Source organism: Toxotes jaculatrix, chromosome 10, assembly GCF_017976425.1.
Source record: "Toxotes jaculatrix isolate fToxJac2 chromosome 10, fToxJac2.pri, whole genome shotgun sequence".
In the NCBI taxonomy this organism is placed as follows: domain Eukaryota; kingdom Metazoa; phylum Chordata; class Actinopteri; family Toxotidae; genus Toxotes; species Toxotes jaculatrix.
Genome location: NC_054403.1, coordinates 778224 through 922402, shown reverse-complemented (window position 1 = coordinate 922402; position 144179 = coordinate 778224). Strand labels below are relative to the sequence as shown.

The following is a 144179-nucleotide window of genomic DNA, read 5'->3' as shown; positions in this document are numbered from 1 at the left end:
CTGTTACCAGCAGGGGGCGCCACGAGTAAGGCGGGCGTTTGACATATGGAGGCGTTCCGGGCAGAGCCGTCATCATGCTCATAAAGTTTGAAGATGTTTGGATAAAGTATGTGGACGTGAGAGCCATTCAAAATGTCATGGCAAATTCACCAAACGCCACCGAACTTTGGCGGGCCACAGAGGCCACGCCCTTTAACTTAGAGAAAAGCCTTTGATAACTTTTGATCATCATGGTCTTGAGGTGAGGTCCACCAGATATGAAGTTGATCGGGTGAAATCCCTAGCACGAGTTCATCCGCATACCAATGGTGGAAAGCAGTGAAATTTGGCCGCCAAAAACAACATGGCCGACTTCCTGCTAGGTTGAGGTCATGGTGTCAAGAGACTTTTTTGTGCGTCAGGAAGTGTTCTTTATGTGTACCGATTTTCATCTTCGTACTCCAAAAAAACCCATATGGAGAGGGGTATTTTAAATCTTCAAGGGGGCGCCGTTGAGCCATTTTGCCCCGCCCAATTACAAAAACCCCATCAGAGTCTAGGACCAGCCCCCAAGAACGTGTGTATGAATTTTTATGATCATAGGAGGTGGTTAAGGTCATTACAAACCCAAACGTAATTTCACGGCGAGGGATCGTCAGTTGCCGCGCCGCCACACAGATGCCATTGCACCCAGCTTCACGGCCTTTATAATGTAGCTTCACCAAGTAGTTGGGAAGGTTGTAGAGCAGAAACGAAGCCGATGGTGTCAACTATTAAGGAGCAGTACACTTCAGAGTAAAAATAGGTCATTTCCTGTTACCAGCAGGGGACGCCACGAGTAAGGCGGGAGTTTGAAATATGGAGGTGTTCAGAGCAGAGCCCTGATCATGCTCATGAAGTTTGAAGATGTTTGGATAAAGTATGTGGACGTGAGAGCCATTCAAAATGTCATGGAAAATTCACCAAACGCCACCAAACTTTGGCGGGCCACAGAGGCCACGCCCTTTAACTTAGAGAAAAGCCTTTGATAACTTTTGATCATCATGGTCTTGAGATGAGGTCCACCAAATATGAAGTGGATCAGGTGAAATCCCTAGCACGAGTTCGTCCGCATACCAATGGTGTAATTCGCCAAAATCGCCAACTTCCGACCACAATGGCGGACTTCCTGTTGGGTTGAGGTCATGGTGTCAAGAGACTTTTTGGTGTGTCTCGGTATGATCAACATGTGTACCAATTTTCATGCACCTATGACAAACTAAGCCCAATGGGAGGGGGGTTTTGAAAATTTCAAGGGGGCGCTGTGGAGCCATTTTGCCCCACCCATTTACAACGACCACAAAATATCAAATTTTTCACCAGACCTGATGAGTGTGCCAAATTTCAGGCGTTTTAGAGCATGGGAAGGGGTTGAAAAATGCAGTTGTTTGGGAGGAATAATAATAATAATAATAATAATAATAATAATAATAATAATTAAAGCTGCAAGCAGCGATGACGGGCCCTCGCACCCCTTGCGACCCGCGGGAGTCGCAGCCGGCACAGCCATGAGTACCAGAGTCCTCCTATGTCCTCTCCTCTTCTCCCCAGTACACTTCATAGTACAAACAGGTTATTTCCTGTTACCAGCAGGGGGCGCCACGAGTAAGGCGGGCGTTTGACATATGGAGGCGTTCAGGGCAGAGCCCTCATCATGCTCATGAAGTTTGAAGATGTTTGGATAAAGTATGTGGATGTGAGAGCCATTCAAAATGTCATGGCAAATTCACCAAACGCCACCAAACTTTGGCGGGCCACAGAGGCCACACCCTGTAACTTAGAGAAAACTCTGTGATAACTTTTGATCATCATGGTCTTGAGGTGAGGTCCACCAGATATGAAGCTGATCGGGTGAAATCCCTAGCACGAGTTCATCCGCATACCAATGGTGGAAAGCATTCAAATTTGGCCGCCAAAAACAAAATGGCTGACTTCCTGCTGGGTTGAGGTCATGGTGTCAAGAGACTTTTTTGTGCGTCCCGAAGTGTTCTTTATGTGTACTGATTTTCATCTTCGTATTCCAAAAAAACCCATATGGAGAGGGGTATTTTAAATCTTCAAGGGGGCGCCGTTGAGCCATTTTGCCCCGCCCAATTACAAAAACCCCATCAGAGTCTAGGGCCAGCCCCCAAGAACGTGTGTATGAATTTTTAGGATCATAGGAGGTGGTTAAGGTCATTACAAATCCAAACGTAATTTCACGGCGAGGGATCGTCAGTTGCCGCGCCGCCAGACAGATGCCATTGCACCCAGCTTCACAGCCTTTATAATGTAGCTTCACCAAGTAGTTGGGAAGGTTGTAGAGCAGAAACCAAGCCGATGGTGTCAACTATTAAGGAGCAGTACACTTCAGAGTAAAAATAGGTCATTTCCTGTTACCAGCAGGGGACGCCACGAGTAAGGCGGGACTTTGACATATGGAGGCGTTCAGGGCAGAGCCCTGATCATGCTCATAAAGTTTGAAGATGTTTGGATAAAGTATGTGGACGTGAGAGCCATTCAAAATGTCATGGAAAATTCACCAAACGCCACCAAACTTTGGCGGGCCACAGAGGCCACGCCCTTTAACTTAGAGAAAACTCTGTGATAACTTTTGATCATCATGGTCTTGAGGTGAAGTCCACCAAATATGAAGTGGATCAGGTGAAATCCCTAGCACGAGTTCGTCCGCATACCAATGGTGTAATTCGCCAAAATCGCCAACTTCCGACCACAATGGCGGACTTCCTGTTGGGTTGAGGTCATGGTGTCAAGAGACTTTTTGGTGTGTCTCGGTATGATCAACATGTGTACCAATTTTCATGCACCTATGACAAACTAAGCCCAATGGGAGGGGGGTTTTGAAAATTTCAAGGGGGCGCTGCGGAGCCATTTTGCCCCCCCCATTTACAAGGACCACAAAATATCAAATTTTTCACCAGACCTGATGAGTGTGCAAAATTTCAGGCGTTTTAGAGCATGGGAAGGGGTTGAAAAATGCAGTTGTTTGGGAGGAATAATAATAATAATAATAATAATAATAATAATAATAATAAACATTAGAAAAACAATAGGGCCTTCGCACCACTCGGTGCTCGGGCCCTAATAATAAACATTACAAAAACAATAGGGCCTTCGCACCACTCGGTGCTCGGGCCCTAATAATAAACATTAGAATTACAATAGGGCCTTCGCACCACTCGGTGCTCGGGCCCTAATAATAATAATAATAATAATAAACATTACAAAAACAATAGGGCCTTCGCACCACTCGGTGCTCGGGCCCTAATAATAATAAACATTACAAAAACAATAGGGCCTTCGCACCACTCGGTGCTCGGGCCCTAATAAATTGGAATATGGAACTAGATCACATGTGATTCCAAATTCTGATGTATTGTGCTAGCATTAGTCTGTAAATTAGCATTGTTTTAAAACTTTAATTGCAACACTTTAAACAGAGGCAAAAGCCCACATAAATAAATGTCCGATGTGGAAAGATCAAAAACAAGTTTTTTGAGGTGACAAATGGTAACTTACCAGCAACTTCAGCTGCACACAGCTGCTGCAGTCCTTCAACTGCAGCCGGTGAACTTTTCTTTCCCTCTTGTGGAATACTTCCTGTCAACCTAGAAAGTGGTTGAGAAAAGGAAAATAGAAGACAATTTAGAAGATTCCAAATTTCAAACTACAAAAATTCTGAATTCTCATGCTAGCACCTCTGACAACATATTTCAGATTCAGACAGACGTGGCTGGAAAGCAGCTTAAAATTAATCAAAGAATGAAGACCTGCAGTTTCCTGTTTAGATGATTATTGCCCCGTCACACTCACCCCCATCATGATGAAGTGCTTCAAGAGGCTCATTAGGCAGCATATGGTCACCAAACTCCCTCCCACTTTCGACCCCAGTCAGTTTGCTTACCGCCCTAACCGATCCACAGAGGACGCATCTCCTCTGCTCTCCACCTGAGCTTTCAACATCTGGAGGAGAAAAACACCCACGTGAGAATGCTGTTCATGGACTTCAGCTCAGCATTCAACACGATCATCCCCCAGAACATGCGAATGATACAATGGTAGTGGGCCTCGTCCAAAACAACGACACAGCTGACACAGCTTACCGACAGGAGGTACAGCAGCTGGTGGACTGGTGCAGAAATAATAGTCTAATCCTCAGTGTTGATAAAATGAAAGAGATGATTGTGGACTTCCAGAAGAACAAGCCCTGTCACTCCCCACTGCTAATTGACAACACAGCAGTGGAAGTGGTGGGGAGCACCAAGTTCCTGGGGGTACACCTAACAAACTAACCTGGTCTGATAACACTATGTCTCCGGTAGAATGAGCACAGCAGCGTTTACACTTCCTCCGCAGGATGAGAAGATCACACGTCCCCCCTCCCATCCTCACCACCTTCTACAGAAGCACCATAGAGAGTTTACTCACAAACTGTATCTCTGTGTGGTGCGGCAGCTGCACAGCTGCAGACTGGAAAAGCCTCCAGAGGGTGGTGAGGACAGCGGAGAAAATCATCAAGGCTTCTCTTCTTTTGGTCCAGGTCAGTGGACACAAATGCGGGCTCACAACATCACCAGAGACAACTGACAGCCACATCACAGACTGTTCTCCCTTCTGGCCTCAGGAAAGAGGTGCTGCAGCATTAGGAGCAGAACAACCAGGTTCCAGAACTCCGTCACTCCACAGGCTATCAGACTCCTGAATGCTCTGTAACCTTTCAACCTTTTAACCTATCAACAAGACACTGACTTACATTTTTAAATCTTTTTACTTTTTTTATATTGTAATACTTATCTGATCAATGATCGTTCTTTGTGTTTTTGTGTTTTGCACATTATTGTACTTGCACATTATTTGTACAGATTGTCCTTCTATATACTTTCTTTCTTTTTTATCCTTCTCCTAATTCTTTCTTTCTTTCTTTTTATATTTTTATTATCTTCTGTTTTTTGCACCAACAACACCATGGCAAATTCCTTGTATGTGTAACATACCTGGCAATAAAGTTTTCTGATTCTGATTCTGACCTGTACAGTTGCTCCATACAATGTGCAATACTTCTCTAAGGGACTATATTCCTATATTTATATTTATCTATTACCTATTATGTGCAATAATTATAATATATAGGCATATGTATTATGTTATGCACTCTGTATTTTCTGTTTATACTGTATACCATAACCGTAACTTTTATTCTTTGTTAATAATAACTATATATATATAACATGCTCAAGTTCATTATTACATTATCAATCCCTCAAGCTGGGGAAATTTATTATTTGCATTTTTCCCACACCAAATGAACAAAACACACACACACACACACACACACACACACACACACATAAGCATGCACATGCTGGGGCAGGGGACTTCCTAGAAAGGTGCACCACAGTGAAACTGCTATCAGTTGTAATCTACATCTGCTCGTATTTACTTCTGCATTTTAATCTTATCATACTTTTAAGTAGCTCAGAGCCCATATTTGAATCTGTTCTGACAGTTGAAAGGTCAGCCTCAGCCATCCTGTTCAAGCGTGCTGAAGTTACTTTGTAGAGGTAAGGCGCTCCTGAATAATGAACTTTCCCCACCATGTTCATGGAGTCTGCATGGGTAAAACTCAGGTCTGCTGTTTTAAAAAGACATTATCTGTCATATTTCATGATTTTATTACGTTTGTAATCATAACAAAGAATGTATGTAATGATTTTAAATTTTGCTAATGGACATGCAATGGACAGTTTTTTACTGAGGATTTTCAACAGTTGTGGTTATTCAAATAAAAATATGAGCTAGGTGTTTTTCTTTTGCTCTTTCCACACTGGATTCTCCAGGTTGTGGTTTAAAAAAGACCCAGCTCTCCCTGTGGAATTTTTTCATTCTTCTGTGGTTATGACCAGTTGTGGGTGTATACGTCTCTAAGCCACCATCACCGATATATGCACGTTGTTTTCAAAGCCAAGTTCAATTTGCTGTCCTAGATCCTTTGACTGGTAATGCCTTTCTTATTCAGAGTCACATACATACCTCAGATGCTGGAACATATCAGTGCCAGGTGCAAAGAACCCCTGCAGTTGACATTGCCATTGAGACTGGTAGTCCTGGCTCCACCCATTACTCCTCTCAGCCCTGCTGAAACCACAGCGATAGCGGTCACCTCGGTGACCGTGGTCATCATGGTCATTACGGCTGCCTTTTTCAGGACTAATAGAATGAGACAGCTCAATTATAATGTCCGCTGTATCTTGGAAGAAGTCCCTCTCCACGCCTGGATCCCACAGAAGAACAAAGTAAAGGTGTGTAATGTTTCACTTTCATCTCAATTTCTTATGTAGTAAACTTAAGGGCAGCTGTCGCGCAGCAAGTTAAGAGTGTGGCTTTGGACTTTGGACTGGCCTGAGATCGGAGGGTCGTGGGTTTGATCCCTTGACCAAGATACGGTTGTGGTGAAGGAGATGCGCCTCCCCTGCCTCTTTCGTTCACTTGTGGGGGTGTGGGTAAAATGCAAAGAGTAATTTCCCCGGGAGGGATCAATAAAGTAATTAAAATTAAGTCTAAACTTAGACTAAAACTCAAATGTAAAAACCCTGCCTGTAGGGTGTTATTCCATCCATACTGTGTGCTCCCCAACAGTTGCAGAGGAAGCATCCAGAGGACCCAGAGGAGGAGGAGTCCCCTTATGTGGTCATTGGGGAGATGCAGGAGAGGGAGGAGGTAGGTCACATATCACTCACTCCTGAAAATGGTGGTCTTCAACCACTGTTTGACACACTCCTATTTCATATTGATAACATTTTAATCTATGGTTCCAAATTTCAATCTATGGCTTGTAGATAAAATGTGTGACTTTCTCTGTCAGAAGGAAGTACCTGAGAGCAAGAAGTCGGTCGCCAGATTACAGTTGGAACTGACGTGGTGGTGAAGCTGCAGGTGAGTTACCAGTTTTGACCTCAAAGCCCAGAAACAGGTATGCTGTATCTGGCTGCTTAAGATGTGATGCATCCATTTACACGTTTACATTTTTTTCTTTTTTTTTTTTTTGAACATTATGTTTTATTGATTTGAACCACAAACATGCACACCTGAAATCAAAGTCATCAGCAGAACTGTATCATCACACAGTGTATATGTTTTGGTAACACTTTAGAATAATGATCCTTTATAAAACATTTATTAGCTATTATTAGATATTAGGAGATAGTTAACTAATCATGAACAAAACACTTATATACATTTGTAAATGATTATAAAACCATTTATAACTAAAGTTGTTAAAAAACCCACTGTATTACCATTCGTTTATTCATGTTTAACAGATGATTTGGGTAAAAAATCTTAATCAAATCAGTCCACACAATCTCTCTGTAGCTTCAGCTTCCTTTTATGCCGACATGAATTGCATTTAACCTTCCTTTGTAGTATATTTTTCTTTTGCACTCCTATTTACCATTGACATTGACAGTTTATACACAAATAAGTCATGCATTATTTTGTTCTATTTTGCTTCTTTGAGGAAGCTTATGCTTGTCTCAGTTATTTTCTCTCTTTTTCTGTTCTTTTCAGGAAAGTTCTATGGTCCTTCCTTCCATTAAGGCCTGGAAAAGGGATAAAATCTCCTCACCTGAGTTGGAGCCATCTGTGAGGGGCTAATAATAATTTAGTAATAAATAATAACAACAATAAATAACAATGATTCATCTGTGTTAACATTTATTGTGCAAACTGCAACAACTTTGAAAACTTCAACAAAAGAACACAACAGAACATATGAAATATAAACAAATTTGAAACAGAAATATCCAGGCTTTGAATATCTATAATGTATATAATAATAATGTAATATATATAATAATGCATGTGTGTGTGTTTGAGAGAAACAGATAAAGGGACTGAGAGAGGTTGTGTGTGTGTGTGTGTGTTTAGTTTAGTCCATTTCCTGCAGCAGACCAGCAGGTCGTGCAGCATGTGACCTGGTGCGCTCTACAAATGCACCTCTGACATTTGGCACAGGTGGTAGAAGACCTCTTTTTTAGGCCTGTGTATAACCAGCACACACCTCTCCATCTGGTCGAACTGTTGGCAGCAGTGGCAGTGACGGTGTCGGTGGTTTCTGGGAGGGCAGCAACAGTGATCTGAAAATCCACCAGCATGGCAGCAGCAGCTGGTGCACACGGGGGGTGCACCATGGATTTCCCCAGGTCCTAAGAACAACCTCCGCCTGTATGCTCTTTGCTGGTTCCAGGAGGAATCCACAGCAGTGAACAGCACGAAAGCATTGAAGGCGGAGAGATACAAAAAAGCAGAAATGCATACAATCACATACCTTGTCAAGGTTGTCTATGTCACCCTTGCAGCGATTGTAGTCAATGATGATCTGTGGTTTCTGCTTCTCATCCTGATGTACAGCTGTCTCCCGATGTTTGGTGCTGAGAAGGAGGACATTTCTGCGGGATTTAGCTCATTGCTGTGGTGGTGGATGTGAATGTAAACAGAGATCAGAAGACCGCTCTCCCCTTTGTCTGCTTCAGTTTGGGTGGAAGCCACTTTCTTCCTGAGATGCTCCTGGGCAAATGAGTAAGAAGTGAGAAAATTGTCACAAGTGTGACACCCTTGAGGCCCTAAGTCATGTCCAGGATGACTCGCTTTCCCTGACCCATCTCCGAACTTCCACCAGCAGCTTTTCCAGTATATACCTGGCACCTCCAGGCGACGTCTGTGGTCAAACAGATTTTCAGCCCATACTTCACTGGCTTGCTGGGCATGTACTGCCAGAATTTGCAGCGACCTTTGAAGGATATGAGCTCATCAAAACAGATGTCTTGCCCAGGATTGAACAGGAGTTGGAGATGATGTATCCACTTGTCCCACACATCCCTTGTATTGAGAAGGACGGCTGAGTCGGTCATCAAATCGTAAGCTTATCTTCTGAAATCTCTTGTGGGACATGGTGACCCTGAAGATTGGTCTCCCACTCTGGTATTCCCACAGGCTGAGAGTAGAGTCTCCTTTGGATCTGTACACACCTGCCAGGATGAGAAGTCCAATGTATGCTCGAATTTCTTAGGCATCCACATCACTCCATCCTGACACTGAACGTCTCCCATGCAGATTTGTCATCTCCAAAAAAGTTTATCCTGCAAAGAAGATCAAGGGAGATCATGGTTGGATAAAGTCACTCTGGGCAGTGGGGGCAAAAATGATGTGTGGCCCCACCTGAGTCCTCTTTACCTCACTCTATATGTCCTACACCAACTAGTGATCTTATGATGGAAAACTACAAAGCCCCAGGTTTGATGTGTGTTAGTTTAAGATCATTACAAAAGTCACTCTTTAGTGCCTCACTGATCTGAAACAAGGACAATAAAAACATAAGCAGATTTTTTAGGATTCATTCATTCAGAAGTCACTTATCACCATGGGTCTAAAAAAGCTACAGTGGCAGATGCAAATAATGACTGGACCATACAGAAACACATGTATTTCTATCACATTAACCTGCAGCTCTTTCTTTCCAACACTGATCTGACATATCATATCAGTACAGGTGAGTGATGTCTGTTGTGTTCAACAACATGATACCATTTCTAACACATTACTATGTTTAATGTTCCACTCTGCTACAGATACATGTTGGATTAATATTCTATGCAGACTGTAATGTAAATAATTACCAATCATGACAGCTTTTTGCTTCTGTGCTCTGTTTCCTATCATAACTGTAATCTGCTGAGCACACAGTATCCACTAACTGTTCTGTAATCTGAATGCTGGCCCTCTAACATTGTTCACTGCCAACCCTGTTGTCATTATCAAGCTTACCTCTGTCTTTTTGTCAAACAGAATCAGGAAATGCAGAAAAGAAAAAGACAGGAGAAGATGAACACCTTTTTAAAAAATCCTGTAAGTGATGTTAGAAGCTTAAAGTTGAAAAAAGTTGACATTAAACAACAGTAGCCTATTATTATTAGATATTGTTCATATATTTATTTCATTGTATTACTTTTCAGTGTTCACTGAGATTTTCTAGTGCCACAGCTGGACACATCCCCCACACTTTTGAAAAGTTTGTTACGCCCCTGCGGAATTCCATCACTGTATCCCACTGTTCCTGAAAGTTTACTTTCACTTTGAGCGAAGTTTGTGGCGCAGATGATTTTCTCTGTTTGAAGGTAAATGTCCGCACCTTGAATGTTTTACTCGTCAACACTTCCTGTAGTTACCTGAATTATCTGATGTTCGAGTTTTTTGGATGTTGTGTTTGTGTTTTTTTATACCGCGTTGTGCTGTTTAGTTGTGCAGACTCTTTGTCACTGTAAAGTCGGGATGAGGCAGGAAGAGGGCCGTTATTATCCGCCATGTTGTGTGGATATTTGCAGTAGAAGCGGTGGAGTCAGAGTAGAAGCAGAGTGAGCTGATGGTCAATAGCTGAACACGGAGCCTTTGTTAGTCTGTGGCTCCACTTACTGCTGACTGAAGGCAGCTTTTCCTGCCTGAATCAGCCTGTGGAGGAGGCGGACCTGAGCCGCTGCTCTCCCGCAGTCTGAGCCGCTAAATGCGGTCTGAGCTTGGCCGGACAGCGGCTGGAGAACAACTCTGACTTTCTCTGTCATTAGATGAACTCTACGGGACTGAGCTCAGAGGGACTGACAGGGTTTTTCAGTCTCTATGTGATTTTCAGAGAGACAGTTAACACTCCATCCACAGAGTCAGAGGCCTCCTGGTCCTATCAGGACAAACTCTACCTGATGAATTAGATGATAAAGACCCAAATCCATAAATACTCTCACAATAAAGCATCTCAGCAGCTCTGATAGGTGATTATATCTCTGTGGCTGGTCACAGTACAAACAGAAAAACTGTCTGTCAGGACATATTTGCTGTTTTTATTGATGTCTATCTGTGTCTCTGCTGTTTGGTTTGGTTTTGGTTTGTTGTTGCTGCTTCATATAGTTCAGACTTTACTATTAGAAAAGGCAGGAAAGTGCCAGGGGCCCCAACTAAAAGGGCCCCTGGAATAATATTGAGGAGAAATGAACTGAGTCTCAGTTGTTTTGTGTGGAATAATCACCTGCAGCTTGTTTCATCAAGTCATTTTCTACAGAAACACTGCAGACAAACAGATTGTCAGATAAAATCAGTGGATCTCAGTCCATCTGTGTGTCAGTGAATGGAAATGGTCGTCTCTGAATCGTGTGTGAAAGATATGAAAGAGGAAAGAAGAGCCAATCAGTGGAGGAGCAGCTGATATTTCTACAGGACAAATGATGGAGACATTTAAGAACTTTTACCAGTATGTCTCCTGTCCAATCATGGGGGGGAAGACACCGGACCTGTGCCATGGGTCGATACAGGGGGTCTATAAATCTCTTCCTCTCCCTCCTTTGGGCTCCTCTGATCACAGCTGTGTGCATTTGCTGCCCACATATAAAACTAAAAGAGGGAGAAGAAAAAGAGCAGGGACATAAAGGTCTGGACAGATGAGTCGGTCTCTGCCTCCGGGGATGTTTTAACTGCACAGACTGGGATGTTTTCACACAGTCCTGTGGGGATGATTTGGACTCATTGGTGGACACAACATGCTCATACGTGGTCTTTTGCAGGGACATGATCATTCCCTGTAAGCGTGTTAAAATATTTCCCAACAACAAACCATGATTTACCAAATCAGTCAAAGCAGGATTACAAATCAGAACTGGAAAACAAGATGACAGCAAACAAACTTGGTTTAGGGCAAGTATGAAAACAACTGCAGGCCTTCAGAGCACAGAGCGCAGTACTCGTGTCTTTTTAGAATCTAAAAAGCGTCTCAGCAGACTGTAGCAATGGGGCGAATGTGTGTTATGGTAGAGAATATGTGTGTGGAAGCTACATGAGAAACTCTACAACTCACGACTACTAATGTTACTGTGAGGCCCAATACGTTAGCGGCAGCTGTCTGTTCCTATGAAAAACACTGATTATTAAAGTGAAGATGCTGTAGGCTGTTTAATGTTTTTAACGGTTTAATCACTTGAAACAAGGTTGTTGATAATATTGATAGAGAAACAGTCAGTGATAATAGTAAAAACTGTGTGAGAGAGAGAGAGTAAAATTCAGTTAGTTTTATTGAAGGGAAGTACGTTGAGGGGATGGTTAGAGAATAGTGTGTATGTGTGTGTGTGTGTGTTTGTGTGTGCGTTGGTATATATGGTATAGACAGACAATTCACCTGAATACGCACCGGCGCTACGCAGCCATTAGAGAAGCTACAGAAAATGACATATTGTTAGATGAAGTGTGTCCTGAAGCTGTCTGTGATAGTTTCTGTGATAGTTTCTTTGATAGTTTCTGTGATAGTTTCTGTGATAGTTTCTGTGATAGTTTCTTTGATAGTTTCTGTGATAGTTTCTTTGATAGTTTCTGTGATAGTTTCTTTGATAGTTTCTTGTAGAGAGGAGCAGGATGTTGCTGTTCAAGACTTAAGACATAATGTAACTGCATCATAAAGCCTATTGAACTGCACAGTGTTCAGGGATCAATAGTCTCTCCTATTGCTATTGTACTATGTTTTCAGATATAGTAACATTAATCATTAGTAATGTAGCAGCTTAGTTTTGAATGACAGGGTCCCTGCTATCACATGTTGTTACAATATAACATTCACATAATAAAATCAACTACAGGCTTCACACATGCAATAAATGAAGCATGAGTTGAGCATATGTCAGCATGTGGCCCCACTTTCTCTCTCTTTTTATCAAACCCTTATTGCAGATGGACAGACTTAAGTCTTCAGTGAGGTCTGCAATTAATGAGAGCAAGGGACTGGAGAGCACGCTGAACAACTCTGCTTTTAACACCACAGTCTGGTGCTGCTCAACTGGATTACTAATTGATCTGAGAGTCACAGTTCTGTGCCAACTTTAATTAACTTTGTTTTATTACTTTATAAAACTTCAGGAAGCTATTTATTTATTTATTTATTTAAATGTTCAATTAACTTTATAAGAGATGCTGCTGATCCTGGGAACTCCCTGCACTTTTTGTTAGAACTTTAAAACAAAGATGTCTATTGTCTAAGATAAAAAAAAAAAAAAACCGTGTTGCAAAATCTGAAAAGCTGTTTAATAAACATATGCTTAAAAGCATTTAAACGAAGTTGAGTGTTGGAGTTTGTATTATTCAAATATTTTCACTTTTACTGCAAATGGATATTGGCTCCAAATATCAGTTATCACCTCCTTAACTACTAATAATCGGTATCGGCCCTGAAAAAACCATATCTGTCTCTACTGTGGACTCTGTTAGTCTGTGTGTGTGTGTGTGTGTGTGTTATTCCTGTTCTCTCAGTCTTGCATGTGACTCTTGATCAGACTTGTCCTGATTCTTTGTATCTGAGCTCACAGTCTGTTTTACTGGTTTCCTTCTCAGACTGACTGAAGTCCAGAAGATGAGTGTTTGTGTGGAGGAAGAAGAGGACAGAGCAGAGTGTCCAGGATCCAGCTGTCTGTCTATGAAGAGTGACTGGTCCAAAGAGAGACATCCTCCAAAGTTCAGTAATGAACCTGGACCCTCAGACACAAAGTAAGAGAACTGCTACAAACCTGTGAACCTCCAAACTTTGGGCTATAACAGTGTTTAGTGTGTTGAGGTCCTGCAGTTGTCGTCTCTGCCTGTAACAGCTGCTGTAGTGTCGACAGAAAATCAGTTCTTCCTGGTTCTTCTGGCTCATCAGTGTATTAATACTGACTGCTGAGGCTGCTTGTTTCTTTGGAAATGATTTGACTAAAGAACATTTTTACTTTCACTGATTTTCCATATTTTTCTTATTACCAATAAATCCCATGTGCAGAGTCAAACCCACACAGAATGTGTATCACAGCCTGATAGATCTGATTCCTCTGAGCCAGAAAATATTAAAACACATCAGTGAACCACACTGTTACACTGGGTGACATGTTCCTTCATCTCCATCAACACACACCTACACCTACACACACACACACAAACACACACACACACACACCTACACACACACACACAAACACACACACACACACACCTACACACACACACACAGCACCAGATAAATCCACAGATCAAAATAGTCCCACTACAGTTCTTTAGAGCTAATGTGAGTCAGGTCATCAACACGTGGAAACTGCACATATTTTATGATTAACTGACACAGCAGTGTTGTTTATGGATGCTGGTGTGTTTCCTCCATCCTTCAGTATAGTGTTCAGTGCTACATGGTGACGTTGCTGCAGGACGTCAGCTGAGAGTTCCCAGAATGACTTTGTCCTCAGACAATTTATCAGTGATTGATGTGATATGAATTAAAATATGTTTGTTTTCAGAGGTCAGGACCACAGACTGAGAGCAGAGTCTCCAGGATCTAGCTGTCCGTCGATGAAGAGTGACTGGTCCAAAGACTTTAATCCTCCAAAGTTCAGTAATGAACCTGGACCCTCAGACACAAAGTAAGAGAACTGCTACAAACCTGTGAACCTCCAAACTTTGGGCTATAACAGTGTTTAGTGTGTTGAGGTCCTGCAGTTGTCGTCTCTGCCTGTAACCGCTGCTGTAGTGTCGACAGAAAATCTGTTCTTCCTGGTTCTTCTGGCTCATCAGTGTATTAATACTGACTGCTGAGGCTGCGCGTTTCTTTTGAAATGATTTGACTAAAGAACATTTTTACTTTCACTGATTTTCCATATTTTTCTTATTACCAATAAATCCCATGTGCAGAGTCAAACCCACACAGAATGTGTATCACAGCCTGATAGATCTGATTCCTCTGAGCCAGAAAATATTAAACACATTAATGAACCACACTGTTACACTGGGTGACATGTTCCTTCATCTCCATCAACACACACACACACACACACACACAAACACACACACACACACCTACACACACACACACACAGCACCAGATAAATCCACAGATCAAAATATTCCCACTACAGTTCTTTAGAGCTAATGTGAGTCAGGTCATCAACACGTGGAAACTGCACATATTTTATGATTAACTGACACAACAGTGTTGTTTATGGATGCTGGTGTGTTGCCTCCATCCTTCAGTATTGTGTTCAGTGCTACATGGTGACGTTGCTGCAGGACGTCAGCTGAGAGTTCCCAGAATTACTTTGTCCTCAGACAATTTATCAGTGATTGATGTGATATGAATAAAAATGTGTTTGTGTTTTCAGAGGTCAGGACCACAGACTGAGAGCAGAGTCTCCAGGATCCAGCTGTCCGTCTATGGAGAGTGACAGGTCCAAACCGTTTAATCTTCCCGACTTCAATAACGAACCTGGACCCTCAGACACAAAGTAAGAGAACTGCTACAAACCTGTGAACCTCCAAACTTTGGGCTATAACAGTGTTTAGTGTGTTGAGGTCCTGCAGTTGTTGTCTCTGCCTGTAACAGCTGCCGTAGTTACACTGGGTGACATGTTCCTTCATGTTTGTGAACACAAACACACACACAGCACCAAATGTAGATAAATCCACAGATCAAAATATTCCCACTACAGTTCTTTAGAGCTAATGTGAGTCAGGTCATCAACACATGGAAACTGCACATATTTTATAATCAACTGATAAATCACTTTGTCCTCAGACAATTTATCAGTGATTGATGTGATATGAATAAAAATGTGTTTGTGTTTTCAGAGGTCAGGACCACAGACTGAGAGCAGAGTCTCCAGGATCCAGCTGTCTGTCTATGAAGAGAGCAAGGTACAAAGAGTTTAGTCCTCCAGACTTCAGTAATGAACCTGGACCCTCAGACACGCACAAGTAAGAGACTGTTTCTAGTGTAAACTGACCTGAGGATGATTCAGTTCTCAGACATATTTGAAGGAAACAGGGAGACACCAGGGGCCAGATCCATAAAACTCTGTGTCCACACACAGACAGAAATATGCACACACACTCTTTTCAGCAGATTTATAAAGCAGAGCTTTCTCATGTTACTGTATCAGTCTCTGTCATTGTGAGAGCCTGATTGCCACTTCCAGAGTCTGTAGACCTGTCAATGAAAAGAAGGACAAAGAAAAAACACAGTGTCTCCATGTTGGAGGTTCCACTTTAATGATTTACACGTCTGAGCCTTTAACAGCTTCCAGACATTGTGAACTAAATCTGGATATTTGTTCACATCAATCAACAGAACATTTAGTCTCAGCACAGGTCGTGCTGCTAAAATCATTTGTTGTCAGGTTTGTGGGATTTAATGACCATTGGAAAGGATCTCACAGTAATCCACCCAAAAAATCCAGGAGTATCTCAGGAAGTTCAAATTTTCGTTGGAAAATGTATAAGATATAAAATCTGAGAGAAAGATCCAGAACAAGAGCTGGACTGCAGACAGTCAGTCAGAGCAGCACTGTACAAAGTAAGACTGTACCTCTGTCTGCTCATGTCATCATGTCTGAAAACAGGAGCTGTGGTTTGATACAGAGTCATTTGTTCTATCATACAGCTTTGACATTTAAGATGATTAGAAATACCACAAAATGAAAAAGCTTTTCTTTGCTTGTCTTTAGTTTTTATGCAGCTGATGAAAGAAATGAGCAGATTCTCAGATTCTCTTTCTTAAGTCTGACATTATTTCTTCTGTGTCAGCAGATTTTCAGCAGATAGTGGTCTACAGGAGGTTTTAGATGAACATAAGATCAGTCTGAGGAGGAGATGTGAACGTGTGACTGAAGGAACTGATGGAGCAGGAAGTGAAACCCTCCTGAACAGGATCTACACTGAGCTCTACATCACAGAGGGACAGCGTGAAGAGGTTAATACCCAACATGAGGTGAGGCAGCTGGAGACAGCTTCCAAGATGGAGACCCTCCATGACACTCCAATCAAGTGCCACGACATCTTAAAAGCCTTACCTGACCAACAGAGACGCATCATAGTTGTTCTGACGAACGGCGTCGCTGGCATTGGAAAAACCTTCTCAGTGCAGAAGTTCACTCTGGACTGGGCAGAGGGCTCTGAAAACCAAGACGTCAGTCTGCTGGTTCTGCTTTCGTTCAGGGAGCTGAACCTGATCCAAGATGAGCAGTACAGTCTTCTCCTGCTGCTCCACGTTTTCCATCCAACATTAAAGAAGATAACAGCAGAGAAGCTCGCTGTCTGTAAAGTATTATTCATCTTTGATGGCCTGGATGAAGGCAGACTTTCACTGGATTTCAGCAACAGGGAAGTCGTGTCTGATGTCTCACAAAAGTCATCTGTCAACGTGCTGCTAACAAACCTCATCCAGGGGAATCTGCTTCCCTCAGCTCTGGTCTGGATAACCTCCCGACCTGCAGCAGCCAATCAGATCCCTCCTGCATGTGTTGACAGGGTAACAGAAGTACGAGGCTTCACTGATGCCCAGAAGGAGGAGTACTTCAGGAGGAGATCCAGTGATGAAGAGCTGTCCAGAAGAATCATCTCACACATCAAGACATCCAGGAGCCTCCACATCATGTGTCAGATCCCAGTCTTCTGCTGGATCTCTGCTACAGTTCTGGAGCACATGCTGACCACAGAGCAGAGAGGAAAGCTGCCCAAGACCCTGACTGACCTGTACTCACACTTCCTGCTGGTTCAGACAAAGAGGAAGAAGCACAAGTATGATGAGGGACATGAGACGAGTCCACAGCAGCTGACGAAGGCTGACAGGAAAGTTCTTCTGAAGATGGGGAGGCTGGCGTTTGAACATCTGGAGAAAGGAAACATCATGTTCTACCAAGAAGACCTGGAGCAGTGTGGTCTTGATGTCACAGAGGCCTTGGTTTACTCAGGAGTTTGTACAGAGATCTTTAAAAGAGAGAGTGTGATCTTCCAGAAAACAGTCTACTGCTTTGTTCATCTGAGCATTCAGGAGTTTCTGGCTGCAGTCTACATGTTCCACTGTTACACAGAGAGGAAGACAGGAGAGCTGAGGACTTTCCTGGGACAAGATGACGAACACAGGGACTTAGACCCTTTAATCTTGATACGTATTTACAGATCTAACAATCTGTAAACGACTCTTAGGAGGCCTTCTGGGTAAGAAAAAGAAAAGACCACGAATCATCCAGAGAGCCATCAACAACCTGAAGGAGATGAACAGGGATGATATCTCTCCTGACAGAAGCATCAACATCTTCCTCTGTCTGATGGAGATGAACGACCGCTCAGTACATCAGGAGATCCAAGAGTTCCTGAAGTCAGAGAACAGATCAGAGAACAGACGACGGAGGGACGACGGAGACTGATCCCAGCTGTGGGGAACTGCAGAAAGGCTGTGTAAGTCCAGACATGATCTTTAACATTATCAGTCAGTGTAGATTAGTACTTTAGTTTTTTCAAATATACACAGTATGAAAATATTCTCATTATTATTATAATAGTTTTATAATCTTTAGGTCAGCTGTGTGTTTTTCTGGAGCTGTTTTAAATGTTGTTTGTCAAACGTAGATGTTTCAGTTGGTTGTGATTATTGCTGTTAAGTTTTTTGGTTTATCTATTAGCAACTGTTACATTCTACATTAATTTGTTCATTTATTCATGTTATTTTGAGTCTTTTTGTTTTCATGTAAACCTGATAAATCAAATTCGCATTTCATGTGATTAAACTGTACTGAAAACATAATTTTGAATATTATCTTCCATTTCTGCCAATAGATCCCTCTAAATCCTCCACACTGCTCCTTTAAAGTCTTTCCATATTTTGTGTTAAGTCAAATCAAATCAAATCAGGCTTTACTGTCACTTTGCTGCAGTGGTGGAGGAAGTACTGAAGCTTAGTACTTAAGTAAAAGTACAAATATCCCTCAAAAAATATACTCAAGTGAAAGTGGAAGTACTGCATCAAGAATCTTACTTAAGTAAAAGTACTAAGTACTTACTTTTAAATTTACTTTAAAGTAAAAGTACTCACGCAATGGGTTGTCTCAGTGTCGGGGCCATTTTTTATTATTTATTTTTTTTAAATTACTTTATTGATCCCTCCTGGGGAAATTATTCTCTGCATTTTACCCACACCAAGTGAACGAAACACACACACAAGCATTATGCACATGAGCAACATGCACTAGAGACGCTGGGGCAGGGGGCTGCCTAGTGAGGCGCCCGGGGAGCTGGGGTGAATCGGTGCTTTGCTCAGGGGCACCACAGCCATGGTTGCAGAAGTAGGGGAGGCTTCACCACCACCGTATCCTTTTTTTTTTTTTTGCGCTTGGTCGAGGGATTGAACCCACGACCCTCCTATCTCAGGCCGGTCAAAAGTCCAAAGCCGCACTCTTAACATACTGCGCCCCCAAATTTTGATAAAGAATGTAGATATACTGATTTATGCCTCTGCCTATGTCACCTGCTTAAATGTAAAAACTTCAATGAAGAAGAGGATTTGAGTCCAACGTGTCAGATTTGATCTTTATCTTCTAATTTCAGACTTGACTGAGGTCAGCAGCACGTTATGAATCTGTGTTGACATGAATAGTTGTATGAATGGTGTGGTGACATTTGGATGATGTGTGTAGAAGGCTGACATTATGATGATCCACAATAAGAGAAGGACAAAGTCCCTCTACTCATGTTAGTGAAAGCTCATTGATTAGGACATATCTGATTGGATTAGAAATGATTTTTATCCACATGATTTATTCTTTATTCAGATTAAGTTCCTGCAGTTTGTCAGAGATCAGCTGTGCTTCTCTGGCCTCAGCTCTGAAGTCCAACCCCTCCCATCTGAGACACCTGGACCTGAGTGACAACAACAAGCTGCAGGATTCAGGGGTGAAGCTGCTGTGTGGTTTTCTGGAGAGTCCACACTGTAGACTGGAGACTCTGAGGTCAGTTCACTGTCTGTTACTGTTGTAGATCTTATATCTTTAATCCACAACTGAACCTGGTTTATCTTCATCTAGAACTTGAACTTGAATCAATTCATCTTGAATGAATGAGATTCCTGTGGTTCATCACCAACCACTTCACATTTCAAACAGATTTTCCCCAATCAACGACACACCCACTGAGGGAAAAACTGGTTATTGGCAGCTCAATTTTGCCAAATGTGAAGTTAGAGACTCCACTGACCATAGTTAAATGCATTCCTGGGGCCAGAGCAGGCAACGCTGAATCTTATTCAAAACTGCTGGCTAAGGATAAACGTAGATTTGATAAGATTGTTATTCACGTCGGCGGTAATGACACCCGATTACACCAATCGGAGGCCACTAAAATTAATGTGGAGTCGGTGTGTAACTATGCCAAAACAATGTTGGACTCCGTAGTGTTCTCTGGACCCCTGCCCGATTTGACCAGTGATGACATGTTTAGCCACATGTCTTCATTCCGTCGCTGGCTGTCTAGGTGGTGTCCAGCAAATGACTGGATCATTGACTGGAAAACTTGTTGGGGAAAACCTGGTCTGATTAGAAGAGACGGCATCCATCCCACTTTGGATGGTGCAGCTCTCACATCTAGAAATATGACAGATTTTAATAGACAACCAAAGTCATGACAACCCAGAGTTGAGACCAGGAGGCAGAGTTGCAGTCCTACACGCTTCTCTGCAGCTTCTCTAGAGCTGTCACCCTCCCATGATTCCTACCATTCCAACAATTCCCTTTATCCTATAGAGACTGTGTCTGCTCCCCTTCAACAAAAAGTGTATAAACCAAAAAAGGCAAGAGGTGTTATTCATAAAAACCTCAAAAAAATCAAATTGTCTGAACCTAAAAACACCACAATTAGATGTGGGCTATTAAACATTAGATCTCTCTTGTCTAAATCTCTGTTAGTAAATGATTTGATAATGGATCAGCAGATTGATTTATTCTGTCTGACTGAGACCTGGCTGCAGGAGGAAGAGTATGTCAGTCTAAATGAGTCATATTAATTATCACATTCCTCGAGGCACAGGCCGAGGAGGAGGAGTGGCAGCAATCTACCACTCAAGTTTATTAATTAATCCCAGACCTAAGCCGAGTTATAGCACATTTGAAAGCCTTATCCTCAGCCTCTCACATCCAAATTGGAAGACAGAAAAACCAGTACTATTTGCTGTGGTGTATCATCCACCTGCTGCTTACTCAGAGTTTTTGTCTGAATTCACTGAATTTTTATCTTATTAAGTGCTTAGTACAGACAAAGCAATTATAGTGGGCGACTTTAATATTCATGTAGATACCCACAATGACAGCCTTAAGACTGCTTTCTATTCAGTATTAGACTCAGAAGTGGTTTAACCCTTGGATGCATGACCTACCAATACCTACACTCTTCCATGAGTGGGGTCAAAAATGACCCCAATTAGAATAAATGCGCTTTTGCAATAAACTTAAGAAATTTCTTTAATTTTGGTTAAAGATAATGATTTTTTATTATATTTTGATTAACAAATGAGTGATTTCATTTTTGACATGTTCATTTATCATATTTTATTCACATTTTATCACAAAAGAAACAATCAATCAATCATGTATCAAAAAATGTCAAAATCAATTGTGTGTATGTCTGTCTGTTACTACAATGAAGGATGAACAGAGAATGAACATAAAGTAAGTCCAGGGACCATAACACTGTCCACGCACATGTAGAGACACAAATGTCTTCTCTCTTCTCACTGTGTGCAGCTGTTACAAATGACTTGCTGCTGGCTGTGATCGTTGCACACAGGAATACTGCATTTCCAGCAGCATTTGGTGGCTTTGCGATCTTTGTTTCTTGGACACATCTGGCATCTCTTTCTCTTCTGTTGGCCCTGTGTGCTTCTCTCCTGTGGCTAATTTGATGACAATAATACTAATACCCTATCACAGAAAAGTCAACTAGCTTTGTAGTTGGTAGTAAGCTAACTAGCTAACAACAAAATAGGCTAATTTGATGACAATAATACTAATACCCTATCACAGAAAAGTCAACTAGCTTTGTAGTTGGTAGTAAGCTAACTAGCTAACAACAAAATAGGCTAATTTGATGACAATAATACTAATACCCTATCACAGAAAAGTCAACTAGCTTTGTAGTTGGTAGTAAGCTAACTAGCTAACAACAAAATAGGCTAATTTGCTGACAATAATACTAATACTCAGAAAAAAAAAAGTAGATAAATGAAGATAATACTTACATGTATGTTGCTGTGTAGAAATGACCTCCTTGGTGGTGAAACTGCTAGCATCAGATGTGTAAGTGCAACAGTAAGTGTATACTGACAATCACAGTTGATAAGGATCAAAGGTTCCTGGGCTAACTTCAGATTTCATAGGAAATGTATGGGGTCATTTTTGACCCCGCTCATGGAAAAGTGGGGTAGTCATAGAAAAACTGCAATTTCTTGAAAAGTGTGAAAAAAAAATTTAAAATTGCAATGGCCTCATGTCACAAACATGTTTTATGAGGAATACCTGGAATATGAAAATATAAATACTTTTAATTTAAAAGATTTTGAAGAATAACAACCCTTGGGGTCATTTTTGACCCCACTTATGCATCTAAGGGTTAATTACAGCTTCTTTACATGACTGTGGTACATAGCCTGTTATTTAATTTAATTTTAATAACTTCATTGATCCCTCCTGGGAAAATTACTCTCTGCATTTTACCCACACCAAGTGAGCTAAACACACACACAAGCATGCACATGCACAAGAGATGCTGGGGCAGGTGAGCCAGTGAGCCGCCCGGGGAGCTGGGGTGGATCGGTGCCTTGCTCAGGCACACCACAGCCATGGTTGCAGAGGCGCGCCTCCTTCACCACCACCATATCCATTTTTTGAGCTTGGTCGAGGGATCGAAGCCATGACCCTCCGATCTCAGGCCGGTCCAAAGTCCAAAGCCGCACTCTTAACTTGCATCCGCGGAGGCGGAACTTATCATATCCAGTAGAGAGGTGCTGATTAGGCATAAAATTTCCTTGAGGAGCCTGGTGGGGACCAGGTCTAAAAGACAGTTTGATGGTTTAGATGAAGAAATCATAGTCAAGTTGGTGAAGATCCATGGAAGAGAAACTTTCTAAATACATAACAGGTTTTACTGTTTCCGAGGTTCCTGTGCTTAAAGAAATTCAGTGCTAACTGAGGGCAGGAGGTGATCAATTTTGTCTCTAATATTAAAGAAGCCCATGAAGTTGTTACTGCTGAGAGCTATAGGAATACATGGTTCAATAGAGCTGTGATTCTCTGTCAGCCTGGGTACAGTGCTGAAGAGAAACCTGGGGTTGTTTTTATTGTCTTCTATTAATGAAGAGTAGTAGGCTGCTGTAGCATTACAGATGGACTTCCTGTACTTCCTGTAAGACTATCTTGCCAGGCCAAGCAGGATTCTTCCAATTTGGTGGAATGCCAAATCCTTTCAAGTTTTCATGTAGTTTGCTTTAATTTGTAAGCTTGTGAACTAAACCACAGAGCAAACCTCTTTTGTTTCTCTGTCGTCTTTCTTAGAGGAGCAATAGAGTCAAATGTCATTCTCAATGTCATATGAGAGAACAAGGTCGAGAGTGTGGTTAATACAATGAGTTGGTTTATTTACACTTTGAGAAAATGCAGAGCTAAGGCTATCATTGTTAACATCCACATGAATAATGATAAAAACTCAGAGAATTCAGACGGAAACTCAGAGTTCGGCCCAGGAGGGAGGTACACTATAACAAAGTGAACTGGCTGTAATGTTTTCCAGGTTGGATGAGAAAACCCGAGAACAAGGCTTTGTTTTTTGATCAACTGTAACTATGTCAAGTGCACTCAAAGATGATGGAGACAGCCTGAGTATAAGAATGCTCTGACTCAAAAAAAAAATATATATATATATATAAATTATATAGAACTTTTACCCACAGGTCTTTACATGCTGCCTCTCATTCACCCATTCACACACACTGATGGCAGCCAGCTACCATACAAGGTGCTGGTCTGGCCATCAGGGCTGGTTTGAGGTTGAGGTTTTTAGCGTAAGGACACTTGATATTGACAGAAGGAGAGCTGTGATTAATGGACAAACCTGCTGAGACACAGCTGGTGCCTTGCTCAGGGGCACCACAGCCACGGTTGCACAGGCAGGGGAGACGTGTCTCCGTCACCACCACCGTATCTGTTTTTTTTGCGCTTGATCGAACCCACAACCCTCAGGCCAGTCCAAAGTCTAAAAAGCTGCACGCTTAACTTGCTGCGCCACGGCTGCCCCCTTTGCCCTGCCATTATTATATTTTAAAGTCAATGTGTTGAGAGCCTGAAGAATAAAACATGTCTAACTGTCCAAATACTTATGCCCTTGACTGTACATGTCTGTTGATTACTGATTGTATCATATTTAATTTTAAAGATGATCATCAATGTAGAAACTCCTCATTGGTTAGCAGGTGGATAAACAGCTGATATTTCTGCTTCACAGAACAAATCTGTGTTTGATATTTGGCCCAGTTTTCAAATGCAGGTCTGTTAGTTTGCTGTGAACTGCAGAGCAAACTGAGAGTTTTGTTCCTTTGATTGTCCTTTCAACACAAATGTTATTTGACTTTTTCTTCATTGTTTCCTCTTCAGACTTAGCAGCTGTAACCTCTCAGAGAGAAGCTGTGAAACTCTGTCCTCAGTTCTCAGCTCCCAGTCCTCTAGTCTGAGACACCTGGACCTGAGTAACAATGACCTGGAGGATTCAGGGGTGAAGCTTCTGTCTGCTGGACTGAAGAGTCCACACTTTACCCTGGAGACTCTCAGGTCAGGATCTATCAACCTGTTTAGCTGATAGATAGATAGATAAAACCTTTAATAGTCCCACAATGGGGAAATTGCACATGATTTGCTCATATCTGATTTACATCAGTGGATAAACAGCCTACTTGTGTAGGATTGTTCAAAGTAAATTTTACTAGAGTTCAGTAGAACTTTCTAGGCAATTATTCATCATTTCTCTTGTTTTTGCTTCAGTTATTGATTTTTTTTAATCCTACTGATGATATTTAAGGAATTTGCCTTAAACACATTGAACCTGGACCAAAATGGACCAGAACCAAAAACAAAAATATGAACAAAAAAGAACAACAAAACAGACCAGCAGGTGTTGAGAGAGGGTTCCTGTGTGATGTTTGTGTGTCTGCAGGCTGTCAGGATGTCTGATCACAGAGGAAGGCTGTGCTTCTCTGGCCTCAGCTCTGAGCTCCAACCCCTCCCATCTTAGAAAGCTGGACCTGAGCTACAATCATCCAGGAGACTCAGGAGTGAAGCTGCTGTCTGCTGGACTGAAGGATCCACACTGGAGACTGGACACCCTCAGGTATGGAGAGGCCTGCTGCAGCCACAGACAGTGTGTGCTGCATCAGCACAAAGCCAGCGTGGAAACATTTGAGCTGCAGCTGGTTGAACTGCTCGTGAACCAACAGAGCCACTTTGAGCACTCGGAGTGCTTTCACCACAACCCCAAAGACTTTAGATACCTGTTCAGTGCTGACACACTAATAATAACATCCCAACAATAATAAGAGCATCTACACTGCTCAGAGACATTCATCTGCCAGTGTCTCTGAAATCAGAATGAAATCAGTTCTCTGATCATGTCTCTGTCTTCTAAAATATCCATGATCAATAATCAGCTGAACCTCTCTGAGATCCTGATCTTGTCATTCTGAGATCTTTTGTTGTGTCTGACACCAAAAGTCATCAAATGGAGAGGACAAATGATGAAATCTTTCCTCCATGTCACCTCCCTGCTCCGTATCATTCCAAGATAAGGACTCCAGGTCCTTTGTCTCTTTGCTGAATGAACAGAATAATCAAAGCATCTATGTATGAGAGCCATGTAATGTCCATGTTTGCATGCTGAAAGAGAACGTGCTGGTCTGACTCCCTCCTCCTTTCAGGGTGGAGCCTGGTGGAGTCCGATGGTTGAGACCAGGTGTGAGGAAGTGTAAGTGTGGTTTTCATTTGATTCCTGAAAACAAAGCAGCTCACATTCAACCATCTTCAAAGTGTCAATCAATGATCAGGTGATAGATCACTAACTGCAGCTGTGTTGTGTCTTCTTCTCTCCATCAGATTTCTGTGAACTCACCATCGACACAAACACAGTAAACAGAAACCTCAAACTGTCTGACAACAACAGGAAGGTGACACGTGTGAAGTCATATCCTGATCATCCAGACAGATTTGACCAGTGTCCTCAGCTGCTGTGTAGTAATGGTCTGACTGGTCGCTGTTACTGGGAGGTTGAGTGGAGAGGAAGGGTTGATATATCAGTGAGTTACAGAGGAATCAAAAGGAAAGGAGACAGAGAAAACTCTTTGTTTGGACGGAACGATCAGTCCTGGAGTCTGAGGTGCTCTGATGGTAGTTACTCTGTTTGGCACAATAACAGAGAGACACCTGTCTCCTCCTCCTCCTCCTCTTCGTCATCTTCCTCTGTCTCTCATCGAGTAGCAGTGTATGTGGACTGTCCTGCTGGCTCTCTGTCCTTCTACAGAGTCTCCTCTCACTCACTGATCCACCTCTACACCTTCAACACCACATTCACTGAACCTCTGTATCCTGGGTTTGGGTTTGGTCTTTGGTGGTTTGGTTCCTCAGTGTCTCTGTGTAGAGTGTAGCAGAGAGAGTTTCGTCCTGTTAGAGAAACTCTCTCACTGTTAAACAGATAGTTCAGTCTGTACATGTCTGTCTCTTTCACTCACACACACCTTTTCAGATTCATGTATTAAAGCAGTTTATTTGTTCAACTCTTCTAAATGATTCTATGTAAACTTTTTCCTCTTCCAGTCCTTTAAAGATGGAAGCTACGATTATTACAGGAGAAAAATGTTGCTGACTTTGTTAAGATTCTAATCATGATCTTGTCCTTTCACATTAAAAGCAGTGTTTTGTCTTTCTCTGAATTCTGGGACAACTGAACTGATTCAGCTAAAATGCTGACACAGTTAATCTGAAAGATCTGAGAAAAAACAAAGAACCACACTAGTTTAGGGATGATGTTTTTTGTTCATTCTGAATCAAAAATGGAGATAAAAGGCTTACAGCACCTAGTATTCCTAGGCGGTGTCCCATCCAAGTACTAACCAGGCCCTACTCTACTTCTGAGATCAGACGAGATTGGGCGTGCCCAGGGTGGTATGGCCGTAAGCAAGACCAATCCATTTAACAAGTCTCTTTATAAAACGCCACTAACAAATCCAATGTTTAATAGGGACATTAATCATCTGGATTTCTCTACAAATCCAAGCACAAGAAGCCATGAAAAATGACCTTATCCACCTGATGAGAATTTTCTGACTATCCATCATCTGATAAAGGATGTTACTGCGTCTGATTACTTATAGGTCCATTCCTGTCCAACATTGAGTAAGACGTGAATGAACCACACTAGTTGGATGATGGTTTTTGATTATTCTGAATCAAAGATGGAGATAAAAGGCTTACAGCACCTGGTATTCCCAGGAGGTCTCTCATCCAAGTACGAACGAAGCCCTACCCTGTTCTCCTTTTTCCAGGTAAGATGGAGATAATAAGAATAAGAAATCCTTTATTAGTCCCTCAGTGGGGAAATGGCATTTAGCAACAGCAAGGTTACAGTCCAGTAAGTGAAAGTAAAATATAAGTAAGACCAATATGGCCAAAGCAAGATACTAAACTAAGAAAATAGCTGCTGTAAAATATAAAATATACATATATACATACTGGAATTGGAATCAGTGTGTGTGTGTGTTAACAATGCTCATTATAGAGTCTGACAGCAGCAGGAAGGAAAAATCTTCTAAATCTCTGCTTCACACACCGAGGGTGGAGCAGTCTGTCACTGAAGCTGCTCTGCAGAGCTGACAGGACGTCCTGTGGGACTCATGGTCCAGTATAGATGACAGTTTTGCTAGGACCCTTCTGTCTCCTACCTCTCGCACAGAGTCCAGAGGACAGCCCAGGACAGAGCTGGACTTCCTGATGACCTTGTCCAGCTTCTTCCAGATATTTTAAACAGCTACCTTTTGTGTGTGTGCCAAAACACTTTTGGGCTGAACATCGTGTTCTTGTGTGCTTAAATATCACATCAAGTTAACAAAGAAATCATCTGAACAAAACATTTCACTAAATGAACTAAACACTGACATGAACTACTAACATGTATTGACTTACTGAAAACTCTCTCTCTCACACACACACACACACATACTGGTACTTATATCTTTGTGAGGACACTCTCTGGCATAATGCATTCCCTCGCCCTAACCTCTCTCTCTCTTAGCATCAAAACACTAGACTTGTACACACATAAAGTCATGTTTGTGTATATTCATGTATTCATGTAGTCATCTGTGAATGTGTTTGATAAGTGCTAAGTGAAAATACACATCAGCATCAGCATGAACCTTGTTTTTATAAAAGCTTCTTCTCTTGTTTCCTTTGCTTCCAACAACTGTATATTTTTCAAGCACCATCTGTCATATTGAAGTTCATTCAGTAGCATTATTTATTTTTTATTGTCATCATGTACAGTGGACTGGTAACCTCGCTCACAGCTGCTTCTTAGTTACACAGTTTACATTTCCTGATTTCAGAGGAATACACTGTGGAGGGTGTGTGGAGGAAAAACAAAGCAGTAGCTCCCTCAGAGAGGATCAATGAATGAGGCCAACTGATTGTTTGTATAATAACCATCTGTGGTTATACACCTGAGAGCAGAATGATAAATGAATGACATCTACTTTGCACCTATGTTGCTGGGACAAAAGATGATGAAAGAATGATGAAGAATTATACCATGATCAGAATTATTTTCTTTCTGGTGAAGAACAGATTGAATATGGAGGCTCCATTGGACATAATAGCTGTTTATCAAAGGGCTGCTGGTGTCAATATTATGTGTTGATTTTTCTAAACATTGGTTTAAAAAGAATCTCTCTACAAAGTGAAACCAATTTTGTGGGAAGGCTGAGTTACATTGAAGCATTTCACCACCTGACAGCAGCAAAGCTGGAGCCTTTTTTCATCTGTCTGATGATTTAACAAACTGATATTGAAGGGTCACTGCCCTCCAGAATGACCTTTGACCCCATTATAAACTCCTGGTGGAGTCAAAGCATCTTCAGCAAGCAGCTGAACTCCTCCTCTGCCTCTCTTTCTTCCTTCTGAGCTCCTCAGGCTGCTGAGCTGTAGGACTCTTCAGACTAACTGCTACAGACGGCTCCTCTATGGCTCTGATTTGTCTGCTAAATAAAGCAGTTTGACAGTTGATTTAAACAGCATGTACAGTTCAGCAGCTCTGAGGAGAAGAAGTGAATCAGTGTCTCAGTGTCTCAGTGTCCAGGTAAATGGGAGCTTCACCTCTTTGTCTCTGTGTCTCCTGTGAGCCAGTGGAGGAGTTTCTGTGGATGAAGATACTGAATGTTAGTTGGAACATCTGCACAGATTATAGTACAATGTGACTCACAGAGAAATACATCAGATCAATGAAGCAGATGCATCATGAAGCAATAAAACTGTCAATTGTATCAATGTCAGTGTTTCAGTATATAGAGTTTTTCTTGTCAGTGAGGTTGTGAATAATTTTCAGTGTTGAAAAGTTAAAACGCTTTCAACAGTAGTTTTCAACATCAGTTCTAAAATCTGCAGACTAACACCGAGGCCACAGAGTTTTCTCTGAAAATAAAGTTGCTGTGAGCATCTTTTGTATTTTCAGAGAAGCTCACCAGGGAGTCCAGAACTGTACCAAGGCATCTGAAGTTTTCCTCAGCTTCAGCATGTTGGCTATCAAGTGAAACTGGCTCTGTGTTCAGATTTTGTTTTGTACTGATAAATAATTATTTATTGATTTCCAGCTGGCTAATGAAACAGCATGTTTGAAAGTTGACAGTACAGTGATATTCATTTTGTCTTTTCAGATCTCACCAATCACTGTACACATTTGTTTTTATTGTGACATTTATTCCTAATTGCAGCTTTGAACTGATGATCCATCACCTCAGAGGATGTTTTTTTTTTGATTTGTTGTTGTTGTTCCAGATGGTTGAACACTGACACCAACAGTCCCTACAAAGATCCCATTATTCTGTGTTGACTGGCTGTGGATCATCTTTCTTCCTCCTTTAACTCTTCTATGAACAGACACTGCAGCTGGTGTCTCTGTTCACAGCAGAGTGAACTCCTGTAAAGGAGAATAAGTGAAGTGGAAAGAGAAGATGGAGACTCACTTCTCTCTCTGCCAGGATATTTAGGATTGTTTCCATTAATGATGAGATGTGCTTGGACCGATACTGTTCACCTTATACATGCTTCCCCTAGGCAATATTATCAGGAAGCATGGAATAAATTTCCATTGCTATGCGGATGATACCCAGCTATATTTATCTATGAAGCCAGACGAAACAGATCAGTTAGCCATACTTCAGGCATGTCTTAAAGACATAAAGGCCTGGATGACCTGTAACTTTCTTCTTCTGAATTCAGACAAAACTGAGGTTATTTTGTTTGGTCCCAAACACCTCAGAAACAGTTTATCTAATCATATAGTTACTCTGGATGGCATTAATTTAGCCTCCAGTACGACTGTGAGGAACCTTGGAGTTATTTTTGATCAGGATCTGTCCTTTAACTCACATATAAAACAAGTCTCTAGGACCGCCTTCTTTCACCTGCGCAATATCAGTAAGATTAGGAACATTCTGTCGCAGAGTGATGCTGAAAAATTAGTCCATGCTTTTGTTACTTCTAGGCTGGACTACTGTAATTCCCTATTATCAGGATGTCCAGTTAACTCTGTAAAAAGCATCCAGCTGATCCAAAATGCTGCAGCGAGAGTACTGACTGGAATTAGCAAGAGAGATCTGTTATGACTGAACTAGGACTTGAACCCAAATGCACGACTCGATGGCAAAAGTACAAAGAAAACAATTTATTCACAAAGTAACAACTGAAAATCACTCTCGGAGGTAACGAAGTAACAACTGAAAATCACTCTATGAGGTAACGAAGTAACAACTGAAAATCACTCTTTTGAGGAGAAAAGGCAAATGTGCTAAACAAAGTAACAAAGAAAATCTAACAACAAGAACAGAGGTTAAGACTAGGAAAAAGTAACAACAGAAATACACGACCTGACGTGGCAAGGGAAACATGAACAAGGGCTGGTTGTCTGACAACATGACAAGACGAACTGGCACAGGACATGGGGAGACGCCGACTATATATACACACAACAGGTAAGGGAAAACAGGTGGAAACAATTAGGGCGGGGAAACAATTACAACGGCGGGAAACAAGACAAAGACAGGAAGTAGAACTAGACAAGACACACTAGGGCAGTGATTTCAAAATAAAACAAGAAGTCACAAAACGATAGAGACACCAGACAAAACATAACTTGACATAAATTTACAGACTATGACAGTACCCCCCCCTCAAGGGACGGCTCCTGACGGACCAGGCAAGTCTGGGTGAAGTCTGTAAAAGTCTGAAATGAGGTTAGGGTCCATGATAAAACTGGCAGGGACCCAGGAGCGTTCCTCCGGACCGTAGCCTTCCCAATCCACCAGGAACTGCCGGCCCCTACCTTTATTGCGGACCACCAGAAGAGACTTGACTGTGTAGACCGGACCCCCATCAACCATACGGGGGGGAGGAGGGGGTTTGGATGGGGGAACCATAGGGCTTTCTTTAGCCGGTTTAACCCGGCTAACGTGGAAGGTAGGGTGGACTCTCAGAGACCGGGGCAGCCGCAAGCGAATGGAGGAGGGGCCAATAACTTTGGAAATGGGGAATGGACCCACGAACCCGGGAGCCAGCTTCCTCGAAACAACATGAAGGGGTAAGTTCTTAGTGGATAGCCAGACCTTCTGGCCAGGCTGGTAATCGGGAGCAGGGCGGCATTTTCGGTCTGCTGCTTTCTTCATGCGGTCCACACTGCGCAGGAGGATCTTACGGGCGGCCGCCCAGATGCGGTGGCAACGCCGTACCATGGCGTGAGCTGATGGGACGGTGATCTCTTTCTCTGCCTCAGAGAAAACAGGGGGTTGATATCCAAACACACATTTAAAAGGAGACATACCAGTGGCGGCCGTGGGAAGGGAGTTGTGTGCATACTCCACCCACACCAAGTTCTTACTCCAGGTAGTCGGGTTCTGTGAAACGAGGCATCGGAGGCAGGTCTCTAACTCTTGGTTGAGGCGTTCTGTCTGGCCATTGGATTCTGGGTGGTATCCCGAGGAGAGGCTGACAGTGGCTCCGATGAGGTTACAGAACTCCTTCCAGAAACGAGAGATGAACTGGGGCCCCCGGTCTGAAACAATATCCTTGGGAAATCCATGGATGCGAAACACATGCATCATCATAATTTCAGCCGTTTCCTTGGCTGAAGGTAACTTAGGCAGAGCAATGAAATGTGTCATTTTCGAAAATCTGTCCACCACTGTGAGAACCGTGGTGTTACCTGCTGAGACCGGGAGCCCCGTGACGAAGTCCAGAGAAATCTCCGCCCAAGGACGAGTGGGAACAGGGAGAGGCTGCAGCAACCCCATCTGTGCTCTGGAGGTTGTCTTGTTACGGGCACAGACGGGGCAGGCCTCCACATATTCCCGCACTTCTTGCTCCATGGATGGCCACCAGAACCTCTGGGAAATGGCATACATAGTTCTTTTGATTCCTGGGTGGCAAGTGAGCAGTGAGGTATGGGCCCAATGAATCACCTGAGGTCGCATGCCAACAGGAACAAACAAACGACCCTCCGGGCAACCTCCGGGTGTCGGGTTCGCAGCATTAGCCTGCTTCACCTCAGTTTCTATTTGCCAAGTCACCGCTCCTACCAAACGGTTTAGTGGAAGGATGGGCTCAGGATCCTTGGCAGCGGGCTCGGAGTCAAACACACGGGACAGGGCGTCAGGCTTGGTGTTCCGGGACCCCGGCCTGTAAGACAACACAAAGTTAAAACGATTAAAGAACAATGTCCATCTGGCTTGGCGGGAGTTAAGTCTTTTAGCTTTGCGGATATATTCCAAGTTCTTATGATCTGTCCAGACAATGAAGGGGTGCTGCGCCCCCTCAAGCCAATGTCTCCATTCTTCCAGAGCAGCTTTTACGGCTAACAGCTCACGGTTGCCAACATCGTAATTCCTCTCGGCGGGTGAAAGCTTTCGTGACAGAAAGGCACATGGGTGAAGCTTGTTGTCTTTTTCTGATCGTTGGGAGAGTACAGCTCCCACCCCATCATTAGAGGCATCTACTTCCACCACAAACTGCCGGCTGGGGTCAGGAACCGTGAGGATGGGGGCGGTGGTGAACCGCACCTTGAGCTGCTGGAAGGCCTCCTCCGCTTGAGTAGACCACCGAAAGGGAGTCTGTGGAGAGGTCAGGGCATGGAGAGGGGCAGCTATGGCGCTGAAGTTTCTGATAAACCGCCTGTAAAAGTTAGCAAATCCCAAGAATTGCTGAACCTTTTTGCGGCTATCAGGTGTTGGCCACCGAGCCACAGCGCTAACTTTAGCCGGATCCATTTGTATCTTTCCAGGGGCTACGATGAAGCCTAGGAATGATACAGAGTCGGCATGAAACTCGCTCTTTTCAGCTTTGACATAGAGTTGGTTTTCCAGCAACCGCTGGAGAACCTGACGTATGTGGCCAACATGTGAGTCCAAGTCTGGCGAAAAGATTAAGATATCATCCAGATACACATAAACAAAGTGGTTCAGGAAGTCTCTTAGGACATCATTAATCATTCCCTGAAATACAGCAGGAGCGTTAGTTAACCCGAATGGCATCACCAGATATTCATAGTGACCACTTTGTGTGTTGAACCCCGTTTTCCATTCGTCGCCCTCCCTGATGCGAACTAGGTGGTAGGCATTTCTAAGATCTAGCTTAGTGAAGACCTTGGCCTGTTGGAGCTGGTCAAAAGCAGACGACATAAGGGGCAGAGGGTACCGGTTCTTAACAGTGATGTCATTCAGAGGTCCATAGTCAATACAAGGCCGAAGAGACCCATCTTTCTTCTCCACAAAAAAGAACCCTGCCCCAGCCGGGGATGAAGAAGGGCGAATGAGACCAGCTTTCAGTGAGGATTCAATATAGTCATTCATGGCCTGCTTTTCAGGGCCTGAGAGGGAATACAGTCTGCCCTTGGGAATAGGGGCTCCAGGTATTAAATCAATAGGGCAATCATACGACCTGTGAGGGGGAAGGGAGGCAGCCCTACTCTTGCTGAAAACTTCCCCCAAGTCATGATAACAGCTAGGAACCGTACTGAGATCAGGAGCCTCAAAATCAGTGACACAGTTCACAGCGAGAACATTTATACAACCACTTTCACATCCCTCAGACCATTTTAAAACCCTCCCCGTACACCAGTCAATCTGAGGATTGTGTTTCTTTAACCAGGGAATTCCCAGGATGAGGGAGTGATGGGTGGAATGAAATAAATGAAAACACATCAGTTCATGATGATCACCTATCACAAGCCTTAGAGGTTCAGTTTTATGAGTCACATTAAAAATCACAGTACCATCCAGAGCACTGGCCTCCAATGGCTGGGATAACTGTTCAATGTTCAATTTAAGTCTTTTAGCCAGGTCCCAGTCCATGAGGCTTTCATCCGCACCTGAGTCAATAAGTGCCCCGAGTGAAACCGTAGTGTCGTGGTGCTTTACCTGGATCTCCGTTAAGGCACGGGGAGGGAATTTGGGGCAAGTGAAACGGCTCACCAGAAACCTCCCGTCTACTGGCGAGCCCTCTTTGGCTGGACACGACGCGAGGAGATGACCTTGTTGTCCGCAGTAAAAGCACCTGCCCTCCTGCTGACGACGGCGACGCTCCTCCGCGGATAGCCGGGTGCGTCCCCGCTGCATGGGCTCCTCGTCCTTCTCTGCTGCCGCCTCCGTCTGAGGCACCGCCGATGAGACGCGAGGAAACTTCCGCCAGCTGGATCGAGCGGCTGCAGACGAAGCTTTGGCATTTCGTTTACGCTCCTGTAAACGATTATCAGTTCTTATGGCCAGAGAAATTAACGAGTCCAGATCAGGAGGCAGGTCAAGAGGCACTAAAAGATCCTGAATCTGGTCAGAGAGTCCCTTGAGAAAAATATCAAACAGCGCAGCGGCATTCCACCCGCTGTCAGTGGCTAGCGTGCGAAAGCGAATAGCATAGTCGCTAACCGAGTCCGTACCTTGTTTAATAGTGCACAGGTCTCTAGCCCTCTCTCGGTCCGACGAGGGGGGATCGAAAGCCCTCCTCAGCGCCTCCACGAACTCACTGAGGGACTGACAGATGTGAGCACCGCGGGACCACTCCGCCGTAGCCCATGCCTTCGCCCTCCCGGTTAGGTATGAGATCATGAACGCCACCTTGGATCGTTCAGTGGGAAAAGCTGAAGGCAAGAGTTCAAAATGCATCTCACAGTCCACAATGAACACTCGGCATTTACCGGTCTCACCGGAAAACCTCTCCGGGGGAGAGAGGTGGAGAGCAGTGGCGTGGGAAACCGGTGTTGGCGAGGAACTGGCAGCGGCCGAGGACGGTGCGGCTTCCAGGTCCAGGGAGGAAGAAGTCTTTAAGGGGGCTTGATGTACGTGGGAAGCCAGGAGGTTTACCTGGGTAGTCATGGTCGCCTTGAAATCCTCCTGACTGATAACCAGACCCTTCATGCCCTGAAGCAGCGAGGACATCTGTTCCTCCTGCTGATTCAGGCGGGCACTCTGGGAGCGTACGGCCGCCGATAGGTGGTCGGAGTCGGCTGGGTTCATTCTGGCCAGTTCGTACTGTTATGACTGAACTAGGACTTGAACCCAAATGCACGACTCGATGGCAAAAGTACAAAGAAAACAATTTATTCACAAAGTAACAACTGAAAATCACTCTCGGAGGTAACGAAGTAACAACTGAAAATCACTCTATGAGGTAACGAAGTAACAACTGAAAATCACTCTTTTGAGGAGAAAAGGCAAATGTGCTAAACAAAGTAACAAAGAAAATCTAACAACAAGAACAGAGGTTAAGACTAGGAAAAAGTAACAACAGAAATACACGACCTGACGTGGCAAGGGAAACATGAACAAGGGCTGGTTGTCTGACAACATGACAAGACGAACTGGCACAGGACATGGGGAAACGCCGACTATATATACACACAACAGGTAAGGGAAAACAGGTGGAAACAATTAGGGCGGGGAAACAATTACAACGGCGGGAAACAAGACAAAGACAGGAAGTAGAACTAGACAAGACACACTAGGGCAGTGATTTCAAAATAAAACAAGAAGTCACAAAACAATAGAGACACCAGACAAAACATAACTTGACATAAATTTACAGACTATGACAAGATCACATTACTCCTGTACTAACTTCTCTTCATTGGCTTCCTGTAAAATCCAGAATTGATTTTAAAATCCTTCTCCTTACATATAAGGCCCTCAATGGCCAGGCTCCTTCATATCTCAAAGAGCTGATAGTACCATATCATCCTAACAGATTGCTTCGTTCCCAGAATGCAGGTTTGCTTATGGTTCCCAAAATCTCAAAGTAGAATGGGAGGCCGAGCCTTTAGCTATCAGGCCCCTCTCCTATGGAACCAACTGCCAGTTTGGGTTCGGGAAGCAGACACCCTCTCTAATTTTAAAACGAAGCTTAAAACCTTCTTGTTTGATAAAGCTTATAATTAGTTGTAGTTACAGTCCTAGTTATTTATTAAACTTATAGTTAGTCACAATTATCTCTATAGACACTGTTACAGTTAAGGATATAGCCCTTAGTAGGGCTGGCTCAGGCAACTGAATCATCCCCTAGTTATGCTGCTATAGGCCTAGGCTGCTGGGGGACATCCCATGATCTACTGCGCACTTCTTCTTCTTTCTCTTTCTCTCCTCAGACCCACTCTTAAATTTATTAGCCTTTATTACATGTCATTAACTCTGTGTCCTCTCTGTCCCGTAGTCCTGTGTTTGTTTCTCTCTGGTCTCTCTTTCTCTGTACCTTACTGCAGGTACCTCTGGCTCCGGAGCTGCATGTCCTATGGTCCTGGCTCCACCCACCTGCTGCTGTTTATTGTTTACAATGATCTATTTCTAACATGTTTAATGTTCCACTCTGTTACAGATAAATATTGGATTAATATTCTTTGCAAACTGTAATGTAAATAATTACCAGTCATGACAGCTTTTTGCCTCCGTGCTCTGTTTCATAATTCTAATCTGCTGAGCACACATTATCCAATAACTGTTCACTAACTGTAATGTAAATACTGACCCACATTGTCTGTATTATGCTGCATGTCTTTCTCCCCCTCTCCTCCATTCCTAGCTGTCCTATCTTCCTCCTTTTCCTCCTTTCACCCAGCCCGGCCATCGGCAGGAGGGTCCCCCATCTGAGCCAGGTTCTGCTCAAGGTTTCTTCCTGTTAAAAGGGAGTTTTCCTTGCCACTGTCGCCTTAAGTGCTTGCTCTGGGGTCAGGCTCTGGGTCTCTGTAAAGCGCTTTGAGACAATTTTGATTGTGGAAGGCACTATATAAATAAAATTGAATTGAGTGTGAATGTGGGACTTTTAGAAGGAGATTTGAGCTCAGAGATTTGATGCTGATCCACACTGAGCATCTTGTTCAGCTTCATATTTCAAAGTCATTGAATGAAGATTCAAAATCCAACACTTGCTAATTGACTCTTTACTTTGGAACAATTTCATCTTCACCTTCAGTTGACTTTTATATTTCTTCACATACAAAGCAAATATTCCACATTAAGACAGAAAGAAATGTTTCTTCACTGTTTGCTTTATGATCTGTGATGTTTATAGTGACTGAAGTTAATGAGAGCTGTGTTTGACTTTTAGTATCTGACTGTTTTTAAGCTGCATCCTGTTGGTTCAGGTGTTTGGAGTTTCCATTTTCCAAACTTGTACATTCTCAACCTTCTTCAGCTCTGAACAGATGATGAAACACTCAACGCTTTCAAGCAGGAACTTTGTCTCCTAAACTCACATCTTTTATTCTTTATTCAGGCTGATTCACTGCAGTTTGTCAGAGATCAGCTGTGCTTCTCTGGCCTCAGCTCTGAAGTCCAACCCCTCCCATCTGAGACACCTGGACCTGAGAGGAAACAGCCTGCAGGATTCAGGAGTGAAGGATCTGATCTTGTGCAGAGTCCACACTGTAGACTGCAGACTCTGAGGTCAGTAGAGGGTTGGAGTCAGTCCATGCTGCTTTCAGCTGTATTGTACTAAACACATTTCGTATCAAAGCAAAGATCCAGTGTCTCCTGTAAACCTCCAACCTTCTCAGTGGCTGCTTTCCTCATTGAAGCTGTGAGAGGAGAACGGGGACAGGCCTCAGGATGGGACAGAAAGACAGAGACGCAGAGGACAGTCAGCCAGTCACAGCAACCACAAGCTAATTGTGATCTGTTGTTGTTGTTGTTGTTGTTGTGTTCATGTCAACAGGAAATAAAGCTGGATCACAGCTGACAGCCTCACAGGATGTGTAGAGACAGTTGTCCTCATTGGTCCAACTGTCCTACCATCACATCTAATCTGAGACTGTTTGTTGTTTCATTTCAACAGTAAAGAATTGATGAGTTTGATCTTTGTCACAGCTCTGAGATCAGTCTGACTGCAGCCTGCAAATCACTGGCTCTGATTTCAGAGAAGCATCATGACATTTTGTCAGCATGTGGTCTGATACAGAGCAGAACCTCTGCTGAAGTCCAGTGATCACATCTGTATATCTGTCCATCTGTCAGATACTTTCAGTGACAGCCTCCATGTTTATTTGTCAGCTGATATTTCAGAAGCAGATCAGATGTTCATCAACACACAGAGACTCTTTCTTTAAATGGAACATGAGTTGACATGTAACAGCAGTGAATCCATCACTAAACTGTTTGTGCAGTAATGAAGCTTCATGACTCAGCAGTTTATTTCCACTGTGGACTTGAGTGAAATGTTCAGAGTAAACAGACTTGATGCTAAAAGTTCCAGCTCAGTGTCTTCACTCCAATACGTTAACATGAGAGCTGAGAGGAAGCTGCTACACTACACAGCTGCTCCACTTCTGCTCTGAACAGGACAGAAGTCCCTGCTGCTCTTTATACTGGATGTGCTGCATCAGTGACTGACAGCTGATGAAGTGAGTCTCTGTAAACACTGATTTATCACCTCTGTTGTCTGTCTTCTTCTCTCAACAGATGGAGGTAGTGATCTTTCTAAAGGAGAGAGTGAAGAGGACGGTGTGTGTGTTGAGAGAGGACGAGCTGTGTCCTGATGATCCAGAGAGGTTGAGGCAGCAGCAGCTTGTGTGTAGAGAGGCTCTGATTGGTCCATGTTACTGGGAGGTAGAGTGGAGAGGAGAGCTTCATCCAGCAGTGACTGACAGAGGAACCAGAAGAAGTGGAGAAGACTCTCAGTGCTGCAGTCTGAACTGCTCTGAGAACAGCTCCACTGTCAAGTCCACCATCATCCCTGTGTGTTCCTCTGGATCTGAAAGAGAATCATCAGTGTATCTGGACTGCTCTGCTGCTGCTCTGTCCTTCTACACAGTCTCTGCAGACACACTGAGACTCCTCCACCCTCCACCCTCCACCTGGACTTTATTTGGTTTTATTTTATTCATTGACAGATGCTGAACCCAGAGTCCTGAGTCAGATTAATCAGCTCCATCATGTGGTGTGATGGAGAATTGCAGCTAATTTCCACATTATTTTTTCTGTCTTGCAGATCTTGGAGGTTCAGAGTTGTGCAGTAAGTTGAGGCATCATTATGTGTCTGCTGTCTTTTATTTGTGGAGCATCTATCAAATCAGTCCAGAGTGAGTCCTCAGGGTCTCAAAGATCTCACAGCTTCTTCTCTCAGTCAACACAGCCTCAGATTCACCAACATTAGCTTGACACACTGACATCCAAAGGTTTGCTGGAGGACAGAAACACTGTGGGCTGGAAATGAATTATGAAACAAGGCTCTTAGAGGTCAGGAGCTTTGAACTCAGCAGTAGACATGAGTGGACTGAACTCTGTAAAATGAATCTGAATTTTTTCTCTCTAATGAGAAAATGCAATGTGGAGGACATGTTCTGACAGAGGAGGCTTCTCAGCTTAAAGTCTGTTTCTAGACTTTGAAGAAACCTAAAAATATAAAGATAACTGTGTCACAACACACACACACACACACACACACACACCATCATATTGCTGTGATGGGATTCCATCTAACCTTTGTTTTGCTTCTCTTGCTGCTGGCATGTTATAATGAAAACAGTTTTCTTCCTTCTTCTTCTGAGCCTAAAATACAAATGAGCAGTGGGATGGAAACAGGTTGAGAATGTAAATAAACTCTACAAACACAGTCCACCTGTGCCACAAGGTCTCGAGGGTGGAAGCTTCACACATGGAAACAAAAGTGAGAACAAAAATACAATAAATTACAGATATAATAATATGTAATAAAATGTAACTGGGAGCAGCAGTGTCTCTTCTGTGTGAGGGCAAACATCCAAAAGCCAAGTGAAGCCCAAAACATGTAGAGACATTATGGAAACAACAGGTGGACAAACGTGCACTTTTTTTTATCTGTGAAATTCTTTGTTCTTTCTATCCTGTGACAGAGGAAATAAAAAGATGTGTTGAGTAAATGTCCATCATTTACACTTTACTGTGTTGGACAGTAAATAATAATAATAATGTTTCTTCTGTAGATGTTCTCACTGCAGCTGGAGGGAAGAATAAAAAGTAAAGAAACAGCTTCAGTGGCTCTGACAGAACTAAGTGGAATAAATCTCCTGTCACACTTGTTTGCACACAGATAACTGGCTTTATCCAATGAGACCAACTAGACTGTCTTCACTTTGACCTCTGACATATACTGGAACACCACTGTATATATGGGACTAATCAGCTCCTGTAGATACACTAGAAGGATTTTAGACTGAAAAGACATATATATTTTTACAATACCATCATATATCAAAAGTGGAAAATATGCACTAATGTTATTCACACAAATAATATATGTTTTCTTAATGTGCCAATTTTCCATATGAGCTGTCGCCTTCACCTTTTGTCCTCAGCTCATTTAGAATTATAAAGGCAGATACTTGAGTCTGACTCATGTTGTTTCCTGCATTAATCAGCTCATCTTCTGCCTTAAGGAAAATAAACTTGCACGCATGTATTTAAACTACACATGGTCAGTGTCAGTGAACATCACACAGCTTTAATATGTGATAAAAGACCTTTTTTTTCCTCTGGACATTAGACAGTGTCCACTGTGACTGTCCACCTGAGTATGAATGGTTAACGGTGCAGAGACAGAATAACACAGAGACAAACTGCTGGCTAAGATCCCATCAGAGACCAGCAAACACTTTGTGTTGCTTCCTCCTCCCATTCCCCTCCTCTTCACTGGCTTCACTTCACTCCATGTGACAAATCATGGTTGTGGAGCTGAATGAAATGAGTTGGACAGAGGACTCAGAGGACTCACACACAGACACAGTCTCTTCCTCTCTGGATAACAGTTCCGGTAGGTGTCGCTAATGTCCGTGTGAAAGCAGCAGAAGAAGCAGAGACAGAGTCTCCAGCTCTTGTGTTCATCAGCAGCGTTCACACTGGGATTTCTTCCTCCGCTCGGCTTCATCTGCAGCGCTTTCTCTTCTGGAAATGAACCGCTGGACACGGAGCTTCGTCGGGAAGAGCGCGGAGCTTTTGCAGCTGATTAAAGGACACCATGCTTTACTTCTGGATACACACCGTGTGGATCCACGCCGTCGCTTTCCTCTTTGGATTTCAAGGCAAAGGATCGTTTCACTCTTTTCATTTCATGTCCTGGCGTCTTCCACTAGGAAACAGCGGAGCTGAGAGGGAAATTCCAGCTACCGTGGATGTTTATTGTGCGTGTGTCCGTCTGATGCTGACTCGAGTTGTGAAGGTCTGTGAAGTGACGTCCCTTCCTGAAAACACCTGACATGACAGAGAGGTCTGCGCTCCTCACGGCGAAGCCTCTGACTTTCTGCTGCTTCCTGTTACAGCAGAGCTCTGTTTGCTCTAAATGAAGTTAGTGATGAGTGGAGCTGAGCCGAGCTGACAGCAGTCTTCATGTACAGTAGCAGTGTGTGACACAGAGGCTGATGGTACAGCTGACAGCTTCAGTACAGTCTCCTCTCAGCACAGAAACATGTGGAGCCTGTTGGACTGTCTCCACTGCTGGACTTATTTCTGAGAGCTGGTCTCTCTGATGAAATGTGTGTGTGTGACATTTGTATTAGGCCGTATGCAAGTTAGCTTGTGTGTATTGTTAAATAGCTGTAAATAGCAAACCTAACCACAGAGTGGACTCTGGATACAAACCCCAGTCTCCCACCTCCACTGCTGTTAATAAACTTCATTACCTCATTCATTCACAAAATCTGTTTCCTCTGAACATCATCCAGCCACATTATGTTTCACACATAATGGATTTGCTTTTCCACACTTTACTACAGTTTAGTGTATTTAGTGTATGTGGTTGTAGTGAGCGAGGGAGTGAGAGAATGAATACAGGAAGACAGATGGATCAACACGGTGAACAAAACATACAGGTGTACAATGACAGTGTTGTGGTAAAGCTGAGTTACAATCCAATATCATAATACAGAGAGGGAATATATACTTCATTAAAATGAGCAGTGAAAGAGCACAGACGAGTCACATCAATTCACTGAACTCCTCCTGTCACAGTCACAGAATAATGATCACATTACTATAGAAACTTCTGGATAAATGATGGAACAGTTCCTCATTTTCTCCGACCACAAAGAAAATGTGTTTTTCTTCGAATCATGAAAATCTTTAAAATAAGTTTTGTGAGAAAAAAAAGGCAAAAATGACAGAAGAAATTTTCTCCTCTCTCTTCAAAAACTTTCAAGAGTCATCATGAAGAAATAAAGTACATCATTGTGTGGTGAATGATGAACTGGAAACACAGAGCCTGGAAATGACAGAGTCAAACTGGCTCTTGTGGTGTAATTGTGCTCATAATAATAAAATTCTACAGCTGCTGCAGTGAGAACTTTTCCTTCATCCTTCTTTTCCCATCACACACACACACACACACATCATCATCATCATGGAGAATATAGGACTTACAGTAAATCAGGATCTGTATTGATCATTCTTCATTGTTTTACCTGATGCTGCTCTGACATAAACTATAACTACTTGCAGAACAAAGTGTGTGTGTGCATCTTAAAATAAGGGTTAGTCGACACATTAAGGTCTCATCTATCTGCACAAACAAATCTCCCTTGTGTTCTATTCATCCAGTCAGCTAATAATATTCACAGTCTCATAGAAAACAAACATAAACATAATGTATCACACAAGCTGCTCCACATAGACCTAGCATAGCATTTGGAGCAGGCACACAATTAAATTCCTCAAAGTTAAATTTAGGATCCATTTTTCAAGAGAACTTCCCAGAACCTTTTCAGTCTATGAAGCTTTAAACACATCAGCTCTCTCACACTGACTGAGGCTGAATTCTGAACAGCTACAAGATTTGGAGCTTAGTGACCATCATCAAAAGACAAGGAAACAGAAGAAAGGAAACATTTCAAAGAATGAATGTACCATTTCCTCATATGAAATAGTTTCACTGCTTAATAATTAAGATCCTTCAACAACTAGGACTTAATACAGTCCTGTAGATGAGCTGCATGGAGCAGAAAACAAGAATCAGAGCTGAGAGTCTAAAGTGGCAGAGTATCTTCAAATGAAGCCTCATGTTTGCTTCTTTTCAACTCTGGAAGTCAACTTTTCCACAGGACAGGGACTGTGGATTTTATGCTCCATCATTTCCATTAGAATTTCTTTAGAAAGGATCTTGTTGCAGACAGTACAGACTTCCTAGAAATCCTTTCCTTTAACACAAACTACAGAGCATCACACCAAAACAAAGTTAAGAAGCTGAGGAACCATGAGAATATCTCACAGTCATGGGTATGATTACTTGTCCTAATTTCACAAACATATCATTTGGACAAAACATTTCAAAACATTAACTTCTAAACTAAACACTGACATGAACTACTAACATGTACTGACTTACTGAAAACCTTGGAGGTGATCTGCACTTTCCTGTGGTTTCCTCTTGTCCTTGTAACAGCAGTAGCTCCTCCCTTCCTTGTCAATAATTGTGCAGAAATATCTGAGTGCTTCTTTCTTCCTAAATCATGAGCAAGTCCTGTCCAGTCCAACTGTTTCTGCTCCTGTTTGACTTCTGAACTTGTCTCTGGCTGTGTGTCCACTTACTGCAGCCTGTGACATCAGACTGTATAATGTTGATACATCAAAGGCATCAAAGGACAAACACACACACACACTCACACATACTGGTACTTATATCTTTGTGAGGACACTCTCTGGCATAATGCATTCCCTCGCCCTAACCTCTCTCTCTTTTAGCATCTCAGACCTATGTCAGTACCTGTGCCTCTGTCAAAGAAAACAAAAAAAAAAAAAAACACTAGACCTGTACACACATAAAGTCATGTATTCATCTGTGAATGTGTGTTTGATGAGTGCAAAGTGAAAATGCTGCATGAACCTTGTTTTTGTAAAAGCTTCTCTTGTTTCCTTTGCTTCTTACAACTGTATATTTTTCAAGCATCATCTGTCATATTGAAGAAATAGGTTCATTCAGTAGCGTTATTTCTTTTTTTATTGTCATCATGTACACTTTTCTTGTCTCAAAGACGCCAGCATCCCCACCAAATCCTAAAAATAAAGTATACCAACGAAATGACAACATCTAGCACGCATTTCTTCCGCAAAGGAAGAGCAAAGTCGGACAGGGGAGCTCACACTTGTGGCGCTCTACAAAGACGTTTGACTTTTCACCAACTCAAAAGGCTCAGCCATAAGGCCAAGCCAGCCAAAAATAACTTCAACTCATTGGTGTTTCTCTCCACGGAAGTCTTTAGTAAAAGGCGAAAGACTTATGCGTTATGAAGAGAAACAAGAGTCAGAACAGGCCTGTCTCAGAGAGCAGCTGAGGACCCTAGTCGTCCCGGCTACCACCGTCGCGGTGCGCCTCCCTTGGCTTGCCGCGTGCTAAATCCCAGCCTCCCCACCACCTCCAGCCTGAAAAATCCAGGCCTGGCTTTTACATGGAGACTACAAAGTCTGGGAAACGATCTGGCGTCTTCAGGGAGTCCGCGACCAATCATCGTAGCTGAGGTGCACTGTGTTGTTGAGCTGGGTTCCCTGGGTGATATCAGTAAATCAACTGACTGGTTGTGCACAATTCACTTGATAAAAACTTAGCCGCATGTTCCTTCAGCCACTGTAAAAGTTTGACTACTAACTAAACATGTGTGTCAGAACTTGATTTTCTACAAAGCAAGAGAAAGGTGCACCGTTCCCGGCGGCACTGCAATGCCAGGTCGATGCGTGGAGTGAGCGGAGCAAGCTCCCTTTTCAGCTCCCTCTCCTAAAAATGGGTTTAATACGTTATCCCCATATAGGGGACATATCAGATACTAAACTGATAAGAACAGATACTATACTTGATCTTAGCCAAAAGGCCGAGAAGCGATGAGGCCCAAGCCTTTGACGTCCAAATCAAGCTCTTGGTACAACCGTCACAGTGTCGCGGTATCCCGTTTGTAAGCCAGCTTATCAATTGCCGCCACTTAGCAACTCCGCCCATCTGTCTGCTGTGTACTTTTCCCTGCCGCTATACAAAGATGTTTGACTTTTCACCAACTCAAAAGGCTCAGCCATACGGCAAAGCCGGCCAAAAATAGCTTCAACTCATTGCTGTTCCACACCAAAGCCTAGAAATAAAACATACTAGAACAACATCTAGCACACATTTCTTCCACAAACAAGTAGCAAAGTAGGACAGGAGAGCTCACACTTCATTTTGTCATGGAAAGGCCACGCCCACTTCCCCAATTCCAATGGGAACACGGGGAATTGTCATGACTAAACACGCCACTCTGTAGCGCACGCCAGAGAGCTTCTGCAGAGCAACACTGCCGCTTTGTGGACAGACTGCAAAAGCTGACATGTAACTCCAAATCAACAAAGCCACTTCACAAAACGGAGAGTCTTCAACAGGTTAGCACATGGGAATTCCTGACACATTGTGTTTTCTTCTACACACACGCAACAGGGGAAAGCGCGAACGCAGTCCCCCACTACCAGAAATTATGCAGTCGAGATTCCCACATTTGGGGAATTCGCAGGGGTCAGCACAGCCGTAGTGCAATGGCCGAGCCTCACCCTGGGTGAACCACCTTGTTGATCATGGTATCTCCCCTGCCAGGTAAGTATGAGCTGTAGTTAGAAGAGAGCGGGTGGTGGTCACCAGGCACAGCACTCTGGCTGACGGTGCCCACAATGCATAATCCCACATTTCAGTGCCTTGAGCATCAGCTCCCCTTTGTCTGTTACGTTTATGGCTGAAAAGACACAAACACTGCTGCAAATAGGCTGCGGCGTGCGGCAAACGCGCTTTGTCGGATCTACCCATCATGCACTGCTCTGCCAAAAACAAAGGAACACTGTGTGAAATGCCACTAGTCAAGCTGTCTCTTGGGAAAGAAAGCAAAGGCCCACGTGGGACACTTTTCAAAACATTTCACTAAATGAACTAAACACTGACATGAACTACTAACATGTATGGACTTACTGAAAACCTTGGAGCTGATCTGCACTTTCCTGTGGTTTCCTCTTGTCCTTGTAACAGCAGTAGCTCCTCCCTTCCTTGTCAATAATTGTGCAGAAACATCTGAGTGCTTCTTTCTTCCTAAATCATGAGCAAGTCCTGTCCAGTCCAACTGTTTCTGCTCCTGTTTGACTTCTGAACTTGTCTCTGGCTGTGTGTCCACTTACTGCAGCCTCTGACATCAGACTGTAGAATGTTGATACATCAAAGGCATCAAAGGACAAACACACACACACACTCACACATACTGGTACTTATATCTTGGTGAGGACACTCTCTGGCATAATGCATTCCCTCGCCCTAACCTCTCTCTCTTTTAGCATCTCAGACCTATGTCAGTACCTGTGCCTCTGTCAAAGAATACAAAAAAAAAAACACTAGACCTGTACACACATAAAGTCATGTATTCATCTGTGAATGTGTGTTTGATGAGTGCAAAGTGAAAATGCTGCATGAACCTTGTTTTTGTAAAAGCTTCTCTTGTTTCCTTTGCTTCTTACAACTGTATATTTTTCAAGCATCATCTGTCATATTGAAGAAATAGGTTCATTCAGTAGCGTTATTTCTTTTTTTATTGTCATCATGTACACTTTTCCTGTCTCAAAGACGCCAGCATCCCCACCAAATCCTAAAAATAAAGTATACCAACGAAATGACAACATCTAGCACGCATTTCTTCCGCAAAGGAAGAGCAAAGTCGGACAGGGGAGCTCACACTTGTGGCGCTCTACAAAGACGTTTGACTTTTCACCAACTCAAAAGGCTCAGCCATAAAGCCAAGCCAGCCAAAAATAACTTCAACTCATTGGTGTTCCTCTCCACGGAAGTCTTTAGTAAAAGGCGAAAGACTTATGCGCTATGAAGAGAAACAAGAGTCAGAACAGGCCTGTCTCAGAGAGCAGCTGAGGACCCTAGTCGTCCCGGCTACCACCGTCGCGGTGCGCCTCCCTTGGCTTGCCGCGTGCTAAATCCCAGCCTCCCCACCACCTCCAGCCTGAAAAATCCAGGCCTGGCTTTTACATGGAGACTACAAAGTCTGGGAAACGATCTGGCGTCTTCAGGGAGTCCGCGACCAATCATCGTAGCTGAGGTGCACTGTGTTGTTGAGCTGGGTTCCCTGGGTGATATCAGTAAATCAACTGACTGGTTGTGCACAATTCACTTGATAAAAACTTAGCCGCATGTTCCTTCAGCCACTGTAAAAGTTTGACTCCTAACTAAACGTGTGTCAGAACTTGATTTTCTACAAAGCAAGATAAAGGTGCACCGTTCCCGGCGGCACTGCAATGCCAGGTCGATGCGTGGAGTGAGCGGAGCAAGCTCCCTTTTCAGCTCCCTCTCCTAAAAATGGGTTTAATAAGTTGACATATAACTCTAAATCAACAAAGCCACGTCACAAGATGGAGATGAACCTCACTAGTTTAGGGATGATATTTTTTTGTTTATTGTGAATCAAAACTGGAGATAAAAGGTTTATAGCACCTAGTATTCCCAGGTGGTGTCCCATCCAAGTTCTAACCAGGCCCTACTCTACTTATCTTTCGAGATCAGGCGAGATCGGGCGTGCCAAGGGTGGTATGGCCGTGAGCAACACCAACACATAAAAAGTCTCTTTATACATGCTAAAACGCCACTAACAAATCCAATGTTTAATAAAGACAATAATCATCTGGATTTCTCTACAAATCCAAGCACAAGAAGCAATCAAAAATCACCTTATCCACCTGACGAGAATTCTCTGACTATCCATCATCTGATAAAGGCTGTTACTGAGTCTGATCACTTATAGATCCATTCCTGTCCAACATTGAGTAAGATGGAAGATGTAAATATTTAAAACAGCTACTTTTTGTGTGTGTGCCCAAACACTTTTTGGCTGAACATCGTGTTCTTGTGTGCATAAATATCACATCAAGTTAACAAACAAATCATCTGAACAAAACATTTCACTAAATGAACTAAACACTAACATGAACTACTAACATGTACTGACTTACTGAAAACCTTGGAGGTGATCTGGACTTTCCTGTAGTTTCCTCTTGTCCTTGTAACAGCAGTAGCTCCTCCCTTCCTTGTCAATAATTGTGCAGAAACATCTGAGTGCTTCTTTCTTCCTAAATCATGAGCAAGTCCTGTCCAGTCCAACTGTTTCTGCTCCTGTTTGACTTCTGAACTTGTCTCTGGCTGTGTGTCCACTTACTGCAGCCTGTGACATCAGACTGTAGAATGTTGATACATCAAAGGCATCAAAGGACAAACACTCTCTCTCTCTCTCACACACACACACACACACACATTGTTGTCTTAATATAGTTATGAGGACACATCATAACTGAAAGCCTAACATTAACCAAAACATAACCCATACTAATGATATTGAACCTCCTCAAAAATACCAAATGAATTACAACAATAATCACTCAGGACCATTCAGCTGGGTTGGTGAATTCAGCACCAAGGACAGCAGCAGCTGAACTGTACACAACTACATGTACTAACACACAGCAAATTCACAAAGTACTAAAATCTGGAGTCAGGCAAAAAAGTGTGAAAGAGTTACATTTCTGGAGTTTATTTTATAACTCTGACTACAGTTTGTGTTAAGGTGTACACCCAGGCCGAGGTGAATTTTGGAGTTTATTCCCTGGTGTTCAGGATCTGGTTTTAACTCTGCCCCTGGAATTCACGACACATTTTATCGCGGCATGAGCAGCACAAGGAACGTCATCACAAGGCTGGTAAGAGCATGATTTTTACCAGAAAGTACTTTAAATGTGTGATATTTTGTCATTGTTCTCACTTTATCTACTGTCATTTAAAAATTCATAGTTTGCTGCACTTATATTTTGAGAGATTTGTATCTTGACACAGACAAAAATATGTGATTGTGAGAAGTGGATGATAAGAATTCCAAAGTACAGTATTTAATCAGTTCATATTAAGCTGTATGTGTTGTCTGCATTTCAGACCTCCCATCTACTGAAGCATCTATGAACCTGGCTGATCGTTCAGACCTGACAGAATATGTGACCCTCACTACTTGTGGTAAGCAGAGTTATAGGTAATGGTAATGTTTTGTCTTGAGACAGGTAATATCCAGCCAGGTATGTGATATAGTTTTAATGTGCTGGACTTTAGATTTTATTTGCCTTATACTTGTGTGTGTGTGTGATCTTCAGATCTAAGTGTCCTGCAGCAAGGGTGTGAAGGCTCCTCCTCTCCAAGTCTGACAGATACACTGTCAGTCTCAAGCACTTTAAGCAGAGACACAAGTGATTCTGGATGCCAGCCTTTGATGGACAGTGTACTTGCAGAAAATGTAATTGTTTTCCAGCTTGTTTACAACAAGATTTTAATCCTTATTTGACATAATTCCTAAAAAATGCAAATAATATGTACATGTATGAGATGAATGTATTTGCTTACAACATAGATCTAAGTGTAGTTGTAAATAGTTTATAAAAACCTTCTACTACCGTCAGCAGATTCTTCATGACCCACAGCGGTCAGATGATGTACTATTTTTTAGTAAAAATATTGGTTTATTTTAAACATTTGAAAATGTTTTTCTCTTTTTATTTAGATTTTGCAAGACTTCTCACTGATGTTTGGAGCAGAGGTTGCTTCAAGGTTCCTTGAAAAATGGAACAGCAGTTTTAAAGATAAAGTTATCAAGGAGGCAGGAACCTGAAAGAGACGTCTCTCTTAAAACAACAACTGAAAGCTGCTCTGAATGAAGGATCTGACACTGCTGATGAAGCAGGTACAGTTATCATCAGAATAGTAATGCAGTTATGTGAGTCGTCCAACAGTCATCAGTTTATTGTGTTTTTATTGATTTATTTTACAAAAGCATCTCTGAGTCTAAATAGGCCACTTAAGTCTGCAGTTAAGATTCAGTGTGAGGGCTGAACATTGCTTTGCTCTCCAGCACAGATTTATAATGACTGGGCCATTAATAGTTGTTATTTGTGTAAATGTTTAAAACTCCAAGCCCTGTACACTCTTAGCAACCCTAAACACCAACTTCAACTTTACAAAAAGTACCACAGAAAGGGGGGTCCAAACAACTCCTTAGGCTCTGAAACGTGCTCCTAAACACTTTCTGGGGGATCACTTTTGGACTCTCACACTTAGGCAAATTTTCACGCTCCCAACTCACTGATATGGAGGAACTTCAAATGCTCATAACTCTGGAACCCTAAGTCCTAGAGACTCAAGGGTGGTACCGTTGGACTCGGGGTACCCACAAATGGGGGGGTAGGACAAGGTCCCATGTCTCTATCTTGTTCCCCTGAGAATCGGTTAAAACTGACCCTGGTTAAAACCCCAAATTTTCACTCTCCCAACTCCCTTATTTGAGGGAACTTCAAATGCTCATAACTCCAGAACCCTAAGTCCTAGAGACTCGAGGGTGGTACCGTTGGACTCGGGGTACACACAAATGGGGGGGTAGGACAAGGTCCCATGTCTCTATCTTACTCCCCTGAGAATCGGTCAAAACAGACCCTGGTTAAGATCATAGTAAAACCATTAGAAGAATGCACAGAGTAATATCATAAACACACTACTTAATATATATAATGAGTGTAAAAGTACTTTTCACTCTGTCCTCAGAGTGGGACAGCAACATGGCTTCTGGTGCTGCTTCATCTTCTCACTCCACAACCAGCTGGAAGAAAGCGTCCCACAAAGATCAGCGTCGGAGAGGCAACGGATCATCTGGTGAAATTTCAGAAGGTTTGTCAAAACTTCCAAATACTGTAGATGTTGCTGAGTTTTAGAAACACATTTTTGTAAACATATTTCTCTTCTTTCAGTCATCCCAAAGCCTTGAGGATCATCTCCTGACCACTGAAGGAACCCATCAGCCATATCTTCTTACCACAGGAACTTCAAAGACCCAGGTTTTCACCTTTTATATTGTCTTGGACAAAAAGCTTCTGTCATGTCAGTCATGTACATCCTTTGGTGCTTTTGATGAGCTGTTCAAGTCACATTTTGTTTTCGGTGTGAAGTATGATGACGCTCTCTCCAGCCTGTACACATTTTTGCAGACAGCTCTGTACAATATTGATATAACTGAAGAAACTCCCAGAGTAAAAGAGCTCAGAGCAAAGCTGTTCAGTTATGGCCAAGCTTTTGGGGTGTGGTAGAGGAATTTGTCAAGCAGGTTATCAAGCAGCTATCACTGGGAATGCCTGTCCTTAAAAACAGTTGAGTCTTGTCCAGTTAAAATGTGTTCAGTTGAAACACTGGATTTTTCTGAAGATATAACAGCATCTCTTCACCTTGATTGTGAAGCCATCGTCTGTCACACAGTGGGTGAAATGCTGTGGAGCTGAGTATCGTGTTGGACTCTTTGTGTGCACTGGTACTGATGAAAACATGAACCATTGTTCAGCAAAATAACATCAATCATTTTACACAAAGGGTTTTTTGTTTTGATTGAGCATGAAACTTGTTTCCATGATCACTTCCATGCTTTCCAAGTGAGCGACACTACACAGAGTGAACTGATTCTAGAAAGGGAGAGATTAAGATATTTCAAAGTTTGATGCTCAGATGTCATATGGTTGTGATTCACTATGTTATGTTGTATCAGAGAGTTGTATAATCTGATTTCTAATCTGAATTGAATGAGTTCTCTTACTGTTTTATACTTGAACTGTAAAGTGAGTAGTCGTCTACCTCAAGTTACACAATGCACCACAGAGAAATGTGTCAGTTTTTTATACATTTGCAGACATTTTATTATGCAGTAATGTGTTGTTTACAGTGTTTTGTACAACTTCACAAATGTTTTTCATTGGCATTATTTGCTGCCTGTGTGCTGTTAAATTTTACAGTTTTAAGACGGGAATTAATTCAAAGTGTCATGTGTTGAATTTTTAAATGTATTTGCACAAATAAAAGCGAAAATCAACAGGATGGTGTTTGGTGGTCATTTTCCCATAAAATTAAAAAATATAATAATTAATAAAGTTTAACTCTAAAAAGTAAATAAAACACATTTTAAGTGTTAGGTGTCAACACTGGAGAAGAGTTTATATCGAAACTATATATCTCCTTTTGGACTGTTGAGGACTCTTGTTTTGTTAGTAGTTTACTGTTTTTGTTAAAACATGTTACTCTTGAGTTTTTGCTTTTCCCGTTTTATTTTGAAACCCTAGCCCTTGTGTATCTGTCCTCTGTCGACTTCTTGTCTTTTTCCTTGTTCCCTCTGAGACGAAGACCACGTCCCTGCTCACTAGTAGCACATGGTAGGACAGACACTCAGCCCTGTACCCATTCATGGTTCATAACAAATAATTCCCCACTGTTTTCCTAGTGAGTGAACGCACCACATTGGACAAATGTTCATACACCATATACCCAACCCTCACAGTAAAACATAAGAAACACTCTACACACCAGTTCTGTTATTTCAAGATGGTTTATTCACTCATATGCTTTTACCAGTGCTGCTGCCATCTTGGTCCTCTCCTTCTCTGTGCCTGGAGGCTGAACCAGAGCAGCTGAAGAAGGCTGCCTTATATAGTGGTAGGAGGTACCTGTACAGCTGCTTAGCTGCCATACCAGGTCCCACTGAGTGTGAGGGGGGATTTTGGTTTGGCATTAATATAATGGATGATATGATGAAGCAGGTTCATGTATGAGTGAATTACTGAAATGATGATTTGTGTTTTGTTGTGGGTTTAATGTGGGACCTGATTATGAAGATGTGCTATTTGCAACTCCAGCCATCATTTTTTTATTTTTATTTCCTAAACTAAAAAGAAAACTGATGTTTGTGTGACAATAATACACCTCAGCCAGGCTGAGTAGCAGCTGTGTCTGACGTGCATCAACAAACAGTGAAAACTTTCCTCAGTGCTCCTGAAGGTTTTTCACATTCTGCAGTGAATACACAGACTGTTAATGTATCTCATTTTCTTCTTGAAAAGCTCAAACTCTTCAGAGTAGTCAGGAGCTTTCTAACTCTGTGAACCTCTGAAAGACAGTTTGACAAGTTTCTATCTTTGTTTTTTCTCAGATCTTTCAGATAAACTGGCTGCATTTTAGTTTGAACTGAATCAGTTCCGTTGTCCCAAGATTCAGAGAAAGACACAACACTGATGTTCACGATGATGCTTTTAATGTGAAAGGACAAGATCATGATTAGAATCTTAACAAAGTAAAAGTCAGCAACATTTTTCTCCTGTAATAATCGTAGCTTCCATCTTTAAAGGACTGGAAGAGGAAGAAGTTTACAAGGAATCATTTAGAAGAGTTTAACAAATAAACTGCTTTAATACATGTATCTGAAAAGGTGTGTGTGAGTGAAAGAGACAGACATGTACAGACTGAACTATCTGTTCAACAGTGAGAGAGTTTCTCTAACAGGAGGAGACTCTCTCTGCTACACTCTACACAGAGACACTGAGGAACCAGACGACCAGATGTCAAACCCAAACCCAGGATACAGAGGTTCAGTGAATGTGGTATTGAAGGTGTAGAGGTGAATCAGTGAGTCAGAGGAGACTCTGTAGAAGGACAGAGAGCCAGCAGGACAGTCCACATACACTGCTACTCTGTCAGAGACAGAGGAAGATGATGAACAGGAGGAGGAAGAAGAGACATGTGTCTTTCTGCTATCGTGCCAAACAGAGTAACCACCATCAGAGTAGCTCAGGCTCCAGGACTGATCGTTCTCTCCAAACAAACAGTTTTCTCTGTTTCTTTTCCTTCTGATTCCTCTGTAACTCACTGATATATAAACTCCTCCTCTCCACTCGACCTCCCAGTAACAGCGACCAGTCAGACCATTACTACACAGCAGCTGAGGCCACTGGTCAAATCTGTCTGGATGATCAGGATATGACTGATCCTCCTCCACATCTATCACCTTCCTGTTGTTGTCAGACAGTTTGAGCTTTCTGTTTACTGTGTTTGTGTCGATGGTGAGTTCACAGAAATCTGATGGAGAGAGGAAGACACAACACAGCTGCAGTTATTGATCTATCACCTGATCATTGATTGACACTTTGAAGACGGTTGAATGTGAGCTGCTTTGTTTTCAGGAATCAAATGAAAACCACACTTACACTTCCTCAGACCTGGTCTCAACCAGCAGACTCCACGAGGCTTCACCCTGAAAGGAGGAGGGGGGTCAGACCAGCACGTTCTCTTTCAGCATGCAAACATGGACATTACATGGCTCTCATACACAGATGGTTTGATTATTCTGTTCATTCAGCAAAGAGACAAAAGACCTGGAGTCCTTATCTTGGAATTATACGGAGCAGGGAGGTGACATGGAGGAAAGATTTCATCATTTGTCTTCTCCATTTGATATGACTTTTGGTGTCAGACACAACAAAAGATCTCAGAATGACAAGATCAGGATCTCAGAGAGGTTCAGCTGATTATTGATCATGGATATTTTAGAAGACAGAGACATGATCAGAGACCTGATTTCATTTCTTACTTGGTTTGAGACACTGGCATATGAATGTCTCTGAGCAGTGTAGAAGGTCTTATTATTGTTGGGATGTTATTATTAGTGTGTCAGCACTGAACAGGTATCTAAAGTCTTTGGGGTTGTTGTGGTGAAAGCACTCTGAGTGCTCAAAGTGGCTCTGTTGGTTCAGGAGCAGTTCAACCAGCTGCAGCTCAAATGTTTCCACGCTGGCTTTGTGCTGATGCAGCATGAAATGCAGTCTGAGAAAGTCCTGCTCAGGTCACAGAAAAAGGCTGACCACACTTGATTTAATGATTGTCACATATTTTCTCTTAAATATGACACAGTGAGTCATGATGAGATACTGAAGTCAGAATTACAGAAACACCCTCTTTGTGTTGTTGTTGAATTCAAAGCACTTGTGTAGAGATCTGTTATCAGCTGTGACACACTAAATGTTTCCAGCTCTTCCTCCTCTATCACACACTGTCTGTGGCTGCAGCAGGCCTCTCCATACCTGAGGGTGTCCAATCTCCAGTGTGAATACTCCAGTCCAGCAGACAGCAGCTTCACTCCTGAGTCTCCTGGATGATTGTAGCTCAGGTCCAGCTCTCTCAGATAGGATGGGTTGGAGCTCAGAGCTGAGGCCAGAGAAGCACAGCCTTCCTCTGTGATCATACATCCTGACAGCCTGCAGACACACACATCATCACACAGGAACCTTCTGTCAACACCTGCTGGTCTATTTTGTTATTTTTTTGTTCATATTTTTGTTTTTGGTTCTGGTCCATTTTGGTCCAGGTTCAATGTATTTCAGGCAAATTCCTTAAACATCATCTGTAGGATTAAAAAAAATCAACAGAGGAAATGATGAATTACTTTCTGAGTCTAGAAAGTTCTGCTGAACTTTACTTTGAACAATCTTACACAAGTTGGCTATTTATCCACTGATGTAAATCAGATATGAGCAAATCATCAGCTAAACAGGTTGATGGATCCTGACCTGAGAGTCTCCAGGGTACAGTGTGGACTCTTCAGTCCAGTAGACAGAAGCTTCACTCCTGAATCCTTCAAGTCATTGTTACTCAGGTCCAGGTGTCTCAGACTAGAGGACTGGGAGCTGAGGACTGAGGACAGAGCTTCACAGCTTCTCTCTGAGAGGTTACAGCTGCTCAGTCTGAAGAGGAAACAATGAAGAAAAAGTCAAATAACATTTGTGTTGAAAGGACAATCAAAGGAACAAAACTCTCAGTTTGCTCTGTAGCTCACAGCAAACTAACAGACCTGCATTTGAAAACTGGGCCAAACATCAAACACAGATTTGTTCTTTGAAGCAGAAATATCAGCTCTTGATCCACCTGCTAACCAATGAGCAGTTTCTACATTGATGATCATCTTTCATTGGCTCTGATCCAAATCCTTATTTATCTAGCTCCTTCCACAATCAAAATCGTCTCAAAGCGCTTTACAGAGACCCAGAGCCTGAAACCAGTGCAAGCGTTTAAGGCGACAGTGGCAAGAAAGGTTTCTTCCTTTTTACAGGAAGAAACCTTGAGCAGAACCTGGCTCATTTGGGGGACCCTCCTTCTGATGGCCGAGCAGGGTGAAAGGAGGAAAAGGGGGAAGATAGGACAGCTGGGAATGGAGGAGAGGAGGAGAAGGACATGCAGCATATAAACATGACAATGTTAGAGGGTCAGCATTCAGATTACAGAACAATTAGTGGATAATGTGTGCTGAGCACATTACAGTTATGATAGGAAACAGAGCACAGAAGCAAAAAGCTGTCATGACTGGTTTATTTATTTACATTACAGTCTGTATAGAATATTAATCCAAAATGTATCTGTAGCAGAATGGAACATTAAACATAGTAATGTGGTTGAAATGGATAATTGTAGACAATAAACAGCAGCAGGTGGGTGGAGCCAGGACCACAGACAGAGAACATGCAGCTCCGGAGCAAGAGATACCTGCAGAAAGGTACAGAGAAAGAGAGACCAGAGAGAAACAAGCACAGGACTACAGGACAGAGAAGACACAGAGTTAATGACGTGGAATAAAGGCTAATACATGTGAGACTGGGTCTGAGGAGAGAAAGAGAGAAGAGAATAGATGTGCAGAGGATGATGGGAATTTCCCCAGCAGCCTAGGCCTATAGCAGCCTAACTAAGGGATGGTTCAGTTGCCTGAGCCAGCCCTACTATGGGCTTTATCCTTAACTGTAACAGTGTCTATAGAAATAATTGTGACTAACTATAGGTTTAGTCATAATAACTAAAACTGGAACTACAACTAATTATAAGCTTTGTCAAACAAGAAGGTTTTAAGCTTCGTTTTAAAATTCCCGAACCCAAACTGGCAGTTGGTTCCATAGGAGAGGGGCCTGATAGCTAAAGGCTCGGCCTCCTATTCTACTTTTAGAGATTCTGGGAACCATAAGCAAACCTGCATTCTGGGAACGAAAGCAATCTGTTGGGATAATATGGTACGATCAGCTCTTTGAGATATGAAGGAGCCTGCCCATTGAGGGCCTTATATGTAAGGAGAAGGATTTTAAAATCAATTATGGATTTTACAGGAATCTAATGAAGAGAAGTTAGTACAGGAGTAATATGATCTCTCTTGCTAATTCCAGTCAGTACTCTCGCTGCAGCATTTTGGATCAGCTGTAGGCTTTTTAGAGAGTTAACTGGACATCCTGATAATAGGGAATTACAGTAGTCCAGCCTAGAAGTAACAAAAGCATGGACTAATTTATCAGGATAACTCTGAGACAGAATGTTCCTAAACTGATATTGTGCAGGTGAAAGAAGGCGGTCCTAGAAATTTGTTTTATATGCAAGTTAAAGGACAAATCCTGATCAAAAATGACTCCAAGGTTCCTCACAGTCATACTGGAGGCTAAATTAATGCCATCCATATTTAGTTAGATTGTCTGTTTCTGAGGTGTTTAGGACTGAACACAATAACCTCAGTTTTGTCTGAATTCAGAAGAAGAAAGTTACAAGTCATCCAGGCCTTTATGTCTTTAAGTTTTTAAAATATAATAATGGATACTACAGTCAATGACTGCAAAGGATTTTACACTAAATTTTAAATCTGAGGAGTTTGTTTCATTTCATGTGTATTTGTCCAGTTACTTTTGAACCACTAAAAGGGCTGAATCTCCCACACAGTTCTTTCTATACTGATGTAAACCTGCTCAAATTAAAGCTGAGACTTGGCTCTTTAATGTAGGTCCATTATTTTAATTCAGATTCAATGTGATGAAGCTCAGAGGTCAGAGATGATGATAAGGAATTAAAGAAGAGAGGAATTTATTTTCCCTCCTGCTGAATAAAATAGCAGAGTCTTTATATAATGATGAATAAATCCAACTATCTATACACTTACAGAGCTTTGTTAGAGGCTTTGACAACTGGCAGCAGCTTCAGAAGAGCCTCCTCTGAAGCAGAGTATTTCTTCAGCTCAAACACGTCCAGATCTTTTTCTGATGACAGTAAGATGAAGACCAGAGCTGACCATTGAGCAGGAGACAGTTTATCTGTGGAGAGACGTCCTGAACTCAGGGACTGTTGGATCTGCTCCACTAGAGAACAGTCATTCAGTTCATTCAGACATTGGAACAGGTTGATGCTTTGCTCTGCAGAGGGAATCTCTTCAATCTTCTTCTTGATATACTGGACTGTTTCCTGATTGGTCTGTGAGCCACTTCCTGTCTCTGTCAGCAGACCTCGTAGGAGAGTCTGATTAGTCTGTAGTGAAAGACCCAGGAGGAAGCGGAGGAACAAGTCCAGGTGTCCATTTGGACTCTGTAAGGCCTTGTCCACAGCCCTCTGGTAGAGCTGTGTTGGATCAGGTTTGTATCTGAACAGTTTAGACCAGTTGGAGGTTGATTGTTCTTCTGACAGCAGATTGACTCCAGAGTTGATGAAGGTCAGATGGACATGAAGAGCAGCCAGAAACTCCTGAAGACTCAGATGGACGAAGCAGAACACCTTGTCCTGGTACAGTCCTCTCTCCTCTTTAAAGACCTGTGTGAACACTCCTGAGTACACTGAGGCTGCTCTGATATCGATGCCACACTCTGTCAGGTCTGATTCATAGAAGATCAGGTTTCCTTTCTGCAGCTGCTCAAAAGCGAGTTTTCCCAGAGACTCAATCATCTTCCTGGTCTCTGGACTCCAGTGTGGATCTGTCTCAGCTCCTCCATCATACTTAACATTCTTCAGTTTGGACTGAACCACCAGGAAGTGGATGTACATCTCAGTCAGGGTCTTGGGCAGCCCTCCTCCCTCTCTGGTTTCCAACACATCCTCCAGAACTGTAGCAGTGATCCAGCAGAAGACCGGGATGTGGCACATGATGTGGAGGCTTCGTGAAGTCTTGATGTGGGAGATGATCCTTCTGGCCTGCTCCTCCTCTCTGAACCTCTTCCTGAAGTACTCCTCCTTCTGTGGGTCAGTGAACCCTTTGACTTCTGTCACCATGTCAACACACTCAGGAGGGATCTGATTGGCTGCTGCCGGTCGTGTGGTTATCCAGAGGCGAGCAGAGGGAAGCAGTTTCCCCCTGATGAGGTTTGTCAGCAGCACATCCAGTGAGGTGGACTCTGTAACATCAGTCAGGATCTCAGTGTTGTGGAAGTCCAGAGGAGGTCGACACACATCCAGACCATCAAAGATGAACAGAACCTGGAGCTCTTCAAACCTGCAGAGTCCTGCTTCTTTGGTTTCAGTAAAGAAGTGATGAACAAGTTCCACCAAGCTGAACTTTTTCTCTTTCAGCACATTCAGCTCTCTGAACGTGAATGGAAATGTCAAGTGTATGTCCTGGTTGGCTTTGTCTTCGGCCCAGTCCAGAGTCAACTTCTGTGTTAAGACTGTTTTCCCAATGCCAGCCACTCCCTTTGTCATCACTGTTCTGATTGGTCCATCTCTTCCAGGCGGGGCTTTAAAGATGTCTTCTTGTGTGATTCTTGTTTCTGGTCTGGCTGGTTTCCTGGATGCTGTTTCAATGCGTCTGACCTCATGTTCATCATTGACCTCTCCAGTCCCTCCCTCTGTGATGTAGAGCTCTGTGTAGATCTGATTCAGAAGGGTTGGGTTTCCTGCTTTAGAGATCCCCTCAAACACACACTGGAACTTCTTCTTCAGAGCAGATTTAAGTTTACGTTGACAAACTGCAGCAACATGTTCTGAATGAACAAACAAGAAACAACATCAATGACTGATTCATAAAGAAAACATGACATGTTCATCCCCCTAAAGAACACACATGAACATATTTCCCTCCATGTCCTGAGACGTTAGTAAATGTCCCATTTGTCCATCATGTTGAATCTTTAGAGAAATCCTCTTACTGCTGTGCAGACGGTCAGCCAGTTCCTCCTGCTTCATTCTTCTCAGGAAGTTCACTGTGATCTTCACAAAAGCCTCTCTGCTGCTCCTCCTCTGCTCTTCATCCTCACCGTCCAACACCTCCTCATCCTCCCTCTGACTCTCTGAGCATTGTGGGTAATCTGGACTCACAACCTTCTGGATCTTCTTCAGCTCCTTCTTCACAAAAGTGACAATGTTCTCCTCCAGCAGCTGGAACAGAAAACTATATGAATGACACAATCAAAGTAAAACCATGGAGCCAAACATCAGATCCATGTTGGACACACTGACAATCCACTGCTCTAAAAAGTGCAGCATGGAGATTATTATCAACACAACAGATGTCAAAGTAGTTGTTGTCCATGTACAGACCATAAATATGGAGTCCAGGTGTGTTTGATGCTGCTGGGCAGACTGAGCACTGGGAACCTCTGAGCTCTCCTGGTCCACTCTGTGGAGGAATCATGAAGAATTAGCTCACATTATGTTTGCAGCATCTGTGAGTGTTTTATGCTTTGTACATAAACAACAGCTGCTTTTATGTTCTGTGGTGACTGTCCTGATTAAAGGAAACACTACTGTGCTGTGACATTCTCAGTGAGAAGAAACAAGCAATCAGTTCTGTACCTCATGACCTAGAGTCATCACAACAAGTCCACCTTTTAAATGATGAGTTTTAAGGACTCACACTGGGTTTGACAGAAGTCTCACCTCTGCTACAGGACACTAACACAAACACTGGAACTGGATAGGAGCTGAGTTACAGGGAGTTTTAGTTCTGATCTGAATGACACATATAGAAGAACGTAAGAAGTGCTTTTCTTGAAAAGAGAAACATCAACTTTGCCACTAAAGCCTGTGTTTCAGCCTGATCATGTTCATATACTGTGTCATTCATGAAGCCTGGAGACAAAACACAATCACTTCATCTTTCATAGAAGACCAGTTATACAGGACAGCTGTCTGATACATTTTAAACTCAGCTGCAGCTCACTTCTTTGCAGCAGAGGGAGACTGTCCTTTGAAATTAATGGGGTCAACCATTGACCCGTCACTCTTCATGGACACACAGCTGGGCTCAGGTCCGTGTTCAGGTCCAGGTCCAACAGAGTCTGGTGTGTGCTGCTTCTCTGGCCTTCAACACAACACACACAGAGCTTTGAGTGTGAATAATGATGGTGCAGTGATGTGAGTGCTGAGCTCTGACATGGAGAAGAGTCATGGACAGTTAGAGATCCTCATCTCACCTCTGAGCTTTGGTCTGGATCTCATGGTCCCCACACAGACTGCTTTTAGGGGGAGGGGCTCCCTCCTCTCTGTCCTCACACTGATTCATGATGCTGAATTCACATCCACATCAGCTCACACACACTTTCTACCTTCATCTGGAGAGAAAACACAAATCATTCATCTGCACATCAACTGAAATCATCCTCTCCATCATTTGTCCTGTAGAAATATCAGCTGCTCCTCCACTGATTGGCTCTTCTTTCCTCTTTCATATCAGTGTCAGTTGAATGCAGCCAGACAGCAGTGTGAGGCAGAGGAAGCTGCCATCAGCTGCTGTACTTCCACTGTCAGTCCACTAGATGGAGTCATGAAGCTGCAGTGAAGTGCAGAGCAGCTCACACAGGATCTGAAGTTACTGAAAAGTAACTGTAGCTGTGAAATAAATGTAGTAAAACAGTGAAATATTTCCCTCTGAAAAGTTGTGAAGTCAAAGTATAAAGAAGCAGAAAATGGAAACACTGGAGCTTCAGTGTAGCACTGCAATAAAAGTACTGAGTTACTTTTCACTAAAAAAGCATTAGATTCCAAACAACTTGTACATGCTTTTCAAAATAAAAGACTGACAATTTAAATAAAGCCCTTACAATAATATTAAAACTTTTTTTAAAGGAAATCTCATTCATTTAATCATTGATCATGTTTGTGTACAATTTTACATAAATAACCTAGTTCCTGTTGGATGGAGAATTTAGTTCCATTGGAGCTCAGCTGATTCAACTGATCAATAATCAATCATAATGAAAACATCAAACAGCAGCAGAGTGTTTGTGTGTTCACACTGGGAGTCATGAGGAGGTTTCATGTCTTAATAACACTTCAGCATGTGAACTTCAGTCTGACTGAGACTCAGTCCAACCAGTCACACTGCATATTTGGATAATGATGAGACGACACACACACACCCACACCCACACCCGACACACACACACACACACACACACAAAGACCCAAACACACACACACACATGAATGTTATAAACAAATGGCCATCTTTACTCGTCTGAAGTTTCCAAGCTGATATTTCAGTTTGAGACGACGACTGTTTCAAACCTCCTCCTGATTTAAACAAACTCCATCCAACTGTAAAACACTGGTAATAAACCAGTTTCTCCAGCTAAAATAACCAGAAGAACTAGTGACGTCACTGTCAACATTTTCCACAAAGCAGGATTTGGGTTTAACAACAACTCCACGACAATGCAGTTACCACAGTAACTGCAACTGTAGATGGTCAACTTGAAAAATGTTTTTATCTGCTTGGATCAAAAAGTGTAACAAAGCTTTTATTCAGTGAACATTCTGTATCTCCAAGAGACTAAAACCTTAACTTAAAATGTTTTACATGAATCATCATCTCCATCATTTCTTCTGTAGAAATATCAGCTGCTCCTCCTGCTCTGAGAAGGAGGCCCATGAGTCCATGTCTGTTACAGACCATATCCTGTAATTTCACCATGGTTCAATATCGTCTGTAAAGTTCATCAGGACTTTAACATTTGCAATGATCTGCCTTTTAGACTCCTCACAGATTATGTTCCTGCTCACACACACACGACACCTTTGTCGTTCCTCATTCCATTTTGTTGCCCCTAGCGACTGGACTGAGTTCCAAAAAACACAAAAGCTCTGTACCTTCATCCCTTTATCTACCTTCAGTAGATCAGTATTGCCATTATTATTTATTGTGTTTACTGAATTATTGTATAACATGCCTCATGCTTCTGCCTCTTGGCCAGGAAGTCGCTGGAAATGAGAACTTGTTCTCAGCTGACTTACCTGGTTAAATAAATAAATAAACATGAATGTCATAAACAGACGGCCATCTTTACTCGTCTGAAGTTTCCAAGCTGATATTTCAGTTTGAGGCGACGACTGTTTCAAATCTCCTCCTGATTTAAACAAACTCCATCCAACTGTAAAACACTGGTAATAAACCAGTTTCTCCAGCTAAAATAACCAGAAGAACTAGAGACGTCACTGTCAACATTTTCCACAAACTAGACAAAATCATGTCCCTTTAATGAAGACAAATCAAACCAATCAAGAACTCCACTTACTCAGTTTTTCCCATGAACTTCATCCCTCTGCAGCTCTCTCCTGTCAGTGTAGGAAAGACTCTTAGTTCTTCAGTTCACGCTTCTTTTTCCTCAGCCTCTTGTGTGAGTGAACTTTAACTGACACACACACACAAAAAAAAAAAGAAACACAATAATTCAAGCATCAGAAATCCCAGGTAACAACAGGGAGTGTTGATGAGTAAAACATTAAAACTGCTGACATTTACCTTCAGATGGAGAAAATCATCTGTGCCACAAAGTTTTGTCAAAGTGAAAGTAAACTGTAAGGCTTTGCCCAGAGAGGTGTGTGTGGGTGTGTCGTCTCTTCATTATCCAAATATGCAGTGTGACTGGTTGGACTGAGTGTTATTAAGACATGAAACCTCCTCATGACTCCCAGTGTGAACACAAAAACACTCTGCTGCTGTTTGATGTTTTCATTATTATTGATTATTGATCAGTTGAATCAGCTGAGCTCCAATGGAACTAAATTGTCCATTTCAACAGTGATGTCTTCAACACAAACATTCAGGCTTCACATTAATGTGGATGGAACTGGACTGTTCACAGAGGAACTACCATGATCACTGCCCTCCAGTGGTCACTGTCAGTAACTACAGCTCTGAACACACCACACTGACACTGTTTTCCTTGTTCCTGACAGGACAAGTCTTGATCAAAATCACATCTGAGTTTACACATGACCTTGCAAGTCAGGCTCTGAGTCTCTGTAAAGTGCTTTGAGACAATTTTGATTGTGGAAGGAGCTATATAAATAAAATTGAATTGAACTGAAGTACATCAGACAAAGAACTTGAGACTGGAACTTTTAATTGGCATCAAAGGAAGCCCACTAAACTGGTTTGAGTCCTACTTATCAGACTGAGTCCTTGACACCTTTTGTGCCGCCTATTCGTCTTCAGTCCTAGTAACAGTAATAATAATAGATCATATTACATGGCTCTGAATTTGTATGACTCTCTGAGACAGAACCCATGAGATAAATATCACTTACTGTTTCCACCAGTTTCATATTTGTATCTTGAATTAAGGCAGATGTGTGTGCAGACAGACCATAATGAGGCTGGGCCCCCTGTCCCTGTGAGTTCAGACAAGCTTCACAATGTAGAATAATCAAGGTGCTTTTCTGTCCTATTGTTTAAATGGATCTGGTCAATCTGCTAGGACGAGTACATCAAAGTATGAAACATGACAATCCAGTAGAACATGAACAGGAACTAAGTAGAAACATGAGGAAACTCAGAGGAATGAACAGAACACAGAGACTTAAATACACAAGGGAATTGTGTAACAAGTGAAGGACATCAGGGCGGGACAGACAATCGCAGAAGCAGGAAAAAGATATAAGGGCAGAAAGTAAAACACCAACACAGTAGGTAAGTAATTTCAAAGTAAAACAGGAAATGATGAATCCAAACAAACAAACCACAAAACAAAGAATCCAAACAAAGAGTCACTCAAGGGACATGAGCTGCTGCAGAGTCTTTGTGAAGCAGAGGTAGGACGAGGAGGAACCAGAATCTGAGTGCTGAGGGTAGAGGTGAGAGTAGGGAAGCTGAACAGGTCAAGGCAGGGGATTTGGTACACTGTAAAAAATAAAATGTTGCGAAAACTCAAATTATCACGGCAACATAATGGGATAAAGAGAGATGTTTGAATTTGCTCAACTTGAAACTACCATTGTTGATTTTACTAAGGTTTACAAGTTTAGACAAGCGTTCTGGCATTTTGGATCTTCTTCTTCACCTAATTCTGATATTCAATATGAGGCTAACAATGAAATTCTTCCTTCAGTGCCATGTGTTTCTAAAGTTAGCAGCATATTTATTGTTAACATGGCTGTGAACACAAGGGTTAACCGGTAAAGCAGACATTGAAGTGTTGCCTAAAGTCCCACATTAACTGAACATAAGTGTGTTCTCACATTACAATATTGTTGACTGGAACAAAGCTTCCTGACAGTTATGACCAAATAGTGTTAAATCCTACACGGCCTCAACCACTTCACAGCATTAAGTCAAATTAAAATCCAAAGCTGCTTCTGAACTAGATACCGATGATGCCAGATATCTGTCTGTCTTTAAGAAGCAAAGAGGACACACAAAGAATAATCCCACTATTATCATTAAATCTGTTTGTTTGCCCTCTTTTGTAGAGTCCTGGTAATTGTTTGGCCTGCCACTGGCTACCACTCCCTGGATACACTCCTTCTTCTGTTCTGCTGGCCCTTGGAGTGTGCTGTTTTGTGTAGACTGCTGCTCTTCTGCACACTGCCGTTCTTTTGCACAGTCCTGCTCTGCGCTCTGCTGGTTATTGAAGAGCCCTGAGCTGGTCTACTCCACAGAGACCATTATTTTGTTATTTCTTTGTTTTCTTCTTTTTCACTATTTTCCTTTATCAGGCCAGGCTCGGACCAGGGACTCAAATGCAACAACTCAACGCTGGTTCAGGTGAGTAAAGGGAGGTTTATTCACAAGCAGGGGTCGGTACACGGTGGTCAGAAGAATAAGGCAAAGGTATCCAAATCGTTAGGCAAACTCGACACAAGGGGAAAAACTGGGTCGAAAATCACTAGAAAACACACGAGGATAATACTGCTGGAACGCTTGCCACAAGGACGAAGACGAACTTGCAGAGAACAAAGGGGAAGACGCATCTAAATACAGGAAATATGGAAAAAATTAAGAGACCGCTGCAAAATTATCGGTTTCTCCGTTGTTACTATTTCTAGGTATGTGTTTGAGTAAAAAGAACATTTTTGTTTTATTCTATAAACTACTGACAACATTTCTCCCAAATAAAGTAGCCTAGCTACTAAATTAAACTAGATCATGTAGGTCACTTAGGGCTAAGTAACTTGGCTAACATTATAATTTAGACCTTTACCATAACAAACGAGCTTCATAGACATTGAGATAATAAGTTTCATCTAACATTACAGTCTGGTATGAAATTCTTGCAAACTGGGTTGATTAAACACTTACTGAAAATTCCTTTCATAACGTTAGCCGACTCGCACAGTTTAACTATTGGCGACAAAATCTCTTCTCCTATAAATGTGCAGTCATATTGCCAGTAAAACAATGATTCATTTCACCTTAAAACTTACAGCAGAATGATGTCTTCCATCAACTGGGGTGGCACACCGCCGCCTGTTGTCTGCCGTTAGCGTCAAGTGGCACTGGCACCTGAGGTGTTAGTGACCCTACTCTGCCTCTAATTGGCTCATCAGTCCTCATGTCTAAAGTTAACCAATCTAATCAGTGAAGGCAGCGAGTACCAGCCAATTAGAGGCAGAGGAGGGTGGGTCATGACTTCACCATCCTTGAGGAAAAAATGGGCAACCTGGCTCACAGATATTATTGAATGGTGCGCATCAGGGGATTTAGAAGTGGGTATATGCAATGCTGACTGAAAAATAAGTAGGTATACGCCGTATACCGGCGTATACCCTGGACTACACCACTGTCCACACCTTGATTGACCTGGCTGTGTGGCATGGAGCATTGTCCTGCTGGAAAAACCAATCCTCAGAGTTGGAACATTGTCAGAGCAGAAGGAAGCAAGTTTTCTTCCAAGATAACCTTGTACATAAACTGATTCATGCGTCCTCCGCAAAGACAAATCTGCCTGATTCCGGCCTTGCTGAAGCCCCCCAGATTATCACCAATCCTCCACTAAATTTCACAGTGGGTGTGGGACACTGTGGCTTGTAGGCCTCTCCAGGTCTCTGTCTAACCATTAGATGACCAGGTATTGGGCAAAGCTGAAAATTGGACTCATCAGAGAAGATGACCTTACTCCAGTCCTCTATGGTCCAATCCTTATGGTCTTTTGCAAACTTCAGCCTGGCTCTTCTTTGCTTCTCATTGATGAAGGGCTTATTTCTAGCTTTACACGACTTGAGCTCTGCCCCTAGGAACCTGTTTTGAACTGTTCTCACTGTGCACTTCACCCCAGCTGCCATTTGCCATTCTTTTTGTAGGTTACTTTATGTCATCCTACGGTGACATTGGAATGAGTTGACGGTCATCCTGGTCAGTGGAGAGCCATTTTCACCCTCTGCCAGTCTGTAGCTTTGTTGTCCCCAGTGTCTGCTGCTTGACATTGTTCTTATGAACAGCCATCTTAGAAATTTAAAGGATGGAAGCAACCTGATGCTCACTGTATCCCTCTGCCAGTAAAGCCAGAATTTAACCCTTTGTGGATGGGTTAAGTGTCCTTCTGTATTTAATAAAAGTGTATTAAAAATGCATGCAAGTTAAAAATCAGCCAAGAGAGCAGTTGCTAAAACCAAGAGAACCACAGATCTTGACAGGAACACGGGTGTTTATTCATAAAATAAGATAAAATATAAGAACACAGATAAAAACTAAAAAGACTATAAGACCAGGGTTGGTAAAAAGGTATTTTAAAAGGAGAGAGGCTAAAACTGAATGGGGGGAGAGTCCAATGGAGCAATCCAGAGTCTTATCTGTGGAGGCCGGGGTTGCGCACACACTCGGGCGCTGGCGGAAAAGGCTCGGTCACCGCAGAAGCGTCGAGTCGTTCGGCATCACGGGTCCACCACGCCGCTGCACCGCGCCCTTGTCCTCCTCGGAACGCCGACCTCGAACCAACAGGAAAGCGGGACAGCAGTCACTGCACTTTTAAACACATACAAGTACCGGTTACGCTTCGCCGCAGATCGCTACTCACACCGCTGGGCAGAGTAACACTCTGCCTGCTTCTTCATGGAGCCTGCAAACAATCCGTCCTTGGTTTCTCTGTCAACGGCAGCTCCGGCGTGGTCCTGCCGCCTGTCCCTTGTGTCTCCTCCGCCTTGTGTCTGTGCTCTCCCTTCCGGTTTCCTCCCGAACTTATCAGCGCTCGCCAATCTTAAGCTCCACAGGTGCAGGTGATTACACCGTGGGGAGTGACATCTGCATGGGCTTTTCAGAATAAAAGCACAATACACTCCCAGTGTGCAATACATGCAATAAAACACACCACACACTAAAATCAGAGAATATAAATTAAAAACACACAATAAAATCTTACTTTACCCATGCGACACCTTCTTTTCCTCAAACAAAACTTTTCTTTTCAACTGTTTTGGCATGGTCAATAGTTATTCTTTTGATTGTTATTACTTTTGCAGTTCTACTAGCACTGTTTTTGCCATCCAGCCAGTCCTATTGCAAGAGCATAGTGATGACCACAGCAGTGGTTTTTATACCTTTCCTCATTAAATAGGATTTGGTTCAGGTGATCACCTAATCAGTACCTCATTAAGTAGACTGAGGTGTGCTTGTGTTGGAATTCACATACACAGGAATGGAATGGCTGTCATACTTGTAGAGATACAGATTTCAGAAGAATTTGCAGTGGTCTCTTAATTTTTTCCAGAGCTGTACAAGAGGGGACAATGGGAAACAGGTGCAACACATTAGGGCGGGGCCAGTTAATCAAACAGGCGGGAAACACAGGAGGGCAGGAAGTAATTCTGAAACAATACAGAGGTTAGAACAACAAAGTAAAACAGGGGCGCAAAAACTAGGACGACAAGCAGGAATGAAAGCCTGGGTTATTTAGGTTATAGTTATTTGTTTTGTTTGTATTTATTAATGTCAACTGTTAGTAACATTTGTTGTATTTTGTTTTTTTTTAATTTGGATTTATTTGAAATTGGTTTCTTTAGATCATTCTGTCAGCACTAGGGATGTGAAGCACTCTGTTTTTAATTTTCTTTTTCTCTCAAACAGATGCTGAGGGCCTGAGGCAGCAGTCAATCCCTGGTGGTGGTGTTTTCTTCACGATTCCTTTTTTGTTTGTGGTTAGTTTTATGGACCCTTCCCTGTTCGGTTTTCCTGCTGCTATGGTAAGCCCTAGCCCTGTCTGCATTCCTAGGCCCAAGTGCTAGTTTTACGGTAGCTAATCCCTTAGTGACTGACATGTAGTTTTCCTTTTAACATTTCAATTTTGTTAATTATTTTTGTTAAATAAAGTCCTTATTTCTTTTAAAAACTCCAAAACGGTCTCTTTCCCAGTGGTATTAAAAACCCTGTGCTATATATCCAACCCTGCACTTAGCTTTGTATATTATCCAAATCACCATCAAATCCATATGAATTCTGCTCATAGAATTGACCTTACTCCAAGAAGACTGCACTTGATGGGTCTTGTGGCTGATTCCTGATGCACACTGTGTTCCCTGGGGGCTCCTGGTACATTCCTCCACATGTACTGGGAATGCCCACCTGTGGCTTGTTTTTGGAACAGGATATCCTGTCTTTTGTCAGATATGTTTTCTTTGACTATTCCTGTGTCAGTAACTACTTTACTCCTGAATGATTTATCTCAGCTGGCGATGCATGGGCACCAGAAAAGACTTATTCTTGCCGGCCTTACTGCAGCCAAGAAATTAGTAGCTATGAGGTGGAAACACCCTGATAAGCTCTCAGTGAACCACTAGATTCTCACATTTATTGATATCGTTTACTTGGAGTTGTCCACTGCTCGTGTAATTGGTGTCAAGGAATCCAAGATTGATCTATGGGTGTCGGCGGCAGGAAAACTAAAGGAGCAGATCTAGCCATCTAGCCTGCTTGGAGCATTTGATACTGGGGTGCCCTGGGGTGGTGGGAGGGAGTGGGGTTTTATCTTGTGTTGGTTGTTTTTTTTTTCTTTCTTTGTCCTGGTTTTTATACTGTTATTTTTTTCCTTTTTCTCCATCTTTGTCTATTGCTTGGTTTATATTGGTTATTATTGTATGTTGTCTTCTCAAAATATGAATAATAAAAATTTGATCACAAAAAAAAGGTTAATGTGTGAAAGTTATTGTCCATAAACAATTTCGTCCATCATAGCTCTTCATAGTTTTACAAAAAATGAACTACTTCAGTGTTTGTTCAGTCGCAGAAAAGCAGATTAATCACTAGGTATTTGTTTTTATTTATGAATAAAACATCTATGGTATATTTCCTCCACAGCTTTTAAATAAAGAAAAAATACAGCACAGCTGCACATTTATTGTATTGCAGGAGCAGTGGGATTGTGTTTATTGACACACATTATCCCTTAGATTCAAGCTATCACACACAGTTCCTCAGAAATATGAGCCTTTCTGCTTTGCCACCAGAGATGTCCTACATCAAAGTGCAGACATGATGATAGTACAGACCCAGTTGGATGAATGGAAAACACATTCAGTACTGGACACGTGTACCAGCAGCTCCCTCCAGTGGAAGATCTTCAGAAATATTTTTGCCCCATTTTCAGAAATAGTCAAATCTGTTTTTGACATGTAAAGTATGAGTGTAGGAAAGAGTCAATGAAATAAATCATACTTTGTATAAGAGAACTATTGATTTGATTTGATGTTTGGTTATCAGAAAACACCAGTTTAAGCAACGAATCATTTTAATTTACAAAGGCAACAATACTGATGACTTTCATCATAAACTATGGAACAGATTGTGTGACAGACAACAGCTCGTATTATGTAGAAGACAATGCAGAAGAATGCAGCAGGTTTCTGTGTATCTTTGATATATGGTCTCTTCTCACACCTCTAATGCCTCCATGTGAACAGGCTTCCTGCAACAACCTGCAGCTTCCTCACTGACAGTTTCCTCCTAATCTTAGTTATGAGCTGATGAGCTGGAAAAACAGACAATTTAAACCTTTCATGCTTTTCTGTTTTATGAATAATGCATACATGCTGATGTTTGAATGGAAGGACTCACTGTCAATATTCTCCTTTTATATATCTTCAGCTTAAATTGCAACTTAAATTAGACATTATTTTCCACTAATGTTTACAAAATATGCAAATGTAAAGATATTATTCTTACAATTTGGGATTTTTTTTTGTTGAGTTACAAGCATCTTCTAACTTTGTCAGTGTTGTTTATATCTAATTTCAAACCGGCAGGACCAGAGCTGACAGATAATACAACTATGACTTCATACTGTACAGAGTGCAGTGAGAGGTTATTGTTTGCTTTGATATTGATATTGATATTATTCATGTGACTCATCTGAGACACAATAAAGACACATAACCAGCCTCTTCAAATTAGAAAAACAGTAGATTTGCTGTACACTAAAAAGTTTACTCCAAAGTTTTTAGTTTCTGAAAGGGTCTTGTTTTTTAGCTAGCTTTAGCTAGTTACTTAACCTTACCCACCTACAATATTAAATACTGTCTTTCAAATGATGCCAGTTACACACCATGAATATGACTGTGAGGTGACATGATCCATTTCTCTTTACAGCTCATCTGACAGAACATCAGCACTTCGTTTTAAATGATCTAACTTTTGAATAAACTGTTCAGAGTGAGAGGTTTTCCAGTGAAGTGGTTTATTAATTAATATAAAATATTAGTGATGGAGCTGCTCAGAGGAAGGTGTGTGTTTTTGCTCTAAACCTCATTAAACTTTCAGCAAATCTTGATGGAAACAAATCAGAAGTTCACTAAAAAAAACTATTGTAAACGAATGAGTCAATGGTTTAAATGTGTTGATGACATTTTCATTTTTTGAGATGAATGTCCATCAAATAATTTATTAACATTACACTGGTGCTCAGGGGGTTGCTACATCATTGTTATGATATGAAAAGACCACATAGGTATAATTTATAACACACACATTTCCTGAATTCATTTCTGCTTGACATTTTTAAGACAACAGTTTGGATTGTTGTCCTTTACATGTTCATTTAAACTGTTGTTGTTTCCATGTTTACCTGTAATTTCTTTACCCACCACAGATGATCTTACCTGAGGCTGCTCACCACAAGTTTTAATTTAAATAAAGTTATTCATTCCTTCAGCCTGGATGTTGGATGAAGTGATTATGTTCAGTGCCTTTCAGACAACTGAGTATATTTGTGTCTGAGTATATTTCTTTGTATGTGGTCATGTTGTAGCCACACTGACTCACTGTGGATTTACATGTGGCTCCTTGACTCTTGTGCAGTGATGTGTTTCTCTGGTAGTGACGGCCTCAGGGCCACAGTGACAGTATCACAGAGACATTAACACAGTTTGGTTCACAAAAGCTGATACTGTGTGGGATAAGCACAGTGTGGGTGTTAAAATGGAGCAAACACCTGGAAGGAGACCTTTATTTTAACTGTTTAATAAACATTTCAGAGCTCTCAGTGATTGAACATTAAGATATGAGGATTTAACTGAAGTGAACCATTCTCAATTATTCATCAGACCAACATTTTCCAGTGTGATCTGTGTATAGAATATCTGCTCTGAGGGGAGGTCTCAGGTTTTTCCCTTCCAGCTGCGTCTCATGGCTCAGAGTCCACATGAGAAGGAATTCCTCTCGGCTGTTTTCTGGAGTGACTGGACCCTCAGAGTGGACACTGGGTTAGAAAGAAGCTGTTAGCCACTGCCTCCTGTCAGATGTAGGGGGGGTGATGGGGGACTTCCCATGATCCTCTGCGCACTTCTTCTTTTCTCTTTCTCTCCTCAGACCCACTCTCACATTTATTAGCCTTTATTCCATGTCACTGTGCTTGTTTCTCTCTGGTCGCTGTCTTGCGAGGCTAGACAGCCAGATAACGTCCAATGAAGAATGCGAGGTGTGACTTTTCATGCTTTAGAGTCACAGACACTCTCATTCATGTAAAACTGAAATACAACAGAAAAAACAACACAAATCAGTATCTGTACAATAACTTTATGCTAGTGATGGTAGTCACTAGCATAAAATGCTAAAAACACAACACGCTAAACAGACCACTTAGAAAACTACACACAAACAATACTTAAGCGTTAATTCTGAAGCGTCTGCAAACAGATTTACCAACTTTAACAGCAGGTTTCTACATTACTGCCTTAACTTTCTGACTGAAGTAATGTAGAAGAAATGCGAGTTACATTACAGAGAAGAACGCTCATTCTGACGCCGTTTCCAAAACCCAAGAAAAGAACATAAAACTCACTCGAACACAATTTCCATGAACTAAAGAAAAACACATCTTTTACATTTTCATACTTTTTAACACTTTAACTTGTGGATTTTAATATTATTTTTAACCTTTAAAGACAGCACACACACATTGTCACCACTGAGACAGCAGATAGATACACTTTGAAGGAGTGAAGGTATTTGGAAAGTTTTTTCGCTTCGTGTGTGTATTTGTGTGTCTGCTTGCTAGCTAATGTGCTAAATGCTGTTACTGCTGTGATATTTTAAAAGCTCAACAACGGGGTGTATATTTCACTGTTAACATGAAGAAAATGAATGTGAACTGTAGCAGTGCTGCTTATTTTTGTAATTCATTTGGTATTTTTGAGAAGATTGAATATCATTAGTATGAGTTATGTTTTGGTTAGAGTTAGGCTTTCAGTTATGATGGTTAAGGTTAGGTTAGGTTAAGGGGCGAGGGAATGCATTAGGCCTATATAAAAATGTGTCCTCACAACTATAGTAAGACAAGATTGTGTGTGTGTGTGAGTGTGTGAGTGTGTGTTTGTCCTTTTCTGCACAATTATTGACAAGGAAGGGAGGAGCTACTGCTGTTACAAGGACAAGAGGAAACTACAGGAAAGTCCAGATCACCTCCAAGGTTTTCAGTAAGTCAGACCTTTTTTAGTTGATATTCTGTCCTGGCTGACAGATAGCGAACAAATAAAAAGACCCAGTAGATTTTTCTTACTGTTTTACTGACTCTTCTTATGACCTTTGTAAAACTGAAACACAAATAGATACAACATGTTACAAAATAATTATCACATGCTATATTTCACTTCAGAACACACAATGAGGCTAAACAACAAAGTAAATTAGCTATAATGGCTTAACTAGCTTCTTGCTAGCGCTTAGCTGAACGATTAGCATTTTTTCTTAAACTTAAAATAAACATCTCAAACACTGCCTGAAATAAGACCCCAGTGCCACAAACAAACAAACGAATTGCATTCACTCATACCGTCGGTTCCATTCCAAGGCTCAACAATTAACTTTGTGGTGGAGCACTCTAACATCGTCACACACACCAGAGTCCGGCAGAAAAGCTGCAGTACGCAGAAAACGTCACTAGGTGGAGCTCAACCCCACACAACACAACATAACTTTATTGAAAAACTGACAAAGTCAGAACAGTTGATGTCAGTGTTTCAGTTCAGTGGGATGTTTGTTAAATTGTCATGATGTCTAATCACACAAGAACTTCAGCCCAAAGGTTTCATTACATGTTCAGTTTATTTATGATGATTGTATCTGTGAGATTTTCCTTTTGTCAACTTAGGTTTCCATTTCTTGCTTCAAAGCATTATCAAGGATCAAGGATCAAGGATCAAGGAACTTTATTGTCATACCAGGACATTTACATGTTATGGTACGAAATTAGTACTCAGGTCCCAGTTTAAGCCATTCAGAGCCGTGAACAAAATGAAGTATAAACATAAGGGCAATAGTATAACATTAGAGTAGAAAAAAAATAAATATAACATTAGAGAAATTAAAAATAAACATTAGAGTAGAAATATATAAACATTGTGAAATTAAACAATTAGCAATTAAATAGAGTAAAAATAAGATAAGGTAAGGAAGCCGAAGTTAGCACGTGCATAAACACTCATGTGCAAGTGGGAGGTAGTGTTAGTGCAGAGGTAGCCATGTATTGCACCTAGGGAACAGATAAAGTGTTGTAGTGCAGGACTGTCAGTGTGTGGTGAGGGGGGGGGGGGGGGTCTACAGGGCAGGGCTAGAGTTCAGCAGTCTTACAGCTTCAGGGAAGAAGCCTGGTGGTCCTGCTCCGGATGCTCCTCAGCCGCCTGCCTGAGGGGAGGGGTTGAAAGAGACTGTGTGCGGGATGGGTGGAGTCCTTCATGATGCGGAGGGCCCTCCCTCTGCATCGTGCTGTGTAGAGGTCTGAGGTGGTGGGCAGGCTGTTCCCCACAGTCCTCTGTGCAGCCTTTACCACCCTCTGCAGAGCCTTCCTCTCAGCAGCAGTGCAGCTGCCATGCCACACAGTGATGCAGGTGCAGAGGACACTCTCCACCACACAGTGGTAGAAGCTCCTCAGGACTGAGCCTCCAAGTCCAGCTCGCCGCAGCTTCCTGAGGAGGTAGAGGCGCTGGTGGGCCTTTCTAACCAGATGAGATGTGTTGGTGTTCCAGGTGAGGTCCTCGGTGATGTGTACACCCAGGTACCTGAAGCTGGAGACCACCTCCACAGCTGCTCCTCCGATGTGCAGGGGGGGGAGAGGGCGCCTGTCTCTTCTGAAATCCACCACCATCTCCTTGGTCTTTTTCACATTGATGCAGAGGTTGTTGTTTCTGCACCACTGCTCCAGATGTTCCACCTCCTCTCTGTACTCTGACTCATCGTTGTCAGTGATGCGTCCCACTACTGCTGTGTCGTCCGCGAACTTCACTATATGACAGCTGGGGTGTCTCGCCGAGCAGTCATATGTCAGCAGGGTGAACAGGAGGGGGCTCAGCACACAGCCCTGCGGCGAGCCAGTGCTGAGGGTGATGGAGGAGGAGATGGTGTTGTGGATTCTGACAGTCTGTGTTCTGCTGGTCAGAAAGTCCAGGACCCAGTTCCCCAGTGTGGGACTCAGACCGAGGAGGGAGAGCTTCTGTACCAGGGTCTGTGGAATGATGGTGTTGAAGGCTGATGAGAAGTCCAGGAAGAGCAGACGGACATATGAGTTTCTGCTCTCCAGGTGGGTGAGGGTTGTGTGGACCACTGATGAGATGGCGTCATCAGTGGAGCGGTTCTTCCTGTAGGCGTACTGGTGGGGGTCCACAGTGACATCGATGGAGTTTTTGATGTGGCCCATGACCAGCCTCTCGAAGCACTTCATGACTACTGGGGTCAGAGCTATGGGTCGGTAGTCATTGAGGCCTGTCACTGTGGAGCACTTAGGGACGGGGACAATTGTGGCAGTCTTTAAGCAGGGGGGGACAGATGCCAGTGACAGTGAGGTGTTGAAAATGTCCGTCAGCACCTCAGACAGCTGATGAGCACAGTCCCTCAGAACCCGCCCTGGGATGTTGTCGGGGCCTGCAGCTTTGCGGGGGTTAATTCCTATCAGGGTTCTCCTCACGTCAGCTGTGGTCACTCTGAGGGGTGTGTCACCAGGTGGTGGTGTGAGTCTGGTGCAGGAGGGGGGGGAGTCAGGATCCTCGAAGCGGGCATAGAACCTGTTTAGTGCCTCTGGCAGGGAGGGGTCCAGTGGGCATTGTGCATCCCTGGTGTTGTAATTTGTGATGCACTTGATGCCCTTCCACATGCTCCGGGGGTCGTTGGAGGTGAAGTGACCCTGAATTTTCTGAGCATATGTGGCTTTGGCCCTCGAGATGCCCGCTGTCAGTTCTTTCCTCGCCACTCTCAGCGCTGATGCCTCACCTGACCTAAACGCAGCATCCCTAGCTTTCAGCAGAGCTCTGACCTCAGCATTCAGCCAGGGTTTCTGGTTTGGGAAGCAGGTTACTGTCCTGGTGGTGGCGACATCATCATCACACTTTGAGATGAAGCCGAGGACGGAGGAGGTGTATTCCTCGAGGTCCACCTCTCCCTCATATGTGGCTGCCTCCCTGAAGACCTGCCAGTCTGTGCATTGAAAGCAGTCCTGTAGCACAGAGGCTGCATCACTGGGCCACACAGTGACAGTCTTCTTTGTTGGCCTGATCCGTCTCAGCAGGGGGCGGTAAGCTGGCGCAAGCCGGATGGAGATGTGGTCGGAGAGGCCAAGAGGGGGGCGGGGGAGAGCTCTGTATGCATCCTGAATGTTAGTGTACACACAATCCAGAATGTTATCTCCACGTGTGGGGATGGTGACATGCTGGTGTGGCGAGCGAAGGGGGAAGAAATAAAAGGATAATAGGGGGTGGTAGCAAATAGTATCAAACACTGCAACACCCCAACTATGAACAACCTATAAGCCAGACAACGCCACCTTGGGAATTTCGCCCAAGGGAATAGTTTAGACAACTGTACGACTCTAAGGCACCCAGGTTCGTTTTACAACGGGACAGAGACGTCGTTCCAAACAATAATCAATATACTTTATTCGAAATAGTCGACACTTGGCTAAAACATTATAAAACACCATTCACACACACACACACACACACACAAAGTATTAAAATACTATAAAACACCATGCACACACAGGGGACAAAAGGGAAAAGGGGGGAGATCCTATCAGGGCTGAGGCTTACCAGGGGAGCCAGCTCGAGGAGAAAGGTGAGGGATCCCTAATAATATACAAAAAAAATTATCACCCCAGCCACACGTGACAGCCACACACACTCACACACACGTAGTGAAGGAAACCCAGGACCAGGGGAGGCACACGACACGGGAAAAAGGGGGAAACCACCACCCGGCACCACGACCGCCACCACCTTCAGCTCTCAGCCACTGAAAAGGGGGACAAGGAAGTAAAATTAGAGTCACTCCCAACACAAGAAAACAAACAACCAATATACAAACAATAACAAAAGAAAAGAAACAATAAATCAATGCTTACAGATTAATCAAAGCACCAATGACTAAACATAACATGAAATTCTTGTCGCAAACAAAGAGAATCAATGGTTAAGGAACAAAAAAAACCAAAACTGAATATCAGGGCTAATTGAACCACGGAATGTCAAAGATCAAACAAGAAAAGAAAGGAAAAAAAAGAAAAAAAAGAGGAAACAACCAAGCCAGCCCAGGGCCTAGTTAAACCGGATATTTAATAACCCAAATAACCGAACCTAACAGAAACAAAGCTATAAGGAAAACAAAATAATCAAAACAATAACCCAAAACCCATTCTAACTAAATTCAGCAAAGGAAATGGGGACATTAAATGGGGAGCAACCCCAGCGTGCATTCGATTTATAAAAGTCCAGGCCCAAAACGGACGAAACTGCCGATTCAATATCCACGTCGGTAGGGGGTAATTGCGTTGTCCACCTGCGCAGCCCGACGGCAGCAACACCGGAGCGCCCGAGCGACCGGCAACGCCACAGCGGGGAAGCGCGGCAGAAACAACCCCAGTAAGGCAGGACAAGCCAAGCACAGCAAAGCACAGCAAAGCAGCAGTGTTTCCTGCTCCGACCAGACAGGACAAGGCAGCTGGCAAATGAGTCCCTGTGTTTAACAAAACAGAAATAAGGTTAGCCAAGCTGCAAATACATGCAAAATAAATGCATTAAACACACCGCGGCGTGCGTGCCGATGAGGCTACGTGTGATCATCTTACGGGAGAGGAAGCGAGTGCGTGCTCTCTCAGCACGAGTGGAGGCTAGCAGCAACCTGCGGCTAGTTTGCGGCACAGGGAATAACCCACGAGCCGCGCACGTCGGTGAAAGACCGGCCGTCCGGCGTCTGCGCCAACGACGGAGAGGCGGAAGGAAGCGGGCGACCAGGAAGCGGGCCTCGGAGCCAGGAGCAAGAGAGGGTCAGGATGGCCACAGCACTCTTTTATAGAGTGCCCTCATGCGGTGATAGGCCAACGAGGACTGAGGTGAACAAAACGGCGCACTGGGGGATGCAAGGCGAAACATCTCATCCTGCTACACTGGTAAAAACTGGGCAAAGTGTCCGTCAGTTTCACGTGGTTAAAGTCTCCCGCAACCACGTAAAACGCCTCCGGGTGCCTGCTCTGCAACGAGCTAATGGTGTCTTGTAGCTCCTGTAATGCTTCGTTAGCATTAGCGTTAGCATTAGCACCCGGCGGGATGTAAACAATGGTGACGAACACCGCGGTGAACTCCCGTGGCAGATAGTACGGCCGACATTTCACTGTCATAAGTTCTATCGCCTCAGAGCAGTAACTTTTTACCAGTCCACAGTTTGTACACCAACCTTCATTCACGTACACACAGAGTCCTCCTCCCCGTGTTTTCCCTGACCGGTGGTCACGGTCCGCCCGGAAAAGCTGTAGTCCGTCGATCTGGAAGGCTGAGTCCGGCATGTTGTGGTTTAGCCAGGTTTCTGTGAGGCAAAGAACAGCACAGTTCCTCATCTCCGTGGAAACACTCAGCCTCAGACGTAACAGATCCACTTTGTTGTCCAGGGAGCGGACGTTGGCCAGAAAGAGAGTTGGAATCGGCGCCCTGCTGGCCTTCAGCCGGACTTGCACGCCTGCTCGCTTTCCTCTCTTTTGTTTTCGGGAGCATCGCTTCCTCTTGCTGGCTGCTCCCCGTACTCTGCTGCGCCACTCCGTCGTCCTCAGGAGCCCCTGTCTTCCGAGTGCGGATTTCAGCGTCGGTCGGATTGTGGTAACCGAACTATCTCTGATGATCTTTAGTTCGGTAGAGCTGTACCTTACACGTGAATTTAGCGCTAAACTACTGCTAAAAACGGCCTCGAAGTGGGAAAAGTAAGGCTTAATCCTGGGAGCTCGAGAAGCCGCTGCATCACTGTGCGCCGCCATCTTGAATTCAGAGTGAGTGCATAGATTTATGATTTGTGTTAAAGGAAAGGTGCCTATTTTTTCAAGTTTGTCTTTTAAACTTCAAATGTTCAGAAACATTCACACGCTTTTATGTAAATTAAAATCATTTGTGGTTGTTGCTTTGAATCCTCCTAAATGATGGAGCATAAAATCCACAGTCCATGTCCTGTGTAAAAGGGACGTCCAAAGTTCAAAAGAAGCAAACATGAGGCTTCAGCAGTCTGACTTATATAGTTGAAACAGGCGTCCTCCAAGTCTTTTTATCATTTATGTTGAAGATCAACCACCAGTGCTTTGCATGTGTATATGGGAATGTGACTGTATCTTAAAGACATTTGGGTTATTTTTATTCCTTTATTATGGACAGTAGAGAGATGACAGGAAATCAGGTAGAGACAAATGTGTCAAAGAGCCCAAAGGAACTTGAACCTGGGATGTTGTAGTCGATGTTCAGCACCTTAGCCCCTTCGTTACAGGGCTGCCCTGAAAAGTAGAATATAAGTTTTTCCATTACCTGCCATGCTGAGGCCAGTCATGATGAAATGTGTTTCAGGTCAATAATCACCTCAGTCAAATATGACTAGTAACAGAGCTGATAATGAGACCAATAATAAAACTAAAGATAAGAAGGCTAATGAGATAAACAATAACAATTAATGAGAAAAATTGCCAACTCTTAACATTCTCCTCTCCTTAGCTGTGTCTTCAGTAGCTAAACTTGTGTATCTATGCTGAAGATTAGAGAGAAAGCTCTGTTCTAAAACGTCTCTCTGTTTTCAGCTCTCAGGACTTTTGCAGCTTCTACCTCAGTCTCTACAGTTTGGAGTTTAGTCTCACTCCTGTGCTCTTGTTTGTACTTTGGGATATCAGCCTTATGTCACTGTTTACTGATTAATTACAGCCATATCAGAGCTGTGTTATGTTACTGATAATGCAAACCAAACTTTTCCTGCTTAACTGGGGAAAAGTTGTAGGAATATTGATTGTAGTTATCAGTGAGTTGGCAGTGCTTTAGTAGAAGCTCAGATCAACAACTTCATTTGCTGTGCAGTAAAGTGGAAAAACACTTTTTTCTCTGTTCCAGCACAGTTTGAGTGTTAGTGACCATTCATATCATGACTTGATGTGACTACAACCAACACAATGGAAAATCCTATTTGAATGGGTTTGTATTACACTTTTGTGTTTTACTTTTCCAGCTCCTTCAACTTCACATTTTAATATGAGGACTTCAAAAATCACAATGCTTAATTCGAAGAACAGTGAAATATGACATTCAGTGTGCAGCTCACACTGTTGGCGGTTGGCGTCTTCAGACTCCCTGAAAGCTGACATACAGTATTAGTTGAAGAAGGTAGTATTTTTATTTTGGATGAAACACATCCAGGTGTATCACTGTCCCTGTATAATGTGCTGACTAAACCATCACTGAAGTTCATTGTGCAGAAGTGACTGTTACATGTCCAGGCTCCACAGTATACCATGGACCTTCTGCAGCCCCACACCATGAGCTGATCTCTTAGGTCAGGACTTTCTAAATGTACCTCAGACATGTTTTAAGACTCAGGAAGATTGTGCTTTCCAGTTTGCAGCCTCTAAACTTTGGAATAATCTCCCAGTAAGTCTGAGGTGTGTGGACTCTGTGGACTCTTTCACAAAGCAGATACAAATCCATCTGTTCAGACAGGTTTTTAGGTAACGTAGTATTTTATGTTTACACTTGTGTTCTATATCTGCTCCTCTCTTGTATTTTATCTGGTTTTCTTATTGTTTTATTTATTTGTTTCTCTCTCTTTGACTGTGAAGCAGTGTGTGACTAGATTAGAGCCTTTGTGGAGGCAGAGTGATGAGTCTGTGCTTTAAATGACAACTGGGATTGTGGACAAAAACTTCTTATCTAAAAATACAAACCGTTCATCCTGCTTCATCCTCCAGGTCTCACTGTTCTGCCAGTTTACTTCTGCAGTTGAGACCAAACCTCATAACTCAAAGTGAATCTCTGAGCACAGACATGTTCACATATACACACTGCATATGAAGTTCAATAAGGAAAATATTTACAGTGACATTGAGGCAATAAATGTGACAGGATCCTGTCATAGATCAAAGTGATGTAATGTTGGCTGGTTACCTGCTGAAAATGATCCAGAAGAAACACAAACTGACTAATGTTCCTTTGTATGTGATGTTCAGGTGGACGTTTAGATGGAGATGGAGGGAAAATCACTAACTCATAAAAATGAATGTTTCTAACATTTGTAGACGTGATTGCTGTTGGTGTTGGTTTTCATCTCTTCATTTCTCTTGTGTTGCTCTATAATTTATACTACTGACGTTTTCATATTGTTCCTGGAAGGCAGCTGTATCTTCAGTATTCTCATTGTTGACTTTCTGTGGACAAGCAGCATCAGATTTGACAGATGGGATGTGGCTCCTGCTGCAGGAGGTGAGACTGATAAGAAGCAATAAAATACAGCAGCAGCTGCTCTGTAACTGTAAACCTGTAAAGACAGAAGAATGAGTTGGACTGGAGTCCAGTCAGATCACAGAGCAGTGGAGGGAGACAGCAGCAGGACCACCACTGTAGGCAAATATTTCCTCCAGAGAAAGGCCTGTTCACATGGAAACCATCTTGAGCCTTTAAAATGAATATGCACATACAGAGACATGAAGAGTTGTTAGAGACAGAGGACAGATAGATGGAGACAAAGACAAAACAGATAAGAGGAAAATAAACGAGACAGACACTCATCAGCTCAATGACAATGATGCTGTTTTCCACAAACACAGTGTTGTATCATGTTGTTAGTGCAGTGTGTTGCTCAGCATGTGGATATTGTAGAGTCACAATGTTTCTACTTGAACAACATGAAACCTGAAGTCAGTTCAACAAACACCAAATGTGTTTTGTCCAAACTGACTTCCTGATCATTTCATGGAGTTTAACGTCTGTTTGAAGAAGAAATTCAGAGAGATGATAAGTGCAGTTTTAGGAGCCTGTGGTTTGGCTGCAGCTCATGTGAATGTGTTTTAACTGACGATATGATCACAAAATGAGTTAACATCCACATTAGTTTAACATGTGAGAACGCAGTCCCCCACTACCAGAAATTATGCAGTCGAGATTCCCACATTTGGGGAATTCGCAGGGGTCAGCACAGCCGTAGTGCAATGGCCGAGCCTCACCCTGGGTGAACCACCTTGTTGATCATGGTATCTCCCCCGCCAGATAAGTATGAGCTGCAGTTGGAAGAGAGCGGGTGGTGGTCACCAGGCACAGCACTCTGGCTGACGGTGCCCACAATGCATAATCCCACATTTCAGTGCCTTGAGCATCAGCTCCCCTTTGTCTGTTACGTTTATGGCTGAAAAGACACAAACACTGCTGCAAATAGGCTGCGGCGTGCGGCAAACGCGCTTTGTTGGATCTACCCATCATGCACTGCTCTGCCAAAAACAAAGGAACACTGTGTGAAATGCCACTAGTCAAGCTGTCTCTTGGGAAAGAAAGCAAAGGCCCACGTGGGACACTTTTCAAAACATTTCACTAAATGAACTAAACACTGACATGAACTACTAACATGTATGGACTTACTGAAAACCTTGGAGCTGATCTGCACTTTCCTGTGGTTTCCTCTTGTCCTTGTAACAGCAGTAGCTCTTCCCTTCCTTGTCAATAATTGTGCAGAAACACCTGAGTGCTTCTTTCTTCCTAAATCATGAGCAAGTCCTGTCCAGTCCAACTGTTTCTGCTCCTGTTTGACTTCTGAACTTGTCTCTGGCTGTGTGTCCACTTACTGCAGCCTCTGACATCAGACTGTAGAATGTTGATACATCAAAGGCATCAAAGGACAAACACACACACACACTCACACATACTGGTACTTATATCTTGGTGAGGACACTCTCTGGCATAATGCATTCCCTCGCCCTAACCTCTCTCTCTTTTAGCATCTCAGACCTATGTCAGTACCTGTGCCTCTGTCAAAGAATACAAAAAAAAAAACACTAGACCTGTACACACATAAAGTCATGTATTCATCTGTGAATGTGTGTTTGATGAGTGCAAAGTGAAAATGCTGCATGAACCTTGTTTTTGTAAAAGCTTCTCTTGTTTCCTTTGCTTCTTACAACTGTATATTTTTCAAGCATCATCTGTCATATTGAAGAAATAGGTTCATTCAGTAGCGTTATTTCTTTTTTTATTGTCATCATGTACACTTTTCCTGTCTCAAAGACGCCAGCATCCCCACCAAATCCTAAAAATAAAGTATACCAACGAAATGACAACATCTAGCACGCATTTCTTCCGCAAAGGAAGAGCAAAGTCGGACAGGGGAGCTCACACTTGTGGCGCTCTACAAAGACGTTTGACTTTTCACCAACTCAAAAGGCTCAGCCATAAGGCCAAGCCAGCCAAAAATAACTTCAACTCATTGGTGTTCCTCTCCACGGAAGTCTTTAGTAAAAGGCGAAAGACTTGTGCGTTATGAAGAGAAACAAGAGTCAGAACAGGCCTGTCTCAGAGAGCAGCTGAGGACCCTAGTCGTCCCGGGTACCACCGTCGCGGTGCGCCTCCCTTGGCTTGCCGCGTGCTAAATCCCAGCCTCCCCACCACCTCCAGCCTGAAAAATCCAGGCCTGGCTTTTACATGGAGACTACAAAGTCTGGGAAACCATCAGGCGTCTTCAGGGAGTCCGCGACCAATCATCGTAGCTGAGGTGCACTGTGTTGTTGAGCTGGGTTCCCTGGGTGATATCAGTAAATCAACTGACTGGTTGTGCACAATTCACTTGATAAAAACTTAGCCGCATGTTCCTTCAGCCACAGTAAAAGTTTGACTCCTAACTAAACATGTGTGTCAGAACTTGATTTTCTACAAAGCAAGAGAAAGGTGCACCGTTCCCGGCGGCACTGCAATGCCAGGTCGATGCGTGGAGTGAGCGGAGCAAGCTCCCTTTTTCAGCTCCCTCTCCTAAAAATGGGTTTAATACGTTATCCCCATATAGGGGACATATCAGATATTAAACTGATAAGAACAGATACTACACTTGATCTTAGCCAAAAGGCCGAGAAGCGATGAGGCCCAAGCCTTTGACGTCCAAATCAAGCTCTTGGTACAACCGTCACAGTGTCGCGGTGTCCCGTTTGTAAGCCAGCTTATCAATTGCCGCCACTTAGCAACTCCGCCCATCTGTCTGCTGTGTACTTTTCCCTGCCGCTATACAAAGATGTTTGACTTTTCACCAACTCAAAAGGCTCAGCCATACGGCAAAGCCGGCCAAAAATAGCTTCAACTCATTGCTGTTCCACACCAAAGCCTAGAAATAAAACATACTAGAACAACATCTAGCACACATTTCTTCCACAAACAATTAGCAAAGTAGGACAGGAGAGCTCACACTTCATTTTGTCATGGAAAGGCCACGCCCACTTCCCCAATTCCAATGGGAACACGGGGAATTGTCATGACTAAACACGCCACTCTGTAGCGTACGCCAGAGAGCTTCTGCAGAGCAACACTGCCGCTTTGTGGACAGACTGCAAAAGCTGACATGTAACCCCAAATCAACAAAGCCACTTCACAAAATGGAGAGCCTTCAACAGGTTAGCACATGGGAATTCCTGACACATTGTGTTTTCTTCTACACACACGCAACAGGGGAGAGCGCGAACGCAGTCCCCCACTACCAGAAATTATGCAGTCAAGATTCCCACATTTGGGGAATTCGCAGGGGTCAGCACAGCCGTAGTGCAATGGCCGAGCCTCACCCTGGGTGAACCACCTTGTTGATCATGGTATCTCCCCTGCCAGGTAAGTATGAGCTGCAGTTGGAAGAGAGCGGGTGGTGGTCACCAGGCACAGCACTCTGGCTGACGGTGCCCACAATGCATAATCCCACATTTCAGTGCCTTGAGCATCAGCTCCCCTTTGTCTGTTACGTTTATGGCTGAAAAGACACAAACACTGCTGCAAATAGGCTGCGGCGTGCGGCAAACGCGATTTGTTGGATCTACCCATCATGCACTGCTCTGCCAAAAACAAAGGAACACTGTGTGAAATGCCACTAGTCAAGCTGTCTCTTGGGAAAGAAAGCAAAGGCCCACGTGGGACACTTTTCAAAACATTTCACTAAATGAACTAAACACTGACATGAACTACTAACATGTATGGACTTACTGAAAACCTTGGAGCTGATCTGCACTTTCCTGTGGTTTCCTCTTGTCCTTGTAACAGCAGTAGCTCCTCCCTTCCTTGTCAATAATTGTGCAGAAACATCTGAGTGCTTCTTTCTTCCTAAATCATGAACAAGTCCTGTCCAGTCCAACTGTTTCTGCTCCTGTTTGACTTCTGAACTTGTCTCTGGCTGTGTGTCCACTTACTGCAGCCTCTGACATCAGACTGTAGAATGTTGATACATCAAAGGCATCAAAGGACAAACACACACACACACTCACACATACTGGTACTTATATCTTGGTGAGGACACTCTCTGGCATAATGCATTCCCTCGCCCTAACCTCTCTCTCTTTTAGCATCTCAGACCTATGTCAGTACCTGTGCCTCTGTCAAAGAATACAAAAAAAAAAAACACTAGACCTGTACACACATAAAGTCATGTATTCATCTGTGAATGTGTGTTTGATGAGTGCAAAGTGAAAATGCTGCATGAACCTTGTTTTTGTAAAAGCTTCTCTTGTTTCCTTTGCTTCTTACAACTGTATATTTTTCAAGCATCATCTGTCATATTGAAGAAATAGGTTCATTCAGTAGCGTTATTTCTTTTTTTATTGTCATCATGTACACTTTTCCTGTCTCAAAGACGCCAGCATCCCCACCAAATCCTAAAAATAAAGTATACCAACGAAATGACAACATCTAGCACACATTTCTTCCGCAAAGGAAGAGCAAAGTCGGACAGGGGAGCTCACACTTGTGGCGCTCTACAAAGACATTTGACTTTTCACCAACTCAAAAGGCTCAGCCATAAGGCCAAGCCAGCCAAAAATAACTTCAACTCATTGGTGTTCCTGTCCACGGAAGTCTTTAGTAAAAGGCGAAAGACTTGTGCGTTATGAAGAGAAACAAGAGTCAGAACAGGCCTGTCTCAGAGAGCAGCTGAGGACCCTAGTCGTCCCGGCTACCACCGTCGCGGTGCGCCTCCCTTGGCTTGCCGCGTGCTAAATCCCAGCCTCCCCACCACCTCCAGCCTGAAAAATCCAGGCCTGGCTTTTACATGGAGACTACAAAGTCTGGGAAACCATCAGGCGTCTTCAGGGAGTCCGCGACCAATCATCGTAGCTGAGGTGCACTGTGTTGTTGAGCTGGGTTCCCTGGGTGATATCAGTAAATCAACTGACTGGTTGTGCACAATTCACTTGATAAAAACTTAGCCGCATGTTCCTTCAGCCACAGTAAAAGTTTGACTCCTAACTAAACATGTGTGTCAGAACTTGATTTTCTACAAAGCAAGAGAAAGGTGCACCGTTCCCGGCGGCACTGCAATGCCAGGTCGATGCGTGGAGTGAGCGGAGCAAGCTCCCTTTTCAGCTCCCTCTCCTAAAAATGGGTTTAATACGTTATCCCCATATAGGGGACATATCAGATATTAAACTGATAAGAACAGATACTACACTTGATCTTAGCCAAAAGGCCGAGAAGCGATGAGGCCCAAGCCTTTGACGTCCAAATCAAGCTCTTGGTACAACCGTCACAGTGTCGCGGTGTCCCGTTTGTAAGCCAGCTTATCAATTGCCGCCACTTAGCAACTCCGCCCATCTGTCTGCTGTGTACTTTTCCCTGCCGCTATACAAAGATGTTTGACTTTTCACCAACTCAAAAGGCTCAGCCATACGGCAAAGCCGGCCAAAAATAGCTTCAACTCATTGCTGTTCCACACCAAAGCCTAGAAATAAAACATACTAGAACAACATCTAGCACACATTTCTTCCACAAACAATTAGCAAAGTAGGACAGGAGAGCTCACACTTCATTTTGTCATGGAAAGGCCACGCCCACTTCCCCAATTCCAATGGGAACACGGGGAATTGTCATGACTAAACACGCCACTCTGTAGCGTACGCCAGAGAGCTTCTGCAGAGCAACACTGCCGCTTTGTGGACAGACTGCAAAAGCTGACATGTAACCCCAAATCAACAAAGCCACTTCACAAAATGGAGAGCCTTCAACAGGTTAGCACATGGGAATTCCTGACACGTTGTGTTTTCTTCTACACACACGCAACAGGGGAGAGCGCGAACGCAGTCCCCCACTACCAGAAATTATGCAGTCGAGATTCCCACATTTGGGGAATTCGCAGGGGTCAAGCTGTCTCTTGGGAAAGAAAGCAAAGGCCCACGTGGGACACTTTTCAAAACATTTCACTAAATGAACTAAACACTGACATTAACTACTAACATGTATGGACTTACTGAAAACCTTGGAGCTGATCTGCACTTTCCTGTCCGCGACCAATCATCGTAGCTGAGGTGCACTGTGTTGTTGAGCTGGGTTCCCTGGGTGATATCAGTAAATCAACTGACTGGTTGTGCACAATTCACTTGATAAAAACTTAGCCGCATGTTCCTTCAGCCACTGTAAAAGTTTGACTACTAACTAAACATGTGTGTCAGAACTTGATTTTCTACAAAGCAAGAGAAAGGTGCACCGTTCCCGGCGGCACTGCAATGCCAGGTCGATGCGTGGAGTGAGCGGAGCAAGCTCCCTTTTCAGCTCCCTCTCCTAAAAATGGGTTTAATAAGTTGACATATAACTCTAAATCAACAAAGCCACGTCACAAGATGGAAATGAACAACACTAGTTTAGGGATGATATTTTTTTGTTTATTGTGAATCAAAACTGGAGATAAAAGGCTTATAGCACCTAGTATTCCCAGGTGGTGTCCCATCCAAGTTCTAACCAGGCCCTACTCTACTTATCTTTCGAGATCAGGCGAGATCGGGCGTGCCAAGGGTGGTATGGCCGTAAGCAACACCAACCCATATAAAAAGTCTCTTTATACATGCTAAAACACCACTAACAAATCCAATGTTTAATAGAGACAATAATCATCTGGATTTCTCTACAAATCCAAGCACAAGAAGCAATCAAAAATCACCTTATCCACCTGACGAGAATTCTCTATCCATCATCTGATAAAGGCTGTTACTGAGTCTGATCACTTATAGATCCATTCCTGTCCAACATTGAGTAAGATGTAAGATGTAAGATGGAAATATTTAAAACAGCTACTTTTTGTGTGTGTGCCCAAACACTTTTTGGCTGAACATCGTGTTCTTGTGTCCTTAAATATCACATCAGGTTAATAAACAAATCATCTGAACAAAACATTTCACTAAATGAACTAAACGCTAACATGAACTACTAACATGTACTGACTTACTGAAAACCTTGGAGGTGATCTGGACTTTCCTGTAGTTTCCTCTTGTCCTTGTAACAGCAGTAGCTCCTCCCTTCTTTGTCAATAATTGTGCAGAAATATCTGAGTGCTTCTTTCTTCCTAAATCATGAGCAAGTCCTGTCCAGTCCAACTGTTTCTGCTCCTGTTTGACTTCTGAACTTGTCTCTGTCTGTGTGTCCACTTACTGCAGCCTGTGACATCAGACTGTAGAATGTTGATACATCAAAGGCATCAAAGGACAAACACTCTCTCTCTCTCTCTCTCTCTCTCTCACACACACACACACACACACACACACACACACACACACATTGTTGTCTTAATATAGTTATGAGGACACATCATAACTGAAAGCCTAACATTAACCAAAACATAACCCATACTAATGATATTGAACCTCCTCAAAAATACCAAATGAATTACAACAATAATCACTCAGGACCATTCAGCTGGGTTGGTGAATTCAGCACCAAGGACAGCAGCAGCTGAACTGTACACAACTACATGTACTAACACACAGCAAATTCACAAAGTACTCAAATCTGGAGTCAGGCAAAAACAAAGTGTGAAAGAGTTACATTTCTGGAGTTTATTTTATAACTCTGACTACAGTTTGTGTTAAGGTGTACACCCAGGCCGAGTTGAATTTTGGAGTTTATTCCCTGGTGTTCAGGATCTGGTTTTAACTCTGTCCCTGGAGTTCACGACGCATTTTATCGCGGCATGAGCAGCACAAGGAACGTCGTCACAAGGCTGGTAAGAGCATGATTTTTACCAGAAAGTATTTTAAATGTGTGATATTTTGTCATTGTTCTCACTTTATCTACTGACATTTAAAAATTCATATTGTGCTGCACTTATATTTTGAGAGATTTGTATCTTGACACAGACAAAAATATGTGATTGTGAGAAGTGGATGATAAGAATTCCAAAGTACAGTATTTAATCAGTTCATATTAAGCTGTATGTGTTGTCTGCATTTCAGACCTCCCATCTACTGAAGCATCTATGAACCTGGCTGATCGTTCAGACCTGACAGAATATGTGACCCTCACTACTTGTGGTAAGCAGAGTTATAGGTAATGGTAATGTTTTGTCTTGAGACAGGTAATATCCAGCCAGGTATGTGATATAGTTTTAATGTGCTGGACTTTAGATTTCATTTGCCTTATACTTGTGTGTTTGTGATCTTCAGATCTAAGTGTCCTGCAGCAAGGGTGTGAAGTAGGGCTGGACGATTTTAGGAAAAGGTCTAATTGCGATTTGTCTGGCAGATATATCCACATTTTTCAGCTCTGTTAGCACGTTTTCTTTACACTCTGCATACAGCTGTGGGATGGCAACCTGGCTGAAGTAGGTGCAGGAGGGAATCACATATCTTCTGTCCAGCGTGTGGAGGAGGTTTTTAAATCTTTGGTGACCGTGTGAACAGTCACCACGTCATCTCCCGGTGTCTTCAGCTGCTCTTATCAAATGGAGTTCTGCTGGCGAAACATGATATAATTGTCTGTTGGCTTCTTTGGGCCTGAGCATCATTCTCAGACTTTTCACCGGAACTTTTTCCTCATGCAAATACCTGTGGTGGTTTTTCAGGTGTCGGTATAAACTGGTTGTGTTCTGCTGGATGTTGCAACTTTAGCGCGACAGGTTTTGCACAGTACCTAGTGATGGGCAAATGATACCGAGGCTTTAGAGCTTGTGTCACTCTTCCTGAAGCAGAGTGATTCAAAACGCTGTGTCGGAGCTTGTATCAAAACATCAGTGTCACATGACCGATGTTTCGCTTTTCGCTTCATTGCTTCAAAATGTTTCGAAGCTTTTCATTGGCTCATGGCGTTTCAATGCATCCTGAGCCAATGACAGTTTGACAGGTTTGACAGATTTGAGTGGTTTGGTGCCACACCAGCTATATAAGATGCATTATTATGCTTCAAAATGGGGTTGTGAGGAGACAGAGATTTGGAGAGTGAGAGTATTTTGGCAAGTTTCATGGTGAGTACCACCAACAAGCGACGTTCTAAAGTTTGGGATCATTTTGATCTCATACCACCAAATAAGGTATAATGCAGTTTATGGCATAGATTTTATGTTTCCATAATTGAATTGTATTTTTAATCTTTAAATGAGTCTCAAAATTACAATTGCTTGTAGGTGCGGTGTTTGCTCTGCACACAAGAGTTGTCTTACAGCAACAACACATCATCTATGCTGAGACACTTACGTACCAGGCATGATGACAATCATACCCAGCAAACCAGTGACCCTGTCAACACTGGAAATCCTGACAGTAAGCTAAATATATACATATATATAGTTCATATATGTATGTGCATCTATTTATTGTAGATGATGTGTATCATATTCATATAGCAACCTTTCTCCAACACAGTGTCCAGAAAACAGCAGCTTGATGAGGCCTTGGTGGACATGATAGTTAAAGATGGTCAGTCTTTTTCTGTCGCTGAGGATGAAGGGTTCAAAAATCCTGGACCCATCATGCTCCATTCCAAGCTGCAAAACTGTAAAGGCAATGGTGGAAGCAAGGTACACTGTAACCAAAGAGAAGGCCTTGGTCTGTGGGATGGTTACTGATGGAGCTCACAATATTGTGGCAAGTGTTACTCAGTTAAACGTTAGACATATTTATTGCTTTGCCCACATGCTAAATCTCATTGTCAAAAAATCACTCTGTCAGATTTCTGAGCTGGAAAACATGAGCAGTAGGGCCCAAAAAATAGTGGCACACTTCAAGTCCAGTTCAAAAGCAAAGGAAAAGTTGTGCTTTATTCAAGCTAACATGGGCATGTCCCCAAAAAAGCTTGTTCAAGAGGTTGAAACCAGATGGAACAGCACTTATGCCATGCTCCATAGGCTTTATGAGCAGAGAGAACCTTTAGGGGCAGCTCTGGCATCACTTAGCACTGATATAGTGCCTTTCACTGCTGATGACTATGCAGCAATCAACCAGTGCCTGACAGTTTTAAGGTCATTCTATCAGGCAACTGTTGAGCTTTCTAGGAAGGAGAGTGTCGGGGTCAAAGGCAATTCCTATAGCCAAAATGCTGAGACATGTCATTTCTGCCAAATGTGCCCAAATGGCTCCTTGTATTGGCGCCACGCTTGCCAACCATTTGAAAACTGATTTGAATGAACAATTCAGTGGCTTGGAAAAGGTGAACTCCCTGTCTGTGGCCACCATCTTGGATCCACGGTTTAAACAGGCTGGCTTTACTAATCAAAGCAATGCTCAGGCTGCTGTAGAAAGGCTGACACCAGAGTGTGCCAGTCTTATTGAAGATGTGCCACTGGTGACTGCAACAACATCTGCCAGTGCTGGGGAGCTAGTCAGCCAGAAGAGGAGCTGACTGAAGCCTGTGACAGTAGAAAAAGTTATTATTTCTATTTATTTATTATTAAATTATATTTCTCAATAAAAACCCGTGAAGACAAAGACAAACACAATGATCATTTGCAAAGTAAGAAGGATCTCTTATCCTGTTAGGGACTTTTTTTGACATAAAGAAATAAAGCTCAAAGCTTTAAATAAACCCTTAACCAACATTTAACCCTTAATATAGTTTGCATTTATTCTCTGGGTCAATCTGGAATGTGTTTTAGAGTATGGGGGAGAGCATCTGCATATTTTATTGTAATGATGATATAATCATTATTTGGTATGAATGAACAAAACACAGACTTTTCTGAACTTTTATTGCTGTCATAGGATTGAAACAGTGCCAGTGCTTCAGTCGTTCTCTTTAGAAGGTGCTATGGCTTCAGTTGTCCACCAGATGTCACCGTGACTGAAGTCTTGAAGCTTTGAATCTTTTTCGGCACAATTGTTAGGAAAGCTTCAGTGTCTCATGAGGCTTCACTTGCCCACCAATACTTCTTAATTTAAGAAATTTTAAAAAATGATGGCCGGAGTCACAAATAGCATTTGAGCCGTGCCTTTATTTACAGCCAAAAAAAGAAGTGCTGTCAAAAAGCAAGGCAAAATTAACAAAAATTAAATCCATAATTTACTGGGTATTACATCCCTCACTCTCTCCTTAAGCGCTTTGTTGGCCGGAGCATTATAAACCCTAAGCTCCTCCCAAGACCAACCAATTTACAATCAGTGCATTAAATGAGATCTCTGGTCACCACATCTTCATAATCAGGTCCCACATTAAACCCACAACAAAACACAAATCATCATTTCAGTAATTCACACATACTTCATCATATCATCCATTATATTAATGCCAAACCAAAATCCCCCTCTCCCGCAATGAAGCAGCTGTACAGGTTCCTCCTACCACTATATAAGGCAGCCTTCTTCAGCTGCTCTGGTTCAGCCTCCAGGCACAGAGAAGGAGAGGACCAAGATGGCAGCAGCACTGGTAAAAGCATATGAGTGAATAAACCATCTTGAAATAACAGAACTGGTGTGTAGTGTGTTTCTTATGTTTTACTGTGAGGGTTGGGTATATGGTGTATGAACATGTGTCCATTGTGGTGCGTGCACTCACCAGGAAAACAGTGGGAATCATTTGTGTTGAACCATGAATGGGTACAGGGCTGAGTGTCTGTCCTACCATGTGCTACCAGTGAGCAGTGACACGGTCTTCATCACAGAGGGAAAAAGGAAAAAGACAAGAAGTAGACAGAGGACAGATACACAAGGGCTAGGGTTTCAAAGGGTCTGGTCACAATGCAGATAGAACTGAGAGACAGGAAGAGGGAGAGAGATGCTGAGAGCAGTGGTCAGATGGACATGTGCTCTGGAGATGCAGATGATCAGGTGAGAAAATCAGCTACAGCATCAGATGTTGTTCCAGGGATCAGTAAACTTTCAAGTGGCCTCATCCTGAGGTTTAAAATCCTTTCAGATGATATTGTGTCCACATGGTGTCGTATATTTAAACACTGTAAAAATATGAAATGAGAGGTCAGAGGGACCTGTTACAGTCACTGCTGTGACCAAGAACACTAAGGGGGAGGGGACAGGTGTAGAAACCCCAAGACAGACGGATGAGTCAGTTAAAGTCCTCTTTATTAAACTCAAAATCACTGGATCAAAGTCCAAGACCAGGAAACAAAACTTATACAACTAAATTGTCCAAGAAGGAGAAAAACTTCAGAAGCTCAAGTTCAAAACTTAAAACTCAGAAGTCAAATCCCAGGTAACAGGTAACACTAAGGACAGGACAGCAGGTGAACACAGATTCCAGGATGAGAAAGGCAGATACAACCACAGCAAGAACACAGCAGGAACAGACTTGGAGAAAACACTGGTGAACACAGTCTCAGAGACAAGGGAAGAATGAGACTTAAATACACTAGGGATAATTGACAACAGGTGACACACATTAGGGTGGGACAGACAATCTGCAAAGGAAGGAAACAGGAAAAAGACAAGAAGTAGACAGAGGACAGATACAGAAGGGCTAGGGCTTCAAAATAAAACGGGAAAAGCAAAACCAAAACTCAAGAGACCAAAACAAGAGTAACATGAAATCTCAGTTATTACCTAACACAGTGAAACCACTGAGTACATTTGTGAATAGTTGTCTCCGTTCAGGAAGCAGCCTGACTTCCTCTAGTAAATAATAACAAATAAGGAGCTCTTACATGGACTTATACAGTAAACAATCATCACAATCATTTCAAGTTTCCATCATATTATTCCTGAGATAATATGAAACATTTCCAAATCAACACTTCAGGAGCTTTGGCACCTTCTAGAGGCAGTTAGTGGAAAGAAGCTCAGGTGAAGAGCAGATTTCATTGTTGACTCTCTTTAATATCACACTTTGTGAATGTGTTCCTCTTCTGCTCTCAGCTTTCTTACCCTGGACTTCATCTGTCAGCCAGTGATGATGTTTAACCCAGCACGTGCTTCATGGTTCACTTCTGTTTATCTGAACATCTCAGCTGCCATCCCTGGTGGGGTGAGTGCAAAGAGGTTTGGAAACAATATAGAGATGACATTTCTGGAAATCACATTCAAAATGATCAACTTTACTCAGTACCCTAAAACAGCTCCTATTGGCCCACATTTTCTCTGCTCCTCCTCTGTTTAGGGGCCAGGAACCATGGTCAAGCCCTAAATGTTACATGGACACTTTTCTTCATCACTACAGAAGTGTTTATTTTTGTAGAAGTTCTTGTGTAAAGCTGGAAATACTGCACACACAGCTAATTTTAGCCTCTGGAATAAACTCTGTGTGAGTTAAAATCAGCTCAGTCTGAGTGAACATGTGTGACCATCGAATAGACTCTGTGGCAGAGTTAAAATAACTCTGTTCCTGGAGCTGAATTTTTAACTCTGAAACAGAGTTAACTTGAACTCCTCCTGGTGTTAAAATACTCATCCCTCACTGAGTGTGACTCTAAAATTTAGTTAATTTCAATATAAACTCTTCTCCAGTGTTGACACCTAACACTCAAAATGTGTTTTATTTACAGTTTTCAGAATTAAAATTTATTCATTATTACATTATTCAGTTTTATGGGAAAATGAGCACCAAACACCATCCTGTTGATTTTTTTTTTGCTTTTATTTGTGCAAATACATTTAAAAATTCAACACATGACACTTTGAATTAATTGCTGTCTTAAAACTGTAAAATTTAACAGCACACAGGCAGCAAATAATGCCAATGAAAAACATTTGTGAAGTTGTACAAAACACTGTAAACAACACATTACTGCATAATAAAATGTCCATACCCACGGATTACAACGAGCTCTGAGCAAACCAAGGATCGCAACATGGACAACTGTGGATTATTATGGACTCTGCTTATGTATTTTTGTGGTTATCATGACATGATAATGGCAAACCACAGCCATCACAATCACCCAGCCGGACAACGAGTCACTACTCCAGAGACTTTCTGCTGTGTCTCGCACTTCCTCCATCGCGAAACGAGCCCACTGACAAAGACACATTCCCTGAGGAAATCTGACGGGACTTTGACTCCACAAACAACATGAAAAAGAAGGTAACCAGGAGGGGGAAGAGAAAGGGCGGAATTAGAGCTAGACTGAAGAGAGAGAAATGCAGATGTCGTGAGGTCCCATCTGTAATCCTGGTGAATGTGCGCTCTTTGAGCAACAAGGTGGACGAGCTGCAGGCCGATGTTAACTACATGCACGGATATAGAACTGCATCAGTGCTCGCTTTAACAGAAAGTTGGCTTGGCAATAATGACAGTGATGACACGCTGCACATCGACGGCTTTCCCCCTCCGATCCAACTCGACCGGGACACAGAACGCACTGAGAAGCTACATGGCGGAGGTGTGTGTTTCTACATAAACACACGCTGGTGCTCCACGGTCGTCGTCAGAGAGGAACTGTGCAATGCAGATATTGAGCTTCTGGCCGTCTCTCTTCGCTCCTTCTATCTTCCAAGAGAGTTCCCTCAGCTCTTCTTCATCCTGGGTTACATTCATCCCAGAGCAAATGCAACTGCAGCTGCTGAACACATAAAGGACACTGGAAACAGACTAGAACTCATGTCACCAGACTCTCCTAAATTCATACTGGGTGACTTCAATCACTGCACAGTTGACAAATCCCTGAAAGGATTTCAGCAGTACATCACCTGCACGACTCGACTAAAGAAAACACTGGATAAATGTTATGGATCTTCCCCAATGCCTAAGTCTATTGCTCTTCCTCCTCTGGGCTCTGCAGACCATCACACCATCCTGTTGGCACCAGCCTACATCCTGGTCATAAGGAGAATAGAGAGGACTGTCAAAAACATCAAGCAATGGACTAATGACAGCATTGCCACTCTGCAGGGATGCTTTGAAACCACAGACTGGGACAACATCCTGGCATCCACCAGTGACATCAGCAAGCAAGTAGAGGCCGTGTCGTCATAAATTTCTTTCTGTGTGGACAATATCATTCCCTCCAAACAGGTCACCATCTTCCCCAACAACAAACCCTGGATAACCAAAGAACTCAAGGAAATCCTCAACAAAAAGAATCTTCTTCACTGGTGAACAGAGAGGTGAAAGCTGCCATCAGAAAAGCCAAGACAGAGTATAAGACCAAGATGGAGAAAAAATTCACTGAAGGAAATCTACGCTCAGCTTGGCAGGGGATTAAGAACATGGCTGCTGTAAATAATACACACACCACTCACAGGACCATCCAGGTGGAAGGCAGCAGCCCAGCGTCCCTCCCCAACGACCTCAACTCCTTCTTTTCCAGATTTGAAACAGATAACACCTCCAAAACAGAAACCTTTATCTCCTCCCTCACTAATGCTGAAGTGGAATTATCCTTCAGCACAGAGGAGGTGGTAAGAGCTCTGAGGAGGACCAAAACAATCACAACACCTGGTCCTGACTATATCAGTGGACATGTGCTGCAGCTGCTGTTCCAGATTTCTCCTCTGCATTCAACATCCTGCAGCCACACATCCTTGCAGAGAAACTACACCATCGTTTCCACCTGCCGGAGCAACTAATCCGTTGGGTCATAAACTTCCTGACCAACAGATCACAGAGAGTGCTGGTCAGTAACACCGATGACTGCAGGTCCACCCACCCAGAGTGTCATCTGGTTAAGTACGCTGATGACACAGTTCTCCTGTCCCTGCTCTCTGGCTGCTCTCACCACCTGGGCCCAGCACTCCAGCAGTTTGTGGACTGGTGCGACAACTCTGCACTGGAGCTGAACGTGGAGAAGACAAAGGAGATGGTGGTGGCCTTCTCTAGGAAGCAGAGGGAGCTTGTTACAACATCTGTCAGCACAATCCACAGGAAGCCAGTAGAGACAGTGGAGGAGTACAAATATCTGGAAACAATATTTGACAACTCCTTCACTTTCACTGCTAACACCGAGGAGATCCTCAGAAGATGCCAGCAGCAACAGTACCTACTGAGGAAACTTAACTCCTTTGGGGTGAACAGCACCATTCTGAAGACATTCTATCACTCCTTCGTAGAGAGTGTCATGACATTCTCTATAACCTGCTGGTTGCTCTCCATCTCTCTTCAGAACAGGAACCATCTGCAGAGCACAGACAAGGTCTGCTCCTAAATCATTGGACTTTCACTTAGATCACTGAACACAGTGTGTGAGCAGCAGACACTGGGGACAGCACATGCAGGACTCAGAGGAGAAGAACAACCTTCATTTGCAGAGCTGTTCTGCTCCTCAATTCCCTACCTACTCAAACCATCAAACCATTTTAACTGGACCAGACTCAACTGTTTTTAAGGACAGGCATTCCCAGTGATAGCTGCTTGATAACCTGCTTGACAGATTCCTCTAAATTTTCAGTTGTATAAAGAACTACAGTATTTGGTTCACCACTCCCCAAAAGCTTGGCTATAACTGAAGCACACGTCTTTGTTGTGAGTAGAACCTGAAGGAGCTGCTTCAGTATTTTGGAAATGAGATGAAGTATTTCATCAGTTACAGACTGAGAATTGTTTACTGTCTCTGTGTCGTTGTTGAAAGGGATCTGGTTAGACACACTTGTGTTATCAATGGAGCTGTGTATCTTAATGAGATGTCTCCTGAATCCACAATAACTAGAGAGACTTTTACCTGGATACATGGCATGAATTCATTTGAGGTTCCTGAACAAAAGCAGCACTGAACCAAAGGATGAATTACAGAGGAAACATCTCAACATTTTGGCTAAATAAGCTACTTATGGTTTGTTTAACAGCTTTGCTCTGAGCTCTTTTACTCTGTCTGCAAAAATGTGTACAGGCTGGAGAGAGCGTCATCATACTTCACACTGAAAACAAAATGTGACTTGAACAGCTCATCAAAAGCACCAAAGGATGTACATGACTGACATGACAGAAGCTTTTTGTCCAAGACAATATAAAAGGTGAAAACCTGGGTCTTTGAAGTTTCTGTGGCAAGAAGATATGGCTGATGGGTTCCTTCAGTGGTCAGGAGATGATCCTCAAGGCTTTGGGATGACTGAAACAAGAGAAATATGTTTACAAAAATGTGTTTCTAAAACTCAGCAACATCTACAGTATTTGGAAGTTTTGACAAACCTTCTGAAATTTTACCAGATGATCCGTTGCCTCTCCGACGCTGATCTTTGTGGGATGCTTTCTTCCAGCTGGTTGTGAAGTGAGAAGATGAAGCAGCACCAGAAGAGAAGCCATGTTGCTGTCCCACTCTGGGGACAGAGTGAAAAGTACTTTTACACTCATTATATATATTAAGTAGTGTGTTTATGATATTGCTCTGTGCATTGTTCTAATGGTTTTACTATGATCTTAAACATATACACATATAACAACTATTAATGGCCCAGTCATTATAAATCTGTGCTGGAGAGCAAAGCAATGTTCAGCCCTCACACTGTATCTTAACTGCAGACTTAAGTGGCCTATTTAGACTCAGATGCTTTTGTAAAATAAATCAATAAAAACACAATAAACTGACGACTGTTGGACGACTCACATAACTGCATTACTATTCTGATGATAACTGTACCTGCTTCATCAGCAGTGTCAGATCCTTCATTCAGAGCAGCTTTCAGTTGTTGTTTTAAGAGAGACGTCTCTTTCAGGTTCCTGCCTCCTTGATAACTTTATCTTTAAAACTGCTGTTCCATTTTTCAAGGAACCTTGAAGCAACCTCTGCTCCAAACATCAGTGAGAAGTCTTGCAAAATCTAAATAAAAAGAGAAAAACAACATTTTCAAATGTTTAAAATAAACCAATATTTTTACTTAAAAAAATATATTTAATACTAACCAGTCCCTTCACATCCAAGAAACATGGAAACATGTAATACATCAGCTGACTGCTGTGGGTCATGAAGAATCTGCTGATGGTAGTAGAAGGTTTCTATCATCCTCTGAAACACTAAGTCAGGATCAGCTGTGTGATGAAGGAGAGATATGGCTTCCATGCATTCATCTCTCTGATTGGCTGATCATCATATGTTCTGGATGATGTGGGACGTCCTTTTAGCTCCACTCTACTCTGGGATGAAGAGGTGGTTCTTCTGCACATTAAAACTATATCACATACCTGGCTGGATATTACCTGTCTCAAGACAAAACATTACCATTACCTATAACTCTCACAAGTAGTGAGGGTCACATATTCTGTCAGGTCTGAACGATCAGCCAGGTTCATAGATGCTTCAGTAGATGGGAGGTCTGAAATGCAGACAACACATACAGCTTAATATGAACTGATTAAATACTGTACTTTGGAATTCTTATCATCCACTTCTCACAATCACATATTTTTGTCTGTGTCAAGATACAAATCTCTCAAAATATAAGTGCAGCTAAATATGAATGTTTAAATGTCCTACCATCATCACTGTAGATGAAAAAACACAGATCTTTGAAACATCCTCATCCACCTCTGCTCCCTGTTGATCTGTGACTTTCAGTGTTGTAGTCTCTGGGATAAGAAACTTCTGCTGGACTATACCATAACAACTCCACGTTACAACATGTTTCCATCTTTATTCATTTAATACTAAACATCTGACTGACCTGCACTGAGAAAATCTGAGAAGCAAGCCTCTTCCAGTTTAATGTCCTTCTTCTTCCCTCCATGTTGTACTTTGATCAACATGTTGGTTTGACATAAAGGAAGAAAATGTCATATGTCTGAGAATAACATGTTCAAGTTAAAGTTTATCCCAACTACACACTGTTAAAATACACGTTTCTCACCGCTGTTCAAAACAGCAAGGCTACAGTTTATAAGCTCAACTGTTAGCATGCTAGCCAAAACTGACTTTACAGCTGCGTCTGCGCCGTTGAGCCGGAAATTATTCTCTTAAAACACCGACATGCGGTTGCATTGACCGAAGTGAAATTGGTTTTATATTCGACATTCGCGTCTTTATTGCCGTTTCTAACCTTAATAGCGTGATGAAAACTGCACCATTTTCTTCCAGCTTGGCATTATTTTGTAGAAATAAGTAAGCCAGACATTTCACAGCTCACATCAAGTCAGTATCCTCAGTGGTTGGGGCGAAAACTCAAAGAGACAACGTTGAATGTCCTTCCGAGTGCCGTATCGCATACGGAGCGTTTAGGGACCATCGCCAAATTTCAACTTCGGATTTTTCACTTCGAAAAATAATAATAATAATAATAAATAGATAAATTAATAATGGCAACAACACACAAATAGTCAAAACTCACTCAGAATGTTTTTATTCATATAATAAAAAATAATTTGAACATATTACAGACATAATGAGTGTTCATTGGGCATGTTTTATGCATATTACTTACTGGAATTCCAACCTATCGACACCAATCTACTTCCTATCTGTCCTTAGAGTCAGTTTTGATATTTCACAACCATTAACTCCCAGAAAAATGCAGTTTAAAACATCCCAGAAACAATGACGTGCATTGGGCATGTTTTATGCATATTACTTGATTTTATTTTGAAATAGCTCACTGGAATTTAAACCTACCAACACCAATCCACTTCCTATCTGTTCTTAGGGTCAGTTTTGATATTTCACAACCATTAACTCCCAGAAAAATGCAGTCTAATTCATCCCAGAAACAATGACTGTTCATTGGGCATGTGTATGCATATTACTTGATTTTATTTTGAAATAGCTCACTGGAATTTCAACCTATCCACACCAATCTACTTCCTATCTGTTCTTAAGGTCAGTTTTGATCTTTCACAACCATTATCTCCTAGAAAAATACACTTTAATACATCCCAGAAACAATTGACTTGCATTGGACATGCTTTATGCTTATTTCTTCATTTTATTTTGAAATAGCTCACTGGAATTTCAACCTACCAACACCAATCCACTTCCTATCTGTTCTTAGGGTCAGTTTTGATATTTCACAACCATTAACTCCCAGAAAAATGCAGTCTAATTCATCCCAGAAACAATGACTGTTTATTGGGCATGTGTATGCATATTACTTGATTTTATTTTGAAATAGCTCACTGGAATTTCAACCTATCCACACCAATCTACTTCCTATCTGTTCTTAAGGTCAGTTTTGATCTTTCACAACCATTATCTCCTAGAAAAATACAGTTTAATACATCCCAGAAACAATTGACTTGCATTGGACATGCTTTATGCTTATTTCTTCATTTTATTTTGAAATAGCTCACTGGAATTTCAACCTACCAACACCAATCCACTTCCTATCTGTTCTTAGGGTCAGTTTTGATATTTCACAACCATTAACTCCCAGAAAAATGCAGTCTAATTCATCCCAGAAACAATAAGTGATCATTGGGCATGTTTTATGAATATTACTTGATTTTATTTTGAAATAGCTCACTGGAATTTCAACCTATCCACACCAATCTACTTCTTATCTGTCTTTAAGCTCATTATAGATATTTCACAACCATTATCTCCTAGAAAAATACACTTTAATACATCCCAGAAACAATTGACTTGCATTGGGCATGCTTTATGCTTATTTCTTCATTTTATTTTGAAATAGCTCACTGGAATTTCAACCTACCAACACCAATCCACTTCCTATCTGTTCTTAGGGTCAGTTTTGATATTTCACAACCATTATCTCCTAGAAAAATACACTTTAATACATCCCAGACATATTGACTGTTCGTTGGGCATGTTTCTTGATTTTATTTTGAAATACCTCACTGGAAATAAAACTTATCAACAACAATCTACTTCTTATCTGTTCTTAAGCTCATTATAGATATTCCACAACCATTGTCTCCTAGAAAAATACACTTTAATACATCCCAGAAACAATTGACTTGCATTGGACATGCTTTATGCATATTTCTTCATTTTATTTTGAAATAGCTCACTGGAATTTCAACCTACCAACACCAATCCACTTCCTATCTGTTCTTAGGGTCAGTTTTGATATTTCACAACCATTAACTCCCAGAAAAATGCAGTCTAATTCATCCCAGAAACAATGACTGTTCATTGGGCATGTGTATGCATATTACTTGATTTTATTTTGAAATAGCTCACTGGAATTTCAACCTATCCACACCAATCTACTTCCTATCTGTTCTTAAGGTCAGTTTTGATCTTTCACAACAATTATCTCCTAGAAAAATACAGTTTAATACATCCCAGAAACAATGACTGATCATTGGGCAAGTTTTATGCATATTTCTTGATTTTATTTTTGAAATAGCTCACTGGAATTTCAACCTATCAACACCAATCCACTTCCTATCTGTTCTTAGGGTCAGTTTTGATATTTCACAACCATTAACTCCCAGAAAAATACACTTTAATACATCCCAGACATATTGACTGTTCGTTGGGCATGTTTCTTGATTTTATTTTGAAATACCTCACTGGAAATAAAACTTATCAACACCAATCTACTTCTTATCTGTTCTTAAGCTCATTATAGATATTTCACAACCATTAACTCCCAGAAAAATGCTGTCTAATTCATCCCAGAAATAATGACGTGCATTGGACATGTTTTATGCATATTTCTTCACATTATTTTGAAATAGCTCACTGGAATTTCAACCTATCGACACCAATCTACTTCCTATCTGTTCTTAAGCTCTTTACAGATATTTCACAACCATTATCTCCTAGAAAAATACACTTTAATACATCCCAGAAACAATTGACTTGCATTGGGCATGTTTATGCATATTATTTGATTTTATTTTGAAATAGCTCACTGGAATTTCAACCTATCAACACCAATCCACTTCCTATCTGTTCTTAGGGTCAGTTTTGATCTTTCACAACCATTATCTCCTAGAAAAATACACTTTAATACATCCCAGAAACAATTGACTTGCATTGCGCATGCTTTATGCATATTTCTTCATTTTATTTTGAAATAGCTCACTGGAATTTCAACCTACCAACACCAATCCACTTCCTATCTGTTCTTAGGGTCAGTTTTGATATTTCACAACCATTATCACCTAGAAAAATGCAGTCTAATTCATCCCAGAAACAATTGACTTGCATTGGGCATGTTTTATGCATATTACATGATTTTATTTTGAAATAGCTCACTGGAATTTCAACCTATCAACACCAATCCACTTCCTATCTGTTCTTAGGGTCAGTTTTGATCTTTCACAACCATTATCTCCTAGAAAAATACACTTTAATACATCCCAGAAACAATTGACTTGCATTGGGCATGTTTATGCATATTACTTGATTTTATTTTGAAATAGCTCACTGGAATTTCAACCTATCAACACCAATCCACTTCCTATCTGTTCTTAGGGTCAGTTTTGATCTTTCACAACCATTAACTCCCAGAAAACTGCAGTCTAATTCATCCCAGAAACAATGAGTGATCATTGGGCATGTTTTATGAATATTACTTGATTTTATTTTGAAATAGCTCACTGGAATTTCAACCTATCCACACCAATCTACTTCCTATCTGTTCTTAAGGTCAGTTTTGATCTTTCACAACCATTATCTCCTAGAAAAATACAGTTTAATACATCCCAGAAACAATTGACTTGCATTGGACATGCTTTATGCTTATTTCTTCATTTTATTTTGAAATAGCTCACTGGAATTTCAAACTATCAACACCAATTTACTTTTTATCTGTCTTTAAGCTCATTATAGATATTTCACAACCATTATCTCCTAGAAAAATACACTTTAATACATCCCAGACATATTGACTGTTCATTGGGCATGATGATGCAGAGTGGGATAAGGAAAACACTGCGACATCATCAAAATGGCAGTGTGGCCTCTGTTGATCTCAACAAGGTATTATGTGTCAGAAAACTTCAACAGTGACATTGAAAATGTATTGTTAAATGTATAACACCTCTCCAACTAATTATAACATTTAGGCAAACTAATTCACTCATTTACAGGTGGAACAAGGGGCATCACTGAAAAGAATAGCAAGGGCGAAGTTCAGTTCAAAGAAACTGCTACCCACAGTACGATGTTAAGGCCCTCACTATGTTGTGAAATGTTGTAATGTATGTTGTAATATCTATGTTGCAAGAGTTGCTGACAGTGTACTTTAGTCACATATAAAACAAAATTTATTCTACCAAAAAATTTTGCGTGTGTGAAAATGTTTGATGTTTATTTCTTGAATGATGTTTTGCTGTTTGCACTTAAAAAATAAATGACAAGATCATACACATATTGTACTGTTTTTCAACAAATATGCTTAAAACATGCACAACTGTATTTTTCTGGGAGATAATGGTTGTGAAATATCTGTAAAGAGCTTAAGAACAGATAGGAGGTAGATTGGTGTTGATAAATTTAAATTCCAGTGAGCTATTTCAAAATAAAATCAAAAAATATGCATAAAACATGTCCAATGCAAGTCAATTGTTTCTGGGATGTATTAAACTGCATTTTTCTGGAAGATAATGGTTGTGAAACATCTGTAAAGAGCTGAAGAACAGATAAGAAGTAGATTGGTGTTGATAAGTTTAAATTCCAGTGAGCTATTTCAAAATAATATCAAAAAATATACATAACGCATGTCCAATGCAAGTCAGTTGTTTCTGGGATGTATTAAACTGCATTTTTCTGGGAGATAATGATTGTGAAATATCAAAACTGACCTTAAGAACAGATAAGAAGCAGATTGGTGTTGATAAGTTTAAATTCCAGTGAGCTATTTCAAAATAAAATCAAGAAACATGCCCAACGAACAGTTAATATGTCTGGGATGTATTAAAGTGTATTTTTTCTAGGAGATAATGGTTGTGAAATATCTATAATGAGCTTAAAGACAGATAAGAAGTAGATTGGTGTGGATAGGTTGAAATTCCAGTGAGCTATTTCAAAATAAAATCAAGTAATATGCATAAAACATGTCCAATGCACGTTATTATTTCTGGGATGAATTAGACAGCATTTTTCTGGGAGTTAATGGTTGTGAAATATCTATAATGAGCTCAAGAACAGATAAGAAGTAGATTGGTGTTGATAAGTTTTATTTCCAGTGAGGTATTTCAAAATAAAATCAAGAAACATGCCCAATGAACAGTCAATATGTCTGGGATGTATTAAAGTGTATTTTTCTAGGAGATAATGGTTGTGAAATATCTATAATGAGCTTAAAGACAGATAAAAAGTAAATTGGTGTTGATAGTTTGAAATTCCAGTGAGCTATTTCAAAATAAAATGAAGAAATAAGCATAAAGCATGTCCAATGCAAGTCAATTGTTTCTGGGATGTATTAAACTGTATTTTTCTAGGAGATAATGGTTGTGAAAGATCAAAACTGACCTTAAGAACAGATAGGAAGTAGATTGGTGTGGATAGGTTGAAATTCCAGTGAGCTATTTCAAAATAAAATCAAGTAATATTCATAAAACATGCCCAATGATCACTCATTGTTTCTGGGATGAATTAGACTGCAGTTTTCTGGGAGTTAATGGTTGTGAAAGATCAAAACTGACCCTAAGAACAGATAGGAAGTGGATTGGTGTTGATAGGTTGAAATTCCAGTGAGCTATTTCAAAATAAAATCATGTAATATGCATAAAACATGCCCAATGCAAGTCAATTGTTTCTGGGATGAATTAGACTGCATTTTTCTAGGAGATAATGGTTGTGAAAGATCAAAACTGACCCTAAGAACAGTTAGGAAGTGGATTGGTGTTGGTAGGTTGAAATTCCAGTGAGCTATTTCAAAATAAAATGAAGAAATATGCATAAAGCATGCCCAATGCAAGTCAATTGTTTCTGGGATGTATTAAAGTGTATTTTTCTAGGAGATAATGGTTGTGAAATATCTGTAAAGAGCTTAAGAACAGATAGGAGGTAGATTGGTGTTGATAAATTTAAATTCCAGTGAGCTATTTCAAAATAAAATCAAAAAATATGCATAAAACATGTCCAATGCAAGTCAATTGTTTCTGGGATGTTTTAAACTGCATTTTTCTGGAAGATAATGGTTGTGAAACATCTGTAAAGAGCTTAAGAACAGATAAGAAGTAGATTGGTGTTGATAAGTTTAAATTCCAGTGAGCTATTTCAAAATAAAATGAAGAAATATGCATAAAGCATGTCCAATGCAAGTCAATTGTTTCTGGGATGTATTAAAGTGTATTTTTCTAGGAGATAATGGTTGTGGAATATCTATAATGAGCTTAAGAACAGATAAGAAGTAGATTGGTGTGGATAAGTTTCAATTCCAGTGAGCTATTTCAAAATAAAATCAAGAAATATGCATACAGCATGTCCAATGATCAGTCATTGTTTCTGGGATGTATTAAACTCTATTTTTCTAGGAGATAATGGTTGTGAAAGATCAAAACTGACCTTAAGAACAGATAGGAAGTAGATTGATGTGGATAGGTTGAAATTCCAGTGAGCTATTTCAAAATAAAATCATGTAATATGCATAAAACATGCCCAATGCAAGTCAATTGTTTCTGGGATGAATTAGACTGCATTTTTCTAGGAGATAATGGTTGTGAAAGATCAAAACTGACCCTAAGAACAGATAGGAAGTGGATTGGTGTTGATAGGTTGAAATTCCAGTGAGCTATTTCAAAATAAAATCAAGTAATATGCATAAACATGCCCAATGCAAGTCAATTGTTTCTGGGATGTATTAAAGTGTATTTTTCTAGGAGATAATGGTTGTGAAAGATCAAAACTGACCCTAAGAACAGATAGGAAGTGGATTGGTGTTGATAGGTTGAAATTCCAGTGAACTATTTCAAAATAAAATCATGTAATATGCATAAAACATGCCCAATGCAAGTCAATTGTTTCTGGGATGAATTAGACTGCATTTTTCTAGGAGATAATGGTTGTGAAAGATCAAAACTGACCCTAAGAACAGATAGGAAGTGGATTGGTGTTGGTAGGTTGAAATTCCAGTAAGCTATTTCAAAATAAAATGAAGAAATATGCATAAAGCATGCCCAATGCAAGTCAATTGTTTCTGGGATGTATTAAAGTGTATTTTTCTAGGAGATAATGGTTGTGAAATATCTATAATGAGCTTAAAGACAGATAAGAAGTAGATTGGTGTCGATAGGTTTAAATTACAGTGAGCTATTTCAAAATAATATCAAGTAATATGCATAAACATGCCCAATGCAAGTCAATTGTTTCTGGGATGAATTAGACTGCATTTTTCTAGGAGATAATGGTTGTGAAAGATCAAAACTGACCCTAAGAACAGATAGGAAGTGGATTGGTGTTGGTAGGTTGAAATTCCAGTAAGCTATTTCAAAATAAAATGAAGAAATATGCATAAAGCATGCCCAATGCAAGTCAATTGTTTCTGGGATGTATTAAAGTGTATTTTTCTAGGAGATAATGGTTGTGAAATATCTATAATGAGCTTAAAGACAGATAAGAAGTAGATTGGTGTCGATAGGTTTAAATTACAGTGAGCTATTTCAAAATAATATCAAGTAATATGCATAAACATGCCCAATGCAAGTCAATTGTTTCTGGGATGAATTAGACTGCATTTTTCTAGGAGATAATGGTTGTGAAAGATCAAAACTGACCCTAAGAACAGATAGGAAGTGGATTGGTGTTGGTAGGTTGAAATTCCAGTAAGCTATTTCAAAATAAAATGAAGAAATATGCATAAAGCATGCCCAATGCAAGTCAATTGTTTCTGGGATGTATTAAAGTGTATTTTTCTAGGAGATAATGGTTGTGAAATATCTATAATGAGCTTAAAGACAGATAAGAAGTAGATTGGTGTCGATAGGTTTAAATTACAGTGAGCTATTTCAAAATAATATCAAGTAATATGCATAAACATGCCCAATGCAAGTCAATTGTTTCTGGGATGCATTAGACAGCATTTTTCTGGAAGATAATGGTTGTGAAATATCAAAACTGACTCTAAGAACAGATATGAAGTAGATTGGTGTCGATAGGTTGGAATTCCAGTAAGTAATATGCATAAAACATGCCCAATGAACACTCATTATGTCTGTAATATGTTCAAATTATTTTAATTATATGAATAAAAACCTTCTGAGTGAGTCTTGACTATATGTGTGTTGTTGCCATTATTAATAATTTTTTTTATTATTCTTATTATTATTTGTCCGAAGTGAAAAATCCGAAGTTGAAATTTGGCGATGGTCCCTAAACGCTCCGTATGCGATACGGCACTCGGAAGGACTTTCAACGTTGTTTCTTTGAGTTTTCGCCCCAACCACTGAGGATACTGACTTGATGTGAGCTGTGAAATGTCTGGCTTACTTATTTCTACAAAATAATGCCAAGCTTGAAGAAAATGGTGCAGTTTTCATGACGCTATTAAGGTTAGAAAAGACAATAAACGCGCGAATATCGAATATAAAACCAATTTTACCGCGCCGTTGCATTGTTGGATGGTTATTTCCAAAACAGTATTAATTACCTTCAAGATGCGCGTCGTCATTAATTTGTGAAGCTTATCAAACAGTTTGTCATTACCGTCATACAGACACATCACACGCCACAGACAGCATGGCCGACATTAACGTTTGAGTGAAAGCTAACAGCTCCACAATGGCAGCTAAGGACAGTTAGCTAACTAATGCTGCGGGAGCTACTTGCTCTAAATAATGGAGTAAAAGCAATGGGGTTACGTTCAACATCAAGTTCGCTGTCATTAGCGGTACTATGTAAATAGATAAAGTGAGAACAATGACAAAATATCACGCATTTAAAGTACTTTCTGATAAAAATCATGCTCTTACCAGCCTTGTGACGACGTTCCTTGTGCTGCTCATGCCGCGATAAAATGCGTCGTGAACTCCAGGGACAGAGTTAAAACCAGATCCTGAACACCAGGGAATAAAGTCCAAAATTCAACTGGGCCTGGGTGTACACCTTAACACAAACTGTAGTCAGAGTTATAAAATAAACTCCAGAAATGTAACTCTTTCACACTTTTTGCCTGACTCCAGATTTTAGTACTTTGTGAATTTGCTGTGTGTTAGTACATGTAGTTGTGTACAGTTCAGCTGCTGCTGTCCTTGGTGCTGAATTCACCAACCCAGCTGAATGCTCCTGAGTGATTATTGTTGTAATTCATTTGGTATTTTTGAGAAGATTGAATATCATTAGTATGGGTTATGTTTTGGTTAGTGTTAGGCTTTCAGTTATGATGGTTAAGGTTAGGTTAAGAGGCAAGGGAGTGACTTATGGCAACGTGTTCTCACAACTATAGTAAGAAAATAGAGAGAGAGAGAGAGTGTGTGTGTGTGTGTGTTTGTTTGTCCTTTGATGCCTTTGATGTATCAACATTCTACAGTCTGATGTCAGAGGCTGCAGTAAGTGGACACACAGCCAGAGACAAGTTCAGAAGTCAAACAGGAGCAGAAACAGTTGGACTGGACAGGACTTGCTCATGATTTAGGAAGAAAGAAGCACTCAGATATTTCTGCACAATTATTGACAAGGAAGGGAGGAGCTACTGCTGTTACAAGGACAAGAGGAAACTACAGGAAAGTCCAGATCAGCTCCAAGGTTTTCAGTAAGTCAGTACATGTTAGTAGTTCATGTCAGTGTTTAGTTTAGAAGTTAATGTTTTGAAATGTTTTGTCCAAATGATATGTTTGTGAAATTGGGACAAGTAATCATACCCATAAGCCCAGTGGTTTGATTGTGTGCTTATCATTCATGGACAATATTGAGGTTTTTTTTTTTTAATGCTGATCATGACTGTGAGATTTTCTCATGGTTGCTCAACTTCTTAACTTTGTTTTGGTGTGATGCTCTGTAGTTTGTGTTAAAGGAAAGGATTTCTAGGAAGTCTGTACTGTCTGCAACAAGATCCTTTCTAAAGAAATTCTAATGGAAATGATGGAGCATAAAATCCACAGTCCCTGTCCTGTGGAAAAGTTGACTTCCAGAGTTGAAAAGAAGCAAACATGAGGCTTCAACAGTCTGAGTAGATCAAGTTTCTATCTTCCAGGTATTTTTAGTCTGAAATTCTCCTCTTTGTGGTGGAGAGATGGAAACACAGAGAGGACATTCTGCACTAAAAGACAAACATTTGAAGATACTCACTTGATTCTGTTTAACAATGCTGATGAATTTTGGAATTGGGCTTTTTCCATTAGCACATAAGCTGTGATGGCATTTCCATTACAGCCTCACAGGAGTTAGCAGGGTAGCTGTGCCAAATTGCACTGTGTTGGTCCTGCTTGGTAGCAGAGCTGACCATTGCCAACCTATGACATTCTCCTCCCTTTAGCTGTGTCTGCAGTTGCTACCCTCCTGTGTGTCTATGCTGTAGACTAGAGAGAAAGCTCTGTTCTTAATTCTCTCTGTTTTCAGCTCTCAAGACTTTTGCAGCTTCTACCTGAACCTCTGTGATCTGGGGTTTACTTTCACTCCTCTGTTCCAGTTTGGACTTTCAGATATCAGCCTTATTTCACTGTTTACTGATCATTTTCAGCCACATCACAGCTGTTATGTTACTACTAATGCAAAGCAAACTTTTTGCTGTTTCTTTTAAACTAGGAAAAGGTTGTAAGAAAATGAAATGTGTTTCTCAGTGAGTTAGCATCACTTTATTAGTGGTTCAGATGAACAAATCAGTTTGCTGTGCAGTAAAGTGGAAGAAACACTTGCAGCGTTCCAGCACAGCTTTAGTGATAGTGGCTGTTCACAGCATGGCTTAATGTGAGTACACCTCCACAATGGAAAACACTATTTGTTAGAACGAGGAGTATATTGATTTTAGATGTCACATTTCCAGGCCACTCACCTTCCCAGTTTAGTATAAGGAAGCTGGTGTATTTGTTTGGAAAGCTTGCTCTGTGGTTTTGAAGCCACGCCTCCTTGTCTCTTGTGGCCCCAGTCAAGTTCACTACATCCCAAACAATATATTCCCTTTTCAAACCAGAATGAAAGTGTTTGTGTTCATGGTGATATATACCTCTGATTCTTGGGAATTTAGATAAAACTGGTTTTAATTCTGAAAACAAAAAGTTACTTGAATATTCACTTTATACAAATTTTTAAACTGTTGTACATATAGTCTTCTAAAAGATCTAACATCATACATCATCTACTTTAAGCAAATTAGGAAAAGTAATGTTTTTTTTATTTAACAAACATATTTTTGTATTAAAAGAGACGAGTACTTTAATAACACAACAGCAATGAAGAAACATTGTAAGCATATTCATTTAAAACAAATTAAAACTGCCTCTGATGGTGGTGACACTAATCTGACGGTGGTGACAATGACCTCATTACAACATACAATTCCAAAATTTATACCACTCAAGTCAATGCCTTCTTGTTTAAGAACTTTATTTACTCCAAAAAAACAAAAAAAAAAAGGTGTAAGGTACATTTAGGCAATATCATTCTTTAACCCCACTCCCATAACATCAAATATCAAATCATCATAATAAAAAGTATTCTCTGACTGTATTACATCACTCATTTAGCTTTGTCAAGAAGTATAGTGTATATGTTTCTCCTCTATGAAGTCCATGACTTCAGCAGACAGACTGCGTGTCTCCCTTGTCCTGCTTGCACGACCTGGTGATGACAGTCCCACAAGTTTGACCAGAATATGGTCAAATGGTATGAAGCACATACTGTATTCTTTGCACCTCCTTTTGGATGGAATTGTGTTTTGGGCCCATGAGGGTGAAAAAATTCCACTTCCACATCTTGATGATGAGCGTCCACAGTGAGAGCCTTTGCTAACCACCAGTGCAGGTCATAAATGACCACAAGCCAATCTCCACACTGAACTACATCAGCAGATAGATCTGTCACAGTCCTGTCAGGACTGCTCTTGGTCAGTGGCTTTTGCACCATTGGCTCTTGCTCACTTTCCTCCTGTTCCATTTTCTCTTTGCTCACTTTTCTCCCATTCCATTTTCTCTTTGCTCTCTTCCCTCCTGTTCCATTTCCTCCATCAAATTTGCCAAAGGACCTTTCCTCTTTTGCATTGGTATAGGACCATCATCCTCAACCTGTGCTCTGGGTGTGTTGGCAGTCAACTGGAATATGGTTGGGCTGAAGCACTCACACGTCTGTGGCTCACTGCAGAAACAGGACAGTGACCTGCAATGGATCTCAGAGTCGTTTTGGTGTGTCGGTATGACCTGATGGAGTTTCCTTGTTGCAGGTACAGATTTTAGTGGTAGAGAAAGGAACGCATCATATGGCTGCATGTCAGCTTCAGTAATGATATAGAGCTTAGTGCTGGAGAGGCTTCTGCCAACCATATCATGGAAAATATTCCCATTCACAATGTCATTCCCCCGCAGTATAAGGCTGTCTGCAGTCCTTTTCACAGTACCTCCTATGCCATCTGGTGCTCTCTTCCCATGTGAGGTGAGGAAGACGTTTCAGGTTGTTCTCTTGAAACCTAGAGTTGGAGGGACACTGCAGAGGAGAGAAACGTTATTCTTGTTTTTGTATTGCTTGCTGGGACCATCTGACCAAAAGTGAAACGTATCAACTTTTGGAAACTTTCAACAAATATGTTTCAGGACTGGTTCCATGTGAGTCCAAATGGCAGATGCATCTTGTCGCTTGGATTCTGATTCTGTGCAAAAGCCTGTCTTCTGTTCTTTTGTATAGTACATGCCAGTGTGCAGGTTGAGCTGTGGGAGGTTCTGACCAAAGTGGAATGACTGCACCTCAGAACTATACTTACATCTCCACCCCTCAGAAAAGTCCACATGCACAATTACTGTGCTATCATTGCACTCCTCGATCATGCTCCTATACTCTCTGGTCTGGTTCTGAACTAAGCACATGTGTGTTGTTGTTTCTGTCTTTAGTCTTCATATTGTTTTAGAAGCTCTCCCAGCATGCCACTGTGTTTCACAGGTCTTGTGTTGAAGTGCATGGTTCACCTCTGTGATAGAACATGGATCAGGAGGAAACCTCAGACCACACAAGGACTGAACGACAGTGAGCTTCTCATTCAGTGGAGTCAAGTTCATTCATTATTTCTAAACAGCAGAAATGGACCTGCCCTTTGATTTATAACAGGTTAAATAGATCTGTATCAGGGAAACTAATGGATGGCATCATTATCTCTGAGAGAACACAATGTGGTGGGATAGAACAGGACTAAGTAAACTGATCAAATATTTGTTTCCATCATTTGTTTACAACATTACATCAAATTAAACTGTAAAACAAATGTTAAAGTGTATTTGAAAGTTGCTACTGAAGGTAAAGGAAAAAGCAAAGGACGACAGGATGAGAGAATCCAGTTCATATGTCCTCCTGACAGAAATGGAGGTTTACAGTGATCAGCAGTGGGACACACACTGTTTATTGTCTTCACTAGTAGAATTGATGTGAAGTGTCAGACTCTGTGTCACAGACACAGGTGGAGGGAGAATTCAGCTTCTCCATTTAATCAACACTGAGCTTTATCCACCTGCTCACATCAAACATCATCATTAACAGGATTATTAACACTACTGTGAACTGACAACATGGTGTGGAGAGAAGAAGTGGTGTTAATACACTGCAGGCTGAGGGTGTGGCTGATGAGGTGATTGCAGACAGGTGAGCAGGAGCTCTGGAGGGAAACCCAAAGTAAGTCAACCACACCCAGGCCTACACACACACACAGACAAGAACACAGACAAACAGGGGACAAACAAGAAACACTAGGGAGGTTCTCCCAGAAACATGAGGAAGGAGGGAGAGACTGTCGGCTCCTAACATGACTTTGTACCACGTTCTCCTCTAAAACATGGTGAAGAGAGAAGTTTCTGTGCTGTATTTTTTCATCCTATTGTTAAGTGATAAAAGCAAATAAATTTCAAATAGATAATTAACCAAATGTGAATCAGGCCCATTTTCAATCTATACTGACTGATTAACAAAATGCTGATTTTATCTATTTAAAATTAAATCTACAACAGTGAAGTCTGCAAAAACTGAAGGGGTCTGAATACTTCCTGTAGCCACTGTATGTCACTCACCTTAAGAGCAGTGTTTCATCTGCTGCTTCCTCTTCACATTCAGTGTTGTACAACAACATAACATTGAATCAAAGGGAATTTAATTTAATTTCTTTTGACACTCACAAACAGAAAAAAGTCCCTTTAATGACAAAGTTAAACAAATCTCAATAATGTGATCTGAATTCATTATTAATGTAAAACGCAAACACTCAGGACACATCTAAATCATCAGTTGGTTTGAAAAGTCCCATAATTAGATAAATGGAGATCACCTGTGTGCAGCCAAGGGCTTTCAGGTGATTGTAGTATAAATTCACCTGCATCTGGAGGATCCAGCTTTTGGTGAGTGAGCAGAGAAACTCTCCACCATGAAGACAGAACAACACTGAGTGTCTCTGAGAAAATGGGATTGAAAAGCAGAAATCAGTGGCTGGATACAAGAGAATTTCCAAGTCACTGAACTTCCCTTGAAGAACAGTTAAACCAATCACTATGAAATGGAAGGAGTGTGACATGGTGAATGATGTATGTCTGTCTGGAGCAGGCTGTTCTAAAAAACTGACATGTCAAAGAAGAAAACATGAGCAGCTCCAAACAGTTTCACACCATGTTTGTATTTTCACACTCTGATATTAGCTTTGGTTTTTCTCTCTCTGTCTCGTTCTTTTAACAACCTCCTAATAATAATAATAGAAGAATTTTCACATGGTACTGGTGCAAATACAGATTATATCATGGTATATTTTGGGCTTCGTTGGTAGAGAGGTTTACTGTATGTGTACGTGGGTAAAGAGGGTGTGCTTGAAGAACAGGGCAGTGGGTGTGCTTGTGTAACTGTATGAGTTTTTATTAAGAAATTACAGTTTTTCTACAGTTTTTAGACTCAATCAGTTTCTTCTTTTACAAACCATTTCCCCAGCCTTGGAAAAAGGCTGGGGAAATGTTCAGTTGCAACGACTGTGCAATAAACTACATAGACAGTCTGCATTCAGTGACCAGTTTTTTCTCCGGTTTTCGAATACATACCCTGATGCATTCTCCTGTGTTTTCAAATTGCTGGTTGCTCAGAGGAGTCAGGTCTGTGTTGAGTGATGCTAAAGCTGCTGCCACTGCATCTCTTTCCTCATAGAGGCGTTGTAACATGTCCAGGGTGCTGTTCCAGCGTGTGTCCACCTCCAATTTAAGTTCCTTTGCTTTGCGGCCGCAGTTGCTGCTGCATTTGGCTCAGTCTCTCTTTTGCAGTTCTACTTGTCCTAAAATAAGTCACTTCATCAAGGCCAGGAGCTGCTTCAATGGAGTTCTTGACCACTAGATTTAGGCAGTGCACGATGCATTTACGTTGTCTCAAGTGTTGGCTGCAGCATTCATATTGCTTGCAGAATCAGTCACAGTGCATCGAACCCTGTTTGCTAGGCCCCGCTCTGCCATCAGTGATGTAATTTCGGCAGCAATGTGGGCTGCTGTGTGGGTTTTCAGAAATGGCTTGGCCCCCAGAAGAAGAGTGGACAGCTAGTCATTTTTATTGACAAAATGGCAGGTGACAGCTAGATATGTGTCCATGTTGATGGAGGTCCACATATCTGATGTGAGGCTCACAGTCTCAACACCCTGGATCTCAGCTTTGGCCTCCTCCTTTTCCTCCTCATACTTAGCAATCACCATGTCCTTCAGAGCCTTCCTTGTTGGTAGAGTGTATGTGGGGTCCAGCTTTGCCACAAATTCTTTGAAACCAACATCTTCCAAAACAGAGAATGGTAACACTTTAAAATAACTATCATTTATAAGACATTTATAAGCTATTAGTAGATATTGAACTAATCATGAATAAACCATTTATATATGGTGCGCCCCTGTAAAAGGGGGAATAAGAGGAACGACACAGAAGCGATGTTTCTATCGTATTGTAATGAATTTTCCACAAACATCTTTTTAACATGTTTACAGAAGTGTGGAAAAATAACACCATATTGTCTTTTTTCCCCTTAACAACCACACTTAATTTCAAACAGAAAAACACCGACATATAATGCGGACATCAGGTTGCTGCCGCGATTGTGTCACGGTCCGCGCTAACACTGCTAGCAAACAGACTAATACAACAACAATTTACATTTAGCCGACAAAATATACATAAAACGTTACACAGTCGTACACATTACTGCCTACCTATTCCTCACAACGTATGTACATCCGTATACATGCTAAAAGCTACACTCTTACCTGTAAAAGGGGAGAATAATAGGAATGACACAAAAGCGATGTAGCTTCTATCGAGTTCCGTATTATAATAAGCGCGAGCTGCGCGCCCCCCTCTACTGGCCGAGCGAGACTCTAACAATCGAACACAGAGCAATGGATTACAATAATCCCGATCTGCAAATCAAAGTATATTTTTAACTCTTTCCAAGCCTATTTTTAATAAAACAATGAATTAACAAAATTTTAAAAGGAAATTAAAATGAAATAGTTTTGTTATCATCATGAATTAACATATTTTCTATCACAGATGGAGATCAATTAAAGCGTTTTTATCATCATTGCATTCATAACAGATTTCTAGCCATTGCTTTCATACCATTCTTATGACCATTACAGATGCAGCTCCTAAACCTTCAGCAGAAGAACCAGATCCCAGCTCAGGTCACTGCTGAAGAAATGATCAAGCTCATTTTGGAGGAGAGCAAATGTTGGCTGAGAGAGCGCTGAGTTACTAAGACTCAGACAGACAGTCCACCACTACACCTTTAACTCTGCTCATGTCACACCGATCTGTCTGTAGTGAAATAAAGTGCAAGAGTAAAGATAAAGCTTCTGTCGTGTTTCTGTTTGACCACTTTGGGAGTTTGAACTGGAGTATTTTGATGATCCAAACCTCTTCTGATGCTGGTGAGACTAGAATCCCAACAACACTTCAAATAGTTTGGAGTGAATTGTTACATTAGGTTGATTTTAATGTCTAAACATGTAACAACTGCTCTTCTAATGTGTTGTTTCAGGTGTGGACAGTGAACGTCATCAATAAAATGAGGGATGCTGAGGTTGAAGCCTGAATGCTCCTCACGTCCCCAGAAGCCTTAGCTCCTAATTTTCAGTGAGTCACATTTGACACACGTTCTTTATTAACAGTCGATCTACAGTGGTTTTAATATCTCTGATATATTCTGAAGGGTTGTTGTAAATTTTATTGACTGTAACCCACAGACAGGCAGCAGGAGGCACCCAGCACCAAAATGGTCTGTCCACAAGAGGTGGTGATGGAGGTGGATCCCAGGGTCCTGCAGGGATTCTGGGTGCTTCCACCTCATCCCCTTTCAAAAAGACCTTCCCAGGCCCTCAGCAAACTTCCTTTATCCTTTAAATAAACTTAATTGAGTAACCACCTACCTGTTTGTGTGGTCTTGTTTTGTTGTGAATTTGGAGCCAGTTCATGACAATCTCATAATGTTTTCTCTGAGGGGTTTGGTTTCCTCAGTTAAACCCAGCACAGAGGCTCTGATGGTGGACTTTGGTTGAGAGAAACTGGTCTTACTCTGACTGAGGGACCAGATTGTTAAAATAAAAACCGTCACAGAGGACTGAGAGCCTGTGTTGAAACTTTCAAACAGCACAGTGTCAGGTGTTTTACCTGTCACAGGTGAAGCAGCTGCTTTGACATCAGCAACAAATGCTTGACAAAGAGGATATTTGTGTTTCCCAACTTTAAGGCTGCAACAACACACTCACACAACCTAACATGTCTTGAAATGCAGTTCCCAACATTTCTGAATTTTCAGTAACAGTGTCATTATTCTGTGAAGCTCCACATTAATATCTGTTCTTGAAGAACTTGTATTTGGAGGTTTTAGTGAGGGAAATGTCTCATTGTGGACTGAGGGGAACAATCATTTCTACCAGCAGCGAGCAGACAAACACTCATCAAGTCCTTCATCCCTATAGCTCTGAAGAATCCATCAGTACCATGACTCACGACCGTTACTCACCTAAAAATGACATTTTTACTGTGCGTCTCTGAGCTCAGTATTCAGCTGCTGAATATTGTGGTGTCAGGTTTTGTGCAGTGTGAATCCATCTATGCTTCACCCCTCCTCACCCTTCTGTGCTTCACCTATCTGTGTGTACTTCAGTGAGGTAAATTCCATTGGTGGTTGCCCTTGCAGCACTTGTTGTTGCCTTGTGTGCCTCTGCCTGCTATTGCTGCATCACAAGGGATAATCACTCATGCTTTGCATGCATGTGTTGGGAGCTTTAGAGGCACTGGAAAGTTTGTTTAAAAACCCAATTGAAAGAAGCCCAGATTCCATTAAAAAACAAAGTGTGGTTAGAGCGTGGTTGTTAGGAGGGTGTTGTGGTACACATGAGAAAAAACTTTATTAGACATCAGGCCTGCAAAATACCAGGAAAAAAAAGATAGATGCACACCAATCAAATGGAGGGAATTAGAAAGGGATATGTCCAGTTACGCACAGACCTGTCCTTGAACCTGATCAACAGTCTGCCACTGGTCATGTGTAAAGGCCACGTGCTGTACTTTTTTGATGTAAGATGGGAAGGACTGAATTTTAGACATGAGCAGAATCATGCAAAAAAGAACTAATGAAAGGAAAAAGGGATGTGGTCAGACATGTCCCTTGGTCTGTAACACACCTACATTTTACAATATAAAAAGTGATGCACAGATGGTAAAAGTCATCAGTCATTTTCTGCAGGGCGGCTCAAGCTTTTGAATTCTGTATTGAAGAATAAAGCTCTATGGATTCAACTTCTCTGGTCTCCAGTGCTTAAGATGTGCCTCTTTGAAAAGAAGAGTTGAACACTTGAATGAAGAGTAAAAGAGTAAGGTGTGGGGACTCGGCCAGACTTGGACTCAGCTTCAACTGGCCCTTAGCTGGGTCTACAGCCTGGCCTGAAAAATCCACATCAAAAGGAAACAGCAAAGGACGACAAAGGACTGAGCTTTATTCACCTGCTCACATCAAACATTATCATTAACAGGAGTCTTAACACTGGAAGCAATAGCAGAAAATGTTTGGTTTGCACTGGCAGTAACATCACACACCTCTTATACAGATTGGAAATGATCAGTAAACCATGAGATCAGGCTGAGATCTCAAAGTACAAACTATAAACACAAACCATAATGTCTGGTAGACAAGTAGAGCAACCAAAAGAAGTGATCTGGACTTTCCTGTGGTTTCCTCTTGTCCTTGTAACAGCAGTAGCTCCTCCCTTCCTTGTCAATAATTGTGCAGAAATATCTGAGTGCTTCTTTCTTCCTAAATCATGAGCAAGTCCTGTCCAGTCCAACTGTTTCTGCTCCTGTTTGACTTCTGAACTTGTCTCTGGCTGTGTGTCCACTTACTGCAGCCTGTGACATCAGACTGTAGAATGTTGATACATCAAAGGCATCAAAGGACAAACACACACACACACACACACATACTGGTACTTATGTTGACCTTCTCTCAAACGCTAATGGTCCAAGATCTCAGGAGATTGCTGAAAAGCAATGAATTGCCGACATGCTACCATACAAAGGCATTTATACGCCATCGTAAAGCCCCGCCCACAGGTGAGAGCACAAACTGCATCAGCCAATCATCATTCCACTCACTTTCCTCTGACCATTCACAGTGGGTGAACTTTGAATTTCCTGATTTATTTCACTGATTGTGAGAATGATTTCAGCATCCAACAATACAAAGTCACATTAGTTCATCAGAGTTCTCACTCTTTGTACTAAATTCTGTACCTTTTTTACATTACCAATTCATTAAACGTACAAAATTACATTGCCAAATCTCATGTAACAACCCAGAATCATACACAAAAGAAAATAGTGGACCAAAACTGTCCAGAAACCTTGTCAGGAACAATAGCTCAACAGGTTGCAAGAGTGAGTGGAACATCAAAGACTGTGAGTTCAATCCCAGGGGATGTGTTTTCTTTATGTACTTTGTGAACACTTGATTTATTTTTTCTCTGTCTACAACCAAGCATATGACTTCTAATGCATGCATAGGTTGCATACTCATCCTCTTAAGATTTAATGGAAAGCTATATATTTATAGTAAAATTGGTAAGAATGATACATTTCTAACTTGCTAAGAAAAGCTTGTTTTGTTTCCACACATATCACTCTCACAATATAATAAAATACAAACTTTTTATACTAACATGAATGAACTCTCTTTACCTAAATTTCCTGCCTTACAACAACATTGCTGACATCTTGGATCACATCCCTGAGTTAAACAGAATCAGATGCATATCACCTCTTTTACAGCTCTCAGTCCATCCACACAAAGCAACCATCTGGATTACTTTCATTTCAGCTCAGCTACACACTGAAAAGGCCTGACAGATAACAGACACACCTGGCTGAACTGTCCCTGTCAAAGGTGCCTGGCTAAAACAAAACTCCAGACATACTTGCTGACATCACTGAGCTGCCTCAGTTCACATTTATATCACCTCTTGATCAAATGACAATACACCCACACACAAGACACTGTCTGCACAGCTACTAATTTATTTTTTTCATACATTCATAACCACAGAAAATGAGCTCTTACACACACAAAAACCAAATATGTTTCAGTAATTGAGAATATGAGCACAAACTGCCCTGTGAAGCAGAAAGGGCTCAACAGGTTGCACAAATGAGTAGAAAGTCAAAGACTTTGAGTTCAAAACCAAGGTAATGCCATATGTTCTTTATGACCATGCACTCCATGTTATCAAACATTATTACTATTTATTCTAGTTATCACTAGTTATTCCAAACATAATAATTTTATGCTTTATGTACTACAGTAAAGCCCAAAATTATTCATAACCCTGGCAAATTTTGACTTAAAGTTACTTTTAAATGTAAATCAAAGCTGAGAAATATTTTTTTTCCACAATGATGCCTCTTGTACATCGTCTTATTATCTTCTGGGAGACGCCTGTGTCACTTCCAATCAAGAAAACACTTGCTGGTTGAATAAACCAGGGGTATGAATAATTTCAGGTTTGACTGTAAATGGACACTTGGTATGTATTTTCTCTGTCTACAACCAAGCATATGACTTTTATTGATGCATACTCTGTAATACAGGTTGTCATACTCATCCACTTAACATTAATGGGAAACAACATATTTCTTTCATAAACCACATATGGTGAAACTCACTCATACTCTCACATACCAAAGACTGCCTGACTTAACTTTAACCTACCTTAACAATGCAGCCCTGAGAAAAAAAAAATGTCACATTGTACATTGATGCCTTGTGCATAAAAATATGTGATTAAAAGAGTTTCTGCTCTGTCTACAAACATGTGGACGCACTCCTAACACAACTCAGTCAACCTATTGTCTATGCAGTTTGAATACTTGCCAGATAAAATACACACCTCTACATGTAAATTCACTCACACAAACACTTCATCTTTACACAAGATAACCACCTACCTGTAACTTTCACTTATTCAAATACATTCTCAACAGACCCTGACCTGACCCATTTCCTCTCACATTCTCTACTCTGACCAAACTCTGCATTTTCACACACTAAAAACAAACACCATGAAGGGGAGGAGCCACTCCATGTTTAAAATCAAATCATTCCATTATTTGACGATCTCTACCTGTTAAACCTCAAAAGCAGCTCTGCACTGTTTCCATCTGTTGCTGTTTGAGGGTTAAGACGTTTCAGGGTTAGAATTGGGTTTTGGTTAGGGTTAAGGTAAGGGCTAGGGAATGCATTATGTCAGCAAGTATCCTCACAAAGACATAAGTACCAGTATGTGTGTGTGTGTTTGTCCTTTGATGCCTTTGATGTATCAACATTCTACAGTCTGATGTCACAGGCTGCAGTAAGTGGACACACAGCCAGAGACAAGTTCAGAAGTCAAACAGGAGCAGAGACAGTTGGACTGGACAGGACTTGCTCATGATTTAGGAAGAAAGAAGCACTCAGATATTTCTGCACAATTATTGACAAGGAAGGGAGGAGCTACTGCTGTTACAAGGACAAGAGGAAACCACAGGAAAGTCCAGATCAGCTCCAAGGTTTTCAGTAAGTCAGTACATGTTAGTAGTTCATGTCAGTGTTTAGTTTAGAAGTTAATGTTTTGAAATGTTTTGTCCAAATGATATGTTGGGACGATAAGTAATCATACCCATAAGCCCAGCGGTTTGATTGTGTGCTTATCATTCATGGACAATATTGAGTTTTTTTTTAATGCTGATCATGACTGTGAGATATTCTCATGGTTGCTCAACTTCTTAACTTTGTTTTGGTGTGATACACTGTAGTTTGTGTTAAAGGAAAGGATTTCTAGGAAGTCTGTACTGTCTGCAACAAGATCCTTTCTAAAGAAATTCTAATGGAAATGATGGAGCATAAAATCCACAGTCCCTGTCCTGTGGAAAAGTTGACTTCCAGAGTTGAAAAGAAGCAAACATGAGGCTTCAACAGTCTGAGTAGATCAAGTTTCTATCTTCCAGGTATTTTTAGTCCAAAATTCCCCTCTTTGTGTTTCTACACCCAATGTTTCCTTTCAAAGCTGTGGTGGAGAGATGGCAACACAGAGAGGAAATTCTGCACTAAAAGACAAACATTTGAAGATACTCTGCCACTTTAGACTCTCAGCTCTGATTCTTGTTTTCTGCTCCATGCAGCTCATCTACAGGACTGTATTAAGTCCTAGTTGTTGAAGGATCTTAATTATTAAGCAGTGAAACTATTTCATATGAGGAAATGGTACATTCATTCTTTGAAATGTTTCCTTTCTTCTGTTTCCTTGTCTTTTGATGATGGTCACTAAACTCCAAATCTTGTATCTGTTCAGAATTCAGCCTCAGTCAGTGTGAGAGAGCTGATATGTTTAAAGCTTCATAGACTGAAAAGGTTCTGAGAAGTTCACTTGAAAAATGGATCCTAAATTTAACTTTGAGGAATTTAATTGTGTGCCTGTTCCAAATGCTATGCTAGGTCTATGTGGAGCAGCTTGTGTGAGACATGTTTTGTTTGTTTTCTATGAAACTGTGAATATTATTAGCTGACTGGATGAATAGAACACAAGAGAGATTTGTTTGTGCAGATAGATGAGACCTTAATGTGTCGACTAACCCTTATTTTAAGATGCACACACACACTTTATTCTGCAAGTAGTTATAGTTTATGTCAGAGCAGCATCAGGTAAAACAATGAAGAATGATCAATACAGATCCTGATTTGCTGTAAGTCCTATATTCTCCATGATGGTGTGTGTGTGTGTGTGTGTGTGTGAAGGATGAAGAAGGATGAAGTAAAGGTTCTCACTGCAGCAGCTGTAGAATTTTATTATTATGAGCACAATTACACCATAAGAGCCAGTTTGACTCTGTCATTTACAGGCTCTGTGTTTCCAGTTCACCATTCACCACACAATGATGTACTTTATTTCTTCATGATGACTCTTGAAAGTTTTTGAAGAGAGAGGAGAACATTTATTCTGTCATTTTTCCCTTTTTTTTCTCACAAAACAAGTTTTAAAGATTTTCATGATTCGAAGAAAAACACATTTTCTTTGTGGTCGGAGAAAATGAGGAACTGTTCCATCATTTATCCAGAAGTTTCTATAGTAATGTGATCATTATTCTGTGACTGTGACAGGAGGAGTTCAGTGAATTGATGTGACTCGTCTGTGCTCTTTCACTGCTCATTTTAATGAAGTATATATTCCCTCTCTGTATTATATTGGATTGTAACTCAGCTTTACCACAACACTGTCATTGTACACCTGTATGTTTTGTTCACCGTGTTGATCCATCTGTCTTCCTGTATTCATTCTCTCACTCCCTCGCTCACTACAACCACATACACTAAATACACTAAACTGTAGTAAATCCATTATGTGTGAAACATAATGTGGCTGGATGATGTTCAGAGGAAACAGATTTTCTGAATGAATGAGGTAATGAAGTTTATTAACAGCAGTGGAGGTGGGAGACTGGGGTTTGTATCCAGAGTCCACTCTGTGGTTAGGTTTGGTATTTACAGCTATTTAACAATACACACAAGCTAACTTGCATACGGCCTAATACAAATGTCCCACACACACATTTCATCAGAGAGAGCAGCTCTCAGAAATAAGTCCAGCAGTGGAGACAGTCCAACAGGCTCCACATGTTTCTGTGCTGAGAGGAGACTGTACTGAAGCTGTCAGCTGTACCATCAGCCTCTGTGTCACACACTGCTACTGTACATGAAGACTGCTGTCAGCTCGGCTCAGCTCCACTCATCACTAACTTCATTTAGAGCAAACAGAGCTCTGCTGTAACAGGAAGCAGCAGAAAGTCAGAGGCTTCGCCGTGAGGAGCGCAGACCTCTCTGTCATGTCAGCTGTTTTCAGGAAGGGACGTCACTTCACATACCTTCACAACTCGAGTCAGCATCAGACGGACACACGCACAATAAACATCCACGGTAGCTGGAATTTCCCTCTCAGCTCCGGTGTTTCCTAGTGGAAAACACCAGGACATGAAATGAAAAGAGTGAAACGATCCGTTGCCTTGAAATCCAAAGAGGAAAGCGACTGCGGGGATCCACACGGTGTGTATCCAGAAGTAAAGCATGGTGTCCTTTAATCAGCTGCAAAAGCTCCGCGCTCTTCCCGACGAAGCTCCGTGTCCAGCGGTTCATTTCCAGAAGAGAAAGCGCTGCAGATGAAGCCGAGCGGAGGAAGAAATCCCAGTGTGAACGCTGCTGATGAACACAAGAGCTGGAGACTCTGTCGCTGCTTCTTCTGCTGCTTTCACACGGACATTAGCGACCCCTACCGGAACTGTTATCCAGAGAGGAAGAGACTGTGTCTGTGTGTGAGTCCTCTGTCTCTGTGTGTGTGTGTGTGTGTGTGTGTGTGCTCAGTATGTTGCCACTAAAGCAGCGTTTCATGGTTCAGGACTGACAGCAGGACTAATGTGGACAAGTCCAACTCATTTCATTCTGCTCCACAACCATGATTTGTCACATGGAGTGAAGTGAAGCCAGTGAAGAGGAGGGGAATGGGAGGAGGAAGCAACACAAAGTGTTTGCTGGTCTCTGATGGGATCTTAGCCAGCAGTTTGTCTCTGTGTTATTCTGTCTCTGCACCGTTAAACATTCATACTCAGGTGGACAGTCACAGTGGACACTGTCTAATGTCCAGAGGAAAAAAAAGTTCTTTTATCACATATTAAAGCTGTGTGATGTTCACTGACACTGACCATGTGTAGTTTAAATACATGTGTGCAAGTTTATTTTCCTTCAGACAGAAGATGAGCTGATTAATGCAGGAAACAACATGAGTCAGACTCAAGTATCTGCCTTTATAATTCTAAAAACATGAGCTGAGGACAAAAGGTGAAGACGACAGCTCATATGGAAAATTGGCACATTAAAAAATTAAAAGGTATTATAAAAATATATGTCTTTTCAGTCTAAAATCCTTCTAGTGTATCCACAGGAGCTGATTAGTCCCATATATACAGTGGTGTTCCAGTATATGTCAGAGTTCAAAGTGAAGACAGTCTAGTTGGTCTCATTGGATAAAGCCAGTTATCTGTGTGCAAACAAGCGTGACAGCAGATTTATTCCACTTAGTTCTGTCAGAGCCACTGAAGCTGTTTCTTTACTTTTTATTCTTCCCTCCAGCTGCAGTGAGAACATCTACAGAAGAAACATTATTATTATTATTTACTGTCCAACACAGTAAAGTGTAAATGATGGACATTTACTCAACACAACTTTTTATTTACACTGTCACAGGATAGAAAGAACAAAGAACTTCACTAAGAGCCTTGTTTCATAATTCATTTCCAGTCCACAGTGTTTCTGTCCTCCAGCAAACCTTTGGATGTCAGTGTGTCAAGCTGATGTTGGTGAATCTGAGGCTGTGTTGACTGAGAGAAGAAGCTGTGAGATCTTTTAGACCCTGAGGACTCACTCTGGACTGATTTGATAGATGCTCCACAAATAAAAGTGCTTCTCCACTCAACTAACTACTACTCCTCATAGGGACTGTCTGCAGGAACTGAAGCTGCTTTTGGTCAAAGAGATATTCATGTGTTCACTGTTCACTCAGGACCATTCAGCTGGGTTGGTGAATTCAGCACCAAGGACAGCAGCAGCTGAACTGTACACAACTACTAACAGATAGAAGGAGTGTGTACAACATTCATGTTAATATATCTGCTGAAATCCTGTTGGAAGTAGCATAAAGTGTCCTCCAGGCTGATGGCAGTAACCTGCTGCAATTAGCCAATAATGAGCCCATTAGCCTCTATAATGAAGTTCACACATATTATTATCTGCAACACAGGATGAAGACAATTAGTTTTAAAAAAGAATCATTTGAAGGTTTATGAGAGTTGCTACTTTATTTTTTATCCTGTTGCTGTAGATTTTCCTCAACTCCAAACAATGTGGACTGTGAAGTGAAGCATTAACAAGCTCTCAGTCAGCACCATGGAAAGAGGCAGAGACGACTGCTGTTCTCTCTACAGTACAAAACAATTATCACTGTTTACACTTTTTATTTTTCTCATATGGTTCCATTTTTTCAGTGTTACTTCAAATTGATGAAATCACAGTCATCTCTCTGTCATCTCTTATTTCCATCCTACACTTTTTTTCCCCAGATCCCAAGTCCAGTTCTCCTGCACTGCAGCCTCGTCTCCACTGACTCTACTGTTGCAGGGTGTAGACAGATATATTCCTCCTTCTGTACACATGCTGCAGGTCAGTTGCTACTTTTCACCTGCCAGAGTGGAGCTTCAGTGTGATGGTGTAATGCATTCACACATGGTTCACACAGTAAATGTGTGAACCCTGGTCCATTAGTGAATTTGCTGTTGGGATGATCAGAGGGTTTGTAGAGTTATTATGCTTCTTCCTCTTTGCATCATGATTTTCCACAGACTCTTGTCAGTTACAAAACAAGTAGAAAGTCTGAAAGTGCCAACGTGACTTTCCATCCATCCAGTATCAGGACACAGTTGAGAAAAGATGTGTATTGATTTAAGCTCTGAATCTGACAGCACATTACACAGCTCTCTCTCCACTCTGAGCTGTGACCTCCAGCAGTGGATGATTCACAGTAAAGTTGCAGACACTCTGTGATACTTGTTCTCTGATGCTAATGACTCTTGGAGCTCTACTTTCCTCTGCTGTTGGTCTCTGTCCTGAATAAAGAGCTCCTCTATCTATTTCTGCTGACTCCATCCCAGTGGTTTCCATCACACCAGACCTCCAGCTGATTACCTGTGACTCTGCTGAGAGCGTTTGATTTATAACTGTTTTGCTGTTGTTGTTGTTCTTCAGCTCTGTGTTGCAGCACTGCAGCAATCAGCTGGCGTAAGTATAGTTGTTTTGAACACACTGCAGTGACTCAGTAACTCAAAGAACTTATTGCTTTTCTCAGATGAATAATCAAGTGATCCAAAAAAAAAGTCCCTTAGTCATTCATGATAAATGTAAAATGAAGAATCAGCTTTGTTTTCATGGTTTCTTTCACTGACTGAACACTCAGGACAAGTATCAGGTAGTTTTCACAAACTATGATGAATCACTGTTGGACTTTAAAGTTTCTCTCCTCCATTGCTCTCTCTCAGCTCCTTCTTTTGTCTTTGTCCACCCACTTTCTCTTCCTCTCGTTCCTCTCTTTGTTATTCAGAGACACTTGTATTTTCTGTGTGAAGTTTTCAGCTCCTGTCTGTTAGAAGTGTCAGGTAATATTCTGTATTTTTTCACCTATGGAGGAGATTTACTTAAAAACTGTGGGTCATGTCACAATGAGAGTAACACTGGGTGAGAGAGGACAACTTTCTATACACTGTCATATATAATTTGTCCCTGAAGGTTGGTAATTGTGAGAATGAAGAAGTTGAAAGAAGCTTTAAAGGAAAATTTTAATAGATATCAGACAGAGTGTGGGTGATGTCAGTCACTGCAGCTCTGAACATTTCATACAATACACACACATTATAAAATCTGAGACAGTGAAAAAAAGAAAAAATAAATAAACCCTATCCTGATTTCATAAAAACCATAAAAGGTATAAAATACTGATATATTGATCTACTGATTTAACTCAATATAATCTGAAGTCTTGTAACTTGTAACAAAGCAATATGGCTGTCAAACTGTACTTTTGTTTGCCTGGTTTTTCTCAAAGCTGCAGGAAGCTGGAATCTGTAGAGAAGAAGTGGAATAAGCAGAATAAGACGTATGGTGAATAATAATATATGTCTTGTCAGGCTCTGCACTAAGAAAAAAATAATGTGGAAATTAGCTGCAATTCTCCATCACACCACATGATGGAGCTGATTAATCAGATTTATCACTTTGGGTTCAGCATCTGTGAATGAATAAAAAAAGACAAAGTCCAGGTGGAGGGTGGAGGAGGTGGAGGAGTCTCAGTGTGTCTGCAGAGACTGTGTAGAAGGACAGAGCAGCAGCAGAGCAGTCCAGATACACTGATGATTCTCTTTCAGATCCAGAGGAACACACAGGGATGATGGTGGACTTGACAGTGGAGCTGTTCTCAGAGCAGTTCAGACTGCAGCACTGAGAGTCTTCTCCACTTCTTCTGGTTCCTCTGTCAGTCACTGCTGGATGAAGCTCTCCTCTCCACTCTACCTCCCAGTAACATGGACCAATCAGAGCCTCTCTACACACAAGCTGCTGCTGCTTCAACCTCTCTGGATCATCAGGACACAGCTCGTCCTCTCTCAACACACACACCGTCCTCTTCACTCTCTTCTTTAGAAAGATCACTACCACCAGCTGTTGAGAGAAGAAGACAGACAACAGAGGTGATAAATCAGTGTTTACAGAGACTCACTTCATCAGCTGTCAGTCACTGATGCAGCACATCCAGTATAAAGAGCAGCAGGGACTTCAGTCCTGTTCAGAGCAGAAGTGGAGCAGCTGTGTAGTGTAACAGCTTCCTCTCAGCTCTCATGTTAACATATTGGAGTGAAGACACTGAGCTGGAAGCTCACACACCTGCAGAGACTTTTAGCATCAAGTCTGTTTCCTCTGAACATTTCACTCAAGTCCACAGTGGAAATAAACTGCTGAGTCATGAAGCTTCATTACTGCACAAACAGTTTAGTGATGGATTCACTGCTGTTACATGTCAACTCATGTTCCATTTAAAGAAAGAGTCTCTGTGTGTTGATGAACATCTGATCTGCTTCTGAAATATCAGCTGACAAATAAACATGGAGGCTGTCACTGAAAGTATCTGACAGATGGACAGATATACAGATGTGATCACTGGACTTCAGCAGAGGTTCTGCTCTGTATCAGACCACACGCTGACAACATGTCATGATGCTTCTCTGAAATCAGAGCCAGTGATTTGCAGGCTGCAGTCAGACTGATCTCAGAGCTGTGACAAAGATCAAACTCATCAATTCTTTAGTGTTGAAATGAGACAACAAACTGTCTCAGATTAGATGTGATTGTAGGACAGTTGGACCAATGAGGACAACTGTCTCTACACATCCTGTGAGGCTGTCAGCTGTGATCCAGCTTTATTTCCTGTTGACATGAACACAACAACAACAACAACAGATCACAATTAGCTTGTGGCTGCTGTGACTGGCTGACTGTCCTCTGCGTCTCTGTCTTTCTGTCCCATCCTGAGGCCTGTCCCCGTTCTCCTCTCACAGCTTCAATGAGGAAAGCAGCCACTGAGAAGGTTGGAGGTTTACAGGAGACACTGGATCTTTGCTTTGATACGAACTGTGTTTAGTACAATACTGATGAAAGCAGCATGGACTGACTCCAACCCTCTGACCTCAGAGTCTCCAGTCCACAGTCTGGACTCTGCACAAGATCAGACAGATCCTTCAGGTCTGAATCCTGCAGCTTGTTTCCCCACAGGTCCAGGTGTCTCAGATGGGAGGGGTTGGACTTCAGAGCTGAGGCCAGAGAAGCACAGCTGATCTCTGACAAACTGCAGCCCTCCAACCTGAATAAAGAATAAAAGATGTGAGTTTAGGAGACAAAGTTCCTGCTTGAAAGCGTTGAGTGTTTCATCATCTGTTCAGAGCTGAAGAAGGTTGAGAATGTACAAGTTTGGAAAATGGAAACTCCAAACACCTGAACCAACAGGATGCAGCTTAAAAACAGTCAGATACTAAAAGTCAAACACAGCTCTCATTAATATTAATGACAACATGCTGCTGCTTCAATAAAGACATAGTGACTTCAGCTCTTAAACTCTTCCAGCTCCACCAGTGGCTCCATCTATACAAACTCATGTTGTTGACATTTGTTTCAGATTCTACTAAAGATCCTAAAGTTTTGACAGAGAACAAACATGTCAGGCTGAAGTTTGGAGGAAAGGCAACAAATGATTGAGACAAAATGGAAAAGATTTTCACTTCATGTAACAGTGACGACATTTAACAAACATGCTGAGTTTGCTCTGAATATCTGAGTCACTTTGACTTTAGTCTCATCACTTTCTAGTCGTGTTGGAAGAAGAAAATACTGAATATATATTTGTTGATGTGAGTGTGGAAAAAACTTGGATGTGATTTAAAGAGTGAAGCTTTTTTCTTGTTAAATGAAGCTTTGAAATCTGTAGCTCAACATTGCTCTGCCACAGTCAGTGGACTAAACCACAGAAGAAGAAAACAGACTTTATCATGAAGATCCTCAGTGTGGATCAGTATAATATCAGTGTGATGTCTGCACTTTACTGTCAGCACAACTTTCACATCATATTCATCTCAGCACACAAGTAAACAATGGAGTCTGACCTCAGAGTCTCCAGTCCACAGTCTGGACTCTGCAGAAAACCACACAGATCCTTCACTCCTGAATCCTGCAGGTTGTTTTCACACAGGTCCAGGTGTCTCAGATGGGAGGGGTTGGACTTCAGAGCTGAGGCCAGAGAAGCACAGCTGATCTCTGACAACCTGCAGTAACTCAACCTGAATAAAGAATAAAAGATGTGAGTTTAGGAGACAAAGTTCCTGCTTGAAAGCGTTGAGTGTTTCATCATCTGTTCAGAGCTGAAGAAGGTTGAGAATGTACAAGTTTGGAAAATGGAAACTCCAAACACCTGAACCAACAGGATGCAGCTTAAAAACAGTCAGATACTAAAAGTCAAACACAGCTCTCATTAACTTCAGCCACTATAAACATCACAGATCATAAAGCAAAGAGTGAAGAAACATTTCTTTCTGTCTTAATGTGGAATATTTGCTTTGTATGTGAAGAAATATAAAAGTCAACTGAAGGTGAAGATGAAATTGTTCCAAAGTAAAGAGTCAATTAGCAAGTGTTGGATTTTGAATCTTCATTCAATGAGTTTGAAATATGAAGCTGAACAAGATGCTCAGTGTGGATCAGCATCAAATCTCTGAGCTCAAATCTCCTTCAAAAAGTCCCACATTCACACTCAGGTTTAACAGTTTGGAAGAAAGTTTTCAAAGTGTTCACTAAGGTTTCAAATGAAATCTTTCATATTGTGTGAAATAATAGTTTGAGCCTTTGATGTTTTGAGTGTGACTGAAGTTTGTGTTGAGAGTTTGAGAAGCTGCAGACATTCAGCACATGTGCAGTGTGTTGAATGAGACATTTCATCACATTCCAGTCATGTGTCTTTGGTCCAAAGCAAGTTCAGCTTCATCCAACACTCTCTGCTCACACATTTGAATCTCCTGTTCCAGCATTGCATTCTGGGATTCCTGGCCCCACCCTCCTGGTGGCTGTCAGCGTCCCACAGTTTGTGTCCCTGTGACAAAGACACAGTGGGACGTTGACACCCAGTGGGCTCAGTGATTGGTCGGCTGTGTGGACCTGAGAAAGGAGCCAGGGTTTGAACTTCTCTCTCTGCTCTGTTTTCATTGGTTCCACAAATATTTGTGTCCCTGTTCAGCTCAGCAGCTGAGCATAGCTCTATGAATGTCTTCAGGAGACACTGTGTGAAAATGTCCTCTCCGTATTTAAACCATGGTGACGTGTCCTCTCTGTGACAGCAGGCTTTTCACTGTGCCTGTGAGTGAGGCCATTGGGAGCAGCTATGAACACTTGTACCTTCAGACCTGCTCACACGTGTTGTACAGATCAGTTCTTGTCAAACATCCTGATCTCAATGAGACTTTGTGAATAACACAAGCTCAACTCAGTCAAACTGCTGACACTGTCAATGTGGACTGTAAGAGTCAGAATCCAAATCATTTTCAAAGCTTTAAAAATCACTTTGAAAATCAGAGTCAGCACTTTCACAACTTCCTTTCAACCATTTCACACTTTGAATGTTAGAAATTCTGAAGGAGATTTGACCTAATAAATACTGAATAAAGCACAACTTTCACATCATATTCATCTCAGCACACAAGTAAACAATGGAGTCTGACCTCAGAGTCTCCAGTCCACAGTCTGGACTCTGCAGAAAACCACACAGATGATTCAGTCCTGAATCCTGCAGGTTGTTTTCACTCAGGTCCAGGTGTCTCAGATGGGAGGGGTTGGACTTCAGAGCTGAGGCCAGAGAAGCACAGCTGATCTCTGACAAACTGCAGGAACTCAAACTGAATAAAGAATAAAAGATGTGAGTTTAAGAGACAAAGTTCCTGCTTGAAAGCGTTGAGTGTTTCATCATCTGTTCAGAGCTGAAGAAGGTTGAGAATGTACAAGTTTGGAAAATGGAAACTCCAAACACCTGAACCAACAGGATGCAGCTTAAAAACAGTCAGATACTAAAAGTCAAACACAGCTCTCATTAACTTCAGTCACTATAAACATCACAGATCATAAAGCAAAGAGTGAAGAAACATTTCTTTCTGTCTCTCAGTCTGACCTCAGAGTCTCCAGTCCACAGTCTGGACTCTCCAGAAAACCACACAGCAGCTTCACTCCTGAATCCTGCAGCTTGCTGTTTTCACTCAGGTCCAGGTGTCTCAGATCGGAGGGGTTGGACTTCAGAGCTGAGGCCAGAGAAGCACAGCTGATCTTTGACAACCTGCAGCCCCTCAACCTGAATAAAGAATAAAAGATGAAGATGAAAATCATTGTTAATCATTGTTGTTGAGCTTCCCTCTAACATGAGCAGAGTGACTGTGTCCTTCTTTTCCGACTCCAAGCTTTCACTTTCATTGTCGGCCAAGGCTACCCGCTACACCTTGACTGAAACAGCGAGGCTAGTAAAAAAAAAAAAAAATCAGCACTGCTCATACTTCGCCATGATTGGTTGGTCATGTTCACGTGAAGTGGGCTGTTAGTTGCCCAAGGAAAAAAAAATCTTCTTGTGCATCTGTGCGCAAGCATAGAGGTGCTACTAATAGAATGTGCCCTATAGACGATAATACGATCTCTCTCCTCTGGCAGATCGCCAACACTTTCTAATCTAAACGGACAGGTTATATTTTTACAACATTGTATGTATTATTGTACATATTATTCTCCTCCCTGTTATTTTTTTTATTTTATCTTATTATTAATATTATTGTTATTTTTCTTGTCATATATATATATACATTCACTCTTTATGTCTTTATACTTTGTTACACTGTATTTTGTAGAGTTGCTAAGTGCTGCCAGTTAGCTGTCAACTTGTCCTTTCCTTTCTTTTTGTGACTGTTTTACTTGCTGCTGTAGCATAATTTCCCCCTGAGGGATGAATAAAGTATATCTATCTATCTATCTATCTATCTATCTATAAACCAACAGTGTGGTCCTTTAAGTCTTTGCTCCTTAACACATTTAACAAGTCAATTCAACTCAATGAGAAAAGACCACAATTTACCACACTTGTGTTAAATATCAAAACGCACACACACAAACTGACATTAGTCCTGACACTTCATTGAAATGAACTTCAAGTGCTTTTCAATTGATTAGTACAAATATTAGTTGTGAGGATCTTCTGTATATTGTTGTGATAAAAATGGACTTTGAACAACTCACACTGGACATTTTCTACACTTCATTTAGAAAACATTAGTCTGCTGACTGTGACAAATACGAGTGTGTGAGTTCTGAAGGTTTCATTAAAGTCAACAGACATTATTCATGAGAACTGACTGAAATGAAGTGAAACTGAAGGAATAATTCTTAGTCTGAGATAAGAAAAAGTTACAATATGGAACAACAACTATTTCAAATCTCATTCATTCAAGATGAATGGATTCAAGTTCTGGATGAAGATAAACCGGGTTCAGTTGTGGATTAAAGATATAAGATCTACAACAGTAACAGACAGTAACCTGACCTCAGAGTCTCCAGTCTACAGTGTGGACTCTTCAGTCCAGCAGACAGAAGCTTTACTGAATCCTGCAGCTTGTTGTTGTTACTCAGGTCCAGGGGTCTCAGACTAGAGGACTGGGAGCTGAGAACTGAGGACAGAGCTTCACAGCTTCTCTCTGAGAGGTTACAGCTGCTCAGTCTGAAGAGGAAACAATGAAGAAAAAGTCAAATAACATTTGTGTTGAAAGGACAATCAAAGGAACAAAACTCTCAGTTTGCTCTGCAGCTCACAGCAAACTAACAGACCTGTATTTGAAAACTGGGCCAAACATCAAACACAGATTTGTTCAGTAAAGCAGAAATATCAGCTCTTTATCCACCTGTTAACCAATGAGGAGTTTCTACATTGATGATCATCTTTCATTGGCTCTGATTCAAATCCTTTCTGTTTTATTCTTAACAAGTTGGAGACATGACAGTTAAATATGACACAATGAGTAATAAACAGACATGTACAGTCAAGGCCGTAAATATTCGGACAGTTAGACATGTTTTGTTCTTCAGGCTCTCAGCACATTAACTTTAAAATATAATAATGGATACTACAGTCAATGACTGCAAAGAATTTTACACTAAATATTAAATCTGATGAGTCTGTTTCACTTGATGTGTATTTGTCCAGTTACTTTTGAACCACTAAAAGGGCTGAATCTCCCACACAGTTCTATCTATACTGATGTCAACCTGCTCAAATTAAAGCTGAGACTTGGCTCTTTAATGTAGGATCCATTATTTTAATTCAGATTCAATGTGATGAAGCTCAGAGCTCAGAGATGATGATAAGGAATTAAAGAAGAGAGGAATTTATTTTCCCTCCTGCTGAATAAAATAGCAGAGTCTTTATATAATGATGAATAAATCCAACTATCTATACACTTACAGAGCTTTGTTAGAGGCTTTGACAACTGGCAGCAGCTTCAGAAGAGCCTCCTCTGAAGCAGAGTATTTCTTCAGGTCAAACACGTCCAGATCTTTTTCTGATGACAGTAAGATGAAGACCAGAGCTGACCATTGAGCAGGAGACAGTTTATCTGTGGAGAGACGTCCTGAACTCAGGGACTGTTGGATATGCTCCACTAGAGAACGATCATTCAGTTCATTCAGACAGTGGAACAGGTTGATGCTTTGCTCTGCAGAGGGAGTCTCTTCAATCTTCTTCTTGATGTACTGGACTGTTTGCTGATTGGTCTGTGAGACACTTCCTGTCTGTGTCAGCAGACCTCGTAGGAGAGTCTGATTGGTCTGCAGGGAAAGACCCAGGAGGAAGCGGAGGAACAAGTCCAGGTATCCATTTGGACTTTGTAAGGCCTTGTCCACAGCCCTCTGGTAGAGCTGCGTTGGATCAGGTTTGTCTCTGGACAGTTTAGACCACAGGGAGGTTGATTGTTCTTCTGACAGCAGATTGACTCCAGATTTGATGAAAGTCAGATGGACATGAAGAGCAGCCAGAAACTCCTGAAGACTCAGATGGACGAAGCAGAACACCTTGTCCTGGTACAGTCCTCTCTCCTCTTTAAAGACCTGTGTGAACACTCCTGAGTACACTGAGGCTGCTCTGATATCGATGCCACACTCTGTCAGGTCTGATTCATAGAAGATCAGATTTCCTTTCTGCAGCTGCTCAAAAGCCAGTTTTCCCAGAGACTCAATCATCTTCCTGGTCTCTGGACTCCAGTGTGGATCTGTCTCAGCTCCTCCATCATACTTAACATTCTTCAGTTTCCTGAAGTACTCCTCCTTCTGTGGGTCAGTGAACCCTCTGACCTCTGTCACCATGTCAACACACTCAGGAGGGATCTGATTGGCTGCTGCAGGTCGTGTGGTTATCCAGAGGCAAGCAGAGGGAAGCAGTTTCCCCCTGATGAGGTTTGTCAGCAGCACATCCACTGAGGTGGACTCTGTAACATCAGTCAGGATCTCAGTGTTGTGGAAGTCCAGAGGAAGTCGACACTCATCCAGACTGTCAAAGATGAACAGAACCTGGACCTCTTCAAACCTGCAGAGTCCTGCTTCTTTGGTTTCAGTAAAGAAGTGATGAACAAGTTCCACCAAGCTGAACTTTTTCTCTTTCAGCACATTCAGCTCTCTGAACGTGAATGGAAATGTGAAGTGTATGTCCTGGTTGGCTTTGTCTTCAGCCCAGTCCAGAGTCAACTTCTGTGTTAAGACTGTTTTCCCAATGCCAGCCACTCCCTTTGTCATCACTGTTCTGATTGGTCCATCTCTTCCAGGTGAGGCTTTAAAGATGTCTTCTTGTCTGATGCTTGTTTCTGGTCTGGCTGGTTTCCTGGATGCTGTTTCAATCTGTCTGACCTCATGTTCATCATTGACCTCTCCAGTCCCTCCCTCTGTGATGCAGAGCTCTGTGTAGATCTGATTCAGAAGGGTTGGGTTTCCTGCTTTAGAGATCCCCTCAAACACACACTGGAACTTCTTCTTCAGAGTAGATTTAAGTTTACGTTGACAAACTGGAACAATGTGCCCTGAATAAACAAACAAGAAACAACATCAATGACTAATTCATAAAGAAAACATGACATGTTCATCCCCCTAAAGAACACACATGAACATATTTCCCTCCATGTCTTGAGACGTTAGTAAATGTCCCATTTGTCCATCATGTTGAATCTTTAGAGAAATCCTCTTACTGCTGTGCAGACAGTCAGCCAGCTCCTCCTGCTTCATTCTCCTCAGGAAGTTCACTGTGATCTTCACAAAAGCCTCTCTGCTGCTCCTCCTCTGCTCTTCATCCTCACCGTCCAACACCTCCTCATCCTCCCTCTGACTCTCTGAGCATTCTGGGTAATCTGGACTCACAACCTTCTGGATCTTCTTCAGCTCCTTCTTCACAAAAGTGACAATGTTCTCCTCCAGCAGCTGGAACAGAAAACTATATGAATGACACAATCAAAGTAAAACCATGGAGCCAAACATCAGATCCATGTTGGACACACTGACAAACAGAATAGTTAAAACAGAAGATCATCAAAACTGATCTTCCATCCATGGACACCATTTACACAACAAGCTGCAGAAAGAAGGCACTGAACATCTACAAGCACACTCTCTTTAAACACAATCACACACCATACAACCTGAGACACTGCAGAGCAGACAGCATGAAAACTCACACAAGTAGATTCCACAGCAGCTTCTTTCCTGCCACAGTCAGGCTGATGGCAAATTTTTAGGAATAATGTCACTGTCACACCAACTACCTCACTGAGTTTTCTCTATTCCCTCTATGTGAAATATGCAGCCTCATGTGCAGTAATCTGAAGAACCGTATGGCTCGTGCAATAATCTAAAGTGTCTATTGGTGTGCAATACGTAACCTACATGCAATACTTATAGGCTAAATAAGGTGTAAATAAAGTGTATATTTTGTTTTTTATATTCTCCTGACTCTTGAGTAATGCACAAGAATTCCTATGATTATTTGTGTACAAATGGCAAATAAAGATCTTGATTGATTCTTAAAAAGAAATTAAAAACAAAGTTAAAACCCCAATAAAAATACATTTAAAACCCACATAATAAATAAATGTGAAATAAACAAAGCTGTTTTTATATCTCTGGGTTTTACATCTTGGGACGATAAACCTCCACTTAACTATTTGGTCTGAGGACGTCCTCTGTTTTAAAGTTGTCTGACTGAACCATGACACTAAAGAAAATGATAAAATGGATTCTATAAAAGAGAGAGAACATGCTCATTATGGTTCAGTCAATGTGAAAATGTTCACGTTTCCTTAAACAGTGTAAACGTTTCTGAGCCTTTTTACAAACCACTTCACAATTTTCTTCAAAGTCAATTTGTTGTCAATGATAGTGTCTCACACACATACACTCCTCTACCACATACGCACACACCCACCTCTACTCTGTTTCCCACACTGATTTGCATATCCAGCATCTACTGTTGTTTTGAAGGCCATCCTGTATCTTGTTGTTTTGCTCACGTGTTCTGTCTGTTGCTACAATATTATAAAGCTGCAGTCACTTGTGCCTTGTATGAAGGTGTTTGGTACCACAGAAGTTTTATTGTTTGGTATTTTAGAAGTTTTAAAAAAACAAAAGAACCCCAGTTTTCATTAAAAATAAGATGTAACTGAAGGGGACAAATTGTGATACATGTGGGACAAACAGAGACCCTATTAGAGGTCAAGGCCTGTTAAATCCCAGATCCCCAGATATGACTTAAGTTTTGACAACAGTAAAAACGCACCAACCAAACAAAGGTAAAAAGAAAAGGACATGCCTAATCACGCCCAGAGGTGTCCCCGAGTTTGGGTACAACCCACCGTATAAATTACGATGTATTTTTGGTGATTTTTCAGATTTCCTACAGGACTTCTCATGCTTTTAGATTCTGCGTTTGTAGATTAAAGCTTTCTGGACTCAGCCTCTCTGATCTCCTGTATTTGATTGACTCTGTGCATTTTCTCTGAAGAAGGCTTGAACACTTTGAAATTTGAAGAAGATAAAAATTTAAGAGGGAAAAAAGATTAAGTTGTGGGGACTCAGCCGGACCTGGACTTAGCTTCAACTGGCTCTTGACTGGGTCTACAACCTGGCCTGAAAAATCCACATCAATAGTCCCTCACTCTCTGTGTCCTGTTGGTTAAAACATCCAGAATCCAACTCACCAGATTATTATTTAAATCAAACTGTTGTAGGAGCCTTTCAATTCAAATGTGAGGTTGGATTGTATTAAAAGCAGAAGAGAAGTCCACAAATAAAAGCCTGGTGTGTGTCCCATTAAAATCCAGATGTTTAAAAAGCATGTTGAGCAGAGTCACTGTAGCATCCTCCACTCCTCTGTGAGGCCTGTATGCAAACTGCAGAGGATCCAGTGCATGTTCAGTTTGCTTCAGGACCTCAGATCTGACCAGTTTCTCAAAAGTTTCCATTCAAACTGAAGTCAGAGAGACTGCTCTAACATCATTCAGTGTTTTGGGACAGCAACCACAGCATCTTTCCAGAGCTTAAGGACATGTTAACAAAGAGCATTATCCAGCTCTGTGTCTGACTTCCAACCATCTAAAAAGACACGAGTACTGCGCTCTGTGCTCTGAAGGCCTGCAGTAGTTTTCATGCTTGCCCAGACTGAACCAAGTTTGTTTGCTGCCATCTTGTTTTCCAGTTCTGATTTGTAATCCTGCTTTGACTGATTTGGTAAATCATGGTTTGTTGTTGGGAAATATTTTAACACGCTTACAGGGAATGGTCATGTCCCTGCAAAAGACCATGTATGAGCATGTTATGTCCACCAATGAGTCCAAATCATCCCCACAGGACTGTGTGAAAACATACCAGTCTGTGCAGTTAAAACATCCCTGGAGGCAGAGACCGACTCATCTGTCCAGACCTTTATGTCCCTGATCTTTTTCTTCTCCCTCTTTAAAACAGTTTTATATGTGGGCAGCAAATGCACACAGCTGTGATCAGAGGAGCCCAAAGGAGGGAGAGAAAGAGATTTATAGGCCCCCTGTATCGACCCATAGCACAGGTCCAGTGTCTTTTTCTGTATAGCTGGACAGGAGACATACTGGTAAAACTTTTGAAGTGTCTTATTCAGAGTCACATGGTTAAAATCCTTTCATATCTTTCACACACGATTCAGAGATGAACATTTCCATTCACTGACACACAGATGGACTGAGATCCACTGATTTTATCTGACAATCTGTTTGTCTGCAGTGTTTCTGTAGAAAATGACTTGATGAAACAAGCTGCAGGTGATTATTCCACACAAAACAACTGAGACTCAGTTCATTTCTCCTCAATATTATTCCAGGGGCCCTTTTAGTTGGGGCTCCTGGCACTTTCCTGCCTTTTCTAATAGTAAAGTCTGAACTATATGAAGCAGCAATAACAAACCAAAACCAAACCAAACAGCAGAGACACAGATAGACATCAATAAAAACAGTAAATATGTCCTGACAGAGAGTTTTTCTTATTGTACTGTGACCAGCCACAGAGATATAATCACCTATCAGAGCTGCTGAGATGCTTTATTGTGAGAGTATTTATGGATTTGGGTCTTTATCATCTAATTGATCAGGTAGAGTTTGTCCTGATAGGACCAGGAGGCCTCTGACTCTGTGGATGGAGTGTTAACTGTCTCTCTGAAAAACCCTGTCAGTCCCTCTGAGCTCAGTCCCGTAGAGTTCATCTAATGACAGAGAAAGTCAGAGCTGTTCTCCAGCTGCTGTCCGGCCGAGCTCAGACCGCATTTAGCGGCTCAGACTGCGGGAGAGCAGCGGCTCAGGTCCGCCTCCTCCGCAGGCTGATTCAGGCAGGAAAAGCTGCCTTCAATCAGCAGTAAGTGGAGCCACAGACTAACAAAGGCTCCGTGTTCAGCTACTGACCATCAGCTCTCTCTGCTTCTACTCTGACTCCACCGCTTCTACTGCAAATATCCACACAACATGGCGGATAATAACGGTCCTCTTCCTGCCTCACCTCGACTTTACAGTGACAACTCAGAGTCTACACAGCTAAACACCACAACGCAGTATAAAAAATAAAAAACAGTAAAAGGTAACTACATGAAGTGTTGAAGAGTAAAGCATTAAAAGTGCTGACATTTACCTTCAGACAGAGAAAATCCTCCGCTCCACAAACGTCAGTGAAAGTGAAAGTAAACTTTCAGCAACCGTGCAGTGATGGGAACTCCGACACTTTTCAGAGAGCCGGTTCTTATGGCTCGGCTCAGTAAAAAGAGCCGCTATGTTTAAAATGAATTACTAATGTACAAAACATGCATTTTATCAAAAGCCTATTATTTATATGGTTTATTATGTCAAACATTTGACCTACTAATGGCAGAGAAAACAGCAGAGTCATCAAGATTGATGCTGTAGAGACTATGAAAGAACAAAACCCATCAGTTTATCTATTTCATTCTGACTGACAGAGCAAGCAACAAGCAACAACACAGTGAAAACTTCAGTGCTCCTGAAGGTTGCTGAAGAATGCAAGACACCCCACTGATCTCTTTACATTATTCATCCAATTCACCTAAACACAAATGAAATAGAGTGAGAATCCTCCAGAGTCACATCAGTTCCCCTGAGGCTCCTTCTCCTCATGCAGTTCTTCAACCCTCCACACAAAATATGCAAATGTTAAGATATTATTTTTACAATCTGGGATTTTTTTGTTCGTTACAAGCATCTTCTAACTTTGTCAGTGTTGTTTATAGCTAATTTCAAATCTGCAGGACCAGAGCTGACAGATAACACAACTATGACTTCATACTGTACAGAGTGCAGTGAGAGGTTTAAGTGGTTATGGTTTGCTTTGATATTGATATTATTCATGTGACTCATCTGAGACACAATAAAGACACATAGCCAGCCTCTTCAAATTAGAAAAAACAGTAGATTTGCTGTACACTAAAAAGTTTACTCCAAAGTTTTTAGTGAACCCAAAGCTTCTGAAAGGGTTTGTTTTTTTAGGGTTACTAACATTACCCACCTACAATATTAAAGAAAAATAGCAAAACATAAGTTGAAAGGATTTTTCATGTTTTGACTTTTTATTTGAGGAGCTTTTTTTTTTACTCTTTCTGGTCATGCAAAATGTAAATCTTCCACTGTGTCAGTTCTCTGCCAACTTGTACCCCAGCCTCTTTCAATGGAGTGTTCAGTCAGGTCCTCTGTTCAAGATTCAAGACAGGGAGAACATGCAAACTCCACACGGAGGAGCCCAGACCAGGGTTTGAACCTGGAACCCTTTTGCTGTGAGGCAACAGTGCTAACCACTGCACCACCGTGCCACCTGCAGTCTAACATTTATATGTTTATCAGGATGTTATACAGTTTGCCTGAACTCAGCTTGAAAATACCCATCTTTTATGATGGCAACTTCTACAAAGCACTAGATGAACATAGGAGTCTATTCTTCACTGAAACTATCTTGGAAAAACCAAAAACAAATCACAAAGCATAGTGTGACCTACATGTCTACATGGCTGGACTCCTGCTGCTATCACCTGCTTCTCTGCATGATTGTGGACTTCAGCTGCATCACGATCAGGTTGGAAAACTTCTCTGGATCAGAGCATCTTCTCTGCAGCTGAGATATGTTGTGACTTTGCTGCTGCTGAGGAAATAGAGAGATGGTATTTTTTATGTAAGACTGCAAAATGAGGTTGGACCAGTTAAACCTAAAGAGAAAGGACGAAAAGGTTAGAAGACGGGCCGCCATCTAACAGTGAAAACACAAAGCTGAAATATAATTTCACTGATCCTCAGATAAAGAATCTGCAGTTTCTTTGCATTTTTCCACACAACTATATTCTCATCTAGAAATACAATATCTACAGAGCCATTTCTGAAGATTTGTGGTTACACTTTCTCCAACATAACAA

General features: G+C 41.7%; 1 long non-coding RNA gene, 11 other non-coding genes and 5 pseudogenes across 13 annotated transcripts; 1 reads left to right on the top strand and 16 right to left on the bottom strand.

Moving 5' to 3' along the window:
* Positions 1-13542: 13542 nt before the first annotated feature.
* LOC121188641 lies at positions 13543-16672 on the top strand. Of its 2 annotated transcripts, none has more exons than XR_005894722.1 (3): positions 13543-13584; positions 15219-15341; positions 16642-16672. It is a non-coding gene; the product is annotated as an uncharacterized LOC121188641 (long non-coding RNA). The 2 variants fall into 2 exon arrangements; XR_005894723.1 differs by lacking the exon at positions 16642-16672 and adding an exon at positions 15685-15764.
* Positions 16673-26977: 10305 nt separating this feature from the next.
* Positions 26978-27091, bottom strand: LOC121189064 (annotated as a pseudogene).
* A 17715-nt stretch (positions 27092-44806) lies between these two features.
* On the bottom strand, positions 44807-44921 carry LOC121189076. The gene has a single exon (XR_005894791.1). It is a non-coding gene; the product is annotated as a U5 spliceosomal RNA (small nuclear RNA).
* Positions 44922-45301: 380 nt separating this feature from the next.
* On the bottom strand, positions 45302-45492 carry LOC121189037. Its single transcript, XR_005894769.1, has one exon. It is a non-coding gene; the product is annotated as a U2 spliceosomal RNA (small nuclear RNA).
* Positions 45493-46070: 578 nt separating this feature from the next.
* LOC121189095 lies at positions 46071-46234 on the bottom strand. Its single transcript, XR_005894806.1, has one exon. It is a non-coding gene; the product is annotated as a U1 spliceosomal RNA (small nuclear RNA).
* A 1160-nt stretch (positions 46235-47394) lies between these two features.
* LOC121189079 lies at positions 47395-47506 on the bottom strand. The gene has a single exon (XR_005894793.1). It is a non-coding gene; the product is annotated as a U5 spliceosomal RNA (small nuclear RNA).
* A 378-nt stretch (positions 47507-47884) lies between these two features.
* Positions 47885-48036, bottom strand: LOC121189043 (annotated as a pseudogene).
* Positions 48037-48098: 62 nt separating this feature from the next.
* Positions 48099-48217, bottom strand: LOC121189030 (annotated as a pseudogene).
* Positions 48218-83317: 35100 nt separating this feature from the next.
* LOC121189110 lies at positions 83318-83473 on the bottom strand. The gene has a single exon (XR_005894820.1). It is a non-coding gene; the product is annotated as a U1 spliceosomal RNA (small nuclear RNA).
* Positions 83474-84630: 1157 nt separating this feature from the next.
* Positions 84631-84745, bottom strand: LOC121189054. The gene has a single exon (XR_005894772.1). It is a non-coding gene; the product is annotated as a U5 spliceosomal RNA (small nuclear RNA).
* A 380-nt stretch (positions 84746-85125) lies between these two features.
* LOC121189128 lies at positions 85126-85317 on the bottom strand. The gene has a single exon (XR_005894836.1). It is a non-coding gene; the product is annotated as a U2 spliceosomal RNA (small nuclear RNA).
* Positions 85318-85895: 578 nt separating this feature from the next.
* LOC121189101 lies at positions 85896-86059 on the bottom strand. The gene has a single exon (XR_005894812.1). It is a non-coding gene; the product is annotated as a U1 spliceosomal RNA (small nuclear RNA).
* A 1158-nt stretch (positions 86060-87217) lies between these two features.
* Positions 87218-87332, bottom strand: LOC121189080. Its single transcript, XR_005894794.1, has one exon. It is a non-coding gene; the product is annotated as a U5 spliceosomal RNA (small nuclear RNA).
* A 380-nt stretch (positions 87333-87712) lies between these two features.
* Positions 87713-87903, bottom strand: LOC121189130. The gene has a single exon (XR_005894837.1). It is a non-coding gene; the product is annotated as a U2 spliceosomal RNA (small nuclear RNA).
* Positions 87904-88481: 578 nt separating this feature from the next.
* Positions 88482-88651, bottom strand: LOC121189112. The gene has a single exon (XR_005894822.1). It is a non-coding gene; the product is annotated as a U1 spliceosomal RNA (small nuclear RNA).
* Positions 88652-88894: 243 nt separating this feature from the next.
* LOC121189046 lies at positions 88895-89046 on the bottom strand (annotated as a pseudogene).
* Positions 89047-89108: 62 nt separating this feature from the next.
* On the bottom strand, positions 89109-89227 carry LOC121189023 (annotated as a pseudogene).
* Positions 89228-144179: the final 54952 nt, after the last annotated feature.